Below are 119,128 nucleotides of genomic sequence, written 5' to 3'. Positions count from 1 at the left end.
TGCTTAAAAAAATTTATTTTATTTAAATCACACATTTTTGACTCATGAAGTTAACTTTCCTTTTTGCAAAACAAACTTATTTTTGTTTGTGATTCAAAGTTTTGCTTGTGATTCTCACATGACATCTTGAGCAAGGCCTAAAATCACATCAAAAGATTTCTAATCTGTGCAAATAAATGTTTGTTTGGTAAAAACGAGTTATTTAATTTAAAAAAGTCTTTTAAACAACATTTTTTTAAAGAAATCATTACAATTCCAAAAGTTTTGATTACAATTTTACTTAACTGAGGTTAGTTTTTTTTTTTTCATTGAATAATTGGGAAACAAATTTAACTTCATACTCTGCGAACCGCGACTCCGAGCTGAAGCAGAAACGATACTTCAACGTTTTCCTTCATCCGACAAGTAGCAAGTCTACTCCACTTTATTCACCAAAAACGTTTTTTTTTTTTTTCACCAAAAACTGTTCTATAATTTGGAACGTTCGCTACGTTGAGCCACCTTATCTCACTGCGCGAGAGGCAACTGCGTCATGCAACACGGGCAAAAGGTCAAAGGTAACAAGGTGACCGGCTTATTATGTTCTACAAAAAAGCAAAGAATTTTAGTACATGTTTTTGTGTCAGAAGAGGGCTTAGGAAATACCAAAAATGAAACATAAAAAATTGACCAAAAGGGCGCTTGGGGGCAAGGAGCAAAAAGGGCAGGTGCTCAAGCACCCCTAAACACCCCCTCTCCACCTGCACGTGTCTGCATATTATAGATATGAAATGCAAAGGATATAGAATCTATTCTAGTCTAAATGTTTTATTACTTGCATACAAGAAAGGTAATGGGAGCCAACTCTTCTTCCTGCATGAAGAAGACAAACACATAACCGTTAAAGACAATGCTTATAATGACTAATCTGGCTGCCTTCATTTTAAACGGACAGTTATTATGCAAATTGGATTTAAGTGTCAAAGATTTCATTTATTGTTGTGCTATTAAATTCATATATGATATTGTGTTTCAGGGCTCTTTGAATCACTATAATTAATTTCACAGACCTGGGTTGATTAGTTTGTCTGGTGAGCTCAATTAAAGGAAATCTGCTTAAGAAGGATGTTCCACATTATTAAGCAGGCCATAGGTTTCAAGTAATATGGAAAGGATCTCTCTGCTGCCGAAAATCATCATAGTGTAGTGCAGTGGACAAGATATGAAAACATTAGATATTTAACGAAAGCTGAAGCGTTCTTACTGTGAAGAGATTTGTGGCTGATGCAGAACAAAGATGGGTTTGTGCAGATAAACGCATCTTTGGGTTTATCTGCAAAGATGGGTTTGCAGAAACCTTCCTGTTACAGGAAGGTTTCTGTTAGACAAATTCATCGGACTAAGAGAGCAGATGCTAAAATGCCCTGAAGTTGCTGGTGCCTCTGAAACCTCAAGGTGGAGGATCTTCCAGAGGCTTGTTGTGTACTATTCGGCCACCCCTAACCAGTGCCTAACCAAGCAGAAACAGACGCAGTGGGCTCAGCCATACATGAAGATTCATTTTCAAACAGACTTGTTCACTGATGACTGCTGTGCAACCCTGGATGGTCCAGATGGACGCAGTAGTGGATTGGTGGTGGATGGCCGCCATGTTCCAACACGGCTGTGACGTCAGCAAGGAGGTGGTGGAGTCATGTTTTGGGCCGAATTCATGGGGAGAGAGCTGGTCGGCCCCTTCAGAGTCCCCGAAGGTGTGAAAATTACCTCAGCAAAGTATATGGACTTTCTGACTGATCACTTTCTTTCATGGTTCAAAAAGAAGAGCCGTACATTCTATGGGGAAAAGGGGAGATACTCATGGTGTGGTCACCATCCTCCTCTGACCTCAACCCTATTTGAAGTATCGTCAAGCAAAAAATTTGAAGGTGGGATGCAGTTCATATCAACAGCAGCTCTAGGAAGGTATTCTGACATCTTGCAAAGAAATCCAAGCAGAAACTATCCACAAACTCACAAGTTCAATGGACGCAAGAGTTGTGCAAGTGGGTTCAAAGAAGGGATCCTATGTTAACATGCAACTCTGTTAAGATGTTTTTGATTGAAATAGCTTTTGATTTTAGTATGTCATTCAAAAATGACTGTTTGCAGTTCTTTATAATCCACAAAACGTTTAGAAAATCTGTGCATAATAATTTGGAACAGTGCATTCTGTTTTTTGTTTTTAAATTTAAAAAAAACTTCAAATTGGGAGGTTTGATCAGTAAAAATTGATTTATACTTTAATAGTTCATGACTTGAAAATTATACTGACCATAATTTGCATTGACCATTTAGGAAAATCTGAGAAAATATCACTTGCATAATAATTTGGAACACGTTGTATAACTCAAAAACATAAACCAAAAACAGATTTCATTTGATTCATTTATTGCAATAAAGATATACAAAGTATTTGTAATCATAACTGTTAAAATGTTAGAAAAAGCATATCTGTGACTGTTAACAGTACAGTGAATCAAATCATTACTACTTCAACCAGCCATCCATCCGTTTGTCAAAGCTTGGTATTGCTTTTTCTGATCTTAACCAGGTCTTTTGTCTCAAAAGGCATCAAAAAGATGGTCAAAAAGTAAAATTTAGCTAAAATTAAAAGGCAAGCAGAATACCAACAGAAAAACATGCAAAATAATTTTGTACTGAATCCAAAATATTACACAAGAAAAAAAAAGAAAAGAAATTCCAGATCTAAAATAAATACTTTCTTCATACTATATGAAACATTATTAGATTATTTACAGGTTAGGCCATGTTAGTGGAAAGGAGGTCTGCAGGTCTTTAGGATTGTGATTACTTTATTATGTTGGAAAACGTATTACCAGTCACTTTGGTTCTGGAATGAGCGGGTGACAGGAATCAGGCTAAGAAAGAATAACATTGGATTATAATCTCAGAAACTCTGCCTTAAATCTGAAATATTAACAAATGACTTCTGATCTGTGGAACAGAGCATTGGAATATTCTCCAATACTCTTTATAACCTATTAATAAAGAGAACTGATCAAATCAACAGGCAAAAACCCCTGTTTGTAAAAGTTAGGTTTTGATCAAAACGTGACATATCAAAAAAAGATTTCCTGTAGGTCCGACTGACATATGTATGTGTATATGCTGAATATAGGTCTATATATCTTCTTTAACATACAAATACAGAATAATGTATGTGCTTCAGTGTTGCTCTAAAACAGAAGGTAGAGAAGGCTCACAGTATGACAATGAACATAAAGTCACATCTTTCTTCCGTTTAGTACACAAAAGTGATTTCAAACATCAAATCTCATTTCTCTTTGAGTACAGGCTTAAAGTCCAGTTTGTTCTGTGCATTCATTTGTATATTCTTCAATTAGTTCATATTGAAGGCTCAATGGACATTTATAGAATTCACAATTAACAGCTCTAAATAGCCTGAAGTGTATAGCACCTACCTGGGATGGATAATTATCATACTGCTTATGATAACTGGGGGAAATGATTGACAAGAACTGACTTATGGTCATAAGGATAAACTTGATTATGTTTGCAAAAACTATAAATAATATAATTGCAGTTGTTACTATTGCTGTTTGAGCTGTTGTTTCCATGGCAGTATCAATCAATATCATTACATTTCAAAATGTGAAAGCAGTTATTGTATGCTGTTCAGTACAACTGCACTACACAATGGACCTGCTTTACTGTTTGGTAATGGGTGTCTTGGCTTTACAATAGTTTGGATTTGTGAGGATATGAATGAAGGGACAGATGTATCACTAAGACCAGTGAAGAACACATTTTGTGAGCTGCATCTGTTTGAGAGAAAGCCTGATTTTTAAACAAACTTAAAACTAATTCTGAAATGAGCTCGGAAGTTCCCGCACCCCCCAAACAGAAAGAAACCACCTGTCTTCAACATTGGAAAGTTTTCCTTAGACAAACAGGAACATCTCACTTCTACGGATTGGTATAATAATGGAAAAGGTGCTTTGCTGATTTCTCAGGACAAAGTGTCTGGAACAGTGTGCAGGAGAAGCACAGAAGGATGAGTGATAAAGGTCTTATTGCTGGCTATGTGGAAAATACATGAGAATAAAGTAATTAAAAAAAACAAAATAAAATAAAACATCTGCTCACTCAGAAGCCGGACGTCATAATAAATACATTACATTCCACTAACCTAAGCATTGGTTGACATTCTTCTTCATAAATTGCATACAATCTACAATCAGTGAGCTACAAGGTGAAGACTAAACTTGTTTAAAAAAAAAGAAGACACGAAAGTAAATTTGACTCAACAGTAAATTTGACTTTACTGTTGTAAGCCATCTCTTATCTAAAACGACATTGATCAGCAAAATTAGGAGCTGTTCATCTGACTTGCAAATATGAAGACCTAAATCGCTTTCTATAGTCGAACAACCTGCAAAGTCACACTGATTCTCTTATCTGGAAATCAAATAGACTTATTTACTTTAGTCAACATTTACTCAACAGAATTTGAGGTGAAAGGTATCTGCTCATTAAGTCTATTCCTGACCTAATCTATTTTTTAATTTGACAGCAGAAGTACACCATTAAAACTGTACTTATTCACTTCTAATGATTGCATAAGCAATAGATGTACATTTATTAAGTTTATTTAGTAAAAACCTTTAAAAATCAGCCAAACTTTACTTCTCCAAGCATAAACTACAGTTCTATTCGAGCTTTGTGATCTACATCTGACCTATTTTTCACACCTCAGAGCAGGGAAGTTCTATATGGCTTTTGATGGAACCATGGTACTGCTGCGTGGAGCCAATGGAGGATGTGTTGAAGGTTCCAATTAAATGAAGCAAGGCTCCACTGCACAGAAAACTACTGGACTGGAACTTCAGCTCACCTGCTCAAATGCATAGAGGTACATCTTCACACTCAGTCAAAACATATTCTGGATGTGGGGAGGTGTGAGCTCAGTGAGACCAGGAGGACAATTGTCCACAGTGCAGCCTGATGGGAGCAAAGGAGCCCAGTAGGCTGACATGACAGTATACATCAGTGCCAAATATTACAGTCAGCGGACAGAGCACTTCAACAGCAATGTGCAGTAAAAACCAGAGCACACCAAATTCAACGACACTACAGATGGATGCATCTACATTACAAACGAGCTGAGACTGAAGACAAACCACAGATTGCTTCCACGTTTACACACAAATCACACAGCCAGTATGGCTTTGGAGAAAGGAAAGCATCATTAAGGCAAGGTTTTAATTAGGTCGTTGAAGAGAGTAGAGTCTTTAGAGGGGAAGAACAGAAACAAACATTACTCAGCAGCTTCCAACCAACAAGGCTAATTATCATTAGCTTCACATCTTTGCTAACTAATAGCATGTTTAATTTAAAAACAAATACAATCTGATGCAGGCACTGGACCCAAACAAACAACTGTGTCCAAAAACAGGCTATTGAAAATGATCAACAGCTTTACAATGGAAGACCAGCAGAGCTTTGAACCATAAACAGATTAGAAGAATCTAAAAACAAAAAGACAGAAAGGTTTCACCCCCAAATCTAAACTGATTCAACTAATAAAGAATCACCATAAATGCATTCAAATTATTACTTAACCGCCAATAATATGGGTCATATTGTTTATCTGATTAGAGATTCAACTAATTTCATCAGATCCAACCAAAAGGCACATCTGTAAGGCTTTAGAATGTGTTGTTCTCTCCAATGTCTAAAACAAATAACTAGGTGATTATTGCTAACAGACATGGCAACTGGTCCTACTAACTTCAAGATATTCCATACCATGAGAACAAAAAATCACAAATATTATGAATGCCTGAATTACAGCCTGAGAGAAAAGAATCTGAACAGAAATGACAACTTGTGCACAAAAGTTGAAAAAACTAAAGCTACAAAAAAAGAGGAAAATTTGGAATAAATAGAAAAGAAAGGAGCCGAGAGGGCAACCTTACCAATAATTTTCACCCTAACCCTGAAATTCCTTCATCAACGTCTCAACCAGTATCACTTCCTCCTTTAGATCAACAGCGACTGTGTTTTCTACAGTCTCTGGAGTGTGATGGTGCACCTTTTATTTTGGGATTTAACTGGAACATGTGTGTGGCTTTGCTATCACCCGAAGAAGTGAATGTGAGACTTAAAAACACAGGATTTTTTCCTGTGCCAACACTAAGAGTAGAAGGTGAGGACGCTCTGGTGGTTGCCACGCACGAGGAGGATGGGGGGCAGGTCCTTGGACAGCACCTCCAGCCAGGCCATATAGAGGGCACTAGAGACTGCGCCCTTCCGAGCTAATGGCAGGCTCCTGGAGAGAGGAACAACAGTTAAAACAAAGATCTAGCGCTTTCATACTTGGGCTACAGCATTGGAATGGACACACTATCACATTTATGAAGTGGCACTACAACAGACAATCAATGGTGAATGCAGGCTTACATGACGATGAGGTTGGCAGTGCTTGAGTGTTCCTTCAGTAGCTCATTGAGCCTGATCTGACGATTGGTCTGGAGAACAAATACAACACGCAGTTAGAAAACATTCCTCTAGAATCTAGATCCCCGCACTCAGACTCAGGGTGTGGGGAGCAGGACAATCTCACAGATGGAAACAGATGCATTTCATCATGCCTTTTTGATTCCTTTATGCATTCTCTGCCAATTGCATAAGCTGTGGTCATTGTTGTAGAATGATCTGTAAATACAACAATCATCCAGGCTCTTCAAATGTCAGTGTTATGTGAAGACGTGGAGAAAACAACTGACGGCTAATGATTTAGTTTGAAGCTTTGCAGTGATTTTAGCAGCTAGAACCGAGAACAGTTGTGACTGCAGACAGTCACAACTGTTAAGGTGGCAACCCACCTAACTTGGGTCAAGTGGGTTGCCAGGCTTTATACGCCCCCTTGGCCCCCAGGCTAAGCGTTTCTTGTTTTTGTTTTCATTATACACAAAAAAATAAATAAATAAAAAAATCACAATTCCTTAGTATGGCTTATACTGCAAGCGTTGAGCATATCTCTGGCAGGGCAGAATTGTTCCTGAAAGATGGGTTTATAGTTGATGAATTGAAGCCGAGAGCACGCACCAATCACACCGCTGGCATCTCTGGCATTGGCTGCCTCGCACGCTGTCGCGGTTTGATCCCTGAAGTTTACCTTGGTGCAGATTGTCTCATAGTTGCGCATGACGCTGGTTTTATTTTTTTATTCTTATTTTTTGAGTGACACGATGCATTAAACGGCACCATATCAAATGTTTTGTCAACTTAGTGAGGCAGCAATGCTGCATGCAGAAACCAGAAAAACCTTTTCCCTACAGCTCAGGCAACCAAAACAGTGTCTGTCTCTGAAACTCAATAGATATGAAATAGAAGACCTACTTTAATAGTTCTTCCATTTCATGGAAAAGCTACTCAATAGACATAAATCATGTCTATTGATTTATGTGGCTTTTGCCACATAAATGTGGCTTTAGCCACATAAATCAAATCTTCTGTTTGTCCCTCTGTATCCAGCAGAGATGTGCAGTGCAGCAGATTTCTCATCATGCAGGGCTGGTTGTTAGAATTATTATGTTTGTTATCTTTCTTACATAAGTAGTTTAGCTTAATATATAATCAAGTTGTTTTTCCATTTGTTCTCTCTTAACCTAGAGAAGAGGAATTTGTTAAACTGTGTGTAACAAATTGTGATACTCCTAGTTGTAAAACTGTCTGTAGAATTTAGTTCTATTCTACCCCTTTCCTTGTTATCAGAGTAGCCCCCCTTCTGTTACGATCACCTTCCCACATTCTATTCACTTCCCTTTCCCTGCTAATAAAAAGACAAGTTCTGCAGCAGAGTGGCAGAACACATGGTGAACTGCTGGTGGAATCCAGGCCGGCTTCTACCAGGCTGGCAGAAATGCTGGGGTTACTGTGCCTTCTCAATTCTTGCAAGAAATTGGTTGAAAACTAAGTAATGCCGTCTGTGGTGCTTTTTATATAGGTTGAGAAATTACTCATCACCGGTCCAAGGTTGAATGAGGCCTTAAGCAGAATTTGACTTAGGGGCCCTTCTTGCTGCTAAAAACATCAACACCACCAACAACATTTCACTATGGACTTAGTAAATTCTGGGAAAGGGGCTCTAGTTTATTTGGCCAACCGTGAAAGCGTAAAAGTGATAATTGTAGTTCCTGAGATGTATTTGTGAACAAACAGAGCTCAAACTTAAAAGATTAAACTCATGGCATCAGATTATGGTAACCAAACAATCCAACTATGAGGATTGTTCTTAAGTAAACTTTGCCAGCTCCTTAAAATCTTAAATTTAAAAGTTAAATTAAAGGATTTTAAATTGTTTATCTGTGCTGAGACCATTAAATCAATTTTAACAGCATTGATATTCTCAATAAATAAATATTACATTTTTACATGTGTGGTCTGTGTTAAAATGTTAGCAAATACAACACAGGTCTGGGGGGCCACAAGCAGCTTCTTAGTTCATTTATGCCTTGGGTCGGTTTTAAATGTGATCAGCGTTACATCATGATTTTAGATCCACTAATTGATTACTTAATTTGCATTTATCAGAAGTGCAAAAAAATTGATATTTATTTTAATTGTATTTTTTCCATTTGTTGTTTTTAAGACTCTATAGTTGTGGGTTTAGGAATTGTCAGTAAGGTCTTCAAGTAACATAACTGCCCAGTAATATTTTACATTTCCTGTCAACTTAAAATCTTAAAAGCGTGCCAGTTTGAGGTTTCCTGGGACCATGCCAGTCCCAGGAAATCTGGGACTGGCATGAATCAGAAACCTTCTGATGTCTGAATGCTGCCATTGATCAGGTAAATTTTTATCTGCTGATGTTTTGCTTTAACTGGGTAAAAGCCGTGTGACATATTCCTGCAGAATGTCGACCAAGATGTGATTGAGTAATCTTGATCTTGTGACCGGATTGGTGACATTGAAAGTTAGTGGCAGACTTCACCAGGACCTCACTGTGTTTGAGATGACATAGAAGCAGCATGCTGAGTGTGCTGCAGTGAATCAGTGTGTGATTCATCAGAGTGAATCACACTCTGATTCACTCTGATGCAGTGCATCAGAGCATGAGACGTTGTTTCAACCTCTCATGCAAAGACTTTTGCATGGTAAAATAACGAAATAAAAATATTTTAGCATTTTCTTTCCAAACCAGTGAATCAGAGTGTGTGCTGTGTGTGATGCAGTGAATCAGAGAGTGGGTGCAGACCTTGGCGCGGTACAGTTCCAGCTCGTTGTCTGTGATCCTCCAGGGTTCGCCGTTTTTCAACCTCTCAGCTGCCTCCAATTCCATGTTGTCTTCCTTCAGCCGATAAGGCTCAATCATCTCCTCAAAGGTTGCCACACTGAGTCAGAACACAGACTTCGTGGTTAACAACATGACATAAGCTGCAGACTTCCTGGTACAGCCACAGTTACCAGAATGTGACAGATGTACAACAAAAAACCACACTGGCTTCTGAGTGGGATTGGATTATATTCTTAGAATGTAGGTTTAAATAATCATTTATGAGCAGTGATAAACCATCAGCCATGTCAACAAAACAGGACAGACAGGAAACCAATCTGTTGCTTTTTGATGTCCCTTAATAAAGACCAACTTAAAATGATAAGTGAAATCATGTTCTGTCTAAACTTTTTTTTACAATTAGAAATTCTGGAGGATCCACAGATTAGTTTGAGCTTGTTGTCAAAATACCTCTTTGTTGATGATGTATTTTCACCACCAGATGGCAGCAGTGAGCTGAACAATTTCTAATGAAACTGACTTCTAACACACTAGGTTTAAAAACATTTAAACAGCTGAAATCGGTGAACACATATCTAAAAGAAGACAAAAATTTATTCCTGTTTTTCAGAGAAAGGTGCTGTTTTTTTTTCTGCATGTCGTCTGTGTGACCTCAGTGGGAACAAAAATAATGTATATGTTTGACATTCTAAATGTTTAAAAAGCCTCTTCTGTCCCCATTTATGTGAACAACCTGCAGAATGTTGAGGTAAAACAATTGATCAGCTGACACCAAGCTCAAGTAAGCACATGTTTGGTGTGGCCTTTATTGTTGCCCAGTTTTGAACTTGGCTTTAACTCATTCAGTCCTAAAGCATCTTTTAGAAAGTCAACCACAAAACAAAAACTCTAATTATTTCAAAGTTTGCATCTCCAGAAAATGTTGAGTGGATGAGACTTTGAAAGTAGAGTCAGACTTTAGAAGTGACATAGTCAAGCACAGTATAAATGTTCTCAGAAGAAGGCGCGATGATGGCGAGGATGACATGAAAACGACTGAAAGAGCGAACTTACTGCTCCTTCTTGGGCTTGGTGTTGATGTCCCCCAGCACGTTGATGTCAGAGAAGTCTATTCTGAACTTGCTCAGTAGAGTTGCCATCCTGCAAAAAAAAAGTCAGAGTTGTAGGTTTTATGTTTTGTTGCTCAGAGCAGCAGAGTTTATCTGGAACTGGAGCTCATTTCTTTCTGCACTAACTTCAACAGAGCAGAATTCCTGACAGAGTGAGGCATCCTGTGCGCTGCACAGCACCTTTGTGTTATCACTTCTCTGCCATCAACAGCTAATAATGAATATTTCATGTCTTTACACTGACAGTTGGCATAGCGACTTTACAGTGGTAGCACCCAGTCTGTAGCTCCTGTCTACTTTCTTTTTACACAATTTCAGCTTGAGGGAAAACTTGAGGTGCACAGCACACAACCAGAATGGTCCCTAGGGGATGCTGGGGCACCTTCCCAAATGTGGAGAGTAAAAAAAAATAATCTAAAAGTGATCTAGAAAGAATTGTATCATCAAAGCCTATTTTCCTTAATAATGTAATGCCTAAATGAAATCTGAATTATTTACACAACATTTCCACCAATCGAGTCATTATGAATTTCCCCTGATGGACCAGCACCCCAGGTCTGTTCTGGGGTGTTGGCTCTACCAACCCAGAAGAGAAACTAAATAGCCATTGTGGCTACTAGGGGAAAACTAGAAAATTCCTGCAGAAATTTTACGGGGCCTGCCAAAGTGTGCCCGTCGGATTTTTAATATAGCGTTCTGATGCAAATGTGAGCAATAATGCTAAAGAAAGCTGCAATGTAGTCAATAACCTGCGGGGAGTCAGAAGCATGTTCACTAAGCTGTACTCATACCATTTAGTATGTTGCATAAGCTAAAATGAGCCAAAATGCTAATAATAGCATGAATGCCATCAGTAACATGTGGAGCATCACTAGCCTGTCTGTCATTACTTACTCCATTCAGTATATGAAACATTGGAATAAGCAAGAAAAGCGTTCTGATGCTCAACACTAGCATCAATGCTAAGCTGAGCTAAATTGTAGTCAAAAACCTGTGGAGAGTCAGAAACATGTTGATGAAGCTGTACTTGCATCACTAGCATGTTGTCTGTCATTACAGACAACATGCTAGTGCATTCACAACATGCTAGTGCAACATGCATTCACTATACAAAATGTTGCTAATAAGTAAGAAAAGTGTTCTGATGCTTAATATTAGGATCAATGCTAAGCTGAGCTAAATTGTAGTCCAAAAATGCTAACACTCTGGATGTCAAAAGTCAGTTCTTAACCTATGATAAAAAGCTAATACTATCGCCCTTCTTATAGTAATGTACAGACTCACTCTGTTTGAGTGACCTATTACAAGTAAATAATGGGTTTTACACTGTCCACCACCAATGCCTGAAGCTCTTGCCAGATCAATCACCCTATTTCTATGGCTGATTTAGTTCACTGCAACAATACATCAGCTGAACCCAGTGGTCAATAAAATTCAGCCCCAGACTGACGACTATAAACTTCGCACATGGTGTTCTCACTCACGGTCTGAAATAAAAATAAAAAATAAAGACAGTCGGTAATTGTTTATTTCTCGAAAATTTTCAAGCTTCATACCAAGTATTTTAATTTACATTAAAAAATGCAAAGAAATACAAATTTTATGCAAGCAAAATATGAATAGTCACAGGAAATATTTATTCTTCCCACAATGCATTGTGAGACCTCTCTCTGAGCCCGTTTGTGAGACTACTCACTGTCTCTCTGGGAGCCGTTGCTATGGTAATTAATTATCTGGACCAGGGCTGGCTCTCTGTCAGACAGTTTGCTGGAGTCATTCTATACTTGAGACACTCGGCGTCGGTCTGAAGGACCCTGACAAAAAACCATAAGCCCTAGCAACATTTTGAAAACATTTTATTATTATATCTTAAATTATCTTCTAATCTAATATTATAACTAACTCGAGGGGAAAAGATAATAAAAGCTAATATTATCACTTACCTGAGAGGATTATTGAGGCTTTTATTTTGATATTTCCTTAAGCTTCATTTGAAAAGGCCACACTAATCCCATGTGTAATAGTAATTGGGTTTAATCAGTTATATAATACTCAAAACAGAAAAACATTCAATAATTTTGCACACAGAACAGAACATTTAGTCTGCTGTTGTAGTACGTTTTAGGCTTAATGTTTAATTAATAAATAATTGCTGCGGTAGATTAGCTGCTAATAAATGCTAATATTATTTCACCGCCGATGGTGGTGCACTAACTCAAGAGAATAAGATAATAAAAGCTAATATAATTGCACAGTCTACAGCTGTGCAGTTACCCGAGAGGATTATTGAGGCTTTTATTTTGAAATTTTATAGTGTCATTTGAAATGTCAATACTAATGCCATGTGCAACAGTGATTTTTGTTAAACCAGTTATCTAATGCCCAAAAGAAGCAATTATATGATGTAATAATCTTTAAGGCTTTTATTTTTCAATTTTATGTGAGCTTAATTTTAACTTGCCTAACTAATCCCATGTGTAATGGTTATAGTGTTAAATCAGCTGTATGTGCTAAAAACACAAGTAGTTATAAATACCAGTTTAGTCCTCCTCTATAGAAACATACAGTTCTGCCATGCAGCTGCTGTTCCAGGCTCTGTGTTCTGTTGCTATGGTAATTAATTAATCCCCTGCAGCTGTGAGAGCCAAAGTGTGGGAAAATTCTGTTAAAAAAAGCCAGTTTTCAAACCAAAAAAGCCCTTCGAACAACTCCTTCCTGTTCAGAAACCATGCCATGTATTTGAAAACCGTTTGAAGCGTATGAGAAGGCTATTTGTCTTTTCCGATATTCCCGCGTTTCATATCTCTACCACACTCACAGTATTATGAGAGATAGATGATGTGTGCTCAGGTCTGACATTTTTCAGAAATATATGTAAAAACATAGGGATGAGTGTGACTTTATCCTGTTGCGCCAAATCAGTCGAAAGCACCTGGAGAGAAAACAGTGAGCACTAAGGAAATTTTGAAAACATTTTACCGGAGCAGGCATGCGTATCTTTGTCCTGACCGACTTTTAGGCAAATCGGGCGATATTTGTGGGCGTGAGGGCGAGTTAGAAATTATTTTGGGGTCAGAAATCCACTCTCTCCCACACTCTAGCGGAGTGGCACTCACACTCTAACTTTCCGAAAAATCGAAAACTTTAGGTCGCTTGGAGACAAGTTGTGGACAATCCGTGATTCGTATCGACGTACCGTCTTCATTTTAGATAAGATGACGAGCGTATCTACAAACTGAAGTTTGAATGGAATTTCCACGTGAATGTATGATGACACAGTGATTGCTCAAAAATAGGGTATTTTTAGGATCTGATTCCATTGAAATGAATGGGGTTTTTGGGGGTCTTTTTATCCAATTTGTGTTGCCGTGGTAACTCCGAATCCCACCAGAAATAATAGCTCCAATGCCGTAATCGAACCGCAATTTTTGATATCACATTTGTGGGGGTGCACGCAGCGGTTCGGGCCGCATTAACGGTCACAGAAGAATAATAAAGGCGTTCTATTGGGTGTAGAACAATAGTTGCCTGCCATGCAATGCATGCATGGCTCTCCTTATGCATTGCTATGGCATGCCCCTATTAATAAAGAGGCATTCTATTAGGTGTAGAACAATAGGTGCCCACTTCGCAAGTCAGTCACTGCTCTCCTTATGCATTGCTATGGCATGCCCCTAATAAATTAATTTATAATAAAGAGACATTCTATTGGGTGTAGAACAATAGGTGCCTGCCATGCAATGCATGGAGGTAGTGATTGACTTGCTTTGCAAGTCAGTCACTGCTCTCCTTATGCATTGCTATGGCATGCCCCTAATAATAAAGACCCATTCTATTAGGTGTAGAACAATAGGTGCCTGCCATGCAATGCATGGAGGCAGTGATTGACTTGGTTCGCAAGTCAATCACTGCTCTCCTTATGTATTGCTATGGCATGCCCCTAACTAGAAAATTCCTGCAGAAATTTTAAAGGGGCATGCCAAAGTGTGCCCGTCGGCTTGGACCCAGCATTCTGATGCTAAAAATTTGCAGTAATGCTAAAGAAAGCTGCAATGTAGTCAATAACCTGTGGAGAGGCAGAAGCATGTTGAGTAAGCTGTACTTGTACCAGTCATTATGTTAAAATTAGCACAAGCTAAAATTAGCCAATATGCTAATGTTAGCCTAAATGCTGGCAGTAGCATGTAGAATCAACAGGACCATGTTGTTTTCATTTTACGTGTTCCATTCAGTATACAAAACAGGTCTAATCAATGAGAAAATTAGCTAATACCTAACTTAAGGTAAAAGTGCTAGTGCACTAGTCAAAGACAGTGAAATGCTAACTTTTGTACTAATGCTAATGAACTGCCTTGCTGCGCAAGGCAGCAAGGCAGTGCCGCGATAGGCGGTGCACTAACACGCATGGAATATGTAGACTTTTATTTTTGAAACTTTCAGGTAGTTTCATTTTAACTACCACACCAATTCAATGTGTAACAGTAGTTTGTTTAAACATGTCACATAAAGCACAAAAGAGGAAATACTTGATGTGAAAAATGTCAAGGCTTTCATTTTGAAATTTTCAGTAAGCTTCTTTATTGTTACACATTTGATTAATGGCCACATTAATCCAATGTGTAACAGTCCAGCTATATAATGCCGAAAACAGCAAGTAGATCTAAATGCCTGCTCAGCCCTAATGTGTGGTATCTAAGAGTTCCGCCATGTTGTAGTTCTGACTTTCAGTCATTGTAGTTCTAAAGAGCAGGTCAACCATCATGTGAGTGAGACACACAGGGAGAGATTGAATTCTAACTGTTTGAAGCAGTTAGTTTTTCTGAACAAATCAGTCCAAACAGCTCCTTTCTGTTCAGAATCCGCAAGAGTGATCAGAAAACAGTTTGAAGCATATAACAGGGCAATTTCTTGTCTCCGATAGTACTGCAATTTATATCTGTAGCTCTCTGCATTAACCTGAGCGAAAAACATAATAAAGGCCTGAGAGCTCCTTTATACAGGCTTTTATTTTGAAATTTTTAGTAAGCTTAATTTTAAATGGCCATACTAATCCAATGTGTAACAGTGGTTGGGTTAAACCAGTTATATAGTGCCCAGAAAATTCTGCCTTGCCTGTAATTATAACATTCTGTTCACCCTCCTTCTGTAGTGACTCAGAGTTCCACCATTGTGTAGTTCTTAAATGCCAGCTCAGCCCTCCTCTATAATAACTGAGTGTTCCTCCATGTTGTAGTTCTGACCTTCTACTCTGCCCTCGTTATTAGTGTTCCGCCATGTTTAGAACTACAGAGACCTTGTAGTCCAAACCAGCAGCTCTGCTTTCTATATATTCTGTTGCAATAGCGATTAAGCCTCTGCCAACTGCTGTGTGTGTGTGAGAGACACTCCATGTAACTTTGAGAACACCCAGTCACTTTTAATGAAAAAAAGCAGTCCGAACGACCTCTTCCCGTTCAAGATCCGTAAGGCCGATCCAAAAACCGTTTAAAGCGTGTGAGAGGGCTATTTGTCATCTCCGATAGTCCCGTGATTCATAACTGTAGGTCATTCACAGTAATTGCAGTGATGAGAGAAATATGGTGTGCGCTGAGCTCAGACATTTTCAAAAACCTATATAAAGCACTGGGGATGAAGCGTCAGTTAGTCATGTCCCATCACTTTGCTCTAAAGCACCTGGACAGAAAACCGCAAACCCTAGAGAAATTTCGAAAACATTTTACCGGAGCAGGCATTCGGTGCGATTTCATGACCAACTTTCATACCAATAGCACAAGTTTTGCGGCCATGAGAGCAATTTCAAAATTATTTTTGAGTCAAAATTCCACTCATTTTCTCACTCTTAAAAGCGGCAGTTGGTGACAGTTACACTCTAAGGTTTCGGCAGTTGCAGATTTTGCTCGTTTTTCGCTTTTTACGTCGCCGTTGTAAGTCCGATCCCCAATTAAAATAATAGCTCCCTTCTCGGCATCGAGCCGCACGATATGATACCACTTTTGTGGGTGGGCACGCAGTGGTACGAGCCACATTAACGGTGACGGAAGAATAATAAATAACACACACAATAGACATTCTATTGGGTGTAGAACAATAGGTGCCTGCCATGCAATGCATTGCAAGTCAGTCACTGCTCTCCTTATGCATTTGCTATGGCATGCCCCTAATAATAATAATATACAGACATTCTATTGGGTGTAGAACAATAGGTGCCTGCCATGCAATGCATGGAGGCAGTGACTGACTTGCTTTGCAAAGCAAGTCAGTCAGTCAGTGACTGACTTGCTTTGCAAGTCAGTCACTGCTCTCCCTATGCATTGCTATGGCATGCCCCTAATAATAATAATATACAGACATTCTATTGGGTGTAGAACAATAGGTGCCTGCCATGCAATGCATGGAGGCAGTGACTGACTTGCTTTGCAAAGCAAGTCAGTCAGTCAGTGACTGACTTGCTTTGCAAGTCAGTCACTGCTCTCCCTATGCATTGCTATGGCATGCCCCTAATAATAATAAAGAGACATTCTATTGGGTGTAGAACAATATGCCAAATTCTCCATCTCAAGTAACAAGAGGATTTTTCAGATGGCAGGTAAGCTGTTGGTCAGTGCGTTTTATTACTCTTAGTTTCCATGCGGCTCTGCTCCGTTTCACCGCTGCCATCATTTGTTTTTTTGATGATTATCAGTTATGAACATTGCGGTAATTTACAGATGTTTATGTTTTTCTGGTTAGCATAATGCTAATACTGATCTGGATAAATGTTGCTAAGATTTCTTTTTTTTTTTTCTTGTTAATGATGATGCTCTTTCTGTGCCGTCATAATAATGTTAATGTTTGGATGATATCGTTATGTTTGCTGGTTCAAATGATCGTTCTGATGGGCTGTTGTACAGGGAGAAGCTAAGGTCCTATTTGCTGACTCAGGTCTATGGAAATCCATATGTGTGTATGTTTTTAGCTGTGATCATTTCATCCTGTACCAATGCGTTTCAGTTCTTTTACAAAGAAAAGTCTGCTGCTTGGTGCTATTAGTTGATTCTCTTCAGTTTTAATACACTTCAGCATGTTTGTTCAGAGTTAAACTTGCAGACAATCTTTGGTGTTTTTCACAGTTTTGAATCTGATTCAGAGATGACAGTGATTTATTGATTAATTACTGTATATTTACTGAAGTTACTGAACAGATCTTTTATTTTAGTTAATTTAATAAAATATAATTGTAGTCATTTTCTTACCATTCATTTGAATCATTTTACTGGAATAGGAAAAAGGCTTATCAGCCTCACCAAAAAAGGCTGCCTCTGGAAGCAAACTATGGAAACACTTAGAGCCCAGTAAAGAAGACTGATTAAGAAGCAAATGAAGCAGTTAAACACACCCAAACTGAGCTGAGTGCTGCTTGATGTACTGGTATAAAACCATGCAGTGAATGGAGGAGAAACAGTGAAGTGTTCAAAGAGCCTGTCTGAAATCCTCTTTGTTTCAAACTGAGAAGAACAAAGTGCACCCAGGATTGTACAGATGAAAGGCTCTGCTGCTACTGTAGCACCAAGTTAATTTTATCCAACAAAAGAAAGTGGGAGGCAGCTTGAAGAACCATGACAGACTATGGAAGTGAGAGTGTGTACCAGAAAACACAGCAGTAAGGGTCATCCATATATTAAAAAAACCATAATGGCACCAACGTTTAGCAAATCTAGTCGAGGGACAGTTTAATTTAACTGGAATCTAACACTTATCTTTATATTATAAATTCCTGGTGGGAGCAAAGTGGAAATCTGTTCTTACAGGTTTACAACTTGTGCTGTCGGCTTCTACTATAGAGATTAGCATTCCTCGGTCAGATTCTTAAATAAGTTTCCTTGGAAATCCAGCTGCTTGTTTACAGAATGATCACAGAGTGCATGGATTATATTAATACACACACTGCCCTGCAAGATGATTAATAAAGAGTTTTTAATAATCACAGAATGGGACCTAGCTGGAAAACTTAAAATTATCCAAAATACCTCATTTCAGCAGAAACAGGAATATTGTGTTAAGCATTAGAGTCTGCAAGTACTGGTCTGTAGCCCTGTCTGTCTCCAAGTATTTACTCTAAACCTGTATATTCTCTGGAACATCTGCCTAACAAACATCCAACTTCTTACCTTTCCTGTGGTGTTTTTTTCTCTCTTTCTCCTCCAAGGTTTCAGACACCATTAAGGGATCATGGAAGTTAGCAGCCTTGCAATAAAAATATCTGCATCTTGTACTCAAATTTGTGTTAAACTCTTAATGATTAAACTAGACATATTAGAGCACTCTGCCAGTCACTGACAAGACAGTGATGTCTGATTCATAACATGAATAAGGAAATATGATTTTAAAGTGAAACAGTAACAGCTGTAATGAAGTAACCCAGAAGAAGGCTGACCCCAGCAGAAACAGGATGTTCCCAGGATGTGTTGCGCTCTTTCAAACACAGAAGCTTTGATGGTTCACCTTCTTGATTATAGGCAAAAGTGCTATTTTTAACAAAGACTACTTTCCAAAAGTTTTGACATTAGGCGATTTATTTTCTTCCTCTCAAGCTAGCAAGAAAGGGCGTTTTTACGCCAAGCAGCTCCTTTTAGTAGCATGAAACATTTGCAGCCTAAGTAACTTTCTGAAACTTTCATATAAGAGTTGCAACGAGCATGTAGAGAAGTTTCTCCAGATCTGAGAGGATGTCTTATCAAAATTACACTGCCAACATTAGTAATAAGTGGCATCCATTATTCAAACCTACTGTAGATAGAGCAAGAGCTTCATCCCATCATCTCGATTTATCTCCAATTGGGATCTTAATGATTAAGCCTTTTTATTAATTTGTTAAATAAAATTACTTTAAAAAAACTTCAGTTGTATTTCATGTTATTATTAATTACCCCAGAAGTAGAAGTCCAGATGTTTTTATGTAAACAATATGGAAAAAAAAAGCTGTTTTTAACAGTGACAGGTGTTAAACTCAAAGTCCTTAAAAGTGTGTTTGTAAGCACTGAGAGCAGAACTGCTGGGGGAAAAAAGTACTTCATACTTTCAGTTAAATTCACTGCATCTCAACTGCAGTCAGAAAACCTGGAGTAAAGGGTAGGAAAAGTTGTCAGGCCTTACGCTCTGCGGTCATGATCAATCCTGTTGATCTTCCCTCCAATGAAAACGCGGATCCTGCAGTCCTTCCACCTCTTCTTGTTGGTTAACAAGTATGGGATCAACAGGGTCAGACCTGATCCAAGGAAAGTAAACCGATCAATTTATACAAACCTGAGAACAACAAAACCTAATATGTATCAAATGTGTGCATTTTTCTCAAAAAACAGCACAAACCCATTAAAAATGTACTGTTTAAAAATTAAAAATAGTTTACATACTATTTTTCTGATTTATCATTTTCAATAAACCTTACCTGCAAATCTACACTGTATAATTAATATAACAAATATGCAATAACATTTATTCACACTTCTTATTATTTATTTTGCATATCAAAATCTTCCTCACCGCTCAAATTCAATAAGTCCGACTTGTAAATGATATTTAAAAAAGAGGATTTAAAATTGGGTGAATCGGAAGAGAAAGAGGTATGAATAATGTCTGCATCCATATCTGAATTGAGAATAATTTCATCCACACTGCATCGTAGAGTGTCAATGGGTTGTAGTAGTGACAAATTATGAAGATGACTTGTGCCTCAGGCTCATCATGTATGTTTATACACTCATCTGGAGTCTGGTTAGCATACCGTTTCTGTCAGTGCCATTAATGAACACAGCAATGATTGAATCTACTGGAATAGCTCAGGAATGTTTTCCTACATTCAAGATTTGTTACAATAAAATTACAATGCAAATATGATTTTGTAAGTTTAATTTTTAATGAACATATGTTTTTCTTCTGGATGTAAACCATCAATGTTTGGTCTAGTGCAGTGTTTCTCAACCTTTTTTGGGCCAGCGCCCCCCTAGCCTTTATCCAGGTCCTTCACCGCCCCCCACCAAAGAATTTGTAGGCTACTTTGCACTGACAATTATTTTATTATTAATGTTACTATCATTATTGTAGATGTTTTGAATCGGCACACCGATTATGTTTTCCCGTACACTTCAGCGCGCCTTACGCTCCTTCACCTCGCGCACATAACGGGGTAAATGTAGCGAGTTTTGCCCTAAACGTATCGGAGTCTGGAGGAGGGGAGTTGGGGGGGAGGCGAGCGTATGTTTCTACGCTCCTTCGTGGGGGGTGGGGGCGATTTATTTGCATCCACTTTGCGCCCCTGCCCATGGCACTTCAATATTATTTTACCTTTTATCTGGATATCTGGAAATAATGTCTGTTTATTCTTGCCATACAGTCCTCTGTATTAATTATTGCTCGAAAGGTCTTGCCACACCAGTTTATTCCTCCGTATTTACTGTAGTTTCTTAGTTTATTCTTGCATTTTGTTCTTCATTTTAATTCTATTTAGTTTAATTCGATTAGTATTATCCTCTCTTGGTTTATTGCTATGTCCACTTTAGTTTCTTTCCTGTTGCTACAGTTATTTTATCGTTTATTGACCATCAGTAATTTTCCCTCATCACCTGCTGCGTCGCCTAATTATTATGTGTTTCACATCATGTGTTGATTTTTCACTGTTCAGTGTCGGATTCTCTGATTTTATGCCATAATTCACATCTAGTTCGTCGCTCAGTTTTATGTCCCACTTCTCGCGTTTCAGAGTTTTGCGCAATGTGTCTTTTTTTTTTTTTTTCAACTCCCTAAGGTGCAGGGCGGTCGGGAAACGTATCGATGGGGAAAAGGCAGACTGACATAAACCTTTTATAACAACGGAAACAATTTCTGCATTCTGATTATTGAAATTTAAAAGTGCTGCGTTGTTCTATCACCCCCGTTTCATACCGGACCACATACATAAATAAAACCGCTATAAAATGAACGGCCTCTATCGAGGTATCACTCATGGAGGGATTTCTTTATTTAAATAGGTTCATTTTTCAGAGGGATACAAAGTGAGAGTATTGGGGATTTTAGTAATTATATGTTTATAAGAGCAATTTTCTGTTGTCCTTCCATGGTAGCGGGCAGCTTTTAAACGGAAATAAAACATTTTTTAATATAAATTGTTGCTTTGACATGATCACAGAACTGCCAAAACATATGTAGCCTACATAAATACCAGACAAAGTGAATCACAGCAACGTCATCAGCCAGTGTAACGCTGAACTGATGCGGAGATGCGCCATGAAGCTACAAACACTGAATAGAAAAAGAGCTGCCATCGATACAGTTGCAGCCAAGCATGATTTAATGTTACACAATACAGTTTTACCAAGTTGCTCAAAGTCTAAACTGGTATTGTTATGCATTTAAGGTGTAAAGTTTACCTTCGACCAAACGCCCCTCAAAGGCATCCCAGCGCCCCCCTTTTGTAAAAATGTACGCCAGCGCCCCCTGCCGTCCTCTGAACGCCCCCTGGGGGGCGCTACCGCCCACGTTGAGAACCGCTAGTCTAATGCAAGTATGTGAATTGAGTGACCAAGCCCATGTTCTTATTTAAAAGTTTTTAAGCACAGATAGTTTTGTCTTCAGATAACTAAAGTAAAAATGAAGCACTGGAACAGCTCCAGAAGGCAACAGAGAAACTTTAATGCAGTTTCTCTGTTGGACATGAAAAGTACCACCAGGGACTTTTCATGTCCCTGGTGGTAGTAGCAACCTTTTCAGCATGTCAATGTTCTTCTTAGTCTTCTAATGAGCCATCATTTGATCCAGGTGTGTTAATCCAGGGAGAAAACTAAAACATGCAGAATGCCAGCCCTCGAGGACCGACTTTGGGCACAACTGCTTTAATGGGACAAGCTTCTTTTGGTTTGTGGCTGTAGTTCACTGATCTCTGGCTGAGTTCCTTTACCGGACAAGAAGTCCTGTCCTGTCTCACCTCCATCATCAAACAGCCACCAGACATCCACTGTGCCCTTCCCCTGTTTCTGCTGGAACTGCTGACTGGCTTCCAGCAACCTCTGGTCAGACACATTTAAAGGAATGGTTGGACTCTTCTTGTCTGTAAGGCAGACAGACACACACAGCACATTCAATCAGTAACAGCAAAGTGACAATTAAGGGTCAGAAAAACTCAGAAGTTTAAAACTTTTTATGTCCATCTGTTTATTTTGAGAACATTAGCCTTAATGGGGAGCTATAATAAATCAAAATGAAGTCACATTGAAGCAGAGGAGAAACACTGTTAACATCGAGGAGCCAACAGACAGCTGAGATGTTTCTGAAGCAGAATTAGGATCCTGGAAAAGAACCGTCACCTCTAAGGAAGGAAGAAACTTCAGATGCTTTGGAGGAACTGAAATCTCACCAAGAGACGATAACTACTGAGGATCTGAAGTGAGATAAAAGCCATGTGATGCAGCAGGACATCAGAGACTGAGTGGAAACCAGTAAAAGTTTGAGACTGATCAGGAGAAATGACTGTTCCCCAAGAAAAGTAGCTAGCAGGCGGAAGCACAGAACAAGCAGAGAGACTAAAGACAGAGACAGCAGGTGCAGGGCAGAATGTTAGTAGAATGTCAGGATGAGAGAGGATGAAGCAGAAAAATGGGAGAAGAATGCCAACACACAGTAGAAAATCTCAGGGAGAAGAAGTTGAAGGCAACAAAATGAAAGGGTCTCCTGCCTTTTTTCAACAGAGGTTGAGTTGTAGTTTTGCCATCTTCATCATCATCTGGGAAGTATGAAACAAAAGAACAAAAATAGAGAACATACTTAATGTGAAATGCTGATTTGATGAACCCTCCAAGTACCAATGATGTTTCGCTGTGCTCAGGAACATGTTAGTTAATAAAAAAAAAAGAAAAAAAAAAAAACATCCACAAGTCAATTGTTTGCCAGTAAGTTACAATGCAGTAACCATGAAGTGAACAGAAAACCTAGGAAACGGAACAAAGCTCAACTGTTCTCCGTGGCTTCTGGAAAATTTCTTGTGTCTGTCATGAACAATAAAAGCTGAAGCAGGAACTCTGAGCCAGCACTGCCTCATTAAATCAAACTCGAGTCCACTGCCTTTTGTAAGCAACAGCTACGGATATGTGATTGTTTTAAATAGACATGAATCGGTTCTAATTCTCCACACTTCTACTTCATCAAGATTGCGCTTGGATTAGGGTGAATAGTGCGTTTGCATGATGACTCAGTGAGGGGCAAGGCTACAGTTCTAAAAGGATTAGCAAATAAATGGTTTTAATTTTTTAATTTTGCTCTTTTTTGTGGATGGAAGAGTATAACAGGGACTTTCTAAGGCTCTCTCTACCCCCTCCAGCCCCCCGGTCACACACATCGTTCAACCAGAGTCTAACTCTCCCTATTGTAATCCATTGGGGGGACCAGAAAATGTTTGGAAACCATGGGGGGGGGGGGGAAGGTTTGGAACCACTGACATAATGTCATAGATTTTATAATTGGGCAGCAAACTCACCTGGTGTTAAAGTCAGGTGAGTTTGCTGGCCAATTAAGAACAGGGATATTATGGTCCTGTTCTTAATTGGACCATTAAGAACAGGACCAGAGCTCTGCCACTGTGTGCAGGTGCTAAATCATGTTTGAAAATTAAATCTGTATCTCCATAAAGCTAGTCAGCAGCAGGAAGTGCCCTAAAACTTCCTGGTAGATGACTGTGTTGACCTTGGTCCTCAGAAAACACAGTGGACCAACACCAGCAGATGGCATGGCAACCAAAACCATCACCGACTGTGGAAACTTTGACTGGAACACAAGCAACATGGATTCTGTGTCTCTCCTCTCTTCCTCTACACTCTGGGACCTTGATTTCCAAAGGAAATGCAACATTTAATTCATTAGAGAACATAACTTTGGACCACTCAGCAGTAGTCCAGCAGTAGTTCCATTTGTCTTTAGCCACCTGAGACGCTTCTGATGCCGTCTCTTTTTCAAGAGTGGCTTGATACAAGGAATGCGACAGCTGAAATCCATATCTTGCCTGTGTGTGGTGGTTCTTGAAGCACTGACTCCAGCTGCAATCCACTCTTTGTGAATCTTCCCCACATTTTTAAATGGGTTTTGTTTCACAATCTTCTCCAGGATGTGGTCACTTGCTTATCCACTTTTTTTCTATCACATCTTTCTTCCCCTTCACCTCTCTACGAATGTACTTGAACACAGAGCTCTGTGCACTGCCAGCCTCTTTGCAATGATGTTTCTGTCTTGACCTCTTGTCCTAGGTGTCAAAGGTCATCTTTTGGACAACTGGCAGGTCAGCAGTCATCCTCATGATTGTGTAGCCTACAGAACTAAACTGAGAGACAATTTAAAATCATTTGCAGGTGTTTTGAACTAATTAGCTGATTAGTGTGAAGCACCAGGGGTACTTCAAGACTGAACCTATTCACAATATTCAAATTTTCTGAGATACTGACTTTAGAGTTTTCCTTAGCTGTCAATAATAATCATTAATACAAAAATAAATAAATGTGAAATATATCAGTCTGTAGGTAATGAATTATTATAATATACAAATTTTACTTTTTGAATGGAATTACTGGCTTAAATAAATCTTTTCATGCTATTCGAATTTTATGACCACCTATATGTGTGGCTCTTTCCGTTTTGGTACTAATTAATTTATGTGACCTCGTTAGTAGGCGATTGTCCCGCAACTAGTGGGTTGCCGGTTCAGTTCCTACTCTGTCTGCCTGAGGCTCCATGCAACGTACTTGCATGGAGTTGCACGGCAGCTTTGCCTCTGTCAGACTGACCCAGAGCAACTGTGGTTACTATCCAGGAGTTAGCCACTATCAGTGTGTGAATGACTGATGTGAAGCGCTTTGGAGTCCTCTGGGAAGCATTCTACAAGCACAAGCCATTTACATTCTGAAAGGAGAATATCCAACATAGGCAATAAGAAAAATATAGCTTTACCTTTTCAACTTCAGAAGCAACATACAGTCATATACTCTGATTTAGAATAGAATAGAATATACTATATTTAGTATATAGTATATTCTATATACTATATATAGAATATACTATATTCTATATATAGAATATACTATATTCTATATATAGAATATATAGTATATTCTATATATAGAATATACTATATATAGTATATACTATATATGTTGAGCTTGACCCTGTTGAGTCAAGCTCAACAGGGTCTTCTTTCCACGCTGATTCTGCCAAGCCCGTTCCCTTGGCTGTGGTTTCGCTGGATGGGAGTTAGGGACAGTGGGAATCTCGTTCCCACTGTCCCTATACTATATTTAGTAATAGAATATACTAAATATAGTATATTCTATTCTATTCTAAATCAGAGTATATGACTGTATGTTGCTTCTGAAGTTGAAAAGGTAAAGCTATATTTTTATATATATTTTTTATATGTTATATTTACCCCAGGGGTAAATTGCTTATTTGTTGAAAGCCACTCCATCTTAGGATTTATTTATTTAATTTGTTTGGGTTTTCACAGAATATATTCAAGACAAACTGGCTCAACTAACGCTGGATGTTTTACTCCTTTAACGACCCTACTCAAAAATATTTCAAATGGTTTTCATCTGGACATTAGCCTGGCTAGTGCCTTCTTACGCAATTCCACTCATTTCACAGTCTGGGCTTTCTCCCATTGACTTCGATTCCTCCAGTAGAATTTTGACTGGGTCAATCAGAAGGAGGGGTTGTGAACAATGACACTGATTTTCTGTGACGTTTTAGAATTGTAGTCTGCCTGTAGCTTTGCAATGGTAATGGAGGACGTGAACAAAGCCGTTCAGACCATGTTGGCCACGCTTACAAATATTGAATTAATATCAACTGCCTCTTTCAGCTCTTCAGGCAATTTCCAGTAAACTTCATTCCATTACATAAGCCACGAGCAGACGTTAGAAATTGGGCAAAATTTAAACCCTCAGAGTTTACACCTAGAGGAAGCAATCATTTTTCAAAAACCAAGAGCGCACACCCTCTGTAGGAAGCAAAACGCAGCGTAGTACAAGGGGCTTGCTTTTATATCAATGTTTTGGTCTGGGGCAAGTAAGTGAAACAAGTCATGCTTGGCTTTATGATAGAAGAGTGGCACACTTGTTGGCACTATTAGCCTGTCATGGAAAATAAAACTTAGGTTTGATTACTTGGAAGAATGAGCTAACAACAAAGGTTTCGGAGCAGGTGTTTTTTCTTATGGAACTGAAAACGGAGGTTTCAGTGAAGATGTATTTCTTCCTTGTCCAACTGAAACTCCTTTGAACCAGGTCTGATTTAGGGACAGAGGTATCAATTAACCAGAAATGGGAGAAACTGAGAGGAGTGTTCCCTATAGGAGAGAGATGGGTGGAAGGCACCGTGTGAAGAGATGTACAAGAAGAATTGCGTGTTTTAAGATTCACTTCTCTCTTATTCTTCTTTTCTCACATGCTGATCTGATACTTACTGATTTTCTAAATAAAATATCTAAAGACAAATGTGCATTTCTCTGATTGATTCAGTGTATCGCTGAATCCCAAAACGAAAAAGATTTTTCCTAAACATGCCTCATTGCTGAAGGGCCTTTCTGTGCTAAGTTTCTATGTTCTCCCTGTTTGGTTCACACAAAGTACGTTAGATTCTCTCCCAAAATCCAAAAGCATGCAGATTAGGATAACTACTCTCTTAAAGTGGCCTATGTGTGCGTGTGAACCGTGTTTTCATATCCTTGCCTGTCTACATTGTGGTGACAAATCCTGGTCCCCAAGAGGGAAAATGCTGTTTTCGGGTTAGGTATGTAATGATTAGGTTTAGGGTTAGGCTGTAATGAATGGAAGTTAATGTAAAGTCTGTGTGTTCTGTGTGTACGTGGGTGTGCATGTTAGTGCTGCCCTGTGATGGACCCCACCTCGTGCTTTCTGATTGCTTGGACCAATGACACGGTCTCATTGGACAAACATTTAAATCATAATCTTTACATTTCTCAAAAAAATACATTTGAATGACAGGATAAGAATTACAGGTGAAGCAATAAACACAACACTTTCTCAAGGCACTGCAAATTGTTACTACTTTGAAAATGGAAAGACAAAAGTTTGTCAATTTATCCTACGGTAACGGTACTGAAAAAAATAGTAATATCTTAAGATTCTGAACTTTCTAGTCTTAATAAAAGCAAAAGCATACTGTGTGCAACACTATGGGAACAGTTGTGTGACTATTTCAGCTCTACAGGTGGCACTTTTACATTACACTGTTGCTATACACTCATATGAAAAAGTTTGGGCACCCCTATTAATTTTAATTTTTTTTTTTCTAAATATTTGGATGTTTGCAACAGCTACTTCAGTTTGTTATATCTAATAACTGATGGACAGAGTTATATTTCAGTATTGAAATTAGGTTTACTGGTCAAACAGAAAATGTGCAATATACATTAAAACAAAATTTGACAGGTGCAAAGATTTGGGTCCCCTCATCATTTTATTGATTTGAATACCCTTAACTACGTTTCATTGACTTACTAAAATGCAAAATTGGTTTGGTAGCCTCAATAAGCTTTGAACTTCATAGCCAGGTGTAGCCAATCATGAGAAAAGGTATTTAAGGTGGCCTATTGCAAGATGTTCTCCTATTTGAATCTCCTCTGAAGAGTGGCGTCAAATGATCTGAAAACAAAGATTGTTCAACATAGTTGTTTAGGGGAAAGGTACAAAAAGGTATCAGAGATTTCAGCTGTCAGTTTCCACTGTGAGGAGCATAGTAAGGAAATGGAAGACCACAGGGACAGGCCAAGAAAAATATGAGAGAGACAAAGAAGAAGAATGGTGAGAACAGTCAAGGACAACCCACAGACCACCTCCAAAGACCTGCAGCATCATCTTGCTGCAGATGGTGTCACTGTGCATCGTTCAACAATTCAGCGCATTTTGCATTAGGAGAAGCTGTATGGGAGAGTGATGCGAAAGAAGCCGTTTCTGCAAGCACGCCACAAACAGAGCCGTTTGAGATATGCAAAAGCACATTTGGACGAGCCAGCTTCATTTTGCAATAAGGTCCTGTGGACTGATGAAAAAGATTGAGTTGTTTGGTCATAAAAAAAGGTGTTATGTCTGGCAGCAAAAAAAACACAGCATTCCAAGAAAAACACTTGCTACCCACTGTAAAATTTGGTGGAGGTTCCATCATGCTTTGGGGCTGTGTGGCCAGTGCACTGAGAGTCTTGTTAAAGTTGGGGGTCGCCTGGATTCCACTCAATATCAACAGATTCTTGAGAATAATGTTCAAGAATCTGTTACGAAGTTGAAGTTACGCCGGGGATGGATATTTCAGCAAGACAATGATCCAAAACACCGCTCCAAATCTACTCGGGCATTCATCCAGTGGAACAATTACAATGTTCTGGAATGGCCATCCCAGTCCCCAGACCTGAATATCATTGAACATCTGTGGGATGATTTGAAGTGGGCTGTCCATGCTCAGCGACCATCAAACTTAACTGAACAGGAATTGTTTTGCAAAGAGGAATGGTCAAAAATACCTTTATCCGGGATCCAGGAACTCATTAAAAGCTACAGGAAGCGACAAGAGGCTGTTATTTTTGCAAAAGGAAGATCTACTAAATATTAATGTCACTTTTTTGTTGAGGTGCCCATATTTTTGCACCTGTCAAATTTTGTGTTAATGCGTACTGCACATTTTCCGTTAGTCCAATAAACTTCATGTCAATACTGAAATATTACTGTGTATATCAGTTATTAGATATATCAAACTGAAATGGCTGTTGCAAACATCCAAATATTTAGAGATAAAAATAATTAAGATTAATAGGGGTGCCCAAACTTTTTCATATGACTGTATCTCCCACACATGTATACACAAACACACAGTGTTGCCAAAAACATCTGTGAAGCAAACAGTCAGCCCAGCGAGGGGTTCTAGGTCTCTAGGCCACTTCCTGTCTGGGCAGAGCTTTAGTGTACGCAAAGGGGGTTAGAGATTAGCAGAGCTTTCTCGCAATAGGGTTGAACTGATTAGCCAAATGAAAAGCTTTACTACAAACACACATAACACACTAAAGAACTACACGTGTAATAATTTGCCTTGTAATATTTCCCGTCTGCCATGTCTCATCTACAGCAGCTTCCTGTGTGAGCTGCAGGAAATGAGCTGACTGACCTTTCTGTACAGCTGGACTGTTCTGCAGGCTGGTTGTCTTTGAAGATGGCTTGGATGAATCACAATCCGAGTCTTTGCTTGTGTCAACGGACACAATGACGTCCTTCGCTCCTGAAGACTTCTCCTGGGAGGACAACAACTCATCTGGCAAAAACAGCAATTTAGAGCACAGATTGAGCAGAAGCTGGAACAAAATACTTACATTAGAATAAGTATCACATGGAGAACTAAATAATTTTCAACTTTTCACATTTGGTTCAGTTTATTCAGTTCAGCTAATTCCCAACACGTCATCTCAAGGTCAAATGATTGTTAAAGTTGAAAAAATATGCAATTGGATTATTATTTTTGCCAGTATTTTTTGCTGCTGTGATGCTTTCATGGTCCACTAATAATAATAATAATAATAATAATAATAACAGTAAGTGGCAGTAATCAATCAAATTGTTGCCAATTACCCAAGTTCAGCTCAACTAAAGTCAGAATGGATATTCCCAGATTATTTTTGAAAAGGTCTTCAAGTGGAAGCTCCAGTCAGGGGTTAGCTGCATGTTTCCAGCCAGAAATGCATTTGCATGATGTTTCCACAATCATGCAAAGGCATGATTGTGTGTAAAGCTTCCTCTAAATTTTAGACATGCCTATTTAGAAATTTGCGCTATGTTGCACATAGACAACACTAAAGAATTTTAAAAGAATGTGTGATGGGTGGGATTTCATTATTTTGTGTCTAATTCTGAATGCCTTGTTCATACTGGCCATATGGGGAATAGGGAATAAGTTTTTTATAAAGAGGCTCTAGTGGCAGGGGTCTGATACCTTGTCCTTGGATATGAGACACATCCAGCCCCTCCTGCAGCCGCAGAATAACAGCACCATACTGGAAGTCAAAGGCATCACTGAGGAGGCCAAAAAAAATCAACACATGGTGTCAGAAAAGAGCGTCATTGACTGCATTAAGCCATCACTGGGCTTGTGAAATAAAGGCAAGTAGAGCAAAAAAAAAAAAACCTTAGAAAAAAACCCAAAACTGATTTAAACCCAACACTGTAGCATGTCTGCCTCCACGGCTACATAAAAAAAAAAAAAAAAAAATCTAAAACAAAATCTGAGAGTCCATAACTTAATACATACATTAATTAGCTCCACTGATGCAGAACAGGACTATTTCTAACTGTGAGGTCTAGTCTAGACTTAAAATCCCCACCCTTCATGAACTCTTAGTCCAAGTCTTTCATACACAATCTCAAGCTTCAGTCACGAGAAAAAATTGCTACCTATTGCATTATTACAAGAGCTGTACTGTTCTTCCTGCACCTTCAACCCTACTTTGTTTTCTACTTGTTTTAATATTAACCACATTTAACCATAGCTGCTCTCCATTTTGATGATCTTCTGATACAATAACTGCAAAAGTGAAATGGGAGTTGGCAGGTCAAAGCTTTACAAAAACTGGGGTTTGGAAATTTGCCAAAAAATTCTGATTGGTGCACCTGTTTTTTTAACTGAAGCAAATTATCCCATAATGCCCCCTTTATTAATAGGGGTAAAAAGATAATCTTTATCTAGCTGTAAAAAGAAGCAAGATACCAAAGAATGGCATCAATAATGCCATTCTTGCCATTCCAGTGGAGGGATGGCGAAATGACAGAGCAGAGGGGGCAGATTTGGAGGACAGGGTGTGGTCCATTTCTCTTAATGTGGTCAGAAGAAGGGAAAGAGAGAGAGCCATGTCGTTTGAGCGAGATCGGCGCTCCAGCTCTGAGGAATGGGAGTTCTGGTGAGATCTGACTAGTTTTTGATGATAAGTATGGCATCAATAATATCAAGTGTCATGTGTCTTGATTATTTATAGTCAGAAAAAAAAAAAGCCTAGTAAAATTGAGTCTTGATAAAAAAAAAAAAGCCTCAGTTCAAAATCGACCTGTAATGTAAGTATTGCTTTAGGTGCTCCTACTTACTGGATCATATTAATGTAAGTTTCCACATTCATCATGTCACCATCTCTCCAGTCATTCTTGAAGCCAAGCACCAGTGTGTTTGGCCGGAGACGACCCAGACCCGCAGCCTGAAAGAATAAAAGTTCAAATCGCTGAACATCACCCTCACTTTTATGTGGCTTTAGACAGAACCGCAGCAAGCACTACGAGTATGACTGGTTGCATTGGTTTAGACCAGTGTTTCTCAACCTTTTTTGGGCCAGCACCCCCCTATCCATTCATTATCCAGGTCCCTTACCGCCCCCATCAAAGAGGCTACTTTGCACTGAATATAATTTTATTATTGTTGATGTTTGATTTTTATGGTAGTTTCTGGAGTTATTGTCAAAATAATTTCCCAGAGGAAAAAAAAAAAAAAATGCGAATAGAAATTATTTTTACAGGCGTCAGAAAAATGCAATGAATGGACATTCAACTTAAAATTATAGGCCCCACAGCAGCCAATCAGAGTGGAAAAAGTATTCTTGTTCTGTGCCATTTTCTAGATAAATATTACACAAAATGACCAGCTAAAAGCTATGTACAACAATGCCAGTTTAAATTTTTAACTATTTGCAAAAAGACTGAGCTCTGTAACATTAAAGCATGGATAGAACTCCAACTATGTCAATCATAGCTCTTCCTCTCTTCAGTGTTTCTGTGAGTTTCTGGTGGTGCAGCTCTGTGCTGCCTTCAGGAGAATGGGACATCAGAGTATCATCCATAAAATTTATTGTGCAAACCAGAGCTTTCAGTAGAAAAACAAAAGTTCCAAATCCTTTTAATGCCATACAAATATGGGACAGGAACATGGATTATATCTTTATATAGACCTGTCTATTGATTTATATATTAATAGTTCGTTGCTCCATTCTATGTCACGGTACTCCTGTTTCAAAGTTTTGCGCAACGTGCAAAACTTTTTTTTCGTCTTTTTTTTTTTAACCCGTGGAGTTGTCGGGAATCACGAGAAAAGCAAACTTGCTGAAACTGTGTTGAAACTCCGGTATTCTGATGATTAAAATTAAAAAGTGCTGTGGTGCTACCGTTTCATACCAGATCACGCTCTCTATCAAAGTATCCCCCATGGAGGAATTTCTTTATATAAATGGGTTCATTTTTCTGAGCGATACACAGTGAGGGTATCGTGACATGTTTATAAGAGCAATTTTCTGCTGTCCTTCCATGGATGAGGGCAGCATCCAGACAAACATTAAAACACTTTCTGACATGATCATGGCACTGCCAAAACATATGTACAAAAATCCTTAATAAAACATAAAATATTTGAAAATCAGACACCAGACAAGTGAATCACATCAACGTCATCAGCCGGTGTAACGCTGAACTGATGCGGTGAAGCTACCAGTAGCAGGAGCGCGGAGCTGCGCCAAGAAGCTACAAACATTGAGGAGAAGAGCAGCTACCATCGATACGGTTGCAGCTATGCATGTTTTAATGTTACACAACACAGTTTCAGCAAGTTGCTCAAACTGGTATTGTTGTGCATATAAGGTGGAAAGTTTACCTTCGAACAAACGGCCCCCAAAGGAATCCTAGCGCCCCCCTTTTGAAAAAATTTCCACCGGCGCCCCCTGCCGCTGGTTTAGGCAGTAGCACCTAAACCAGCGGCAGCAGCTAAGCGCTGGTTTAGACTGTATGCCATCCACTAAACTGCCATTTCAAAGTATAACAAACATTTATTTTTGAGCAACAAGTTTGGAAATGCTTCTTTCGAATGAAAGCAGTGTTCAGTTACATGCTTATTTTTTGGGGGCAAGTTGTGGATTAACCTAATTAATACATGGACTAGTCATTTTCAGCTTTAGCATTTGAGTTCGAAGGTTTAGTACTACTGATGACTCACCATTAAAAATAACCTTCAAAATTGCTAGGATTTAATAATTGGACTTAAGGGGGATACATATAATGGAAAATCCACTTTTTTGTCCCTTAAATACATTTTTTGTGTACTGTGGATGCATAGAAGTAAAACATTTTTTTTACTTATTTTCTCCCGGTTCTCTGTAGATATCTTTATATTTTTTTGGGTTATATTTTTTCAGTCTGTTAATTTTTCTCTTTTGCCTATAACATTTTTCTTGTCTATGATGTCACCGCATTTGCTGTAGAACTGCCAAACAAGGTCATGACTTTCAGAAAATCAAATTTGTGAATCCATCAATTTACTATTTTTTCCTCGCAGTAATTTTGTAGTCCAAGTTCACTTATGCTGAAGTTACAAACAGTGAGTCAAAATGTTCAATTACAGCCCGTATTAGCACACACAACTCCTTATATTGCCCCCGGCATCAGAGCCTCTTTGAAGTGTCTTGTCAAATTTTATTTTTCTCAGGAATGTTCCCGCAGTGGGAAAAGTCTGAACATGAGTACTTCAGCAACCTGCGCCAGTGTCAAGAGGGATTTTCTGAAAGACGTCGCCTGATTTAGGGTCAATTTCTTATCTCTATGGAAATGAGGGACACAGCAAAGTGGTAAGCTGCTAATAACGCTAAAATAAGAGCATTAATTTTAGACATGAATTTAGTGTGTTGATAATTACGTCCTGGCCAACGGTTTAACAGTATTCTGCTTCTGTTAGCACTGTGTGCTAGGTGTTAGCTGCCTCCTTAAGCATATGTACCTCATGTTTTGGATATAAATATTTGGCATTCATTTTGCCATTTTTGTCTTGGGGAACAAAAAATGATCCAAATGCATTCAGTGACTTTCTTGACACTCACTTTAGCCAACTCCTTAATTATGTCAAGGCTTTATTTATTTATCATCTTAGGAAATAAGTATATAAAAACACCAGCATTTTTGTTGGAATGGTTAAAGAACCAATACAGCAAACCTTAAGGTAATGTTTCAAGAATTGCTGCACACAGACAAATAGAGGCTAGGAAAACTGAACTAGTTTCTCACCTGGAGCAAGTACTGGGAACCCTGTCTCAGGTCCTCAGCAAACACTGGTGTATAGAAGGCCTTGGTCTCATTCCTCATTAGCCAGCGCTGGTACCGGGACTGATCTGCTGCAAGGTCTTTGAAGTTTGGCTTTCTATAGCCCTGCTGGAAAACAACAGAACCTTCCGTTCATCACTGCTGATGCATAACTCCATGTAGACATCTTGTGCTTATTAAATACTGAGCTAATCTACCCTTCGGCTCAAAGTTATGGCTCATGGAAAAACTAATGGGATGTTGCAAATTAATGTGACATATAATGTAAACAGTATAAAATTATGATTTTATGAATTAACCTTAATTTAGACTTTTTTTATTTATTTTATTTTTTTAAATGAAGGGCGGGTGAACCCGCTGAAGGGCCAACAATCCAGCTCTTCAGCCAGGAAAGTGTAATGCTATTAGCTGGGAATGTTTATGCCATTTAACTTGAGCCAAGTTCATTTTCATACCTAATGGAAGCAACAGAACCAAGCAGGAGAGCAAACAAGAGACCACAGCTAGAAGGCTGCTGCCAGTGAAAACAGCACAGAGGCTGCATTCATCTGCTCAACAAGGCCTTTCAGTTGCGAAACATTTATGTGCAGCAGGGGATTTGCTAAGCATGCAAACACAACAACTTCTTTACAATTATGGATAACTGATGTTTTTATTGCAGAGGTCTCATTATCCTGTATGTTGTAACAGTTTCCCTGCTGCAGCATCACACCTGATCAATTATTCCCTCGGATTCCCTGAGAGATCAGAAATAATTGTCACTTGAATCAAAACTTCTGAAATGTGGAAAACTAAAACATGAAGGCTTTTCAAACTCCACTGTAGACAGTGCAGCTCCAGTGGCAACAGGTTTACAGCAGATCTTATTATATAGCGTTTATAACAAATGACAAATTTCTGTTGGAAGTTTAAAGCAACTGTCTACAGGTCGAGTCAAAGATTAAAACAGACATTCAGAAAGCGCCAGAATTGTCTAGTTTCCTTCATATCAGAGGTCAAAGAGGACAGGGACCACCAGTCCCTTATTCAATACATGGTGAGAACAAATGTCTTTCACTTCCATGAGAACAAACCGTCCATACGGTTGAAAGGTAGAATAACATGGATGAAGCAAGAACAAAGATTTGGTTGGCAAAGATTTTAGAGGGAGCGTTGTACTTAATCATCTTCTCCTTTGGATTGGCCCCCAATATTTTTCCATCTGTTTTTCCACCCTCTGCATGCTCACAAAAATCTGGGTAACACGAGAACATCTACAAAGACCCCAGACCTGCTGAGATTTATGTCACACATGGAGGTAAGTGGACAGCAGAGCTGACTATAAGGTTTGATTTGATTCAACCATCTTAGAAACAGTTTTAAAGATTATATAAAATCAAAATGGAAAAAGAAAAAAAATATAGTAAAGTGAAAAGAGTAGAACCCAGCGCTCTCTGAGACTCTTTGCAAGGATGCTGTATTATTTCACCTTAAAACTTCCCATGTTTCAGCTGTCAGTTAGATTCATGACAGCAGGAAACTTTGATCAAGCAGAAAACTTGGAGCAACGATACCATAGCCAGCAGCAGAGCGCGTCCTCAGATCAAGAGTCATTAACAATCTTTAAACAATTTCAATCACTTAACACTACTGTGAAAATAAAAGCTGACATTTTGTGGTGGAAGGAGTCGAACGACCGAGCAGGACTGGGAACGTTGCTCCTTTCACACCAACATTCCTGCTAATAGATGTGATTGTTTAGAGTGACAATTAGCCCGTTCCATTACATGTCCAAAACATTAAGTACGTTCACAAGCTTTTATTGTGAACATACTTACAGTTTTCAATCGTCAATAATTTCCCCCAGTTCATCTTTAGAAACACGAAAAAAGGAAAAAAAACAGAACTCACCATGCGGACATGGCCACAGATCATAAGGCCAACGTTCTTTGTAAAGGTGTGAACAAGATCCAGGAGAGCAGGACGAGAGTTGGGATACCCTGTCATCACCAAACACTGCGGTCTTCAAAGGAAAACAGAACAAACCATGCTAACAATGCTAACAATATGTTAGCAGTGTTAGCAATGCTAACACTGTGTGTAAAGATTTGGCATGTTAACAAGCATTTTTAATTTTGGTGTGCTGCACAAAAGATGTCAGCACATCTTTTGTGCAGACATTTATGAGATTAGAAGTTTTCAGATCTGCTGACTTTTTTGTGACCTTCACACAGTTAATGGGATAATCTTAACACAAATTAGGGGCAGAGTAGCGCACTTCAAAGAACATACTTAAGCAAAGGGATTTATTAGAAGCAAAGAAGGGGGGAGAGACAAGCACCTCAGAGGGACATGCAAGTCATTCTGAAAGCACCACGAGGTGCCTTTAAATCCCTGCTTGTGCTACCATGGGAACAGCCAGTGCCACATGGTTACCAATAAGTCCACAAAAACAACCCTGTTACTGTGCTGTGTGCACCCAAACTTTCAGGACTAACAGTATATTAGATCTTTACTGGTACAAGTAAGACAAGCGTGTGCATTAATAACTTTTCTAGTAATGCTTTTTCTAGTACTGCTAGAAAAGCAGAAGGTTCAGTAGTTTGCCACAAAGGAACTATTTCTTCTGCCAATTAATCTGGAAAGCACTGCAATGTCATTTCCACACAAGTCAGTTGTTTTGACCTAAACCTAATGTGGCTAACAATCTCACAAAAGAAGGTGGGGCCAAGTCTGAGACTGATAATCATAGCAGCAAAACGTAGGTACCGTAACAACCCTTAACCTACCCTAATGCTGTAGCAAAGAAAATATTCAGCAAAGTTTCCAGAAAGACCCTAATTATACAACGCTGCTGCTGAATACATCCACATGAACCAGACTTTTGTCTACACTTAAAAGGTTTTTAATGTGCCACATCCATGTTTGTTTTGAACAGAATGTACTTTAATACAAATTGATTCTGTACTTGCTCCTCAGTTGTAAAATTGACTACATCAACATCAAATTGACAGCCAAATGGAAGCACTCAGTGAAGATAAGGAATTATGGTAAAAATATCTACATAAGGGGTCGACTAGACAATTCTTTACTCTGAAATGGCTTTTTAAGTGGTTAGTCGCAATCGTGTGACAAAACTGATTTTTTCAGTTTGTTAGATAGTTTGAATTGTATAAAAATATAAGTAGTTTACCAACTAGGGGTACTGCAAACTCCGGCAAAGAATACCGGAATAGGAGCGCTGCATGACGCCATGGTTAAAGGAGGTGCCCTATGTAGATGCTCGTCTCCCATTCCCATTTTCTTTACCTCATGCCCTCCCCGCTTGCCTCCAGAACTGGCAGAGGAGTAGCAGGTGGCTGCACTGAATTTTACCATCATCAATGGTGATCCATTCTTAAGCTTAGTTTATGATGCTTCCAAGGCACAATTGTGGTAAACGTACTGATGCCCATCCGATCATCAATATCAGACTAATACTTAGTCTAAGTGGGTTTTTTGGCAAAGTTTGCTGTGTAGACATTTTGCCTGTCGTTTTGTAAAACAGGAAAGTGACTCTTGTTTGGTTTAATATTTTTCAAAACAATTTAATTATCTCCTTTTTATTGGTTTTCCCCTAATTAAGGAAGCTAATATTTTGTAATATTGTAATTAATCATATTTTTGTTCTCAACTAGAAAGAAGTATGTTCCTTCACAAAATGTTGCCATTAGATCAAAAAATGATATTGAGCATTTCTCTTGGTATCTGTAACAAGATTGAAATGTTTGTATGGTGACAATCCTGTGGCCTAGGCTTTGTCCTGAGTGGACCAAACTACAATGGAAGTGTTCCTTTGCTGTCAGCTTGAGAGTTATTTAGAGTTCATTTTATTGCAGGCATTGCTTACTTTTAACCAACAATCTGATCATTGAACAAGTTAATGAATTTTAACCACAAGCAACTTGGCAGTACAACATAACGTAATCATCTTAATTAAAAAACTAATATCTAATACAGACAGCCAACATGCTGCACGGTGAAAGGTCCTGGGTTCAAATCCCAACCTGGTATCTTTCTGCATGGAGTTTACATATTCTGTTATAACGACATTGTCTTATTTCCATCAAGAACTATGTACAGCAAATTTCTTGCCAGAACAGCTTTTTTAAAGATCAAAGTGAATAAGAATGTAAAGATTTGGCATGTTAACAAGCATTTTAATAAAGATGTACAGTAAACTGTTCTTGAATATGATAGAACTAGTATCTGTAGTTCTATCAATGCTCCATCCTATGTTTTGAAAATACTGTAGATGTTTAGGGAAAGTAAGTGCAACTCCTCTGCAATACCTGAAGTTCTTGACATGGTCCTCCACTGCACTGAGGTGCAGTGTGTGGGCCAGAGCCTGCTGGTAGGTTAGAGCCTGGGTCGACGAGCCCCAGTTCACATCTGCAAAGGCGGACACACGCAGGCAAAAAGACACTTGAGTTAGTCAATGTGTTTATGGATCAGACTGCCAAGCTAAAGGCCATGTGACCCATGCAGTGCTACAGTCAGAGAAAAGGCCTACTCTGTGTGTGTAGCTGCATGTCAAACTGTGTGAACACACATGTGTGTTCCCAGCTTTGTGTTTAGCGGGGTACAGATCAGTGCTTCATGTTACTTAGAAAACATTTTTTCCTCCTCCAAATTCTGGTTTTCCAACAGCAAAGCTACATTCTGAACAACTTTTCTGGAACACTGGAGAATCTGGTCCAATTCGGTCTTACTCAACAGAAATGAGAAGTTGATCTCCTGTCCTCATCCTCAGAGGATGAACTGATATTGCTGTCAGCAGAACTTTATGAGCTGATTGGAGTGTTTTTCTTTACAAAAAAAAGCAGTGGTACTTAAGTAATATAATAGTACTTAAGTACAATTTTCGTTTATCTGTACTTATAATAATGGGTACTTTCTACTTTTACTCCACTACATTTTACAGTAAGTATCTGTACTTTCTACTTCACTACATTTCTACAAAACTGTCGCGTTACTCGTTACATCCAAGCTGCAATGCTCTTTTTTTCCGTTAAAATGTGAAGTTCAGGGATTTAAGGTGACACCCATTGCCTCCCCCTTTACTCGCACGCAAGCTCCAAGACATGCGCAGTTGTTTTCTCGGAGCGGTGTCCGTCAAATCATTAGTAATATAATAGCGCTGCATAAATTGATATGGCAACATGTAAAATCAGCAGCGCTACGCTTTCACGGACGGTGGGACTTCGTCCAACTTTTAGCGTCACTTGGAAAGAAAGCTTAAAGAAAAGTAAGATCTGTGGACGTGATGCTAGCAAAGCTAGCTGTACTGACTGAGACACACGTTGCATCTGCGATGAAAAAAAGTTGTCACTCATGCGCTGAATTATTGTGTGGAGGTGTTGACTGAGGTGTCGCATATATGGGACAACGCTGTGACCAAGTAATATGTCATTCAGGAACGATCCGATTCTTCTGGACAGATCTTTACTGATTAAATTTATTTCAGCTCTAAGTATTTAATATTTTTATGGGAATGTGGATCTTTCAGATTAATTTGAAAAGCAATTTTAATAGGTAAAAGTAAATTTTTTTGTGTCGCGTAGAACGGGGCTGGTCTTGCGTAGGTGGTCTTGACTACAACACTGCTACTGGCTCCTTGGTTGCCTGTCCTCTCCCACACACCTTCTTTCCATCCCCTTTCTTTTGGATTTTTGAAAAAATAAATGCCAGTAGTGGCAAAAAAAGTGAAGTTTATGTTATGTTAGGACAGGAGACGAGATGTTTCCATTCCTGAAATTACGATTCATAGTTTAGACTTAGATATGTGATTCTATGTTACAGAGTAAACACAATAAAAACATGGTTTATCTGTGGCATTGTTCATTAAAATGGCACATTTGTAAAGTATTACAATTAAATATGATCGGTACACTTAATGATATTAGCGATTAGGTAATCCATTCAGCAAATACTTTTACTTTTAATACTTAAGTATTTTTAAAAGCCAGTACTTTTTTACTTTTACTTAAGTACAAATGTTAATGTGGTATTTTTACTTGAGTACATATTTGTCTGTGTATTTGTACTTTTACTTAAGTAAATTTTTTGAGTACTTTCTCCACCACTGAAAAAAAGCATACAGGTCCTTCTCAAAAAATTAGCATATTGTGATAAAGTTCATTATTTTCCATAATGTAATGATAAAAATTAAACTGTCATATATTTTTGATTCATCGGACACCAACTGCAATATTTCAGGTCTTTTATTGTTTTAATACTGATGATTTTGGCATACAGCTCATGAAAACCCAAAGTCCCTGTCTCAAAAAATTAGCATATCATGAAAAGGTTCTCTGAACGAGCAGTTAACCTAATCATCTGAATCAACAAAGTAACTCTAAACACCTGCAAAAGATTCCTGAGGCTTTTAAAAACTCCCAGCCTGGTTCATTACTCAATACCGCAATCATGGGTAAGACTGCTGACCTGACTGCTGTCCAGAAGGTCATCATTGACCCCTCAAACAAGAGGGTAAGACACAGAAAGAAATTTCTGAATGAATAGACTGTTCACAGAGTGGTGCATCAAGGCACCTCAGTGGGAAGGAAAAAGTGTGGCACGAAACGCTGCACAACGAGAAGAGGTGACCGGACCCTGAGGAAGATTGTTGAGAAGGGCCGATTCCAGACCTTGGGGGAAGCAGTGGACTGAGTCTGGAGTAGAAACATCCAGTGCCACCGTGCACAGGCATGTGCAGGAAAGGGGCTACAGGTGCTGCATTCCCCAGGTCAAGCCACTTTTGAACCAGAAACAGTGGCAGAAGCTCCTGACCTGGGCTACAGAGAAGCAGCACTGGACTGTTGCTCAGTGGTCCAAAGTAATTTTTTCGGATGAAAGCAAATTTTGCATGTCATTCGGAAATCTAGGTGCCAGAATCTGGAGGAAGACTGGGAAGAAGGAAATGCCAAAGAGCCAGAAGTCCAGTGTCAAGTACCCACAGTCAGTGATGGACTGGGGAGCCATGTCAGCTGCTGGTGTTGGTCCACTGTGTTTTATCAAGGTCAGGGTCAATGCAGCAGCTATCAGGAGGTTTTGGAGCACTTTATGCTTCCATCTGCTGAAAAGCTTTATGGAGATGAAGATTTCATTTTTCAGCACGACCTGGCACCTGCTCACAGTGCCAAAACCACTGGTATTACTGACCATGGTATTACTGTGCTCAATTGGCCTGCCAACTCTTCTGACCTGAACCCCATAGAGAATCTGTGGGATATTGTGAAGAGAAAGTTGAGAGAAACAAGACCCAAAACTCTGGATGAGTTTAAGGCCGCTTTCGAAGCACCCTGGGCTCCATAACACCTCAGCAGAGCCACAGGCTGATTGCCTCCATGCCGCATTGAAGGCTGCAAAAGGATTCCTGACCAAGTATTGAGTGCATAACTGAACATAATTATTTGAAGGTTGACTTTTTTGGTATTAAAACACATTTCTTTTATTGGTCGGATGAAATATGCTAATTTTTTGAGACAGGGATTTTGGGTTTTCATGAGCTGTATGCCAAAATCATCAGTATTAAAACAATAAAATACCTGAAATATTTCAGTTGGTGTGCAATGAATCTAAAATATATGACAGTTTAATATTTATCATTACATTATGGAAAATAATGAACTTTATCACAATATGCTAATTGTTTTAGAAGGACCTGTATTTGTTCTCTACTCTTACTGATCCACAGCCAGTTCACTTGTTATGAACATTTAGATATTGTTAATATGTAAATTTAACAAACAACCAAACATCTTAAGCAGTTTAGTGCAGAGGTCCCGAGGATGGCATGCAGAGAACAGTTTTACTGAAATACGTCACATTATTTGTCACATCTGCAAAAACAAGAACTCACCTGGCTTTTTGTGACTCACATAGATGTAGAGAGCCATAACAATGACATTAGTGAGTAGAGCAGCCGCCCAGTTGATGACAAACATTACCACACAGCACAGCACGGCTCCAGCAAGCGAAACCCACATGTTGTAGTATTTGAAGCTCGGACGCCAGCCTGGAGCAGCAACAACAATTTATCACAAGAAGAGAAAGTTTGGGCCATGGATGTACGATGCTGTGGGATAGTTGGCAGTTAACAAAAAAATGATCATATAACGAAGCGAAGATACATATTCTCTTTAAACTTGGGACATATTCTATTAGAATAATTAGAATTAGAAAAAGAAGGAGCACCGTTGTTCTCCATATAAGGTCATGTCTCTAAAATAGTAAACAGAGCTGTTAAGGGCATGGACAACAAATGCTTGGGTTAAACAATGAAAATTAGAAGGCTATTAGACTCAGGACTATAAGGTTATAACAGCTATTAACAGGATAACATTTAACACAAAGCTAGACGGACTTTAGTGATGGCATAACTGCTGTGTGTTGTTACAGAAAGAGTCAACAACAAACCACAGGACATAAACGGTACACCTGAATCTCTCATTTTCCCATGAAAGGTTTATGGTTCCCAGAGGGAGATGAAGTTGGAGGGGGGGAGACCCGAACACAAAACTGGGTTTCCAGCTTGTGGGTCCAGATGCAGGACAAACCATTCTGTCTAAATGAGTCATGTACCATTTAGGTCCAGATGACCTGCTGCAGATATTAGAAACGGATAAATAATCTGTACCTGTTGGTCTGCACAGGATTTGATATAGGAGGAGGAAAGAGCACAACTTAATAAAATACCAGCTACTCATCAGTAAAACATGCATTTTAAATAAATTAAAGAGTTCAACTCCAAAAAATGTATTTCAAAACTGCAGCTATTTTAGAAAAGACAAACAAAAACATAACGGCAGAGCTCTGGTCAAGAATATGATTTGACATTGTTTGTTTTCATATTGTACATTTATTTCACTTTAAACCTGTATCTCACTTCGCAGCCTGCATGTGCAGCCATCTCCTCTTTCCTTTACAATGCGCAAGCACACGTCAACAAATCCTGTCATGTGGAACTGAGTGAATAGGGAAGTTTGATTGTTGCGGTGGAAAATTACCTCAGGGGTAGGGCTGTATAATTATATCAATTCTACGATATTTATTGATCCCCCCTTGGATGATATCAATTTTTCATCCACAAGTATCGATACGTTAAACCATAGGGGTCCATAGGCTTATACGTCTTTTTAACACGTCTGATTTGTGACGGCGTAACAGCAAGACTCTGCCTTCCCCAGTTTCACTTTCAACTTGTACTTAAAGTGGTCATTATAAACTAGACACCAGTTTTTAAAATTGTGTATTTTTCCGAATGTCAGAGAAATGTCAAAAACTGGCTTTTCCAGTTATGCGACAGGAAATGAGCTTCCAAACATAAAAAACGCAATATTAGATTCCTTTGTTTTTGGAAATCTCAAATCTCAAACAAATGAGGAATTGCCTTCATTTTCATGCTAATGTTATAAAATTGTGTTGCTTGTGTAATGCTAACTAAGGCTAGGTGCCTGACTACGGGCACGGGCAGTCAGAAAGGTTCGGCTGTGGAGCCCGTGTGTGTGAATAAAACACCATCAGACATAAAGTAAATTGAAGTTATTGTATTCAAGCTTATATTTTTGCATATATATAGGAAGGTATTCAATAATAATAATATTTATAATAATAGTGATTTTTTATGAGTATAACCAATAGACATAAGAAAAAAACAAAACAACAAAATAATAAACCCTGATGACACCCAAGAGTTTTTTTTTCCTATTTTAAGTCCGTTCTTGAATCCAGGGTGATTAATGGTTCATCAATCAATAATCCGACTGTTTTTAGTCCATGACCCAAGGCAATAGGTCCAAATGAATAAAGTAGTTTGGTTCAATTAAGTCCTACCGCAAACCTGCGGTGATCCGGTAGCTCGCCATCCTGGGCTGAAACAGGGGGTGGAAAAAAACCCTGACCTAAACAAGGCCATAAATAAAAATAAAAAATTAGCATTCACATTTAAACAGGGTTAAACTGTTATCCAAAATAACTAAACATTATATAATAAAAAAAATGACTATATTACATAGAATATTTCTCAGGATTCATTCAAATGAATTTCAAGTTAAAGATCACGTTAATGTTACAGATCCAAATAAAGTTACATATCAAAGTTACAGATCAAATTAAAGTGGACTTTCAAGTTGTATCCAAGTTTGATTGACATTAGAGTCAATTAAACTTAATCGACTTCAGTATTGTCTCAATAAACAATTAATTGTTTTTATTTTATTTTGTTGCACAACTTCAAAGAATTCCAGAGTTCTATAGGCCGTCAACAAAATCAATGAAAAGTAACTAAAACTATCCTAAAAGGACGGATTTACAAAAATCAAAGGGACTATTTTGACGATACATCATTTATTCAGTCACAAAATTAACAAAAAGAGAATGACCTTTTAATCAATAAGACGATTTTTTTAATCACTAATACATAGATTGAGTGGGCGTGTCACCACCGGATTTCAATATAAAAAAAAAATAAAAAAAAGTACGTAAAACAAACAACTCACCGCCGAGCGGTTGCCAGAAAACACCCAATATAATCCTTTGGCTGTGTTAATAGGGTTCGATCCAGCCGTATTCTTCCTTGATTTTGGAAGATATTTGGCAAACGATACAATTCGATATGATTCAATGCACTTTTACAATTTTCTGAAAGATTTTAGAGGGACAGAGTGATTTTGGTGACATTTTGTGTTCCATAGACTTGGATATTGTATATCGTATCATATCGTGAGATTATTATTAAACAATAATCTCACAATACAGTATATATCACTATATTGGGCAAACAATGCAATTTGATACGATTCAAAGCACTTTTACAATTTTCTGAATGATTTTAGAGGGAAAGAGTGATTTTGGTGACATTCTGAGTTCCATAGACTTGAATTTAATTAGCTGAAAACTGATTAAAAGCACCAACCACACAATACCTGACTCTCATTGGACAGAGACTTAGAATCTAGAATGCAACAAACCACAACCCATGTTATTTATTGAAGATTTTAGATTTCCAAAAACAAAGGAATCTAATGTTGCGTTTCGTTTTTTACGTTTGGAAGCTCATTCCCTGTCACATAACTGGAAAAGCCAGTTTTTGACATTTCTCTGAGATTTGGAAAAATACGTATTACTTAATTTAGCATAACTCCGGTTATACTTGGCCTATTAACACAATTTAAAAACTGGTATGTAGTTTATAATGTGCACTTTATGCACAAGTTGAAAGTGAAACTGGGGGAGGCAGAGTCCTGCTGCTGTGCCGTCACAAATCAGACATGTTAAAAAGACGTGTAAGCCTATGGACCCCTATGGTTTAACGTATTGATACTCGCGGATGAAAAATCAATATCTTCCAAGGGGGGAAAAAATTTATAAATATTGTAGAATCAATATAATTATACAGCCCTACTCGTTATTGGCAGTAATATTCCAGAGACGTAGCACCGCTCAACCTCCATTCGGCACTGAACTCTCACACCGAATGTCTGTTTAAGATGGGTGATCGGCAGAGATCGGCCTCGTGGATGATCGGAATCAGAAGCAAAAAACCTGATCGGAGCATCCCCATTTGAGACCATGCTAAAATCTTTGGAAAAACTCCACAATAATGGTCATCATCTCCACCAGTCCTTATAGGCTGCGAGTCAACAGTAGGAATGCATGCTTCTGCTTAGGATCAGTTCATACTCTAGTCACTCGTTTTAATTCTTGATAATGTTTCATCACATTTACATTTTAGTACAATTTAACTTCAAATTTAAAATCACTAATTCAATGTAATTAAACCAATCACAGTATGTGTAGAAAACCTCCAACATTGTCTAACATTCTTAGCTTAACATGTTTTTATGCTGGTTTTCACTTTTTGCACCTTGATCTTACCCGGAGAGTTGGCCAGAGATGCGTGGAACACAGAGAAATTGATCAAGGCGTAGGATGCCAGGAAAAAGTTGGAGATAATTGGCGCAATTGTGTTTAACTCAGCTGGAAACAGAAGAAACAGAAACTTATAAAAAGGATTACTTCCAATTCCTCTCCAACTGTCTTACTCAACAGTATGATGGGTTATTAAAAATACTACACTTTCAAACAAAATGGATACCAGAGAAAGTCATAAAGCACTGTACAACATAAATCACAGTTAAGTTGTACAAACAAGCCTAAGAAGCAACAAGTCTGGGAAAACACTTTTTAAAAACATCTTCAGAGTCAGCTAAACAAAGCTGCACCAATGGTCCCCCGAGTGTCCAACTAAATATAACGGAAGATTGTAAGTTTGGGAGCCACGAGCAGCAGTGTGTTTAGTTAAAAGCTGACACAAATAATCAAGAACCTGGCCAACAACTTTTAAGCCAAATTCTAAAATCCACTAGGATGCAGGACAGTGCACCGGGTGATGCCAATACTTTTACTGGATCTGGTGAGAAGTCTGGCTGCTCAGTTCTGAACAGCTGGCAGACGAGAGACTGACCATCTGTGCAAGACTGGTGAAAGAGCATTATAGCATTCCAGGCTAATGACAAAAAAAATTGTCATATTTTGGAACTATTGTTATTAAAATTAAAGCCACATAGGTTTTGTTAACCAAAACCTAATGTGGATTAAAATGCAACTCCTAGGTAATTTTTTTAAAACAAATTAATATAAGAACATTCTAAATTTAAAACTATTTCAGAAGCCAGTGAGATATAATAACAATTTGAAGGTATAACATCGTCTGATGAGCTTTTTATGCTTTTAAGCTATTGTTATTCAGATATGGTTACCATAAACTTTAGCTGTACAAGTTAGTGTGAAAAATGTAAAAGTAAGCAAAGAGAGTAGCGTACCGATTAGGATGAAAGCTAGAGCGATGCCGAAGGTCAAGATGTAGCCTCGGAGAGGTTCATTGTTCTTCCCATATCCTTTGGCAAAAATTCCAATGTAAGGGTAGATGTTGTCTTTACATAAAGCCTGCAAAAAACAGCAATGTCATTTCATATCTTAAAGAACATAGAACTAATACGTACACAGGGATAAACAGTTTGGCAGTAGTATAATGTATTAGTTATCCCAGTGCATGGATTGACTCTTACTTGGAATACTTTAGGCGCGCTCACTAAAGAGGCCAGAGCAGAGGACAGAGTGGCAGAGAAGATTCCAGCTGAGATGATGGGAGAAAAACCTGAAACCAAGCTCATCACCTGAAGCAACACAGAAACAAAGTCAACTTTCTAATGTTTCCATCTAGGAAATAAGTGGCAAATTCATGTTGCTATTTGTATGTGCCAAGTGTGAATTTGTGTGCATTCATTCTGAAACCAGATTCAAGGGAAGATCTGGGTTGGTTGAGGGAGTTTGCATGACAACCTAAAAACTTTTTTTCGATGTTACTTATTTTCATAGACCAGATGTAGTAATTTTATAATCTGATACATTTGCCATTTTAATTAATGTTTTATCTCTCCCAACAACATGGTCCTCAATCACAAGTGTTGCACTCAATGGATATGAAGTAATTTACATGATATAGCCAAGCAGAGCATGTGTGTGGGTTTGTTGTGAAGCGTTAGTGTTCTGTGGGCCAGTTGAACAAGTAGGTAGGAGGATAGGCCTGCCAGCACACATGAACAAAGAGCATGAAGTTCAACTTGGTAGCATTGTTTGTATCTGTATGTATTAAGTTCTCTCTGATTTGGGACTTTTGCACAGAATGAAAACATTACAATGCTTTGAGAATTGCTTGGTTGGAGTTTAACCCAATTCTCAGCATAATAAAAAACATTAACAAATTGTTCTTTTATTGAAGCTGCTTCATACCTGGAAGTCATAATGGAGTCCATAGCGGCAGTTTTTTTGGCTCTTGCAGCTAGAGAAGTCAAAGCCAAACTTGCAGGAAGCACCAGTGCAATTTGCAATCAACTGTGTGCTGATTGTGTCATTCGGATTTCCACTGGCATCTCTCACAATGCAAGACCCTAAAGTCAGAAAAGCAGAACACACGTAAGATAAGATGCATCCTCAAAAGAAAGGGGGGAAAACTGCCAACAGAAGAGCAGAGTGTACCTGTTGAAACTGCAACCCCTAAGTAGACAATGCCTGTAATCAATATGGCAAGTAGTGTTCCTCTGGGGATTGCCATCTGTGGGTCCTGCAACACATGCAACAAAACCTACAAATATTGACTCAGCTATAACAGAAATAGCTCTGTTTGCTCATGGATGACAAACAATATTGAAATTATTGTTTAAACAATTGCTCATTTTGTTTAGAAACTCATTCCAAACAGCACCTTAAAAAAACAAACTGCAAAGTGGAATTTGATTAAATAATTTTAATGATTAAGTTTTTTTAGCTAATTACACAATTATTTTAGACTGAGGTTAAAAATAATGTTGAAATAAAACTCTGAAGAAGGTTGATCTACCAACCTTCTTGTTGTTAGATCAACAAGAAGGTTGCAAGTAGGGTGCAGCGATTGCAGTTATTTGGCCAATCGCTGACTGACAATCATTAAAAAAAACTTGAAACTGCCAATTCCAATTTTGGTCGATACCAATTTTTTTTGTCTGAACTGTTGACAATTTCAAGAAAATTGTCAACAGTATGGTGACTACTGTTTACTGCAAATGTGCAGACATGGCCTGGTGGACTGGTCTATCAGTCAAAACTCACTCATAGAAGGGAGCAGAAGAGGACAGTGGTTGATTTTTAAACCTTTGTTGAGATACTGTAAATAAAATTGTATTCATGTGCAAGTATCAGCTGATCACCAATTTCCCAAACTTAAGGAAATCACCGCAGACAAATGTATTGGCCGATAAATCGGTGCACCCCCAGTTGTAGGGTCCTGACATTTGACACGTGTACCTCAAGTGCATCTACCTTTAGTCGCATTGATTACAGCAACAGCGTCTTCACAGGTCTGGCTAAAAAATAAAAATCAATCCTCCAGCTGCAGCAGATTCAAAATACTGCTGCTAGGGTTCTCACTAAAACAAGGAAGTTGGAGCATATCACCCAGTTCTAAAGTACGATAATAGACTTTAAAATACTGTTAGTTTATAAATCACTGAACCGCTTAGCACCTCATACATTAAAAATCTGCTTGTGTTGGATCAACCTTCCATACCTCTTAGGCCTTCTGGTTCTGCTCTGCATCAGAACCAGAACCAAACATGAAGAAGCAGCATTCAGCTTCTACGCACCATAAATACGGAATAAACTTCTAGAAAACCACGAAACAGCTGGAATACTGAGTTCCTTTAAATAAAGACTAAAAGGCACTTGTTTAGAGTTGCTTTTGAATCATAATAAATGAAACACTAACATATTTGATGTGTATTAATGACACTTGACAAAATGTCAAATTTTTGATGTTTTCTCAATTGTGATGTCTTTTATACCTTTGTATTTTTGTGTTTTCATCATGTAAAGCACTTTCTTAAAGTGTTAACCGGCTGACTTACAGCAAGGTCTCCAGAAATGTTAGCACCAGCCAGAATCCCAGTGGCTGCGGGGAAGAAAATGGCAAAGACAGAAAAGAACGTCTCATCTCGAAAGTCTGGTCCCATGTTCTCCCACATGATTTCACCTGAAATTAAAAAACAAGTGCAAGAAGCAGTTGTAATTGCTGCTATTAACCACTGTAAATATCTGGAATATGAAAAATTAAAGTTTGGTTAAAAAGAAAAACTTAGAGTCACAGTCAGATCATACCATCATATCCAAAGAAGCCTGAAGGCTTCTTTAATTCCACAGAAATGAAGGATCCGATAAAGTAGTTCACAATAGCTGTGACAAGGACAACAAGCAGGAAGATCTGGGCCTAAAGAAAACAAATGACTGAATTATTTCTTGAATTCTATGGAAATCAGAGGGTTACAGAGAGATATGAAGGTTTTCCAGAAACTTTGTGTTTCTATACTGTTGGTGTCAGCTGACAGGTATACCTTGGCCTCCCATTCCATTCCTGCCACAGAGATACCCAACAGAACGATTACTGTAATGGTGCCAATGATTCGGATGTCATTGATGTCATCAGTCATGAGCGCATCCACACCCTGACAGACATTTCAGGGAAATGTTAAACAAAGATGCAATGATCAGTAGGTGACTCGCATTAAAACTAAATCTGCTAATAAGTAATCACAAAAAAAAATCTTTACAATGAGCAACATAGGAAATCAAAAGACTTACTTTGAGAAGTTCCACAACAGTTTCAGCAAAGCCGACTACATACATCGCCACAGCCACTGCATTGGCAAAGGCAAAGATCAGGCCAATAGAGCCTCCAAACTCTGGACCCAAACTCCTCGAGATCAAGTAGTACGCTCCTCCTGCATGGAGATCAAAACATGGCGAGACTGAAGTCATCCAGTTTTTGGAAGAGAGAGAAATGTGATTAATCATGCAAATGAGCTCATTTTAACTTATGCAAATAACTGATTGCTTATTGCGACAGGTCTACTCATGACTATTTGTTTGTGGTTTCATGCTGCAATACTGTTCTACATCATAAAATGGATCAAAATCAGACAGATGATCAATGATTACAATCACATGGCATCGAAAAATGTATTCTACCTAATGTGGATCAAGGCCAGACTGAGTTTGGGTGCAAACTTGCTATGCTCTGTGGGAAACTCAGGTTTACAAACTCCCACTAGTCCCAGTTCATGATGTGAAAGTGATCGTCAAACACTTTCGTTATTGCATCAGCACCCAGCCCACTAGAGAGAACGCCATGACCACACAAACAGAAAAGAAATGTCACGTGAGGAACTCAGAGCTATTTCAGTTCCAGGATCCAAACAGGAACAGATACTGTACATCAGCTGCCTGCCTGAGCCTGCCTTTTAGAAGACCTAAAAGAGCTTAACATCACAAAGAGGCCTCGTTGGAGATTGCATAGTAAACTGGTTTAGTGGGTTTCTGATGTATTCTGATGGGTACCGCAACACCATGTCTGCATCTCTGTGTCAATTGGAACCTGGGTTCCAATTGTACATGATGTTCCAAGAAGCATGGTCCAAACCCACTCTGCCCTGAGCATGAGGATGCCATGCAGGTACCCCCAGTAAAAATTTAAAATAGGGGTAAACCCATGGGGCCATTGAACCAACATGAACCAACCAACTAATCAGGGACCAAACAGATGGGAGTTTCTCTCCAGATTTACAAAGTCCTGCCATTCCACCCAGCACCAAACCACATTTACTACTCCGAATAAAGAATCAATATAGACTCAACTCACTTTCGAATTCCTTTATACTAACAATTTTAACCAATTTAAATGGGTGTTACAAATCCAGGTTAATCTAGAGGCAGACTGGGACTCGACAAATACCTCCTCGAACAAATCCATTGGTGGCTATGGCAGAAGTAGAGAGGCCAGTGATGGTTGTCACAACAGTTGCCATACCGACAATCACACAGGCCAGAGCTGCAAAATAAAACACAAAGATGTATCATGTTAGTCATTTCCGTCAGAGCTCTGTGAAGTGTTAACGGCACTTCCCCCACCATCAAACCCCCCTGTAGTTAGAGGTAATTTTTCACATCACAGTGGAAAATCCCAGATTGTGGGCTAGTGCGATGGCTGTAGGCAGACTATTGATAACTATACCACATGCCAGTGGTCTGCAACTTGGCCAGAATGTTTCCTGTATCTGCAGGAGACCAGCTCTCCAACACCATTGGTAAAATCTGGTCTTGCTCACATGCAGACAACACACACCAATATCATATGTGCATAAAAAAAGTCCCTTATTGAACCTCTTCTGTTCAACACCGATAAAACTGTACAAAGGTGGAGTCCAGTGATCTGTCCCGTCTCTGTGCCCTTTAGCATTGTGCATCCAATATAGGGTTTAAGGCACCAACAGACCTGCTTCCACCTTTAGGCTAAAGGAAGGACTAATGGATATCCTGAATCCAAACCAGGTCAGTGAATCCATCCAAGTTAGCTTACTATAAAACTGAAAAAATAACCCTTGTTACCTTTTTTCAGGAAACAAGAGGAAAAGTGATTTGCCCTCATTTCTGCCAGCAGACAAACAAGGTTAAAAGTTCTGAGTCTAGCTTTGAGGTTTTTGGGTACTAAACTCACACAGCCCACCTTAGACCAGAATTGTAATCTGAAAATGTAAAATATCTTTAAAAATATAAATATATATAGTTTACACTTGTTTGTCCATTTTACACCTTTAAAAGGATCCAGGACTAATTGAACATGTTGGCCTAAATATGTTGCAATTTTCCAATTACCTAAAAAATTACTGCTTGTAATACGCCAAAACTCATAATTGCTTCAAAATTTACATTTTTTGTTGTGTTTTTCACCCATGAAGGTCGCCATTTTTTCACTGATGGGTTGATGACGCATTTTGGTCCATTCTGTACTGAAGTCTACAGAGTAAACACAGGAAGGCTAACTTTACCGGATTAGTCGTTTATCATATTGCGTTTGGTGTAGTTTTAGATAATGCCACACTGTGACACTATCGACTGATAAAAAAAAAATTTTTGGCAAATCTGGATAATTTCCCACATGAAAGAAAGGAGAGCGTAGTGTGAGAGGGTTGTTGGGGTTTGGAATAAGAAGGGTTCGGTGAATCCGCATATGCAACTGGGGGGTTCGGTACGTCAAAAAAGGTTAAGAACCACTGCTCTAACAGGTGATCGTTACCATAACGAGCTAAAAATAAATGTTGTGCTGCCTGCTGAGACAGGAAGAGCTAGACGGTCTTTGAGATTACATACATACTGTTAAGAAAATAAATTTTAAATATGCTAGTTTTAAAACTTGGCAACATGTTTTGATTGAAATAGCCTAATTATAGTTTTCAGATTAATAACTTATTCTGCCCTATTGACCTTTATGTTACCTGTAGTTACAGCAGATTGTTTACTAAGATCTTTTGATCTGCCCTTTGTCTGTGTGGGAAAGAATCAGGAGAAGTTCCAGCTTTCACACTGATCTGTGAAAAGCCATAAAACAGAATGAGGCAGGCCAGTGGAGGAGAAGCTCTGCTTCCACTCTGTTTAGATAAAGGTGACAACTGATGTTGGATCTTGAAAACAAATTGCAGGGAATTTCTAACTTTAAAGAGGGTCCGAGACAGCTCCTGGTTGGATGAGCAAAAATAAGCCTTATTTGAATAAATTAAAGACAACAATATGCCTTTACTATAAAAGTTTGTACACAGGAGTAACAAATCAGATTTGCTCTTGCAACTCTCCAAAGACGTCTTTGCTTTTCTTTCTTTCTTCTTCTTTTCTATTTGTCTCAGGTAAATGAATGTCTGTTTTAGTGTGTTTGAAGTGTCTGTGTTACCAATGTGATTTTATACTTTTAAATGTTAGAATAAACTCTGAAAAGGCATGACGTGGAGCGTTGACTGTCATCTCTATGTGGCTTTCGTTTCTACGCATGGCATCAATGAATCCAGGAGGACAAGAGAATATAACGAGCTCAGGATTTTATTCTCTTAACAATACATACTAGAGGTGTGCCGATCGATCGGTCACCGATCATAATCGGACGATTTTCGCGAAAAAGTGCATGATCGGTAATCATTGGCTCTTGTTGCCGATACCGATCACCTGCATCTCATTTCGCAGCCTGCCTGTGCAGCTGGTCTCTTTCCTTCACACTGCGCAAACGCGCAGCAACAAATCCTAAGCGATGTGGAACTATAATGCACTGAGTGAATGGGGAAGTTTGCGTGTTGCGGCGGAAAATTGAAGCACGTCAAAATGCATCAACACAACGAAGCTAATACGACATAAAAACAATACCATACTTGAGGGAGTTTGGCTACATCGAGGCTCACTGCAGTAAAAAAGACATATGGAGGATCAGATAGCAGGTAAAGCAGCGCACAGCTACAAACACTCACCCGGATTAGCATGACGGTCAGAAAGGTAAACAAATAACCCGCAAAATTATTTAAGTCTTCGAGCTGCGATGTAAGACGCTGGTTCTGCCCTCGCTGTTGAACCGCTGCTACGTGCAACAGGTAGTAATATTTCACAGACGGAGCACCGCTTCTGCTCCACCTGGTAGTGACTCTCACACCGAACCTCTGTTTAAAGCCGCAGCATCTAACCTAAAAAAATACATTTTACATACGTATTAAAACTTTCGCTGTCCTAACATGAGACAGATAATCTCTAAAAAAAAGAATTGATCGATCGATCTCCCCGTTCTGCATAATTACTCCGCTCAGTCAGAAACAGCCAATCAGAACTAGCAGTAATCAGCTAGCCGCCATGCTATCAGGAGGTTTTCATTCAGTAACTCAGGATTGTTTATTGTAAAGGAACCTGTATTTGCCTTTGAATGTCAAGTTTTATACTTGAATTCTTTTGGCAATGTTGAGAGGTTTTATTTTGGCTCTTTGCATCATTTAGCCTCTTCAGAGCCTTCATATGTTTTCAGTCTGTTAAAGATAGTATTACCGATAGCAGTACAATTTGCACAATGCCTCTTTTGTTTTGTTTTCTTCTTGAAAAAAGTTATTAAAAACAAGTTTTTGTCCAAATTAAGGTGAATTCATGGTTCCTTTTTCCACATAATGTAACTGGTAGTGTTTATGATAATAATTATGTGATCGGTATCGGTGATCGGCCCTCATGGGTGATCGGTATCGGCAGGAAAAAACCTGATCGGCACATCTCTAATACATACACACACTAAACATAAGTTCTCCATTTTATGTAAGCATATAAATTAAACAAAGCTTCTACCAGTGCTTTTTCCTTAATACTGGAACTGTTAGGAATTGAACATGAGTTGGCAGCTTACCAATTCCAGCCTGGCCAACAATCCATGTCATGCGGATAAAGAGCATGACTCCCCAAATGTTCAACATGCAGCGTACCTGGAGAGAAAATCATTTGTTACACTCAAAGACTGGGAAAGTTTTTGGAAGTCAGGGTTTCCCCCAGTGTATTATAGACTTGGCGGCCCGCCATCCTTTACTAGTGCTACCACCAGGCTAAGCCTTTCTTGTGCATGTTTTTAGGAAAATAAAAAAAAATTACTTTTTTTTTTCTTTCAGTTTTCTTTTTTAAGCCGGATTGCAAGCATCTCTGTTGCTCTGAGCGCTTCACTGGCGGAGCAGATTTATTCCTAAAAGATATGTTTATAGAAGACAGGTTTATAGTTTATGCATTTAAAGCCAGACCAATCACACCGCTAACGAACTAGTGCTAACCTGATCATGCAGGTTCAGCCTGGTGAGGAGCTTTCACGCTCTCCTGTCTAGCATCACACTGATTTTATATTATTGTAGTATTATTTTTAGTATAATTTTTCCGGTTACATGATACATCAAACCGTATCAAATGCTTTGTCCACTTAGAGTTAATGTGCGCGACCGCGCGGAGATCTGAGAAACTCGTCCCATAAACTCAACCAACCAGAATATTTTCTGTGACGCTTATAAAAAACTCAGACACGAAATGAAAGAGCTACTAAAATCACATTAGCAGCATTGAGTTAAATTTCCCGTCTGCGTAGTGCAGTAGATTACCTCATCATGCAGGGCTGGTCCAAGGCTGTATGAGGCCTTGAGCAGAATTTGCAGCATCAGATAGTAGCTAGGGTAACAAAACAATCTAACTATGAATATGTTCTTTGAACTTTTACAAAGTAAACTTGACAGCTCCTTAAAATCTTACATTTAAATGTTAAACAATTTAAAATCTTTTAATTTATGTAATTTGAATCAAATTGAAAATTGATTTGTAAATTGAATAAAAATTTAGCAGCATTGATCATCTCAATAAACAAGTGTATCTGTGGTCTGTGTTAAAATATTAGCATTTATGGGTCCCCTGAAACCCTGGGGCTCCTGATGGAGCTGCTGACTTAATTTGGTTTAAACAAAAGTGCAAATAATTGATATTCATTTTAATTGTATATTTTGATTTGTTGTTTGTTCACTGGCGATGTTTTCCCATAACGTATAATTACTGAGTGATATTTTTAAATTTCTGTCACCTTAACATCTTTTAATACAAAAAAACGGTGGACTGCCGGTGGACCGCCTCAGCACCCCGACCACTGGGGTTAGCAAGTTTTCTGGGGGAAACCCTGGAAGTCAACTTCTTTCAGCAACTTCTTGCTGCTCAAAATGCCAGACTTTGAAAGACTTCCACTAGATTTATGCAGTAACATATTGTTGTGTCTACCACTAGGTGGTGTACGAGAATAGTATTGATTGTAGAGGGAAGAAGAGATAAGATGGGGAAAGGAATACCTGATGTTGTTGTACTGCTGAGCAAGTTAAGAATAAAAGCTGTAAAGAAGAGTTCTTTGTCTACTCGTGCTTCTACCTCGTCCTGGCTTCTAAACATAACACACATCTGCTCAGACGAAGGAACAAACTGTTGGCAAGTACCCTGGTTGCTTGTGGGCTGACTACAAGGAGTAGCCTGAAAAATTACGGGCAACAAAAAGACGATATGCGACAGCCGGCAATGTGATCAGCCTGTTTTAATCTGCTAAGGCATTGTGAAACACTGGTTTCACTGGTTGTGAAACCAGTGAAACACCAGTTTCATTCTGGAACAAAACAAACCACTTCAGTCTGTAGCTGGGCCCAAACTCACCAATAACAAATCAATATGTAATGACCACCATGTTTCTACCTTAGTTTATCTTTTAGACTGCTTTACCTAAAATAACAACTAACCCTAAACGTCACATTTCATTAAAGTCAGGTTAGCTTATCTTTTATATCACTGCTGCTTGTTTAAATATCACCCAATGCAAATGCAAAAATGAACTACTTCACAATTGTCAGAACAATGACTCTTTCTCTGTTGATGCAGTGGAAATAAAATAATAAACACAAGAAACCCTTTTCTCTTAGTGTCTGAGATTACAATCATTTAAAACTGTTCCCAGTTTTAAGTGATCTACTGTTCCCAGTAGATCAACAAAAAAAAGTGTGTTTGTTAAATGCCAGAATAATTTCCTTTATTCTCTGTCAAATTTATATTTCCTTAATATTTAGCAGTTATCTGTTAATGGAATGATTTGGGTCAGAATATCTGTACTGTATAAACTTCTCACTATAATTTGCTGGAATTTTAATCCTCCTGAATGAACTGGCTAAAGGCCTCCTCACTTGCACAGTTTTTAATACGGTTCAAGTTATTTATATTGCACCAATTCACAATAAGTCTTTTTAAATTCAATCATACATAAGTCCCAATTGTAGCTTGTCAGTAAATAAGCAATTTCCCTTTTGGGATTACGGAAGTCTATTATATTAAATTCTATTCTATTCTAGTTATAAAACAGTGCATTCAGTTCAGTTCATTATTAACATCAGTCTAAAAAAGTATTTTTGTCAAAGGAAACCCAGAAAATTGCATCGAGTCATTCACTCCTGGATGAGCACTGGTGACAATCGTTTGCATTGAGTCATTAACTTTCCAGCCATCCCTCATATTGAGCATGCATAGCGACAGTGGAGGTAAGGTAATTTTATTTCTATAGCACATTTTCAGCAACAAGGCAATTCAAAGTGCTTAGTGGAGATAAAATCTTAGCTTCTAGCTCAGCTCACATTGACTTTACCCGCTTTTGACATAATTTGGGGTTATTGTCCATTTGAAAGACTCGCTAGTGTTTTGAGACTTTCTTATAATATTTTTGCATAATGTTCTTTACTCATGATGTCTATTAAGTTGGTCTCTTCTGCAACAATACAATACCATGCCACCCCTTATTTCACAGTTTGGACTGTGTTTCCAGTCTTTCCGGTCTTGTAGCCAGTCTTTCAAAGTTTCATAACAATGGCAATTTTGTTCAAACACTTTAATTTTAGTCTCAGACCAAAAGAAATGGCTCCAAAGATGAGTGAGTCATGGCTTCTCCTCCTCCGAGTGGCCTTCCTGCCCATGTAGGTAAAGGATATGTCTTCCCAGTTTTAACATCATCATTGCAGTCACTTGCTTTTTTTTCTATGGCTGATTTACAGATTTAGCACAAAAACATTCATCTCTGGAACACAGAACCCATGTCACTACATAAAAAAAGTATTGGACACATCAATCTAGCACCTTCACATACAGAGAAATGAAAAACGTCTGCTTCTATTCCATTTGCTTGGTTAATTTTTTAAAATGTTTCATAACGTCACAGAAGGAAGCAATGTGTTTTTAGGGATTGCCTCAAAGTAAATCTATAGCGCTGCTTCTATTTAAAAAAAATATTGTGAATTCACCTATGAGGAGCCATGAAAGTTACAGTGGAATATCATCTCTGGTGTCCAGATACTGAAGCTGTCAGCATGTCATGACAGTCAGAACTAGGGGTGCACCGATTTATTGGCCAGCTGATTTTCTTAATTTTGGGAGATGTAAAAACTGGTAACACTTTATTTGACGGGGTGTGCAAAAAACTGACATGACACGGTCATAAACATGACATAGCACCTGTCATGAACATGAATGAGTCTTTATGAACGTCTATGACTGTTGTCATGATGTGTCATTCGGTAAATAATGACACTTTTAATGCAAAGTTGCTTTAAAAGTTGCCTTGAAAGTCCATTAAAAGTGCCAACTTTGCATTTAACATTCAACATTCATAAAGACTCCTTCATGTTCATGACAGGTGTTATTTCATGTTTATGACCGTGTCATGTCAGTCTTATGCACACCCCGTCAAATAAAGTGTTGCCTAAAAACCTTTAGTCAGTTTTTACATGTAAAGCCGATCTTATCCGTTGATCTTATCTACTTTGGCAAAGGTTTAAAAATCAACCACTGTCCTCTACTCTCAACTGAGAAATGCTTGACTGATAGGCCAGGTCATGTGTTTACAGTTAACAATAGTCACCCCACAATTGCCAATTCAGCAACTTTCTTGCTATATTGAGCAACAAATCTAACCAAAGAAAAATTGGTATTGGCTAAAACCGGAATCAGCAGGTTAGGCTTTTAATAAGATTGGTAATCGGCAATTAGCCAGAAAACTGCAATCGGTGCACCCCTAGTCATAACGAATAACATGACAAATTATCTGAAATTTTAACAGTTTTTGTAATCATCTACGATAACCTTTTTCTGGGTTGGGAGCTACAGAGAAAAGAAAAACAACAGAGTCTCAAATGCTTCCTGGAAGAGACATCATAGAAAGCTAGCTTGAAGCCACCTCATAATACTACTTTCTGAGGAACAATAAACTGGTTCTAGTTGAATTAAACCAGCATCAGCCCTGGTCTACTAATGAATTGGCTACGGTTGATGAAACATTTTAGTCATATTATTATAACATTATTACAATTTGATTAATCACAACAGAAAAACTAGGCAACTAAATATGCTTATATTACTTATGTATCCACTGATCTTTTCTACGAGATAAGATCAGTGGATCAATTATAAACAATAAAAGCATTGGTTTGATACAAGAGATACAAGAGAATCAAACCAGAATTTTTAAAGTGACTTACCAGAACCCCCTTAATCCAGCCAAACTTGACCACTCCTTTGGGCTCTGCTGCCTCTTTAGCAGCAGCCTCTTCAGCCGGCGTCAGCTCATCACCATTAGGAAAGCCATCCTCAAACAGCTCCTGAGAACAAAAAATATTGTCACATTACTCAACAAAATAAAATAATTGTACAGAGTTTCTTGTACAAGGCTTCCCTAAGCTCAGTAGGAGGTGCGGCAGGAAAGTTCCCCATTGAAGGGTTCACTCTACTGTCGATCGATATATTTGTCCCGTTGTCCAACCTTATACATTAGATAGCTTTGCTTCCAGGAGCATTTCAAGCTGACAAAGTGACAACAATGAGTTTGCCAGTACCAAAGCCCCAACAAGCATGACAGATTTTAGCTGAAGTTGGAACAGTCCATTGTTTTGTTACCGAAGCTAAAAGTAAAAAGGTTCTGTCAGAAGAAAATGTGTCTTGGGAGGGTGGAGAAGAGGGCAGCATTTATCAATGTATAAATGCAATAATTAGTTAAGTTAGTGAAGCTCCTAGTCTATTTTCTCAGGTTGTTAAGCGGACTATATTATGAGTTTTAGAAGGTTGTCTGATAAAAATATCCAGAAAATGGGGAGATGATGAAGTAGATGATGGATAATGAGATTTAGACCTAGAGATACAAATGACAATATCTGCAATGTTATTGGTGGCAAACTACATTTTTTCACCAATATGTAAATGGTCTTTCTGTGATCGAGTCAGTTAAACTGAAATTAATTTGACTGCTTTTTGGCTAAAAATGAACTTGTATGCTGATGGTAAATAAAGCTGGATAAGGCAGATTTAAACTAGATAAAAAGGACAGATTTTCTTTTAGGCACTTAAAGAACCGGAAAGTCTGGATCCAAGTCGGGAAGTATTTGTTAAACAACAAAATAAAGGTTAGGACTAACTTGGCAGTACTTGGATGGAGTGGACATAAATATTAGACATTATCAGTTACCACACAGTGACTAAAGATCATGTTCATAATTTGCTTTCTCAACAAAAAAGTAAGCTTCAGAGTGGTGTTTCAACAACAGAGTATTTGACATGGATGACTTTGGCTTTTTCAACATTCTTACATTTTGCCATTTCATCAAGCAGCTGCTATTGATTAGCACAATGTGTTCATGCCCTCCAGGTTTTTGTGTGCTACAAATAACCCTTCTAACAGAGTAATACTATGGCATTCTTAAAAAAAAAAAAGATTTACACAATAAAAGTAATCCGCCAGTAATCAAGTAATCCAACAAATAGTTATTTTTGTTTGACAATGGATTACCACCATGAAATAGAGCAGAAGGTCTAAATGGACAAACTGTGCTGACACTTAACTGCGCAGCAGAGAATTGCTGCCAAGGGGAGGAGTATGCTCATTCTCCTCCCCTTATAAAACCTTTGGGGTAAATTAACCCAGTAACGGTAATACTAGACAATCCTCCATTTGTAATTGGATCAGCTAGGATGATAATGTAAAGAGCCTCTCAGACTTCACATGGATGGCTAAAATCAGAATTTTAATTGGCACACACACAGTTTCATACACTGCATACCTCAAAGGCGCAAAAGTGTAACGCAATTAGGTAAAAATTTACTGTTGCTATAATTCAGTTTTTTTATATGAAGCTAAAGGAAAAAGAAAATAAAACTGTGTGTGTGCAAGAGCTTAGAATAGCAATAGACAGAATGTGGAATAGTAAATAATCCCTCTATCTGCTGTAAAACTCAAATTTGTCCAAATTCTCAGAGTAATGTAAAATACAATTAAATTGCAGCACAAGTCCCCCTCCACCCCCCAATATAAGATTAAAAATGAACTTTCTAAGACCTTTAAGGTTGGGGCATGTGCTGCCCATAGCAATACAAAATTTCTGGTTTTAACTAATTATTCAGCACTAAGTAGTTGTGCATAATAGTACTGGGGCAGTATGGTTCATTCTTCATTTTTAAAGTTATGGTCCTATACACTCTGGTTTGCTTCAGTCAAATAGAAACAAAAAAAGTGGCAAGTACAGAAATGATTGGACATTTGGTTTGATTTTTTTTAAATTGACGGACAGACATCTAATGTCAAGAGTTAAAGTTAATGTTCAGGAGTGTGTGTGTGTGTGTGTGGGGTTGTGTGCGTGTGCGTGTGTGTGCGCGCGAGCATGGTAGTGTGTTCTGTGGGTTGCTGCACTGCCCTGTGCAGTGCAGCAACCAACTGTCAATTGCTGCCTGCCACCCATTGACAGTTGGAGATTTGCACACGTGTTTCGAGACTGTGGCACTCATGCACCAAAATCTTTCCACTACCTTTCCAAAACTTAAAACATTAATTGCAACACGGGGTTCAAGAGGGCAACCAATAGGTGGTAAATGCAGCTTAATTTCTCAATAATGAGTCTACAAAAGTCTGACGTTCACAAAAAATACACCAACAAAAGACTCCAAGAAACAGACCATCTCACAGGACTAAATGCCTACAAGTTAATTGCCTTGATGTCTGTGGTCATGAAAACATTTGATTGCCTAGTGCTGAAACATTTGAAAAAACATCACAGGCACCCTAGAATTTGGTTTTCCGGTCAACAGGTCACCAGAGGATGCAGTCAACTTGGGTCTACGCTTCATCCACTTAGACCAGGGGTGCCCAAAGTCGATCCTCGAGGAAAACATGCATCCTGAATGTTTTAGTTCCAGTCAGAGCCACCTGCAGCTAAACTTGCTAAAGTCTGTGCAAATAACAGGTGGAGGCAGAGCCTAACCTATCATCATGGAAAAATAATATACAAGAACATTTATATTGGTATTTTTACCCTGTGGTTGGTACTATAAAGTATTTATTTTTCCATTGCGCTTAACCAATTTTGATTATTTTTTCTTCACGATTGCTGAAGTTTCACAATGTCCTATTAAAATGCTCGGAAGCGCAGCTTGTAAGGCAGCAGGGAACTCAGCCTCACTTTGGATTGTGCAACCTCTTGCTAACTGTGCTGGCTGCCATTCAATGGGAGCGTGTTCCTCCTATCTGCACGTCACCAATAATATGGTTAAAAAACATTTAATATATGAACTGATTTTCCATAATTTAGCTCGTTTATATAATGTAGTGTTTTTTGTCACCAACTGTGTGTATGTGTGCAACGTGTTTTGTGTGCTGAGGGGTGATCATAAACGGCAGAGAACAGATTCGAGGTGAGGCAGGCAGTCATCTTGCCTCATGGCAGGGGGTGCTATAGCAAATAGCAAAAACAGCCGTTGCAATACCAAAAAGTCTGTGTGTAGCTTGGCCAATACAGAGGATGAGAAAGAAGTGGTTTTGAGTTGTACTTCAACAGTTTTTCCCTTTACTGTGGAATAGCACTAAATTAATAATACCTACATTTCCAAGTTTCTTTGAGTCAATGTAATTATTCTACCGCGTCAGTGCAGCTATGGATGACATATAAAAGAATAGTCTTTTTGCCCTCCAGCGTTGTCCGTATCCACAAAATTTCCGTATGTAAACATGCAGGGGGTCTATATTTGTAAATCTGATTATGATTAAGTCAGTGTCTCACCAGCTATGAACCTCACCGCACATCACTGCTTTGAATCAGTCACAAAATAGGGACATATCCAAACTGCAACAAACAATTAGGTCTGACTATCATCAGGATTGACGTTCCATCCATTTATGACTTATACAGGTTTAGGACCAGCAAAACGACCCAACACATCTTGGTCACAGGGTAGAGTTTTACCCTCAAGTTGGTGCTACAGAGCATGAAGAACAAAAACTCCAACATAAGAATAGTTTCTATCTGGTGAACACAGTGAATATCTAATGTCTATTGCAGTCAGCTACACAGCTGAAAACAAATAAGCACATTTGCACTAGCACAGTAGGACTTTCACTCTTATGTGTATGTACATGTATGTATACATTTATGTTAGGATATAAACAAACATATCTGTATGTGCAACAAACTACTGCACAACAATTTAAATATTGTTCGTCATCCCCCCCATCCCAACTAACTGAAAGCTTATTATGTATTCATAAGAGATAAAATTATTTATGTTTTAGTTAATATTTTAACTTATACAATCATTTTATATGATTAGATTGTTTGGACTTAAGGATGTCAACTTCACAATTCATTTATTTGGCAATCTTACTATCAGATTATATAACAAATTATTTCAGCTACAGTTATGGTAAGAGAAATTGCAGGCTCCGTAGCTTTACCATGGTGAACAGTTAGTCTTTTACACTATTTGGCATGGATGAAAAATATTAGCAATGTGAACTAGAGTGGTCTAGTTCACATCTTGGTGTAAAATTCTACACGAAACAAAACTGGCAGGAAACAAGAAGTGGAAAATACATTACTTTCACAAGTTGTGTTGGAAATGGTCCAAAAGACAGTCAGTCTGCTCAGGCACCAGGGACAAAGCAGGAAATTAAAGGAGAATTGCTTGTGGTCTACAGCTAATAAACAATGAAACACTCTGCCATTTCATTTTAATCATCTGCAATCTCATCTATGTGTTATCCCAAAGTAATTGAAACCATGTTGTAAAAGAACTCTATAAAAGCTCCAGCTAATGAGTGACACAAGTTACAAAATTAAAGGAGCAGGAAAACAGTCTTTAAGCCAACTTGGGACATGTTTACAGAGAACAAGAGTGAGAACAGTGTGTTGAAGCTTTAGAGCTCTAGTACTAAAGCTAAGCAGCCACAGTGCAGCAAGGTAAATGGTCTTCCACAGAGAGGCCGAGGCATTTACATTACAGCGATCTACGGGGTTTACTTTGGTTGTTAAAAAATAGTAATACATGAAAGATGAATACAAAGAAATCCCAGATCTATGGAGAACTCCACAAACCTATGTTCCTTTAAGTGGCTTCAGACAGTTAATCATTTGCAGATTAATTCAAACACATACTTGTCTGCTAATTTGTGCTGCTAGGAGCCGGTTACGGGGAATCCCAACGTGGTTAACACTAGTCTAACCACGTTGTGTAACGGGTATTGGATATACAGATGAAATTCTTGCTAAAATATATTTCATAATCGTCCTGTGATGGGTGGCTTTTGGCACCCCCTACTGGTTGCTTATAAATATGATGGGAAACCAGAAATTCTACACACTGTTCAGTGCTCTGCTGCGGTAAACCATCAAATTCGGTTCTCTTCTGAGTAGTGCTGATGGTTATGTTCAAAGGCTAACTTGGAGTTTTGTTAAAGTACGTAGAGTGACTAGTGGACCAGTGGGGAAGCTCACTGCACTATTAGTGTGTTGCTGACCACTCATTTCAGTTCCAGTAAATGGCATAAAATCCAACCAACTGGCCTCCGCGTGTGCATGATGGGACGGGTTGGAGCCGTCACACCAGGAATGCGTGGTATACCGTAGAAACGATAGAAATGTGGCCTACCAGCCAACCGTGGTAATGCATGTTGAGGTAATCAGTTGATGTCAAAACACAGCAGCGGGAAGCAGCGTGGCGGGGAGCACTAGAAGAGCTCATTAACATGTATCTCTGTACATAAATTTACTTTGTGTTTGGGCACATGCATTACATAAGACAAGAAAACAGCTATTTAACTAAAGTGAATTTACTTACTAAATCCTTATTCAGATATTTCCAAATGTACACTACCCTTGATAAGTAATATAGCTGGATGTTGGTCGCCATCACTGAAACCATATTTTGTTTCTTCAGCAGTAATGAAGGTAGACCATCTGCGACCTTATTCACCAGAAGAAACTGAAAGGTACTTTCCTTATTTATGTTGACTTCTCACCATAAATAAGGATTTAGACTAATGTTCACACAGCCTGCAGAATCTTGAGATTCTACTGCATTTGTATCTGGACCTCTGTTAAATCCGCAAAGACCCTATTTCATCGGCCCTTGAACAAATATATACCTAACCTGCTCCCAGTGTCAATCTCACTGAGGAAGAAACTGCGTTAGGTTTTCTGTCACTTTATTATTTCTGCAATAACTGATGTATATTTGCATATAAAATAAGTCAATCGAGTTTAATTTGCAATTTTATGTCTTTGTGCCATGAGGTAGATCTTAGGCAGCTGGTGAGAGAAAAAGTAGATCTTGCTCTCAAAAAGTTTGGGCACCCCTGGTTTATGTGATATCACACATCCCTACTTTACACCGGTGACTATACAGCCATTTCAAATAAAAATAGTAAAACGACTGCACCTATTTGCTTTTGGCTCAACTTTCTGAAAACAGCTGGACAAAGACTGAGGTCAGTTCATGTAGCTGACGTCATTATGCAACCTGAAAACTTCCCTTTTTGGCCTGATTTTAATTAAGGATGCTTAAAATACAGGTCAACTGTATCATCATATCATTTTTGTCAGTTGTTAGAAAAGCAGAGATCTGACCTTTTTTTGTCTTTATTTGATTTGACAAAAGATGCAGCATGACACAAACTAGTCTAATCTGTAAGATCACAGAGGGATATGATGGGAGATTTAAGCCTAAATCAGAAATACATAAATTCTGTCTGCGCTGTGGTCTCCGACCAAAGATGAATATACATAAAAGAGATTTAAACACTGCTTTAACTGTTAAATATGCTACACAGGGAAGACTGTGGACAACATTGTTGAGGAAGTGTGTCTGATTGGGAAAGTAGCAAAGGGTGACAACCAAAGCTCAGCATGATTGCAAACTTGGTTTAACACGGTGAGGGTTAAGGCGTCAAGTAGAGAAAATGCTTTGTATTTTCTCTACTTGACGCCTGGAGCTGGAGCATTTTACTCCATGCTTTCAAACATGGAACAGAATGTTTCAAAGAAAGAAGAACTGGTTGTTTTGATAATATACAATTACCATCATATATTGTGGGCTAGCAGTTTGTTCATGACTGCTAGCCCACAGCAACCAAACATTGCTGGAGAAGGAGGGAGGGAGAAAAGGAGGGAAATTGTGTGCTTTTAGTTTTCTAAAAGTGCAGTTCAAAGTGTAAGGATTTAAATTCAGATTATTTTTGAAAAATTGAAGCATCTTTTAATAATTCCTTTAATTATGCTGTCTCTGACTTGCTATCTGTTTAGCAGGTGTTAATGTTTTTACAGAGCGGTCCCATCCACAGCGGTTGATATGAAGAATACATTACACTGTTGCATGTTTTGAGTCAAGGTACTGCAGACGAAGGTTCTCAAATTGCTGTTCCGCCACCTCCCCTGCCCAGCTGTCAGACTGGGTGGACTGATCACATGTCCACCGTCTCAAACGTCTATTGTTTTTAAAACCTCAACACTTGGTGCATTATTCTTTTACTGCACAGACACTCTCCCAGAGCTAGATTCACTGCTGCTTTCAGTCCTGTTGATGGAGACAAAGCTGTCCACACACTATATAGATGATTGTTTTTAGATTGGATTAAATTACTATTTGCCTCTGACCTGAAAAAGAAAGAGGTGATTAGTGAGGCACCTCCAAACAGAGAGCACCGTTGTTGCCGAGCAACATAAATCTGTAAATAGACTAGAAGAGCATTATTGATAGGCAGTAATAGGCGGCATGATGGTATTAGATCATGAAGGACTAGAACATGCTGACAATCTGTCAAAGCAGAGGTGGTAGGACCATCAATTAAGCAGTCCATCGATTACAGTTCCATAATTCTTGCTCAGATTATGAGTTTAATACAGAAACTGTTGGCTGGAGTCTCACACAGTAGATGCCCACACACAAACACGGATGACAGTGGACTGGTATTTGAAGGTTAGAAGCTTGGAGGCACAAATGAGAAACAGATATGGGTTTATCACGACTGAAAATCATGATGGCTTGCGATGGTGATTTACAGATGAAATCACCATCGCAAGCTTTTCTTTAACTGCAAATTAACCAAGTTGTGCTATTTATCTTTTAAATTAAAATACATTTTGAGTTAAACAGTTTGAGAAATCATGGCGCTTCAGTAATGTCATATGTTTATTAAAATTTGAGAAAAATTGGCAAAACTGTGCAAACTGAGAAAAATGTATTCAGAAATAAAGTGCTTTGGTTTTTTAGGAGTTACTAGCAAATACAAGAAATACATAATGCAACATTCTCTCTCTCATACTTTCATACATTCATACTGCAAAACACCAACAGAATTGCTACAAGTATTAGCAACACTGCCTAGTACAAGAGTCTCTGATCTGCTGCTCCAGTTCAAATAGGGAAAAAAATTACTCTTTAAATGGAAAAGGTTGCTGATCCCTGACCTAGAACATTAAATACAAATGCGGTAATTACAGTATCCCTCTTCATCCAATTTGCTGATTAATTACGTTGTGAAAGCTTCAAAAGGTTTGTCAGCAGTGAGCGTATATGATAACTTTGCTCCTATCAGCTGCTGAACGTCTCCTCTTACCAACATGGCCATTCTGTCAATGTTTAGAAACGGGGCCCACCATGAATGCTTTCATGTTACAGATGAATAAGTTTGTTGGTGCCTACTGCTCCATGGGCAACATGTGTATACATCAGGCCATGTGGCAGCCTGTAAACATGGATATGTTTACAGGCTGCCAGTTTTCCATGATGCTATGAGTTGTCTCAAAGGAAGTCAATTTTAGCTCCATCGATGTCAAACAGATGGCTGAAGAATAGCAGAACATTTCTAAACATGAAGTTGTTTGCTCATACACCACAGGCTCAGAGCAGCGAGGTGAACGAAACAGACAAAACCTGTCTGTCAAAGTGTCCACAACGTAGGGTGAATGTCAGAACTGGGAATGCAGACATCTGTTACAGTTCTCAAATCACATTTATAATTACAACTATAACCATTTTAAACTGCATATCCCTATTAACCTAAATGTATCTTTACTTGAACTATATATCAAAGGCACATGAACTATATATAAAAAAGGCAACCTTAAGATATTAAGAAATATCTATTAGGATATTCGTTGACATTTCTAATGATTTCTTTTTTTGTGTAGTGCATTTCTTTATCTGGGACCTCAGTACAAATTTCGTACCACAAACTCCCAAGGTGGTTTGACAATAAAAAAAATCCTTGAATCCTTGAACCCCCATTTAAATCAGGTTGGACAAAAAAATGACTTGTTTTTAGGAAGATGATGATACTTCACGCACAAAAACTGATTCCACATCACACCTTAATAAACCATGATGCATTTGCTAAATTTTTTTAAAATGTCAATGGATCTAAAGGTCTACAAGTCAAGTTTTATTTTTGAATGTGGCTTCCACTTTTTGTATGCAGAAATCAGTTAATCTTAGAGTTTAAGAAATTGGTCAAAAGATGGTGTTCACGAACTGTACCAACTGTAACTTTATGCTATATTGTACGCAAATTGAGTGCAGCAAATTTATAAATAAAACATAATGGGGACAACATGTTTGAGAGATCAAACATGTCTCAAAAAAGTTTGGATCATCATGTTTGACAAGTGCATATTATACAATATGGCTGATATTTCTAAATGTCTTTACCTAGGTATGGTTTCAAAAGGAGATGCATTTAACCACTTCTGCCAACCTTGGGAACTTTTCCAAATGTGTCCGTTTTTCTTTCAATATCAGTGTTGCACCAGGTGTAACGTTTTGTTGTGGCTCTCTGGAGTTGCATAAGGGTTGTGTGAGAAAGTGATGTCAACATTTGCAGCACATACCATAACTGAGCCTCTGCATCAAAACAGTGCACACACTTTGTAAAATGCTGAGCTTAGTGTTGTGAGGGGACAGTCGATATGTTAGCCAGCACCAACACAGAGGGTGCCGGACAAGGCCATTATGAAGGTCACTGCAGTTTTGTTACATAGGCTGAAAATATTATTGCAAGGATGAGAACATTTTAATATATCAGTTTTCAGCAGATATTTTGAAGCACAATAAATTATGTAACCTTCAGTTGTAAAAGTGCAGTATAGCTGTTGTACCGTATTTTTCGCACTATAAGGCGCACCTTCAATTTCCTCAAAAGCCGACAGTGTGCCTCATAATCCGGTGTGCCTTATATATGGACCAATATTGAGCCACAACAGGTCTAGCAACTACGGTAAGCAGCCGCTGACTTCATTGTCCCCTGTAGAAGAAGTGCGCGGTGCATGCTGGGATAGTTGTCAGAACGCTGGTTTGTTAATAAAGTTTGATAATACATTTAAAGCCAAGGGGGTGAAGGGGCGGGGGAAGAGAGACAGACTGCGGCAGCAGCGTGTCAGTTGGTCTGTTACCCAGAAAGCAGTTGGGCACAATACTGCAACACCAACACCGTGAATGAAACAATGACTGGGGCAGCCTACTATATAATGTATTCGGGGACCACTTCTTTACAAATGTGGATGTGTAATAATAGAGTACGGAACAAATTGGCAACCCAAACTGAAGCGTCTATTCTATGCACCTTATATATGAAAAAAGTTTTAAAATAGGCCACTCATTGAAGGTACGCCTTATAATCCGATGCGCTTTATAGTGCAGAAAATACAGTAAATGAATATTTTAGTAATCAAGTATTTTATCAATTATTCTACAATTAATTGTGTAATCGGATAAAAAAAATTGAAAATAAAATACGGGTAAATCTCACAGCAGTGTTACTATTGGATAACAACATCAGTCCAATTTTTCATATTTGCGCATCCCTAACAATTATTTTTTCTTAATCTGTAACTATAATAGCTCACTTTCTAAGGTAACTTGGTAGAAAATTTATACAAAAGTCTGAAATTCTATTCAATTTAATAATAGAGGCAGGGTCACAAACAAGCTTATAAAGAGCGTCTATCCTCCAGCTTTTAGTTTATGTATTCATCTTCAGTCAATTTAATAGATGAACTCTCCCAGCCATTTATAGCTTTTATGTCCATGTTAGCGACAGGATTTGACACAGTCGTTCATCACACATAGAAACGCATCTACCAGCTATGTACCGTGACGATGCGCTCTGCCACCCATTTGTTGAGACCGAGATGAAACAACATTTATTTTCCAGTTCGTCTGTAAAGCTACACTTACGTTAAACATAAACTACAGAATAGCCGCCCACAGTGTTCAGTCTATCCCCTCACCTGTAGAAATACACTTGCAGCGCTCTTTGCCACCACCAGGAAGCAGCTCTGGAACGAGAAAGGCTGCGGTACTCCAGGCATTACGCCAGTCAGTTTAAGGATGCTTATTGATTTCCCGAAAAATGACAAAAACCCAAGACACATTCAGCTCAGTGTCCATGAAATGATATTCAGAAAGGATTTTTTTTTGCTGACTGATTTTAGTTGCCTCTGCGACCTAAAATTGCAGAATCACATGGGCAGTCTATAATATCTGGGTGTGAATTATAACCTGTCAAATGACTGGCTGGCTTAATTTTTTTTTTTACCCTTTAAAAAACAAACAAACAATGGAATATTTTCTTTAATTTTCAGTAACACAACCCCTGATATAGTGTTCTCCTGATATAGTGTTTTTCCCGAACGTTGGTGGCGGTCCGCTCAGAATAACTGAAGATTGATCATCTGGAAGGCTGAGTCCAGCATGTTTTTGTTTAGCCAGGTTTCTGTTGGACAAAGAACAGCACATTCCTCATCTCTGTAGAAATAGTCTCAGATGTAACAAATCCACTTTATCCAGTAAGCGTGCATCGTCCAGAAATGTCCGCTTTGGTGGTCCGAAATTGGTGGCTACGGCTGGGCCAATGCACCCTTTCGCTTCTCCCTCTTCTGTTTTCGGGGACCACATTTCCGTTTGACTGATGTTCCTTTCCTCGCACTCTGTTTCGCTAGTCTGTTGTCGATAGGAGCCACTGTCTGCCAAGTGCGGATTTCAGACGCAGTGATTTATTAACAGCTGAACTGTCTCCAATAGTCACCAGTTTAGGCGGGCTAGATTGTGGCGAAACAATCTAACATGAAGATTGTTCACAAGATTGTTAACAAATGTAAAAAAAAAAATAAATAAATAAAAAATAAAAATTACATAATGCAGCTTTAAAAAGCTCCTGCTGTGACACTCCGCCTTCAGAACATCATCACAACAGTGCTTCTCCATTATACCAGTTACTACTAGCCTTAGGAGCTTTGCACTGAAAAGTAGTGGAAAGAATCAAAATAACATTTCAGGTATTTACTCCAGGTAACACCATAACCTTTTGGGTGTTTTCTTTTGTAGATTAAAGCCAATTACATGGTGTAATGCAATTAAGAGGAGCATAACAGGTTTTAAACAGGATGAATTCAATATTTATCTATAATGTAAAAGCCCTAAAATACTGAGATCAGTTTCAGTCTATTCCACCCAGTGGTGTGGGTGGAACAGTACACTTAAATACACAAGATCTGTACTTGAAAGGTTAATTCCTAACATCAAGATTTTTGTCATCTAAATCTGGAAATAAAATGGAAGAGAACTGATCTGCCCGGACACTCACTCACACACAGCTATCATGCAGCCTGTGCGCAGATGTGTGTGGTAAAACTGCTGGAAACTAACCAGCAGATTATGAGTCTGAGACAAAGAGGGTGCCTCCTCTTGTGAGGAGCCACACCAGCAGGCCTGTGTATTATTTTCCTTCCTGTCTCCATGTCCATTCAGAGTCATTAACACAAAGAATATGAGTTCCCGAAGACAGAGAAGGAAGGAGACTCTCCCTCCCAAAATCAGATAGTAACAATACAAGCACTCCTGTTGTACTTTAAATCTTCAAGAATATAAAGTACATTCTTGAGCTTTGTACAAAAATTTCTGGGAGAAGTGGGCAGCTTAATTGGCCAGCCTAAAAAGCAATCAGTGATGATTGTAGTTTACTGAGACATATTTGTGAAGTAAGCAAGCAAACTATTTATATTAGCACCTTTCACAGACATGAAAATCACAAAGTGCTTTACAAAAATGGAAACATATCAATAATAAAATAATCCAAAATCAGTGAACAAAATTAACCAAAAGTCAGTCTGAAGAAATAAGCCTTGAGACTTTTTTTGAATGAATCAGTTGACTCGAAGCAGCGCATTGATAGAGGTAGAGCCTTGGGGCCATCGCCTGAAATTCTCTATCACCACGGGTTTTAAAATGAGTTTTGGTACCATCAGCAGCATCTGATTAGAAGACCTCAGAGTCCTAGACGGACAGAGAGGCTTCAAAAGTTCCAATATATATTACTAAATAAGAGGCAAAAAAATTTGTTTGATAAAGGAAAAGCCTCTCAGACTCTGAGCCCAAAAGCACCAAGCAATTTTTTTAATATTAGACAATTAATTTAATTTCACATAATTATCGCGGTAGAAGCCATTTGATTGCTAAATACTTAATGAAACATTTACCGTGTTTGACGTTTGTTGTGAATGACGTATACTCACAAAGAACGGGGTAATTAGTCCAAATTTGTCATCTATTGAACGTTCAGAAACTACAGCAGCTGTAAAGCGCCATGAGAAATGTAAAACAACCTGAACAGTCTCTCTCTCTCTCTCATTTAAGCGCACGTTGCCATGGCAACCTCAGTCCGTTACGATATTAGGTTTGCAGGCTTGATATTATTTTGCGATCATTAATAAGCGCTCCCCTGAACACAGTGGTGGCTGATTAGTTAATTTTAAACTCTGCTCTGCTAGTTATTTTGGTAATGGAACCGAAACGCACAGAATGGACTTTACCACAGGGGCCGCGTTTCATTGGCTAATGCCCATTTTACGTCACAGCGCAGCTACCACGTGCGTGCCCGTCTCACAAACAAAAGCTACATTAACGTACATTGTGGACTAGCAGATCGGCAGAAAGTTTTTGCGTCAGGACTCGAAAAAGAATGGTTCTCCACTGTCAGTGGGGTGTCTGCGCAGGCGATGTCAGGTATCCTGATCGAATTTGTGGAACTAAAATTCAGATTTCCAAAATCTGAAACTTAATGCCTTGCTTGGATCAAAGCTTGTGCACGACCGCATTTGCAGCTCAACCATCGTAGGATCAATAAGAACAAAGGATTGTGTGCTGGTGTAAGTATTATTGCTTTGCTTTCTTTGTGCTTAGTGAATGATAAAAACAAAGTCAATAATAAACACATTCATTATGAAAACCTTTTAGCCAAGTACATAATGGCAGTACTGATACAACTTCTACACCTTGAAGCCTGTCTGTTACACAGTCTTACGTTAGCTGAACAGATCAATATGCAATGTGTACCGTATCTGACATACATTAAAGATTTTATTTGACCTGAAAAGGCTTTTTACTAAACTGTAATCGTGTTAGCCACACTAGCACCGAGTACAGTGTATAAGGCCTAGGCATACTCAAACATTTGCCAACAACAGAAATCACTGATTCAAAAGTAACCCTCAACACCATGAATGCCCGACTTGCCCAGCCTTGCAAGAACAATAGGCATCAGTGATCTTGTCCACAGCTATATTTATGCTGAGGGTGTGAGGATCTGCCGTTTTCCTCATCGACCGGTAGCATTTAGCTGTGACGCGCACAATGTTGGAGGCATCGCATGGCTAAAACATCTTTATGTCGTCCAAAAAAGATGACATGAACTTGTTGGTTCCCCTGTCCATTGTCGTGGGCTGATATTTTTTGAAAATTCGGCAGAAATGCTACACGAATCAACTCAGAAATACTCTGCAGAGAGTCAGTCGAAATGAAAGACGCCATTTTTACACATAGAAACTAAGATCCGCGAGGCTTTGTTTGTGAGACATGCAGTCACGTGGGACTTTCGAGGGGCGTTTTTGGGCGGAGCTTGGTAAGGTCCATTGCGCAACACCTTGCTGAAACAATAATCACTGAGATTATTATTGTTGTTGGGTCATTAATTTGAACACGTTTTGTTGATTTTTTGTTGTTTTTCTTTAATAAAGTTAAGAACGTTTTGATAAGGAGTCAGAGAAGGACGTGCTGGTCTCAGCGTCCTGGGGGCGTTCAGTTTGTCACCTAATGCCGAGATTGACTCAAAACCTTCCGCGATTGACATATCGCTATAGCAAAGCACGAACAGTTCAGAAACGATATGAAATGGGAAAAAAGTTATTAACCGATTAAGTTGTGTTTTAGATTGTTCTTGAAAAACGAATCAGTCACGGCTGATTAGTGGGTGCACTCACTGCTGCAGAGTGAACCCGTTGACAGCCGCTCCTCTCTCTTGCAGGTACTGCGTACCCCCGCTAAATTTTTTAGGGGTACGCAGTACCCTGCCCTACCCCCTTACTTTCACCCCTAAAAAAAACTTTCACCCACTAAAAGGCCATTACAGTAGCCTAAACGAGAAGAAATTAAAGAATAGACAATCATTTCCATGATTCTGTGATAAAATAGCTCACAACTTCGAAATATTCCTTAAATGGTAAAAACAATTGCAAACTAACAGTTTGCAATGATTGTCCAAAGACAAACTGTCGAAGAGAACACCCAGATTTCGGAGACTATATTCGAAGGGTTTAAAAACCCAAGACGCTTCCTGATTTCCGCGATTTTATCATCAGGAGCGTCTCAGTCTTACTTGCATTTAACTGCAGGTGGTTGTCATTCAGCCAAATTTTAATGTCAGACAGGCAGTTACCTATTTGTGAGTTGGCTTCGGTGGTGGGGGAGGATGCCGGTCAGACTTGGCAGGCCTAAACGTGTTGTGAGAGTCTGCTGGGAACGTCTGGCAGAGTCCCTGTGAGACGACAGAGCTTTAACTCCCATCTCCGGCAGAACTTCAAACATGTCCCGGGGAAGATGGGGGACATCGAGTCTGAGTGAACCATTTTCCGTGCCTCCATTGTCAAGGCGGCTTATCGGAGCTGCAGCCGAAATGTTGTCAGTGGCTGTCGCAGCGGCAATCCTCGAACATGTTGGTGGACACCTTCGGTGAGGGATGCCGTCAGGTTGAAGAAGGAGTCCTATTGGTCCTTTTTGGTCTGTGGGACTCCAGAAGCAGCTGATGGGTACCGGCAGAGGAAGCAGCATGCAGTTCGGTTGGTTGCTGAGGCAAAAACTCGGGCGTGGAAGGAGTTTGGAGAGGCCATGGAGAAAGACTTCCGCACGGCTTCGAGGAGATTCTGGTCCACCACCCGGCGTCTCAGGAAGGGGAGGCAGTACAGCACCAACACTGTTTATAGTGGGGATGGTCTGCTGCTGACCTCGACTCAGGACGTTGTGGGCGAAATACTACGAAGACCTCCTCAATCCCACCAACATGCCTTCCATTGAGGAAGCTGAGCCTGGCGACTCTGGGTCTGTGGGAGTATGGGGTACCGGGCCCTTTGATACGGGCTGTCAGGTCCTTATATGACCAGTGTCAGGTCCTTATATGACCAGTGTCAGAGTCTGGTCCGCATTGCCGGCAGCAAGTCGGGCTCATTTCCTGTGAGAGTTGGACTCCGCCAGGACTGCCCTTTGTCACCGATTCTGTTCATTACTTTCATGTACAGAATTTCTAGGTGCAGCCGAGGTGTTGAGGGGATCCGTTTTGGTGGCCTTAGGATCGCAACTCTGCTTTTTGCGGATGATGTGGTCCTATTGGCTTCACCAAGTTCTGATATGCAGCTCTCGCTGGAGCGGTTCGCAGGCGAGTGTGAAGCGGCCGGGATGAGGATCAGTGCCTCCAAATCCGAGGCCATGGTCTTGAGCCGGAAAAGGGTAGAGTGCCTTCTCCGGGTCAGAGGGGGTGTCCTGCCCCAAGTGGAGGAGTTTAAGTATCTTGGGATCTTGTTCATGAATGAGGGAAGAAGGAGATCGACAGGCGGATTGGCACAGCGTCTGCCGTGAAGCGGGCGCTGTACCGGTCCGTCGTGCTGAAGAGAGAGCTGAGTGAAAAAGCAAAGCTCTCGATTTACTGGTCGATCTAAGTTCCCACCCTCATCTATGGTCATCAGCTTTTGGTCATGACCGAAAGAACGAGATCATGGATACAAGCAGCCAAAATGGGTTTTCTCCGCAGGGTGGCTGGACTCTCCCTTAGAGATAGGGTGAGAAGTTCGGTCATCCAGGAGGGACTCAGTAGAGCCGCTGCTCCTTCACGTCGAGAGGAGCCAGTTGAGGTGGCTCGGGCATCTGGTCAGGATGCCTCCTGGACGCCTCCCTGGTGAGGCGTTCCGGGCTCGTCCCACCGGGAAGAGGCCCCGGGGAAGACCCAGGACATGCTGGAGGGACTATGTTTCTCAGCTGGCCTGGGAGCGCCTTGGAGTTCCCTGGAGGAGCTGGAAGAAGTGGCTGGGGAGACGGAAGTCTGGGCCTCCCTTCTGAAGCTGCTGCCCCCGCGACCCGACCCCGGATGAAGCGGAAGAAAATGGATGGATGGACAGGCAATTACTGAGTTCAGTCAATTTGTGAAATTCAGAAGATCGGAACGAACAGTATATTTGAATATCATCAGCATACACATGGCAAGAGACATTACTGTAGCGATTTAAAATAAAATCTATTGGGCGTATATACAGTAAAAATAGTGGGCCCAAAACTGAACCTTGGGGCACCCCACAGGACAGTTGAGCAACATCAGAATGAACATTATTCAAAAACACAGTAAAAGACCTATCAGATAAACAAGAAATAAATCAATTTAAAACAGTTCCATAAATACCAAAAAGATCTTGGTCTGTTGATAAGAACAGTGTGATCCACAGTGTCAAAAGCTGAAGTCAAGTCCAGTACAACAAACACGCTGTAGTTTCGCTGTAGCAGAATCACCTGCCATCAACACATCACTAGAAACTTTTAATAATGCAGTTTCTGTGGAATGCAATCTGCGAAAACTAGATTGAAAAATGTCCATAGGATAATTTTCCTCTAGAAAAGAGTTCAGTTGATCTGCTACAACCTTCTCAAGGATATTTGACATAAAAAGTAGTTTAGAGATAGGTGTGTAGTTTTCAGACATAGAGGAATCCAAGTTAGGTTTTTTTAGCAGAGGACAGACAGCAGCACTTTTAAAACATTGAGGTACAGATCCAGAACAAAGAGACAAATTAATCAAGCTTACTACACTTGGACCGATGCAGTTAAAAATATCTTTAAAAAGAGATGTTGGGAAAACATCCGGACTCAATGACTGTGTCAAATGCGTCATTAATGGACACTGGGGTAAAAGAGGACCACGTCTCCACGGTCAGAGGACGAGGGTCCAGACAGTGGGGGAAGTGAAGGCGTGATACTTGCTCTGATGTTAGCAACTTTGTTCATAAAAAATAAAAAAAAAACGATAACAATCGGCATGCGTAAAAGCACTTTGAGATGAACACAGTGGAGAAACAATGTTCTTGATTGTGTCAAATAAAATTTTTGAATTTCACCCTTTTGATTTGATGAGATTAGTGAAATAACTGGCTCTTGCATTCTTGAGCATCTCATTTAAGGAACTGATTAAGTCTTTAAGGTGGAGCTTGTGGACCAACAGATCAGTACGTTTCCATAAATGTTCAGTTTTCCGGCATAGTCTCCTCAAGGTCACAATTTCCTTATTTATCCAAGGACAGCTTGTACGCTAAACAGTGCTCTGTTTTAAAGGTGGTATTGAGTTCAAAATGTCCTTACAGTAAATGTTAAAACAGAGCTCAAACTCAAAGATTAACTCACAACATCAGATTGTGGTAACAAAATTATGAAGATTGAACTTTTACAAAATAAACTTGCCATCTCCTTAAAATCTTGTATAATGTATTCTGAAACCATTCAATCAAAGTTAGGACCATTGATATTCTCAATAAACAAAATTTGGATTAATAATTTATGTTAATTTTAATTTTTTTGATTTGTTGTTTTTTAAACTCTATATATGTGGGTTTAAATAGCATTTCACTTACGATGTATTCCTGTAACATAAAATTACCCAGTAATATTTTTACATTTCCTGGCTTTTAATACAAAAACATGGTGTTTTTGTATTAAAAGCCCCAAACACCGGGCTTAGCAAGTTTTCTGGGGCAAATCCTGAATCTATCTGTAACTTTGGGATACATTCATACACAATACTTGTGATCCAAAAGTTTCACACTGATTCACCCATGTGGAGTGCTGTAATGTGGCAGTGGAGCTGCCACACTACAGCAACAATGAGATTACATCAATATTTAAGCGGCCTGGGTTTATGCTTGGCTGCCCCAGTCGGAATTAATCTCCTTTGTTACTGGTTCCCTTCTAGCTTGTCAATATGAACTTTTAGGATGCTGTTGCCATGTGGTCAGAAAAAAAAAAAAAAAAAAAGACTCAGAAAAGACTCCTGTCCAAGACACATTGCTCACACTGCCAAGGACATTTAATTTGAATGTACCTGTATCACAACCTGTATCAGTTACTAAAAAGAATCTGAAAAGTGTAGCTATTTGCAGCTAATATACCGGAACAATTCTATGATTCAGTCATTAATTGCGGTGGAAAAGCAATCAATTGGTATAGTGGAATTTCCGATGCTCATTCCAATCTGAGTATGTAACACAGGGAGGAAAACATAGTAAGACCTGATAGGGTGGAAGCATTAGGGTCAGTACGACCTTCCAACTGCACTAGTCCCATTCATTTCAAAGTGAAATTTTTACCAAGCTATTTCGCCAGAAAGTACACACACTAAAAATGATCCAACTACAACAGCTCACCATCCCCATCCTGAGAACTGCAGCCATTCTAATATAGAGGTGATGAAAGAGACTCCCGTCATTGTGTCGGACATTTGCCATTAACTAAGGACTAAAGAAAACAATATAGGCTTCCCCCCCACACACCCTTATCATGGGACCTTGAGAGGACACAGGATAAGCTTTTCATCACAAATCACTTGATAAGCTGACAGATCAGGTATCTCAGAAGAAATTCACAGGACAGAGTTCGTCTTTGGCTTCATCGACTACAACACTAATTAAAGACCTCTATCCTCAAGCAAGAGCTAAAGGAATAATTTATTACATAATATACTTAATAATCCTAATATCAAACCTGTCTCTTTAGATCTACAATTTAAAGCTTTACAACCATGCTCAGACCCTGCCTCCATGTGTGCCCCGTCTGTGGATTGTATTGTTATCAATGGAGGGAAAGATCTGTGAATTTACCCAATTATTGCAATGTTGTAAACCTTCACTTAGTTTTTATCGTTTTCTTAAAACAGATGAAGTTGCGCAGGCTCAATGAAACGCCAAGCACACTGCTGGATTTCAATAAGAGAAAATCATACAAAATGTATTTCAATTATGTCTTTTTTTTCTAAAAGGTAAACTCAAGTTTAAAGACTTGATCACACATACACTGCTACATGTCAGGCATTTATTAGAGGTACACTAAATAATTCTGGCTTACAGTTAATGTATGTAGAGTTTTATAGTTGATGCACTGAATAGGTATCTGAAGTTCACCTTGGCGCAGATCACTCATCTAGTCTCACCTATATGAACATTTACATCAGCCCTCTGTGAGGATGAGGATCCATGTTTTTTTGTAGACTTCATCAAGGTAGGAGTCAGGTTTAATCCATCACGTTTGCTCTGCTCGCGTTCATAGCACATTTAGAAGGGTACGTTGAACGTGCAGTGAGAATTATATATATTTGTGAACAAAGCTTTATGTACTTTGTGTGCATTTACGTCTCAACACGATGATTCTGTGTCTGTATTGATGAAGTTTGACTTCCCGGACGCCGGTGCATTAGTGAGCCAGTGATTCAGTCCATGGTCTCGCAGCACATTGGTGAGTTTTTATTCCATTTTATTTTTTCGGCAACACAATGCATATCAAATCCTTTGTCTACTTAAAGTCAGGTAGAGTTGCAGTATGCGGCCGCACTTATATCAGGACAACTCGGGCAACCAAAACGGTCTCTGTGGCGGTTATTAAAAACGCAATAGACATGAAACGGAAGAGCTACTAAGCTACATAAATTAAATCTCCCGTTTGTTCCTTTACATCCAGCAGCAGAAATGCGCATCATGCTCATAATGCAGGGCCAGTCCAATGTTTAATGAGGCCTTAATTTAAGAGGTTAGGAGCCCCTCTTGCTGCTGAGAACATCAGTACCACTTAACAGCATTTCAATATTGATTTAATGAAATCTGAGACAGGGGCTTAATTTAATTAGCCAAATTTAAAAGCAGTCAGTTATAAATGTAATTTACTAAGATATATTTGTGAACAAACAGCTAAGATTAAACTGACAGCATCAGATTGTAGCTGTGGTAACAAAACATCCATTCATCCATCCATTTTCTTTACACCCTTGTCCCTCAGTGGGTTCAGGAGGGTTGCTGGTGCCTATCTCCAGCTAACGTTCAGGGCGAGAGGCAAGGTCACCCTGGACAGGTCGCCCGTCTGCCGCAGGTAACAAAACAATAAATATGAATATTGTTCTTTGAACTTTTACAAAGTAAACTTGCCAGCTCCTTAAAAGCTTACATTTAAATATTAAATAATTTAAAATCTTTTAATGCATCTATGCTGATACATTATATAAAATTTCACTGCACTAACAATCTGTTCTGCTAGGGCCGGTTCTAAATGTGATCAGCATTACATCATGTTTTTAGAGCCACTAATTGAAGACTTAATTTGGATTTAACAGAAGTGCAAATAATTTATATTTATCTTAACTGTATTTTTTTATTTGTCGTTTTCAAGATTGCATAGTTGTGGGTTTAAGTACTGTCGGCAATGTTATCCAGTAACATAAATTACCCAGTAATATTTAACATTTTCTGTCAATTTAATATCTTTTAATACAAAAACCTTGATAAGCTCGGTGCCCGGGCTTAGCAAGTTTTCTGGGGGAAACCTGCTGTAAAAGAAATCAGAATAACGCATCATAACTTCGGGCAATGAATATTTCTAGCCATATTATAATCATTATGAACAATTTTACTTGTGCCAAACACTGTGACATTTCAGAAATATGTTCCTATTCTTATGACATGAAGGACACTAACACCAACATTAAATCTTGCCATCTTATACGTAACAGCAGGAAGATCCTATATTACGCTAAGCCTGGTGGTAGGGGCGCTGTACATGTGTAAAATTCACTAGTGGTTGCAGTTGTAATATTTTCCATCAACACCACTCAGAATTCCTCCTGAATTTAATTATTTCTATCAGGGATAAATTAAATTCTGCAGACTGAATATACACCATACCCAGCACTAAGCCTGAAACTAGAAGCTGTTTTAATTAGCTATAGGATATTTGAAATTTGGAGCACTTTCTACCTGGATAAGGCGCTTACAGAAAATTAACTGTATTGACTCCAAAAAAAAAAAGGAATTGATCATTGATCATCTTATTATTGTTTTGACTATATAGTAGAATCAGTGCAAAAACATAGAACTGAAATGTATAGAATGTACCTCTGATTATTTCCAAGATCCCTTACATTGACAGCTTAACATTTTCTAACCCTTCAGAACACTCTTATTTAGTGAACTTCATGTTTATTCAGAGTCCAAAATCACAGCAACACAATGCATATAAAATCCTTTGTCTACTTAAAGTCAGGTAGAGTTGCAGCATGCGGCAACTCTGCTGTGTTCTAACCGAGTCAACCCACACTGCATCCCTGCAGCTTTCATGCCAATTTAAAAACAAAATGGTTCCAGATAGGTTTCACAATTTAATTAGAAGCGAGGTTTTTTGTCTGCAACAGTATTTTTTTGTCTTCAGAAGAAAAATATTCAGTTGCAACATGTTTTCTTAGGAAATTGACAACCTGCAAAAGCTAAAAGATATTTTTATGTGGCCAGAAGCAGTGCCAAATACTTTAGAATGCTACTTATACGTTTTATCTAAGAAATGGCTAATATTGCTCTCATTTAACACAGTTTGCAAATCCAAAATATGGAGAATTTAGAATGGATTTTTAAAAATAAAGTGCTTAAGTTTTTAATTGCTTTCTTTGAATAGCAGCAATCCCTCTGTAGAAAAATTGATTGCTGTAATAAATGTAACAACCACTAACACAAACATGTTTATTATGTATGGACTGTTCAATAGCCGTCTACATCTTCAACAAAATGTTAAGGAAAAAAAAATAAAACTTGAAAATGTTCCTTATTTGCCTAGTGGTAGGGGCGCTAGGGCAGTCATCCAGTGGCCTAGTGTGTTTTTGAGTTAAAAAACTTTTTTTGAGTGACTTTAAATGTCACATAAGGTATGTGTATATGTGTTATTGGAGACTATTACAATACCTAACTATAAGTCTTAAGGGCAAATACAATATCAGATAAATAAGCTTGCTGGTGGGAAAAGTAGCAGGTGGCACCAGGCCTACAAAACACTGAGAGAAACCCTGAATAATATACAATTAAGAGATTTGGACAATAGGATGGCCAGTTAGATTCCACATTCACAGCCATAGGGATGAAAGGAGATGAACGGAGAAGAACAGACTGTGCTTTGACTTAATGGAATTTACAGCTGAATAGGTACACCTCACTCTCATACGTTTTAATTTGAATAAGAAGTGTTCATATTCTCAATTTTACAGTCTACTGCATTTTTAATTATTTTAAGCAATGATTGCTTATATATCATGGCATTTCAACCTTGAATAATGGTTTCAAAAGTTTAAAAAGACTGCTTAGTGAAGTGGTAAACTAACAGTGAAATAAAGAAAGGAGCAGAAGAATCATCTGGGATTTTTGGGAGTTTTAGAAACAATAGAAACTAATCTGTCCCCCAAATTAACAGCATATCACCGAGTGTGAGGATCCCACACAGCGTGATATCTTATTGTGGAAGTCATGTTTAACTCTCAATCTAAATTAGTCACCGAGCTAAACACGCTGGCTTCTGGACGCATCAACGCTCTCTGAATCTTGAGGGAAGCTTACCTTTTCCAGCCCGTCATGGAGCTCCGACAGGGTGGGTCTCACGAGTTTCTCTCCCAGAGGCGCAGCCGTCTGTCGGTAAAAGTCAATTTTGGGAACAGCATCAATGGTGTTGTGGCCAAAGGTCCTCAGATAATAGGTGTTGGTATGGGTGTCATAGTGATAGTGATGCTGGCCCCCTGTGGATGAATGCAAGCTGGTCTCACTCATCACCGTGTCTCCGTTCTGTAATCCCTCAGGTGGCACTGCCTCCGGAGAGGCCCCGCTCCCCGACCCGTTCGGATCCGCAAAGTTTACCACTCTGAACCGTCCTTTGGCTTCCTCCCCCCTAGCCTCCGAATTACCACCCGCTGCGGAGTTTTCGGAGCTCGCAGACTTTTCTTCAGAGGCGCCCGCAGCTTCAGACACAAGATCCACCTGGAAGCGGCTCTGACTAGGTGTCGGACCGGACGGCCTTTGCCCGGCATCTGGAGCTAAAAAATCATTTTCCAGGGCAGCACTGTCTGCTGGCGCGGAAGGCGCAGAGGATGGTTCCGACATAGCTGTTATGCGGAATGTAGCCAACACTCGCTTGGATCTACTAAATCAGAAAAGAACGCGCTGTGTTGCTCCGTCACTAAACCCCTGCTAGTTGCAGGAAAACACACGCTGTGCTGCCCGCTGAGAGGCGCAGGATCCCTAGCAGAGGGCGGTATTAGAGGCAGATAGCTGCTTAGCGGCGGCAGGACATGCGAGTACAAGCTGGGAAGTTACCACCACTCTTCTTTTTCTCTTTCTGTCGCAGTAAATAAAAACGTTCCAACAACCTTCGTCTTTTAAAAGTCAGGAAGGACCACTTGTAAGCGATGTATTGTTTTAATAAAGGATGCTGCTGTCGACCTTGCCACGACTCCTCCTACAGTCCCAGCGTCTCTCTGCTTGCTATTATACACACTGCAGACGGCACCGGAGAAGGGTGGGATCCGCAGAGAAATGCATCGCGAGACTTCAGTGATTACCTTTTGTTTCAGACAGTGGGATGAAAACGTCGCGAGAATATTGCAGTACTTAATCAGTATGGATGACGTTATCAAAACCCTATGCGAGGAAGGTAAGGTGGGGCGCGAAACTGTACCAACAGGCTAACCAACAAAACATGTTCACGTGCAGCTCTTCTGGGTTACTTCCTCCATAAAGGAAGAAAACTTTATGAAGGAAAGACTGTCCTTGACACTTTGCCTCTAACTTTGACTCAAATTTTTACCTGGTCAAATAAACTGTGAAAAGTGCTGTTAATGTTTATATTTTTTCGACTATGAATCTCATTTTGATTTGTCCATCAGCAAGCTTTACTTAAAACTGCAAAGAGCACTTAGCATTGTTCTTAATGCTATTAACAGTTTTTGTTTACCATTCTGCATACAAAAATGATCTGGTTCACATCTTTTCCATTCAATCTTGTTCAGATTGTAGCAAGATTTTATTAACAGAAATATATTTTTCACTGTTTTAGTGTGTTGTTTAACACTTTATGACCAGCAGTTGAATAGAAGTTTAGTGGCTAGGTTTTGTCATACTGTCACCTTCCTAAGATGACTGTGTGCCTGTGACATTTTTTTCTGCAAAGTGTGTGTTTCTTTTCTTCTTTTTTTTTGTGCCTAAACCATCTTTTGGAAAAAAGGTGTCATGATTTTTTTCTTTTTTTCTTTGCCAAAATCAGGATTAGGAAGGTGATGATAACCCTAACTCTAAATGGTTGAGCCAACCCTTAACATATTCATGACTACAGCATCATGAAACTATTTGTAAATGACATAGAGTCTTCAGATACAATTTAGGAAAATGCTGCAGTTTATTTGGAATGTTGGGATCCATTTTTGTTCATGAACTGATCAGAATTAATTCCTAAGCCTCCAACTGAGGCACAACAGCTCTGAACCTTTTTCTTCTAACCTGTTAGCCAAAAATAAGAATTTTTTCAAAACCTTGAAAGTGTTCCCTGTAGAACTTTTAGAAAGCGGTCTGCATACCTCACGTTTCTGCATTCCCATAGAGACTTGAGAAGTCTATTGACGGGTCTGCCTGTGGAGGCCTGCTGTGGCAGCTTCTCCATTCACCAAACAGAAGAGTACTTTCCTCTGTTTTTCAACTCAAAATACTGGAGGTTCTGCTGAGAACCTAGCTGGGATGCCAGTCAATTCTCAACTCTCACCTGAAGAAAAGACTTTTCTGTTCCATCAATTTTGGGGGTTTTGGTCATTGCTTCGACCCAACTGACTGATGATCAACTCAAAGTAAGACCATTTTGGGTTGAATTAGATGTTTTAAACTAAGGTTTTGTAAATTGTCTTTTTGTTATACGTTTGCTTAATGTTTTGCTGATTATATGCTTTAATATTCTTACATTATGTTGCTGCTTTACCATTTTAGGTTTGCCACATGTGAGAGATTGTCTCGTTCCAGAGCAATTGAATTCAGCACTGCTTGAATTCACTGGCGCTCTCTCTTGACCATTGTCTTCTATCTTTCTTCCTCCTGCTTCCACTTCTCTTCTTTCCTTGATTTCAAATATTTATCTACTTTGTGGTCATAAAAGGCCTAAAACCACAATTTCTTTATCTAGCCTAGCGGTTCTCAACGTGGGCGGCACCGCCCCCCAGGGGGCGTTCAGAGGACGGCAGGGGGCGCTGGCGGACATTTTTACAAAAGGGGGGCGCTGGGATGCCTTTGGGGGGCGTTTGGTCGAAGGTAAACTTTACACCTTAAATGCACAGCAATGCCAGTTTAGACGTTGAGCATCTTGGTAAAACTGTATTGTGTAACATTAAATTATGCTTGGCTGCAACTGTATCGATGGCAGCTCTTCTTCTATTCAGTATTTCTTAGCTTCTGTTAGCTTCTTGGCGCAGCTCTGTTCTCCTGCTACTGGTAGCTAAAATCACGATACCCTCAATGTGTATCCCTCTGAAAAATGAACCCATTTAAATAAAGAAATAAAGAAATTCCTCCATGGGTGTTACCACGATAGAGAACGTTCATTTTATAGCGTTAACATCGGTGCTGTAAGTGGTCCGGTATGAAACGGGGGTGATAGAACAACACAGCACTTTTAAATTTCAGTTGTTTCCGTTGTTTTAAAAGGTTTATGTCAGTCTGCCTTTTCCCCATCGATATGCCCTGCACCTTAGGGGCTTAAAAAAAAAAAGACGCGCACATTACGCAAAACCCTATGGAAGCCCATTTCCGCCACTCTGTTAAAAAAAAAAAAGAATAATTATCTCATTATATTGAGATAGTATCTCATTATATAATGAGATAGTATCTCAAAATAACGAGATACAATCTCATTATAATGAGATAGTATCTCAAAATAACGAGATAGTCTATATGGGCTCAGGAGGCTTAGGGACTCTGTGGAGGTTGAACCCCCCTTTCGAATTAGTTCAGTCCACCTGTACCGTTTGACTTTATCATCGATGCTTGCTGCCTGGCGCCAGCAAGCATCCAGCTAAATATAGCTGTTTACAACGATAAGAAATTTGGTTTTGTTAATTTAAGTCTGTAATATAAACTAGCATAAACTAATATAGAGTAATCAATTTGGCATACTGACGACGTTAGCTAATCTTGAAGATAGCTTAAGAAGATGAATATATTTGAAGCTAACGTTTTCTGTGTCTTCGTCAGTCCTGACTTTCCGGTAACTTTAGTTAATATCCGAGGATGTGTGGTACTTTTATTTGCTATAATGACACATGTTCAGTTTACCACAAAGTCGTGGTGTAATAACTGTTGAGTAGTTCGTAGATGCTGGATCTCGCTCCCAAACCACTGCGACACCGAAACGATACCTCTGAGCCTATGTATTTTTTAAAAGATAAATTAAATATGTCATGGCATTTTATGTCATGTGCTTGCTTTTGTACAGTGTGTGTTGTTTCAGAAAGACAAAAGGACCGTGGAACAGCTGGATTTTCACTAGCCTTTTCTGATCACACAAGAGGTAAGTGACTTCTCTGCTATAGCGTGTTCTCCGTTCTTATTGAAAGACCTCTTTCTCCTCAGATGGCTTAATTTTCAGTGTATTTCCTTTTCTACTGCTAAAGACAAGGTCAATATGGAACGATACAGTTCTTTATTACCAATAAATTTCTTATCTTTTCTGTGAATTTAAAGAAGTTTCTCAAGATGTGTCCATTTTAAAGTAAAACCACTGTAATGCATATATTTGTGTAATTATACAAATAATGGTTTATAGTTATTATAAAACAAAGTTTTAAATTTAAAAAATAAATATTTGGTGAAACATTTTATTTGTAACATTGAAATAGTTAGAGTTTAACCTTAGTAAAATATTTGACAAAAAACATAGTGCTTAAAGGCATTATGAGTGTCCCAGCCCAGGGTCGTTCTGGATGGAGAAAGACCCCGGGCTCTCTCCATGCAGAGAAAGCCCACCTGTGCACCCACCATGCATCCATGTGCATGGTGGGTTTTCTCCGGGTACTCCGGTTTCCTCCCACAGTCCAAAAACATGACTGTCAGGTTAATTGGTCTCTCTAAATTCTCCCTAGGTGTGTGTGCGTGTGTGTGCGTGTGCGTGTGTGTGTGTGTGTGTGTGCGTGCGTGTGTGTGTGTGCAGGGTTGTTTATCCTGTCTGTCTCTGTGTTGCCCTGCGACAGACTGGCGACCTGTTCAGGGTGAACCCACCTCTCGTTTTATGTAGATAGACACCAGACCCCTCCATACCCTACTAGGGATGAGGGTGTTGATGCATTGATGGATGGCATTATGAATGACTATATTATTATTAGTTTTCCAGATAAAATTATATTTTGTAGTATGACTTGCTTTACATTTTATTGGAAACTTTGATGATGGTCTTGGTATCTTCTCTTCCATTGTAAGATCACAGAATGGATGACCTGATTGATTTCCTGAAACAAAGGAATATTCCTGAGGAAACTATCGAGACCATGCAGAGAGAGAAGGTACTAGCTGAAAAAAGCCACCATTTCAAAAACTAGTTTTTTTAAAGCATGTGTCTAACAGTGTCATCTAATTTAATTAAAATAATGTGCATGCAATTCTAGTTCCATTTTTGTAGTTTTAAAGAAATATTTTTTGATTGTCCTTATTTAGATTGATACCAATGTCATCCAGCTCATGACAGATGAAGAGTTAAAGAATTATTTGCCATAATTTGGAGACCGCATAGCCCTATTGGGATACTGTAAAAGAAAGGAAAATGCCCCCCCAAACAGTCGCAAATCAAAACTGTTTGAGCGCTTGAAATCAAAGCTGGGAAAAAGAAGAACTGCTCATGAAGATGACTGTGGTATGGAAAAAGAAGAGCAATCTGAAACAACTGTAAAGAAAAATGCTCTGAAGTCAAAGAGAAAAATAGAAATAGGCTGGCTGCTTTATGATGAAGAACAACAGGCTTTTAAACAAGTAAGAGCAACAAGAGGTGGTGGAACAAGGAAGGTCGATGTATCAAAGGATGCTAAAAAATGTGAGCTAATCCAGATGGCTCTTGGCCTTTTCTTTGCAAATGGGAGAAATAGAGAAGGGTCCATAACAGATTTTGAAATAGATCTGAAAGATTATCAGAAAGTGCCAATTGATGACAAAATCTCTGTTGGACAAATGTTTCATGTTACAAAACTGACTATTCTCAGGTTTTACCTGACCACACGTAAAAAGAAGGCTAACCAGTCAGTCAAGATTAAGTTTTGTCTTCAGCATTTTTTTAGGATTAAGACAGTTCTCTGAGTCAGCCTTCCTCTTCATCTGCTGTAAATGTTGCAACGACCAGCCAATCTGCAATATCCACAGTAACTTCTGACTTCCTATTTGTTGGAAACATAACAAATCATGACAATATTAACTTTTCACTTCATTCTGCAGAGCTCAGGGAGGCGGATTTGGAGAGCAGTAACAGTGTTTCTAGGACCGTTTTCTGACAGTGAGCCACAGATTTTGGGTGACACTTTGCCACTATCCCCTCAATCCACATCTTCTGTCAAGGCAGTGAAGAAGATACTGGTAGTTCACAAATGTCAGGTACTTCCTGTGGGAAGTACCTGACCTTTGTGAACTCATATGAGCTCATAGCACACTTCTGTGATGATGGACTTCTAGATAGGGACTTCAAAATCCAACTTGTCCTGCCAGATGGAACACATGAGATGGGTTATGATGACGGAGGAGTCGTTAGAGACTGTCTTTCTGAATTCTGGAAAGAATTCTATGACCAGTGTACTACAGGAAACACTTACAAAGTGCCTTTTCTGAGACATGATTATGGACAGCAGCAGTGGGAGAGTGTAGGCTGAATAATTGTCTTTGAATGGACAAGAGAGAAATATCTTCCTATGAAGATTGCACCTGTCATACTAGAGCAAGCAGCTTTTGGACAGGTAAAAAGTGAGGTGGTGGAGAATTTCCTTAAGTGCATGCCTGAATCTGAGCGTTTTGTGTTTCAGTCAAGGCAGTCAGACTTCAGCAGTGTTGACAAAGAAGAATTGATAGAGATTCTTGATAACTACAGTTGCAGACGAATGCCCACTGCCAGCAATGTAAATGAAATCCTCAAGACTTGCACACAAACACTTGTCCAAGAGCCTGCTTACGTAATTGAACATGGGCCAAAACACTCAGTATTACCGGGAACAGCTTCCAGGACTTTTCTTCATTGTATGAAAACTTGCAACCAAATGCAAGAAAAGTTTTGAAGTCCATTGTCTTTCCTCAGGAAATGAATATCATCAGAAGGATATTCAAAAGTACGTAGCACGTATATCAGGAATGCAGATTTGCAGCATCTGTCCTTGTTTCTAAGGTTCTGCACAGGCTCAGACCTGTTCTGGATAAAAAATTATTATCGATTTCACAAAGATTCAAGGGTTCTCAGAAGACCTGTGGCTCACACATGTAGCTGTGTCCTTGAGCTGTCAATCTATTATGACAGCTATCCAGATTTCAGTGCTGAAATGAACAAAGTTTTGGAGTCTAATGTATGGGTCATGGACATTATTTAAAGTTTTGAAAGTGATGGAATTAGTGGGTGGAGCTACACAGTTGTGGAACTCCTAAAAAAAAGAGATTAAGGTGGCTATTTAAAGTAACAAGTTGCCTATCAAGATCTAAGTAGATGTTTTGAGGATTTTCCCCCAAATTTCCTTGACAGAGTTTAAGGTTTTAGAGATAAAATTTTATCTGGGTGATGTTACCCTTCCCAAACTTTCTCCAGATGTAATAAAAAGGATCAACTGTTTATGATAGGCAAATGCTGATTTGTGTAGCACCGTTGTTGGTTTGTTCAAGGGTAGGTTGTCAAAACTCAACAAGGCTTGTTAGCACAATTCTAAAAAATAACAATAATTTGGAATCTGTAGTGATTTTTGATACAAAAAACAGTCAATACTTACTGTTAGGATAAAGTACAAAATGTTAAGAATTTGTAACAGAATTGACATTGTCCACATTATCACAAACAGAAAATAAATATGGCAACTTAACTTGTTTTTCATTTTTTGCTCTTTCCCTGGTTTTTTAGTCAAAAATGTACAGCATTTAATGTCAATTAACTTAATTATTGTTGCCAAATAAACATCTTATTGTAAGAAGAGATATTCTACCACACGCACAAGTTCTGCATTTTCAGATCTGCTAACTTTCAGGGGAGCAGTTAAAAATTCTATCTCTGGAAAGCCATGATGCCAGACAATAAAATGTAGCTGACTTTTGTTTTGCCATAATTAACATGTTAATTGTTAGCTGACATAATAAATCAGAAGAGGTAAAGTAAAAATGACTGTAGGAAATGTTTAGAAGTTCACAGCCAGAACAAACAAAAATAGGAACTGTTTACTGTTATTGTATCTTTTTATGAGACACAACTGTGTTGACTGTTGTACTTGTTACATTGCATTCATACATTGCATTATAAAATCACTTTCTGAAATTTTTTTTTTCTTTTTTGAACATTCGATTTCTTTTGTGGAAGGTTATAAAAAATGTCTTAATTTTTATTTTGCTGGGCACAACTTGGTATATTCCTTTATCTTAAGCTTATCAAATGAGTGCACTATACACCAAGGCAATTTTTTTAAGCACTTGTATTTATTTTTGGAAATGTCAAAATAATGGATTGTTCTTTGTTGGCAGAACACAAAATAAATACATTCTGAACTAAGACTGTTTATGATTTGTTGTTGCACTGTAAATAAACTGATAGGCAACAATACTGAAAAACACTGAAATATATATGTCAAGAGTAATGACAACATTTGTACTCTTATCAAATTAATACCAACTGCAAACAATAGCATATTGCTAGGAAAACTCAGAAATGGTTATCTGTTAGTAATAACATGATTCAAACATTGCTTGTACATTTAACATTCATGTCCATATATCAACAGTTTCCCTGAACAAGTAAGTGTAAGAAAATAGAGAACCTGGAAATGTTGGCACTATTTAGTGTTGTTTTGAACAAGAGGCTAGTATTTTGTATTGATAAATAATAAATAAAATTAAACACATAGAAAATAATAGATAGACCTTGACCTCAACACTGAAGTTAACTAAAATTTATAGTCTTATTTTAGAAAAAAAAAAATAGAAACAAATTGTAACTCATTAGTGAATTTAGTTTTACAATCACACAGTGTTTACACAGGACATATTGACATAATATCTGACTTGTCAGATGCTTTGTGGACCTGGGGGGAAACTATTTCCCCAGCTCATCACTGATCATTTGACGGAGTGTTAAATAAAGATTAGTAATTTCATACACATCATCTGTCATTACCAGTCTGTGCTCAGTCATGAGATCAGTGCATAAGTGAAATACATCAACATCACAGGGAAAGTCCTTGAAACGACATTCTTCTATACATATTTCCAGCTTTGTCAGATCAGCAGTCTGTAAAAAATTTGGAACCCCATACAGGTTGGGAACACCATGCATTAATGTGGGACAACCATGCGGAGCCCGAGGATTATTTGTAGATCGTATACGATGGTCATTCCATGCATGGACAATTTCATCCAGCTCCACCTGTTTGATTAAAAAATGGAAAAAAATAATAAAATAGTTGTTAGAAATAAAGTCATGCTTTTGTATTATTTGTAACTTATTTCAAATTCGTGTGCTGAAAGCAAAAAGTAAATTTATAGTACCTGTATTGTTTGTAGGAAACAAAACTGGATCAGTGATTTGTCCAGAAAGCTGTCAACAAAATAGCCATCAGCTTTAAGCTGGTCAAAATGGCCAATCCAAAACTGGGCACATTCACTTCTTAAAGTGCACCACCATCACTCTATTCTTTGATTTCCTGTACTCGGACCGAGAATAACATAGTCAAAACCATTTTCATCCTCTGTGTTGTGCAGAAATCTTTGCATCGCCACCACATGAGCGTTCTCTGTGCCATGATCCATTCGTATCTTCTGTGGAAATCCATTATACTCCATTACAGCATCAATGAAATAGCCAGCAATAATGTGAGGGTCAGTATTGGTCTTATATGCTTCTAGCCAGATCATTTTCCTCAAAAAGCCATCTATGCATCCATTAATACATATCCCATAAGGCTTTAATTTGTCGTACCCATCGATGTGCCAGACATAGTTTGGTCCCTGACTGACATATAAACGTCGTCTCAAGCGATTTTGTGCACGCAGGTCAACCCCGTTGGGATGCAATAAGCGCATCAAAAGATGTACTGTTTCCCTGTCTGTGACTATGCCAGCCATCCAACATTTCTGGTGCATCCACCTGTAGCCGTGTTGTCTCCCAGATCCTTGTAGTTGTTCCTCAATAAAAGAGGCCACTTCTGCAACATCTGTCTTGTTTTTTCTACGCCACAGGCGCTTCTTTTGTAGTCTTCTCTCCAGTGTCTGGAGACTTAATTTAACATTATGGGTTTCTTCCAAAACTCGCAAGATTTCAAGATTCTTAAAACCCCTTCTGAAGTATTGCTCAATTATATTGTCAATATCCATTTCCTTCTATCAAGTTGAGTATATCTCAAACTATAGGGCCAACTCAAATTATGTCATTATAATGAGATGCTATCTCATTATTTTGAGATACTATCTCATTATGAGATAACGAGATACTATTATAATGAGATAATAGTATCTCGTGAGATAGTATCTCTTGCCAAAGAGATACTATCTCATTATAATGAGATAGTATCTCGTTATTTTGAGATAGTATCTCATTATAATGAGGTATCTCGTTATTTTAAGATACTATCTCAATATAATGAGATAATTATTCTTTTTTTTTTTTAACAGAGTGGCGGAAATGGGCTTCCATACAAAACTCTGAAACAGGAGAAGCGGGACATAGAACGGAGCGACGAACTAAATGTGAATTAAGGCATAAAAACAGAGAATCCGACGCTGAACAGTGAAGAAATCAACATGATGTGAAACACATGACGATTAGGCGGCGCAACAGGTGATGAGTGAAAATTACTGAGCGTCAATAAACGATCAAATAAATCTAGCAACAGGAAAGAAACTAAAGTGGACATAGCAATAAACCAAGAGATGATAATACTAATCAAATGAAACTAAATGGAAATGAATGAAGAACAAAATGCAAGAATAAACTAAGAAACTAAAGTAAATACAGAGGAATAAATTGGTATGGCAAGACCTTTCGAGCAATAATTAATACAGAGACTGTATGGCAAGAATAAACAGACACTATTTCCAGATAAAAGGTAAAATAATATTGTTGAAATGTCATGGGTTTGTTGAGACCATATCTAATACTGAGAATAAATATATCTTACAGACCATAACAGTAAAGAACTGATCACTTATTTTTGTTTTTAATTAGATTTGATATATTTATTTCTTCAATATTATTTTTCATGTCAGTGTTAATGTCATGAGGCTGATGACTCCATGACATTTTCAATTTGACTCATTAGGATTTGGTTAAGAACCAGATTTGGTCATTGTAATTTATGTCCAGTAAAACTATTAATCTATAAATCAATAGACAGGTCTGTATAAAGATATAATCCATGTTTCTGTCTCATATTTGTATGGCATTAAAAGAACTTGGAACTTTTGTTTTTCCACTGAAAGCTCTGGTTTGCACAATAAATGCCATGTGGATGAAGTTTTATGGATGATACTCTGATGTCCCATTCTCCTGAAGGCAGCACAGAGCTGCACCATCAGAAACTGACAAACACTGAAGAAGAGTTATGATTAATGTAGTTACAGTTCTATCCATGGTTTAATGTTGCAGAGCTTAGTCGTTTTGCAAATAGTTCAAAGTTTAAACTGGCATGTTGTTCATCTTATATCTGCTAATTTTGTGGAATATTTAACTAGAAAATGGCACAAAATAAGATTTTTTTCCCCACTCTGATTGGTTGCTGTTAGGCCTACCAATTTTAAGTTGAATGTTCATTGCATTTTTCGTAGACGCCTGTGAAAATAATTTCTATTCCCATGACTTTTTTGTTCTCTGGGAAATTATTTTTGACGATAAATACAGAAACAAGCATAAAAATCAAAACATCTACAATAGTGATAGTAATATTAATGATAAAATAATAGTCAGTGCAAAGCAGCCTGAAAATTCTTTGGTGGGGGGCAGTGAGGGACCTGGATAAAGGCTAGGGGGGCGCTGGCCCAAAAAAGGTTGAGAAACACTGATCTAGCCTAATTGTAACCCTTAACATGTGGAGTTTTATGACCTACTGTTGGAAGGCGGTGGACAGGTGTGAGTCTGGACAGTGACCTGACCTCCTCTTCTTTTACTTAAATCTTCCTCCTCCCTTGCCAAAGATTGCAGTGACCTTTTCATTAGTAGCTAGATTGTATGCCAATAATTAAGGAAAGAGGTTATTATCTGCTGTAAAGTCGGTTTATTTTAATTATAAATTCTCAGATTTGATTAGAAATAAGTGTGTCAGTGAGCATTCTTTGTTGAGTTAATTTTGCCAGTAGTGAGAATTCATTCCTTCATGAGAGACTGAATTTGGCTTATGACTCCAGAGTTGCTTGAGTAGGTGCCCTGATTAAACTCAAGAATTTTAATTTTATTCATAATTTGATCAATCATACATTAGTGATTACAACTATCAACTTCCTCAATACTGGGAGGTTGAAGTCAAACTTTGACGCAAGCTTTAGATCCCAACAATTTTGATACTACCTTGTGAAATTGTTAGAAATATTTCTGTTTCCATAATCCTGATTCCCAACAGGAAAATGTTAGAGTTTCATAATTTATGCTTCAGTATATTGAAATGAAGAGAAATTATCATAGAAACTTCTGGGATCCTCTTTACCTCTGGTTTGAGAAAGTTACAAGACTGATGGCCAGAAAGACAGCAGGGAATCCCTTAGCTGTCCTTTCTACCTAGACTTTCAATAAGCTAGTAAAATGACATTTTCTTTGCACTGCTGCAGAATGCTTATGGTGAAATGGAACATTTTTAGGTATAGTGGCTCGTACAAGTCATTGTCTTCCAGTTAACGCGGAGTTCAAGCCTTCTACAAAATATTGAAGCTTCCTTGTGCCAGATATTGAACCTGATGTGTTCAGGAGTGTGTATCAATAAGGAGAAATACTGCAGCATGTATAGATTCTAACTATAACAAGTACTTTTTAGGACTTTGTTTGAATGAGAATCAGATTTTAAAGTATCCTGTGGAATTCAAGTTTCCTGTTTCTGTATGAGTCATTTTACATCCAGAATGTAGTGAATAACCAGTTCGCCCTCCCTCTGCACCCCCTCAAAAAAGCACTGTATAGGTACAACTAATATACATGACATTTAAAGCTGAGATATGTTAATAAATGTCAGCTTTATAGTAACACATTGGACAGATGAGCAGTTTTCTGGATATCCATGTATAGTGATATCGAGTGATTGACTCAGAGTACGCATCACTTCTATGATCTTTCATCACATAATTTTGCTGTTAATTAAGTTTTAGATCGGAATTTGAAATTCTTTGGAATTTTTAATAGTCAGTAACCTTGATTAGTTATTTGATATAACCTACCTAGTGCAAAGTATAATTTCATTGCATTTGTTTCCCAAGTTTGCACATATGTTTGCTACTTTTTGTCATTTAAAATACTCTCCTTCCTGGAAGGACCCTTTATAGAAACTATAGATGGTATTTAAGACTTTAGCACAATATTATAATTGATCACTCCAGTCAACCACGGCTACTAAACTGTACTTACTTCCAGGACAAAATGTTGCTTAATGCTTTACTAAATGCTCCTAAACCAGTTGCAATGTCAGAGTTGTTTACGTCAAAGTGCACAAGATCACATTCCAAAAATACCAAGGAAACTGTTCACTCAAAATAAATAATTTAAGACAGTGTTATCACCTCAGATCACCATGGATTGTGGTGTTTGTGTAAAACACCACAATCTAGAAAGCCTTTGGTTCTATTTTTACTGCCCTGTTTTCTTTCTGAATGAGTTCAGTTGCATTGGAAAATTGGTTATATAGTTTTACTTAGCACAGTAAACTTTAACCTAATTACAAATAGCTCAGTTCAATTGAATTCCAGTCCAGTCTACGGCAGTCAGTTTCACACAATCTCTCAGTTGAGTTTATCTGTGTCATGGTGTGAGGTTGGGAAGGACCCAAATGCAGCAGGCAGGAGACGTAGGTTGAGTTGAAAATTTAATGAAAAACAAAAGAAGCCCAGGCTTACAAAATGCAGGAATCCAGAATGAAAATGGATAATTGGAAACACAGCCTGATGGGAAACACGAGGCAAACGAGAGGAACTACGGCAACAAGATGGGAGTTGATGAAATGAATGAAATGAGTAGTGACTGACAATGAGGTGTTAAATACTGGGAGGTCGAGTGCTGGAGCAAAAGACCTGGGCTGATTAGCTAACTGCTAGCTGGTGTGAATGGTGGGAGCAGGAGCCAGACTGAGGGAAGGAAAAGAGAAAGTGACTTTATTATGTTCTAACATTAAGATCTACCACCTTATTGCTAGGCAACAAGTTCCTCTTGTTTGCCTTGTGTCTCCTGTCTTGCTGTGTTTTGGATTATTCTTGTTTCTTTCTGGACAAGGAAGCAAAAGAGATGACACAGAGGAACAAGCAAAAATACAAGCACTAAGAAATAAACATAACCAGAAACACTATAAGGAGATAAACTAAAGGAATGCAGGAATGAAACTGATCTAACCAAAAAGCAACAAGAAAACAGAAATAGACAAAACTCAACCAAAGAACCCAGAGTCCTGACAATCTGATTTGCATAATAATGTCACTTCATACAAATATCTAAAGCACTTCACCACACAAACAACTTATTAAAACTATGCAGCTTCTTAGTTGTGCTCATGGATGGTACCTAAGCAGTCAGGAAACACTTTAGAGCAGTCTCAGTTTATCAGTGGACCAAGAGACACAAAAAACATATACAGTCACTGAGCTAATTTGCAATTCTCTGTTAACTTGTTTAAATACACAAAGGGTTTGGAGTATTTGGAGAAACTTGAAGGAAGAACATGCAAATGTCATTCCAAAGCAAGATTCAAACCTATGATCATCTTTCTGAAACTCAGCAGAACTGACTGCTACTGCACTCTGAAGCTCTGCTAAGATTCCGTTAACAAAAACCAATAATATCTGTTCATGGAAAAACTAAAAGTGAAGGTGTATGTCTACAATGATTATACACATAGACTACAGGCAAGGGAGACAGCTGACCACAAAAGGCTATGTATTTATTTTATTTTTTAAACTTAATGTTATTTAAGACTATAATAGTGACTTGAAACTATCCCACCTTAACAGCTTAGTCAAAGCTGTAGTCAGTCACATCATCCATCCCTTATGTTTTCTGTCCATGGATAATTAAGGGTTCATTTTCAATAGCTTAAAAAGTTCATGCAGAGCCAGTATCAGGAAAATCAATGTTTCAACAGTATATGCTTTAGGAGGTAAGCAACCACAAACCAGAGATCACACAGATGAAAGAAAAGCATGCAATAAAGTTAGGAGATGAAAAGCTAATACTCTGGTGTCATACTGGTGCATGCTCAAGACCTCTAGAGAGGTTAGCAACCACAAGTAAACAAAAGGTCTTAAAGCAAAGCTCATTGATAATGTGGTAGATCTTATTGTTAGAACATAATGAATCCTGCATGGATACTAAAACCGTTTCATGTTGAGAGATAAATTTAAAATGTATTTCTGAATTGAAAACATAGAAGTTGTAACTGAAAACATTATCTCTCCTGGTAGTTTGTATCTGAACTCAGGCAGGAGACTGACCCAAGACACTGCAGTCCACAGGAAATTGTGTCTTTTGAAGCATTCAGAGGCAGAGAATGTTGGCTATGAAGTTCAAATGAAAAATGAAAGCCTAGGCATATTTTCTTATGCCTAGGCTTAAGAAAAGCATAGGCTTTTCTTAAGCCTAGGCTTAAGATCACTATTTGTGTAGTGATCTGAATTCACTACACAAAAACATGCTCAAATGCTTGGCTGCATGCGACTTAAGGCAAAAAACATATGCCTTAAACATATTCAGACAAAAGTTTACTTATGATTTACAATGAAGTAATTTAAATGAAGCAAGTGTTGTTTTTTAAGCAGAAAATGTTTTATTTTACAAAAAAGAAAACACAAGGACAAATGTTTTCTTCTAAAACTTTTACTGTGTGTATTTTCAGATTGTAGCACATAAAAAAGTATAGAACTACCTGGATCTTTGGAACAGAAAAGAAACTTGAATGGTAATAGTGCCTACTGACCGACAGTGAAGTACTGAGAATATTTGGCCTTCTAGAAAAGTGAGAGGACCATTATTAAACAGTATTTGTCAAACAATGGCTGCTCAATAATGTGGTCAACATTTTATTTTCATTCATTATTAATTTAAAACATACTTTGTCTGACATTTGTGCATAAACATTGTCATTTTGATTGTGGGATTCTTAAATCTAAATAGTGGCAGCAACCAAGAATGTGTATGTTCTCATAACTAATATGTTGACACAACATTGGTGAGCTTCAAATGTTCACTGGACAAAAGTAGAAGTGTAAATTCTAAAGCCTCCATTATTTAAAGAGCAACAAACATTGTCTATTTATGAAGAGCAGAGTAAAAACCCAATCCAAAATGTATTCAAATCAAAACCTTTTTGTTTGAAATGAACCTGTACATGCTCTTTTACATGCTCCAGATAAACAGTGACCCTTTTGACCATTGGATTTATCTCCTGCTTTATATGCATCTACATCCATCTATCAACTAAAACTGATTATCCTTGCAAGGTCACAGGGGGCGGGAGCATACCTCCAGCGGTCATTGGGTGAGAGCCAGGGTAGACACCGAATGGATGGCCAGTTCATCAGACACCCGCAGAGCAAACTTGAATGCACAAAAAAAAGTTTGGAATAATGGAGTACCTGCACAGAACCTATGTATGCATGAGGAGAGCTTGCAAACTCTGTGGCTCAGATTGGATTTACACTTCAACAATACAAACAACTCATCTACTATTCTATGTTACTATGTTAACAGCTAATTTGATATCTTCTCACCTTTTTCACAGGCTCTGTGTCATTTAATTGTGCTGTTTCTGGTCAAGTTAGACACACAACCCAATTACTGTCAGTGAATCCCTAGTAAAAAAACCCAAAAGTATACTTTAGTATATTACATTTTAACATACTTTAGCATACTTTGATTGATGTACTTAAACTCTACTATTTTGGAACAACTTTTTTTGTGCCTAGTATATTTTAATACTATTTAAATAGTATTGAATTAAAATTTTAGTATACTTAAACATACTTTTATGGGACAACTTCAAGTTGCACTTAGTATACTTTAAGTATACTTTTTTATGTACTATTTATATATTTTGAGTGTAGAACACTCAAAATATATTATTAATATACTTTATATTTTAAATATACTGCTAATATATTAGTAATGTATTTAAATTACACTTAAGTTTTTGTTTTGATTTACTGTTATTGCAAATAAAGTACAATTTTAATTACTCATAAGTCTTTATTAGTACTTTCCTATTTTGTACATTACATGCATAACTACACTACAGTACAGTACAGCACACACACGACAATGTGGTAAACCATTTCAGTTTCAGGAAACTGGAAATGTTGCAGTTCAACCACGAAGTGGTCCAAGATGTGCAGCGATTACACAGAGTCCCACAAAAATAAAAATGGCTATCCCATATAAAATGTTTATTTTTTCTATGTGTGTAAATTTATGGCCCACCCTGTAGAATCCTGCTACATAAATCATAAGAAATCCGATGGCGACATGTACAGTAAATTCATCAGTGCTTCACTTTCACAGATGGTGGGAATTACGTCTGACTTTTATCGTCACTTAGAAAATGACCTCAAAGAAAGGTAAGCTTTGTGTACGTGTTATTAGCTGTACAGGGACAAATTGCATCTACGATGAAAAAAAATCTGTCACTCACTGAGCTGAATTATTGTGCGGAGGTGTTGACTGAAGTGTCGCATATATGAGACAACGCTGTGACCAAAGTTTGCAATACAGTGATGCGACATTCACAAATTCTTCTGAACGACTTTTTACTAAGAAGATAGGACTGCAGCCTCAGTGAGAACCGTTCTTTGTGCTTGTAATGCTCTGCGTAAACTGCAGTAGCTATTATTATTTTTATTTAATTATATACATTGATATTTATGTAATTAGCGAACAAATAAAACACAAAAACAGAAGAGCACGCAGAGCATGCTCATTGCTCTTTGATTGTTTTCCTGACCTGTTATGGTGGCAGACATTAGCACTGCACTGCCTGGCTTCATGCAGCCGGAGAGAGAGTGAGAACAGCTACGGTGCGTGCTTTGTCTTTGGTTACTTCTTGCTTGTTTTTCCTAGGTCAGTGTTCGTAGTTGAGCATTGTTCACCATTAGTGCATTGCCTTAATTGCTATGTTTAATGATGCAGACAGTGGTGGTTTCTGACATGGGCAATATGGGCAACTAGGGCATTATCTTCTTAGGGATGGCACAGAGATGGAAGCAAAGCAGAATGAAGAAGGGTTTAAATTGACAATGATATTGGTTAAATTTGTTTCAGCTCTAAGTATTTAATATCTAGGTGTTTTTATGGGAATGTAAATGTTTCAGATCAATTTAAGATGCAATTTTGATCACATTTCACATTTTATTGTGTCATGTAGCACGGGGTGCTGGTCTTGAGCTTGACTCCGACTTGACCTCTCACAGTCTTGGTCTCGGACCCTAAAAGTCTTGGTCTTGTCTCGGTCTTGATGCACTCTGGTCTCTCTAAGAAATATATATATAAAAAAAATCCTTTTCCTTGTACATGAGTTTTCGTCAAGTCTTTGTTCTTTCTACATTTCCTCAACTTCTCTTTTTACTTTTCCTTATGCATTTCTGTCTCAGTATGTAAAGAGAGATGGCGTTTTAAGGCTTCACCATTTTATATTAAGTCTATTTGTTGGGTTCTGCAGTGCTATATGCAGGAGAGTAGTGTTACTGGTGAATGGATGTTCTTACAGGGTAACAGGCTAATTAGATCCAGCTGCTACAGAGCCAGGGCTTAAAGTAAAAAAAAATCCTGAGCCTGAAACTTATAGTGATGATAGAAATGAACTATACCGTTTAATAAAAAAGTGTCTTTGAATAGTGCAACAATTGCTTCTTGTTAGAAGCAATTGTTGCACAAGCTAAACACTCAAACTTAAATAAGACTTCAGTACATTTCAACTCAAAACAAAATGTAAAATGTGCCCTAAAGGTTTGCCTTATAGGCAAAAATCCCTCAACATTAAATAAGAGTCCTTACAGTCAATGTTTTTGCAAGTAATTTAGAACATGCAACATTACCAACTAAATCAGTGTTTCTCAACCTTTTTCGGCCCAGCGCACCCCCAGCCTTTATCCAGGTCCCTCACCGCCACCCACCAAAGAATTTGTAGGCTACTTTGCACTGAATATTAATATCATTAATATTACTTTCACTATTGTAGATGTGTTGATTTTTATGCTTGTTTCTGTATTTATCATCAAGATAATTTCCCAGAGAACAAAAAAGCCATGTGAATAGAAATTATTTTCACAGGTGTCTACAAAAAATGTAATGAACTTTATTGACCATCAGTAATTTTCACTCATCACCTGCTGCGCCTCCTAATCGTCATGTGTTTCACATCATGTGTTGATTTTTCACTGTTTAGCGTCGGATTCTCTGTTTTTATGCCATAATTCTCATCTAGTTCGTCGCTCCGTTTTATGTCCCGCTTCTCCTGTTTCAGAGTTTTGCGCAATGTGTGCCTCGGTTTTTTTTTTTAACCCGGTACGGTGCAGGGCGGTCGGGAACCGTATTGATGGGGAAAAGGCAGACTGACATAAACCTTCTAAAACAACGGGAACAATTTCGGTATTCTGTGGTACCGTTGTTCTATTACACCCGTTTCATACCGGACCACTTACAGCACCGGTGTTAACGCTATAAAATGAACGTTACGAAATACAGTTTTAGCAAGTTGCTCAGTCTAAACCAATGGTTCTTAACCTGGGTTCGATCGAACCCCAGGGGTTCGGCGGAGCCTCTGCCGCGGACGTAAAGACACACTTGTGTAAAGTCGTGATGACGCCCCGCTTTGCCATCACTTGCTGCAGAGGATCACGTTACATTGCTTAGCCAACCAAAGCTGCGGAGGAGCACTGATTGAAGGAGTTCCATTCTTTTTACCAAATGGGGTATATGCCACTGACTTCCGTTTTAGCACTTCCGCAGTTTTTTGCCACATAGAATGGTTCCGGTGCACAGGCAACAATATGTAAAGTGGCTCTTCAGTAGCTGCAGGACTATTAATGAATCCTATATAATTATTCAGACATCCTGAAACGCTCCAACAACAACAAAGGATTTAAGCTGGATGTGTCAAACTTCACAATAACTTCGAAGGTAAGTTAATAAATCGTTTGTATTCACCATAATGCCTCATATGTCTGACGTAGCTAACATGGACAAGCTTACAAAGGTGCTATGTAAATGTTAATTGTTTTGATTATTTGTGCATTGTGCAATCTACATATCTATGCTGTATAGTTAGATATAGATATACATCTATATAAACATATATAGATAGATCTGTTGTGCCACGCTAACTTCAGTCGAAGCTGAAGTTAGCTTCCGAATGTAGCATCTAATTCGGAAAATAACTAAAGGGCGATTACACTTAATTTTTCACTATCTTGAGCTTTTTTAATGTGTTGTACTTTAAAAACTACACCTAGACATTTCAAACCTAACTAGATTATTCTGTACTAACAGCAGAATAAATAAAATATTTGTGAAACCTTCTAATTGATATATGACATTTGTAAAATGTCAATAATAGATTCCTGAACGCATTAAATATGAATTATTAAATTGGCATTATTTGTTATTTTAACTTAACGTTTTTTTTCTTCTTTTTTTTATATCTTTATTATAGTTGGAGTTGGACAGGAGTTCTGTTTGATGGCTTCCTGGAAGGAGAAATTAGCTAATGTTGCCAACAACTTTTCTCCTGCTATTAACTTTTTTGGTTTTCTTTATATATAGAAAGCATTTCTATCAGTTGCTCTTTTTCCATTTTGTATACAGTATTTGCTCTATTTTTTTTTTATTTTTACCTTAATGTTTACCTGGTCAGTTGAGGTGGAAATGTACATCCTCTTGATTACTGACAAAGGTCAGTACCACATGGACTGAGCTGGTTACATCAGATCGATCTGAATCTTTATTTCTCATTAAAACGACTTTTTGTAATTTTAAGACATTGTTATAAAATTTCATCTTTATTCTGCTGTAACAATGACTGCATTCTTGCAATTAAAATTTCTTGTATCCTGACCGTAATGGTCCCTTATACAACTCACAGAACAGATAATTGAATTAAAGGCACTTTTTGAAAATATTTTTTGTGATTTTATTATAGAAATTGAGGACGGGAGGAATCGATTAAATTCCAATCTGGTATGAAAAAAAATCTTGTAAGTCATATCATCCAGCCTTATTCAGTATATTAAATTATATGACTACATATTACTTAATATTCACATTTCTTTGCTGGTATTACCTTAAACTGTTGCATTTTAACATCTCACTTGAATTCCTGATCTACATGCAAATACTTGATATAACGTAAACACTGAGAAAGGGGGAAAAAAAGGTTTGTGAAATGCAGAGTCTTACAAATGAGATTCAATTTTATTGTAGGTACAAACAGGATAGCTAAATTAACTATAATATACTTCCTAGCAGCTAATCAGACATCAGACTTGTTTTGCCTTTACTGGTGATGAAAACTCGTCACTCTGGAGAAGAGAAAGACCGGCTCAGCCCCGTCCAGGATGACTGCAGTGTCAGGGTAGCCAATAAAGTCTGCAGGTAGATTTTTGCATATCTGGTGCTCCGGTTTCAAGATCATAGTTTAACAAAGTACTGTAAATAAAAAGTTAGTCCATGTTGTGATGATCCGGCAGACTTGGACTGATGGATGCCGTCAGCTGGTCCAGGTGCTTGGATCCAGTGGAAAGGTAATCGGCACAACGATCATGGCTCGGAAACACATCACGAGGTGTTACGATGCAAACTTGAAAAATTAAAAAAAAAAAAAAAAAAAATAAGTGTCCATACGGGCTGTCAGGTTTGATACGGGCTGTCAGGTCCCTGTATGACCGGTGTCAGAGTCTGGTCCGCATTGCCGGTCTTGTGAGAAATTCTGTTCCCCTGAGAAAATCTGTTCCCCCTGTGTCGGGAGCGCGCATAGCAGCCAGAGAAGTGGATCCGGCGGATCTGACCATATTCACGGCGCTTCTGATCGATTTCTCGGTAAAACTACTCATATAATCACGTCACTGTTGTAACTTTCAGTTTAATCGGCAGCTATCAAAATAAAAATACATACATAAATAAACGAGGTCTTGTGTGGAGGTCTTTTTACGCTGTTTTGTGTTATTTTAAACGCGAAATGAATCGATCTTTTTTCAGCTTTTGTCTCGTAAGCCTGACAAATAAAAGTCAGTCAACAAACACAGGTTTCCAACACGTTGTGTGCATTTATAATTTTTCATTTCTCATAAAGGAGGAGGAGGGAAGCTGGCCAATAGCAGGGCAAAAAAATAAAGACTTCCTGAAAAGATCAGAGTGTAAACGTTTTGGTAAATCCCGTTGTAATGTAAAATATGACATTACTGGATTAAGGAAATGTCTAGTATGGTATCACACATAATATTTTTTGAGAATTTGGAAACAGGTGCTTTTTATTTCACAAAGGTATTGGAGGGGAAGAGGAGAGGATGGATACTTCAGCTGCCTGAAATAAGGTGTTTGCCCTCTATAAAATGGAAACAAATTAATTTACCTGCAAGTCTTTTGCTGTGTTTATTCCCCTTATGATAAATAAGAAATCCTGCAAGTTTGAAAACATTTGCTCTTTTGCCAAAGTTAGGATGGGGGAACAAAATATCTTAAGAGCCTGATAAAATCTGTTCCCCCCATTAAAATGGAAACAAATTAATTTACCTGAAAAGTATTTTACTGTGTTCATTCCTCTTATCATCAACAATAATTCCTGTGATTTTCATAACATTTGCTCTTTTATTGACAAAGTTAGGATGGGGGAACAAAATATTTTAAGCGCCTGATAAAATCTGTTCCCCCCTTAAAATGGAAACAAATTAATTTACCTGAAAAGTCTTTTACTGTGTTCATTCCTCTTATCATCAACAATAATTCCTGTGATTTTCATAACATTTGCTCTTTTATTGACAAAGTTAGCATGGGGGAACAAAATATTTTAAGCGCCTGATAAAATCTGTTCCCCCCTTAAAATGGAAACAAATTAATTTACCTGAAAAGTCTTTTACTGTGTTCATTCCTCTTATCATCAACAATAATTCCTGTGATTTTCATAACATTTGCTCTTTTTTTGACAAAGTTAGGATGGGGGAACAAAATATCTTAAGAGCCTGATAAAATCTGTTTACCCTCTCTAAAATGGAAACAAATTAATTTACCTGAAAAGTCTTTTACTGTGTTCACTCCTCTTATCATCAACAATAATTCCTGTGATTTTCATAACATTTGCTCTTTTATTGACAAAGTTAGGATGGGGGAACAAAATATCTTAAGAGCCTGATAAAATCTGTTCCCCCTCTCTAAAATGGAAACAAATTAATTTACCTGAAAAGTCTTTTACTGTGTTAATTCCCCTTATAATCAATAAGAAATCCTGTGATTTTCATAACATTTGCTCTTTTTTTGCCAAAGTTAGGATGGGGGAACAAAATATCTTAAGTGCCTGATAAAATCTGTTCCCCCTCTCTAAAATGGAAACACATTAATTTACCTGCAAAGTATTTTAATGTTTTCATTCCTCTTATTATCAACAATATTTCCTGTGATTTTCATAACATTTGCTCTTTATTTTAAAGTGTTAAAGCGGGGGAACCGTTTATTTTAAATGTCTGTAGTGATCCATTCTCCCCATGACATTGGAATAAATAAATAAATTCTAATTCTTTATTATTAATAAACTGTTGATGATAAGAGGAATGAACACAGTAAAAGACTTTGCACGTAAATTAATTTGTTTCCATTTTAGAGAGGGGGAACAGATTTTATCAGGCGCTTAAGATATTTTGTTCCCCCATCCAAACTTTGGCAAAAAAGAGCAAATGTTTTCAAACTTGCAGGATTTCTTATTGATCATAAGGGGAATGAACACAGTAAAAGACTTTGCAGGTAAATTATTTTGTTTCCATTTTAATGGGGGGAACAGATTTTATCAGGCTCTTAAGATATTTTGTTCCCCCATCCTAATTTTGTCAATAAAAGAGCAAATGTTATGAAAATAACAGGAATTATTGTTGATGATAAGAGGAATGAACACAGTAAAAGACTTTTCAGGTAAATTAATTTGTTTCCATTTTAGAGAGGGGGAACAGATTTTATCAGGCTCTTAAGATATTTTGTTCCCCCATCCTAACTTTGTCAATAAAAGAGCAAATGTTATGAAAATCACAGGAATTATTGTTGATGATAAGAGGAATGAACACAGCAAAAGACTTTTCAGGTAAATTAATTTGTTTCCATTTTAAGGGGGGGAACAGATTTTATCAGGCTCTTAAGATATTTTGTTCCCCCATCCTAACTTTTTCAAAAGAGCAAATGTTTTCAAACTTGCAGGATTTCTTATTTATCATAAGGGGAATAAACACAGCAAAAGACTTGCAGGTAAATTAATTTGTTTCCATTTTATAGAGGGCAAACACATTATTTCAGGCAGCTGAAATATCCATCCTCTCCTCTTCCCCTCCAATACCTTTGTGAAATAAAAAGCACCTGTTTCCAAATTCTCAAAAAATTGGTTGGACTCCGCCAAGGCTGCCCTTTGTCACCAATTCTGTTCATTACTTTTATGGACAGAATTTCTAGGCGCAGCCGAGGTGTTGAGGGGATCCGTTTTGGTGGCCTTAGGATCGCATCTCTGCTTTTTGCGGATGATGTGGTCCTGTTGGCTTCATCGGAACGTGATCTGCAGCTCTCACTGGAGCGGTTCGCAGCCGAGTGTGAAGCGGCCAGGATGAGGCTCAGTGCCTCCAAATCCGAGGCCATGGTCTTGAGCCGGAAAAGGGTAGAGTGCCTTCTCCGGGTCAGGGGGGTCGTACTGCCTCAAGTGGAGGAGTTTAAGTATCTGGGGATCTTGTTCACGAATGAGAAAGAAAGGAGCAGGAGATCGACAACATTGAATGCAACACAATGTAACCTGACACCCACTTACTAAGTAGCGGGAAGTGCGAGAGAAGGACAGAGCGCGAGGCAGCAGCATTGATAGATGTATATGTTACTGGACTGGACATTATGTGATTTATCGTAAGTCACATGCGCCATTGCTGTCCATTGAGTCAGGAATATTGGTGGTCAGAAAAATACTACAATCACGCAAATAATCAGAACAACGGACGCAATGTTTAGTAGTTAATTCAATAATGATAATGGTAATGGTAATAAGGGCTTCAGATTTCACAGGTGAGGAAAACTTTTAATTTAAAGAAAAGATTGAACAAGTGAGCAGTGGGTCAGTTATACTAACTTAACTGTTAGCATGCTACTGACTTCGATAACCTTAACATGTGGTGCGCAGTTCGGTGTGTCAACCCGCCCATACGTCATCAGTAGAGCAGCTGTTTATTAAATCAGCTAATCAACCGCAGCTGTGCTCAGGCGAAAACTTATTAATAATCCAAATACAGAAGAGAGATATATAGACATCCTTCTGTCAAATTTTAATCGGAGTTTGATGGATTAATTGATATTAATTGATATCAACCCCCCTCGCCCCCCCATAACTGACAATTTACAAAACTTTAATTTTCCCTTTTTTTTATTTCTCAACCTTAAGTATGCAAAAATGACAAATGATGTTTTGGAAATGTAAAGATACTAAGGTGCAGGCTCCCAGTTGCAACATTAAAAAAAAAAAAAAAAAAAAAAAAATTACATTCTTAATCGACCTGATCTAGAACGTTGTCATCACCATCTGACAAAAATAAATATAAAATAATTTTTAATGACCCTATTAGTGATATTTTACTCATTTTACCGACAAATGCTTCTCAAGAAACAAAATAAATATTATTTAAAACAAAAAAACAACAAAAAGTACGTCTGTCGGAGTTGACACAGAGCTGAAGGTGGTGACAAACTAGTGAGTAAAATGAAAAACTTGGTACATGTGATGTAATGCAATTTATGTAAAATACATTAAAATAAATTAATTGGACATTTAAGTAAGATTTGACAACAATTTCACTGAAAGAGTCACAGAAACTCTGATGGAGTTGACATCAGACGGAGTTGACGGAATGTCAAACTAGTATCTCAATTTATATGATCTTATTCTGAAGGACCATGAAATTTTTACAGTAAACCAAAATTAAGCTTTTATTTCACAAAATTTCATCAAAGTTATGTAAATTGTCAGTTATGGGGTTGACACATCATGGTTGTGACAAAAAACTTAGGAATAAAAAGTAGAAAAAACTAAAGAATAGCATAAGCTAACCGGAGCTAACTAGCCCTCTTAGCAATGGAAGAGAAAGGAAGTGGTCATGGGGTCCTCAGTGCCCCCAACCCCCAATAATGCCTGATTTTTTTTTTTACATTCTTTTCATGTCTGACAGTGTTGACAAAAACGAGGGACAAATTTCAATGGAGTTGGAAAATATATAAAAATGATTTTTAATTCAAATAGAATATCAAATAGAATATTTTTATAGTATATTTCAATCATTCCTTTCATACAGTCGAAGCTCCCTGAAAATATAATTTTGTGAACTATAATTTTGATTCCTTTGAGTATCATAATATTTTACGAAATCTGACTGATGTGATCTTCTTGAATGCATACTGATGCTTCACATTGATCATTTATAAGCTTATCAATAACAAGAGGTGTACTGTCTGTTAGTGAGCATTATTGAACAGATAGCATCATTAGGACCAAGAAAAAAAGTTGTAGATAATTTTAAGAGAAAGAGAAGAGAAAAAAAACTACAGTATATAAAACCTGAATGACCATTTAGTTTGATAAATATTTACACAGAGCATCATTCAATAAATCGATAGAAATCCAAATGCTCACATCAAAACATCAAATCTAAATAAAAAATACAAATTGTACTAAATATTTTAATACAGACTGATGGTTCATATTGATCATTTATAAGTTCTTAGTATTGGAACCTTACGGGTGTACTATATTTTGTTGGTGAACACACTTAAGCATGTAAGATAACGGATGGAGGGAAAAAAATCATTAGGGCCAAAAAAACAAACTGCGTATAAGTCAGAGACAAAAGCTGTAGATAATTTTAAAGGTAACAAAACAATTTACCATGTTGGAGCAACTCTTGGAGTGTGGTTGTGCACTGTAAAAAACTTTAAACATTGGGGAAAACTGAAAGATAAATATTAGTAGCCTAACATGGGCCTGTTTAGTGCCTGTCACATATTCAAGGAACTTTTACTGAAATGTATCACACTAGCAAGTGTTACAGAAAAAAAAAAATCTACAAGTTTCAAATGTATTTAAAATTTACTATTTTGGAGAAAGCATGAAGCACTGTGAAGATCACTGTTGATTCAACAACATTCAGAATAATGCTGGTTTAAAGATAAAGCAAAATGTAAAAGCTTACAACTCCTGTTGTACCGCGGAGCAGATGAGAGAAGATCTGTGCTGTTGTGGTCTTGCCGAGATGATGCATCCTTTTATAGGACCGTGCGGCAGCGAAACTGTTGATTTTTTCCTTCAGAAGGATTGCTTAATGTATCCTGAGGTGGGCATCACCGGCTGTGGTGTCAGAGGTCAGCCTCTCTTACCTAGCTATAGGATATATCATATTCTGCGGAAGAGGATGAAGTAGATATGTTGGTTGAGACATAGGATACATTCCTTTTAAAGACGACCATGTGGCATAAATTCTTACCTAGCTAATAGGATATATCATATTCTGTGAAATAGAATGAGGTAGATTTCACCGTATGTTGGCTGATAGATATGATACATTCCTTTTAAAGAGGACCATGTGGCATGAATCTGCTAATTTTCCTTCAGAAGGATTGCCTAATGTATCCTGAGGTGGGCATCACCGGCTGTGGGGTCAGAGGTCACCGTCTCTTACCTAGCTATAGGATATATCATTCTGTGAAATACTACGAGGTAGGTTTCATCGTATGCTGGCTCAGAGATCAGATACACATGCACACGCACGCACACACACACACGCACACACACACACACACACACACACGCACACACACACACACACACACACACACACACACACACACACACACACACACACACACACACACAAGCAAGCCGTATGCTGGCTCACAGATCAGATACACACACTGCTGTGTGTGTGTGTGTGTGAGACTCTCCCCCCCTCCTCTCTGCTTCCTCTGTCAACCTCTGTCTCTTATGGGACAAGAGTAAGAGACAATTAATTCCAGCACTGTGTATCATGAATATAATCTGTTTAAAACCATTTGTTACAATATTCCTAATCTAATTCAACATGATTTAGAATATAATATATTTATTTATTAATTTATATTTATTTATTCACATCAAACTCCGATTAAAATTTGAAAGAAGGGTGCCAGGGAGGTCAGGAGGTAACAAAGTTCCCATCATATGATATATATGACATATGTTTGGGGGGAGGGGGTATTAGGTTACCGGATGTGGGGGGGGCGGGGGTTGATATCAATTAATATCAATTAATCCATCAAACTCTGATTAAAATTTGACAGAAGGGTGTCTATATATCTCTCTTACAGACATTAAATCCTGACAGCATAATGTAACAGACTGGATGTTCTGTTACATTATGTTTTAGTGTTTTTGCTACTTTTTTGTGTGGGATTTTTGGTGTTTATTACCCTGAACGGTAATCTCTGCTCTATGTGCTCGTTGAGCTGTTGTCTGTCGGTCATCATGGCAACGGGTCCGCGTAAAGCCGACACACAGAGCGAGAAAAGGCAGAATAAAAGTTGTTGGAGCTATTTTTCCTTTATTTCATTATCCATTTGAATTTTGTTAGTTTATTCTTAAATTTTTTTGTATTATTTACAGAGTTTATATGTGTGTTGATAATTGTTGATTTTATTTATTTTTTTGTTTTATTATTTTCTTATTTATTTTCTAAATTTAGACAGGAAGTAATGTGGGTCAGTCCACATAGATAAGTGCAGGCCTGGAGAAGGACCAGCAGGCATTTGGGTTTGGGGCCGATGGTTTTTAAGAGTGGTAGCATGAGAACAAATGAAAGTTTGATGAAAGAGGAAAATAAATCACCAAGAACAATCAATAAGTTTGGACATTGAACCTTGTTTTGCCCGTGTCTAGAATCATGACCCCGGTGCCTTAGTAGTGGCTTGGTGGAACTTTTATTGGATGTTTGGCTTGGCAAACAATCAGAAGTGGTTCTGTCTTGTTTGGTTCTTCATCTGTTTATCAGCTTTATTGTACCTTTATTGTGGCGCACTGCAGCCGCTGCAATTCCTAAAACAAGCGACAAAAACTGAGCTAATCCACTGTTCTGAAAACATGGTGATATTTATAACAGTTGTCAAACTACGGCTCCTACAGCATATTTAAAATAAAACAATTGACCAATATAAGTAAATATTCACCCTTTCTTGTATCTTGACAGAACTAACAGAAACTAAACTGTTTATAGATTTGTATCATGGAGAATTTATGAAACATCAGTTTTCTAATCTTTATTTTAAGTCGAATTTAATAGATATATCGAATAACAAATGATGGCGCTACTAATATTTTTGTGACAGATTTCTCCTTGTCCTGTATTGATAAAATGGTTTTCTGGACACAATGCATGTCAATTGATATGCATATCAGTAATGCATATCAATTAACAGGAGTACGAAAGATGTGAAAATAATTAACTATACTACATTAAGAAATTGTATTTAAGCCTCGGTGGTACATGAAGTTAATTTTGAAACAATGCAAGTTAAAAACAATATTTCGCATTGTTTTTAATACGGAATATTAAAAACTATATATATATATATATATATATATATATATATATATATATATATATATATATATATATATATATATATATATATATATATATATATATATATTGGTACAAGTATATATATACTTGTACCAATCAAGTATATATATATATATATATATATATATATGCTGCCACCCCTGAAAAAGTCCCTGCCACCCTCTTGCCACCCCATAAATATTTTTCTAGATCCGCCCCTGCTTTTAACCTCCGTCTTCCCATTTCTGATGCTAGATCTTCAATATCCTCAAGCTTTGAAATAGCAGGCAGCTACAAACCGTGTTAGCTGTAGTGGCTAAGTTTTGGCTACAGTCTGCTGTTGCCTTGATATCAGCAGGAAACGGAAACAAACTAAGCACTGAATGGTACCGGCTAATTACTGGACACAACGGCACACCAAAAAACTTGATTGTTGTACCAGTTAGCTCACAGATATTTTAAGTTTTGCGTCTTTTTCATGGTACAGATCTTGTAGCTTTGGCTGAAAACAATAGGAGCAAGCAGGACCCGGAACCAATCTATGTGGCATAAATTCAAACGGAAATACGTCACCACCTCTCGTGGCATATACCCCATTCTAGTCTAAATCTGCTCCTTAGTCGCATCTTTTCGGGGTTGCTACTGCCGCTAGTGGCGTGGGGGTGGTAACACAGCTAAAATAATTACATTACTAAATCAGAATACCGCAAAGTATGTTGTGTGTCAGTGGGGGGCGGGGGTGGAGTGGAGGAGGACGAATAAGAAGGGTTCGGTGAATGCGCATATGAAACTGGGGGCTTCGGTACCTCAAAAAAGGTTAAGAAACACTGGTCTAAACTTGTATTGTTGTTGTAAAGTTTACCTTCGCCCCCTTTTGTAAACATTTCCGCCAACTTCCCGTCTTGTCCTCTTTCCTCTAGCCACGCCGCTTCGGCGGTTGTGGTTAGACCTGAGCCCCCCGTCTCCCTCACACCGCTTCCCCCCGGCTGATGGCACATCCCCGGCGCGGAGGTCTCGGCGGCCGAGCGTGGCGGCTGGGGCGGGAGCGGCGGAGCTTCGGCTCTGTCCGTCTTCCGGCCCACCGCGGCGCACGACCGTTCTCCGCGCCGGGCTCCGGCCCGCGGCTCTGTGCTCTTGGGGTCTCTGCCGCGGACCGGCTCCACCGATTAGTCCGGGGCCGACCACCCGCCGAAGGCGCCCTCCGGCGCCGCCCGGCAGCCTCTGCTCCAAAGCGCGCGTAACCGACGCTCCGGTCCCGAAGGGCTTCGCGGGACCGGACGGCGGAGCGAGCGTTGGAGGCTGCGCCGGGGCGGCGCCGAGCGCATGGCGAACCCTACGGTGACGGCCCCAAACTCGGAACCGAAATCCCCCAGCGCGGGGACGCGGCGCAGCCCTGGCCGCTCTCCGCGCGCCGGCTGGTACCCAACTCTCCCCTCTCCTCCGGAGAGGGCACGGGGGGTTCAATGACTCGCCTCGGCGGTGGACCTTCGCTCTGTCGGGCGGGGGCCCTCGGCGAGTCGAGCGCCAGTCGGTTGCTTTTGTCAAACCCCCAGTCTCTGAGCTTGTCCTCCACAACAACAACAAACAGACAACTCTTAGCGGTGGATCACTCGGCTCGTGCGTCGATGAAGAACGCAGCTAGCTGCGAGAACTAATGTGATTTGCAGGACACACTGATCATCGACACTTCGAACGCACCTACGCCTGTCTGAGGGTCGCTTTGTCATCAATCGTTGTTTTTAATTCCTTTCTCAAGTAAATGTGTTTCTTTACCGGATGAGACAAACTCCATCTTCTTTCATATCGCATTTGATTTAACCGCTGAACCGAACGCATGCGCTTCTTTTCTACAAACCATTTTACAGTCATTGGTCAAGAACACGGGAGCTAGAATTCTAATTGGCAGACATCTTTGTAGATGGAGCTCTTTAAGCCCGGAGACTAGTTTGGTTGAGGCAGACCGTTTGGTCAAAAGCCGGAAATCCGGCCCACGGCCGGAGCTCTTTAAGCCCTGTCTGCAGGAGCAGTGGTAACAGACCAGCCTTTAGCTCTGCGATCTTATGGCTCCTAGTTGGCTCCTTTCTCCTCTACTGTCTATTTCCCCACAGAACCAGTTGCCATCTTTCATGCTTAGACTCACCTGGATTCCTCATTTGAAGCCTGATTCCCTGGGTCTCCTTGCTGCTCCTTATGGCCTTATTCCAGGAGAACATTTGGAACATCAACAATCAGCTTGCCTCAGTCCTTCATCAGCACAGTGACCCTGAAATGTCAACAACCACATCACCGGACATCACCACTTCCTGCCAACCTCAACTACTGCTGAATCCATGTACCCATCTCTGCCCATCTCTATCCTAAGACCTTAAGCCGTTGCAAGATCCTTTCATCATCATCTCCGTTTTTACTTCCTAACCTAATCACTTGCCTCTCTCCTCAGTTCCTCTTCTGGTCTGGTATTTGTGTTGGTCATTTTTCTCGTTACAGATAATGAAACATTAGTTAAGATTAGAATATTACATCAGCAGAGAAAATATGTTTAATACCTGGTTAAGGATTATGTCATTCTTTAATGTTAATTTCCTAGTCCCCGGTGTGCTCCCCTCACCTCCCTGTGTCAATTTCCCTGACTGCCATTTTATTTTATACAATTTTGCTAAATTCTAAATAGCATAGATTTTAAAATTAATGGTATAAATTACAATATAATTAATGTGTAGTATATAAAGAAAAGTGTTTAAATAGCAAACCCAGATATCCTTTTATTACAGTGTTTGATAGAGATTTTTTGGTATTATCATTTTGTTGTTACTTTAGTTCATATTCAGTCTAATGTTAGTCAGTTTAAAGTGTTCTCTTCTTTAGTGTGTGTGGACTGACCTGGAGGTCACAACTGCCTGTTCATCTTCATGTGAAACAGTTTGACCGAGATTTGAACCGGGCTCAGACCATAGATCAGATATCGCATCTGGAACTGGGTTGCTAGTTGTTTAGGTAAATTGTTTTACGACCTTTGCTGTGTTTGGGTACGATGTTTTACGACCTCTGCTGTTTTTCCTCTGCTGTCTATCTTACCTATCCTCCCTCTTTGAAGTTTGATAATAAAAGACAAGCTGTACCCAAAGATTTTCAGAACGCTCTGTGAACGGCTCGGAGGAGCAGTTGACAGAGTTTTTCTCCTTTTGCAAAAGCTTGGTCATGAAATTCATATACGTTGTCTGTGGATCCTTTATGTAGGTTCTAGAAAAATACCTATCAGTGTTCCCAGCCAGAATTATTCTTCTTACAATGACACAGTTTAAACAATGGGCAAGACACTTGACCCACCTCACCTGCTGGTGTTGGTCAGATTGTCTGGTGCAAAATTGCAGCTTTGCTTCTGTCAGAATGCCCCAGGGCTGCTGGACTGTGCAACAGCATGCAATCATTAGTGTGTGAATGTGTTCTTTGAGATTTCATTTTGAGACATAAAAATGAAGTTAGTTCAGCTGTTGTAATGCTGAACTAGTCCACCATTACAACCACTTTGTGTTGTTCTTTGAAGGTAATCACCACCCTGCAAACTCCTTATTTTGCGCTCAAATATGATCAGCTCTCTTGCTTCTTGGATTCTTGCTTGAAACAAGCAAAGTGTGTCAAGCAAAGATTTTTATCTCATCTATCATTTTTGAAGTCAATTGTAAGTTTGAGCTGGAAGCTGAAAACATGGATGGTACAAAACAAACATAATGACCAGGTTTTATTCTGGAAATGTAATGAAATGTGTTATTTTATTTTTGAACACTAACAGGTTGAATAAACTGTATGTAATATTATCAAGAACAATTAAGGTAAGGTAATTTTATTTATATAGCACATTTTCAGCAACAAGGCAATTCAAAGCGCTTTAAAAGAATTAAAAGAAAATGCAACAAAACAAGAAACCCACGGAAAGAGCAAAATAAAAAAAACAACAATAAAAAAAATTAAGCTAAACACGACTGTGACCTAATTCTCTTCTTAGTCTCTATTATTTAGCTTTTCTTTCCATGTATTTCTCTGTTTCAAGAAAATTTTCACTGGGGTATCGTTATTCATTGGTATTGTCCTTTTTTGCATTATTGCTTAATTTTTATGTACTTAGTTACTTACTTAAGTTATCTTTCAGAATCTGGAATACATTTTCATAAGTTGGTCTTCCTTTTCAGATTGCTTATTTATAAAATAAGTGACATTCTAATAACCCTACAGAGGGCTTTGTTTTATGGAGGTGTGGTGTAGTTTATGTATCATCATTGTTTGTTTTCATCATATTTTTGGCCTTTCGGTTATCAGGGTGCTGTGACTTTCACTGAGGACAACTCCAGTCTTTTGACATCAAAACGTGAGTTAGTTAGACCTGTCTAAAATCTATATGCTGCTAATTTATATGTTTCCTGTGAGGAAAAGCTATACTGGGCAGTAAAAGGTATGACAGACATGCCCAAAGGAGATGGGATTTCTCAAAATGAAAGAGAATCGATGAGAAGTATTAAATTTATTTTTGATGCAGAGAGACAACTGAAGGCACAATGGACTTGACCTGGTGTGTGGTGCTGGTGGTGGTGGTGAGGTCAGAGATGGAGGTGGGTAAATCATCCCAAATATAAATAAGCAAATTAATGCGTGCTCTCATATCCAGGCCCGGCCCAAGGCATAAGCAAACTAAGCCGCCGCTAGGGCTCAGTGGAGCTGATTTTTATATATTTTTTTGCAATAATTTCTGTCATTATAACATCACACAATTTCACTATGAAGTGAATTGTTTTTATAATAATATATACTTAATAATATATTATTTCATGGCTAAAAAGAAAAATAAATTGCTCTTGGGGGCCACTGGTGGTCGCGGTAGATACCGCACTCTTCGCCGGTAACAAGCTGCCGTGCAGTGCGCATCCAAATGTCAAAAGCGCCGGTCAGAAGTTAAGTAAGAAAAACAATGTCTCAAAAAAGGAGCTGTCTTTCAGGAAGGGAGAAAAGAAGAAAGAGGAAGAATAGAAAAAAGCCAAGATAAAGGTTTGTTTTAATGTGCCTTGGTAATGTAATGTAATGTAATGTAAAAGATTAGTAAAGCTGCTAATAGAAAATTAGCTTGCATGGTCCAGTTCAACAGCCAAACATTAATGCTTTAGTCTTTGTGTTTGTGTGAAACTAAGTTTAAACTTTAAAATGAGTTGATTCTCATGGTTGGTTCTGTATATTTCTGAGGTTTTTTGTCTTCAAAATGCCATGTTTAATAACGTTTGATAATAATTAAAACGTCACAATGTTTGATATTGTCAAGCCTGAATGTTTTTAGGTCAGGCTAGGCTACATAGCTGCTACATTGATGAGCTGCTCTATGCTGTAGTTGGGGATATGTTGTTTGCTGCTGAGCATAATCATTTTGTGGCTAAAACAAACATTATTCATGATGAAGAGCGCCCTCCTCCTGCATCGTACTATGTGGTCAGAGATGGAGGAAAGGCTGCTCCCCACGGTCCTCTGCAGCCTTGACCACCCTCTGCAGAACCATCCTCTTAGCAGCAGTACAGCTCCTGTGCCACACAGTGATGCAGGTGCAGAGAACACTCTCCACCACTCAACGGTAAAATCTCCTCAAGACTGAGTTCCCAAATCCAGCTCTCCACAGCTTCCTGAGGAAGTAGAGATGCTGGAGGGCCTCCCTGACCAGAC

At 38.5% G+C, this 119,128-nt stretch overlaps 1 protein-coding gene, 1 long non-coding RNA gene and 1 pseudogene across 4 annotated transcripts; 2 read left to right on the top strand and 1 right to left on the bottom strand.

Moving 5' to 3' along the window:
* Positions 1-2,389: 2,389 nt before the first annotated feature.
* slc12a2 (solute carrier family 12 member 2) lies at positions 2,390-84,996 on the bottom strand. 3 transcript variants are annotated; one of them, XM_008423065.3, is made up of 27 exons: positions 83,780-84,995; positions 60,014-60,133; positions 55,345-55,420; positions 51,883-51,978; positions 50,733-50,872; positions 50,486-50,596; positions 50,253-50,361; positions 50,003-50,127; positions 48,600-48,684; positions 48,354-48,511; positions 47,630-47,737; positions 47,384-47,507; positions 46,437-46,538; positions 42,421-42,576; positions 38,849-38,948; positions 36,429-36,540; positions 34,503-34,643; positions 31,557-31,663; positions 30,415-30,494; positions 29,596-29,739; positions 23,114-23,161; positions 22,367-22,489; positions 19,543-19,654; positions 10,355-10,441; positions 9,263-9,398; positions 6,463-6,530; positions 2,390-6,331 (listed from the first exon to the last, which is right to left on the bottom strand). In XM_008423065.3, exons 1-27 carry the CDS (start codon positions 84,314-84,316, stop codon positions 6,196-6,198), a joined length of 3,441 nt encoding a protein of 1,146 aa, XP_008421287.1. In that variant the 5' UTR covers positions 84,317-84,995; the 3' UTR covers positions 2,390-6,195. The 3 variants fall into 3 exon arrangements, with proteins under 3 accessions (XP_008421287.1, XP_008421286.1, XP_008421290.1); XM_008423064.3 differs by having other exon boundaries at positions 34,503-34,646; positions 83,780-84,994; XM_008423068.3 differs by lacking the exon at positions 23,114-23,161 and having other exon boundaries at positions 83,780-84,996.
* A 1,528-nt stretch (positions 84,997-86,524) lies between these two features.
* LOC103473106 (uncharacterized) lies at positions 86,525-90,344 on the top strand. The gene is made up of 3 exons (XR_014090374.1): positions 86,525-87,758; positions 88,664-88,746; positions 88,898-90,344. It is a non-coding gene; the product is annotated as an uncharacterized LOC103473106 (long non-coding RNA).
* Positions 90,345-115,021: 24,677 nt separating this feature from the next.
* Positions 115,022-115,149, top strand: LOC145554450 (5.8S ribosomal RNA; annotated as a pseudogene).
* Positions 115,150-119,128: the final 3,979 nt, after the last annotated feature.

This window comes from Poecilia reticulata, chromosome 12 (assembly GCF_904066995.2).
Source record: "Poecilia reticulata chromosome 12, P_reticulata-male-v2, whole genome shotgun sequence".
Lineage (NCBI taxonomy): Eukaryota > Metazoa > Chordata > Actinopteri > Cyprinodontiformes > Poeciliidae > Poecilia > Poecilia reticulata.
This window is presented reverse-complemented; position numbering and strand designations above follow the sequence as displayed.

Bases quoted from the DNA above. Each gene is read 5' to 3' on its own strand.
- slc12a2 (XM_008423064.3), bottom strand. From the start codon at position 84,316: ATGTCGGAACCATCCTCTGCGCCTTCCGCGCCAGCAGACAGTGCTGCC. The intron at 60,134-83,779 runs GTAAGCTTCCCT...TTTTGTTCTCAG, and splicing joins TCCATGACGGGCTGGAAAAG to GAGCTGTTTGAGGATGGCTT. The intron at 46,539-47,383 runs GTACGCTACTCT...TTCTGTTTCCAG, and splicing joins TCTAGCTTTCATCCTAATCG to CTGAGTTAAACACAATTGCG.